The sequence below is a fragment of the Malaya genurostris genome, chromosome 2 (genome assembly GCF_030247185.1).
Source record: "Malaya genurostris strain Urasoe2022 chromosome 2, Malgen_1.1, whole genome shotgun sequence".
Taxonomy (NCBI): domain Eukaryota; kingdom Metazoa; phylum Arthropoda; class Insecta; order Diptera; family Culicidae; genus Malaya; species Malaya genurostris.
In genome coordinates this window covers 101,519,995-101,648,251 of record NC_080571.1, presented here as the reverse complement: position 1 = coordinate 101,648,251, position 128,257 = coordinate 101,519,995, and the positions used below count along the sequence as shown (strand labels likewise).

Genomic DNA, 128,257 nt, shown 5'->3' with positions numbered 1-128,257 from the left:
TAACGAAAGAATATAATTTAGGGTGGTGAAAAGTTCACTTCGTCCGCTTCCATTGTCGCCACTATTTTTATCGTTTTATATCGATTCATTTCCCTCTTAGAAAAAAACATTCAACGGTGGTCCTTCATTGGTCCAATAAATGTCCAATCAATCGTTCAACGGGAGGCCAACACGTGACCTTCGTTAGCCGATTTTGAAACAGACCGAATGCCTGGACTGAAACTGAGAGGGAACGTGGGACTCAACACCGGGCCCTCCGGCGATACATGGGGTTTATGTAGACCTAACAAAGTCGCCCGGATAACACCAGTTACGAACGATTAAGGCTGTGAACAGTTTCGCGGTTAATTTGATCTTTTGGTTGAAATCTGACACTTGAGTGGTTATTTTGTGTCGAGAAGAAATTTAACTAAAACTGCGGCCCATATCAAAATTTGACGGACGAAAAGTTGTTTGGGTTATTAGTTATTAGAATTTTCATTGCAAGATTTGTCGGGAGAACACCAAATCTCGATATTTCATGAATTTTTGAAGACATTTGTATAGTTTTGCGGTTTCACGCGAATATCCGAAGTTACGCAGGTTTTTGAGCGATGTGCGGGATACACATTCAAATAAAAATTCACGTTCGATTCACTTGAAAAATCACGTAGAATGGTTTCAAATGTCAAATTGAATATTTTACGTGACGAAAATGAATGTTATACGAACATCCCCTAAAATGAATAGAGTCATCACATAAGCTTTACGTGAATTGATTAAACGTCAAACAATCTACGTGAATTTCCAGTGTGAGAAACTCGATTTTGAAAATGGCGAGCAGTGGCCCTCGAAGTGTAAGTAGTGTAAATATTTGCGAGAAAAGTTATTTAATTACAATTTTTTACTCCATCGACTGGACCATTCCAGTATGAAAGTTTCCATGTGTTCAACTGGACCGAGTGCCTGCGTGAGTCCGGAAGTTTACCCGCTCCTTCCGAATGCTTCAAACAGGCCGTCGGTATGAAGCTAGAGGCACTGGAACCATGTAATGCGACTTCAACCTGCATCGGTAGTGTTGTGGGAGTTCTTGGATCTCGACTTCGGCTTCGGTTGGATGGCAGTGACAACAAAAACGATTTCTGGAGGCTTGTCGATTTGAGATACCACGACGTTATTAGTTGCTTTTTAAGCCATTGGAATTATATGACAATTTTCTGAAATAAATGTTTTATATTTCATGGCATTTTTTATGTCATAGATTTATATCAAAATCTGAAATCTCCCTTTTGACTTCAACCAATATATAAAATAGTAATTTTCTGGTATCTAAATTTGATATGAACTGATAGATAAATGTGATATGAACAGTACATTACATTTTACCTATGGAACACGTAACTTTTACTGGATTAAACAGCTTTTAAATGCCAGTCCATTAAAACCTACGTGAAAAGTAGGGTGGAAAATATTCACATAACTTTTCACGTAACTATAATATGATTATTATTTTGAGTGCATGTATTGTAATTTTCACTGGCGGCCCATTCAGCAAGCGATCATATTTGTTGGTCGTTGAGCGTTTGTTGAACGGCATACTGCACGAAATATTAGCGGCCCTTACACGAGTCATTAAAAATGTCATTACTAAAAAATAATATCATTTTAATGAACGTGTAATGGTGCACTAATGACGAAAATTCTAACAAATTTGAAATATATCATTAGTTAGTCATCATTTAAAATTACATTTTTAATGCTCGTGTAAGGGCCGCTATTCGTTCAATTTGCTGGAACGGTTTGTTGTTGGTTTTCTCTTGCAAAAATAGAGAGAAATTAGGTTTTCCTTAATATAGAAAGAAAATTTGTTGTTATTCTACGTGAAGTAGAAGTATTGTACAGGAATGTAGTGTTAATTAAAAAACAAGTGGAAAAACTTCGAAAATTCTCCAGTAAAACTAATCCAACGGGGCTCAAACTCCTCATATTAAAAATGGCTCAACAATGGACCTCTGTCTGCCGGGTTTGTTGAATGAAAAAAGTGGCACTCGGTTGAACGGTCTGTTTCAAAATAGGCAAACGAAGATCTTCGTTGAACGATTGATTGGACGTTCACTGGACTAACGATCTAACGTATTGGACCAACGAAGGATCACCGTTGAGCGTTTTTTCTAAGAGGGGGTTAACAAAGATTACGATACGACCACCCCGGTGACACGATTGTCATCTGTATACAATTGGCTTGAACCCGAAAATTTTGGTTCTTTGGTTCTAGTTCGCTGTCAAATGCTGTGTCTAAGCAGTGTTCACACTTTCACATTTTTCTTCGTGCGGTTGCACCAACATAAGGAAACGATTTCGATGGAATATAATCAAACTATAATAAACCACAAGTTCTTTTTCTTGTTCAAAAAGAGGTCAAATTAGTTGTTTTATAGAGAATACTAGACTAGTGTTATATTTATATTGGGTTTGAAGAAATTAACTTTTGACACCAGTGTAGCTTAATTGTATGATACGAACTTAGCTTAACATATTGGTGACAGCAACGCCACCAAAACAAAATGCGTCGGTTTCAGGAATCAGCTTCCATACCAGGAGGGTGGATACGACAAGATAGCGACAAAATGTCGCAGATAGCAAAACTGTCCCTCGATTTGATTCAACCATTTTGAGACCTCAAACCAGAAACATATTTTTTCAAATTGACCGTAAAATGACAATGTTTTTATAACCGGAATAATTATACAATGATACTTTGTATTAATCGACGTCGTTGTCTTCAAACCATCGTGCTTCACTCGAAACATTATCAATATTAACTATAAAGTAAACTATTATACAATAAATTGTAAATCGTCTACTCTAAAAATTCAGTCGTCTTTAACAGATACATTCTTTTTGATGCTTTTAGCGAACAAACAAATCATTCTTGCCGCTAGGGATAATTACATTTCAAATCTGTAATTGCCTTTAATCCACCAGACGATTTATTTCTCTATTCGCTCTAATGCTTGATATAAAAATGTTAAAAACTTCAGCACAACAGATAGTGAAACAACTGTCCAACTCCTGGTAGAGAGGCAAGGTAAAATTTTTACGTCTACATACTACCCAAGTAGCAATCCGCAACTAGTTTGATACGACAAAGTCCAAACTATGTTGCAACAAGAGCACGAATATGTTTTTTATGTTATACTGGTTAAAACATGGTGACAGCAATGTTTCATCATAACATAACTAGTTACGAAATAGTTATTTAGGTTTCCAATCATAACATCTTTGTGTCATATTGAATTAAATATAATTTATAAGCTATCGTTACTTAAGCCAAACATATCTTTAATCACAACAATGCTTCTAGCCACCAGTTGAAAATAAGTTTATTTGACTTCAATAGTAGCAACCCATAACTAGTTTTGATACCACTTAACCCAACTGTGTTGCAACAAGAGCACGAACATGTTTTTTTTATGTTATACTGGTTAAAACAAGGTGACAACAGTGTTTCTTTACAACGTAAACATTAAACTAACTATCATTTGTAAGTTATCGTTACTTGATTCTAACATATCTTTGATCACAGCTATGTTTTTAGCTACTAGTTGAAAAAAGGTTTATTTTCCGTTGCGAAACCATTATAAATACGTTAACGTATATGTGAATCGTTACTGTGAATTGATATAGCAATAACTTAGATATTATAAGATTATAACATATAATTTCTTCATTAATTCAGGTAGTTATCGTTAAGTTTTCCCAACGTTATGATAACTAAAATGCAAACAAAACAACCTTTGTTGGCTTGAATATGGCGAACACAATATGGAGTCTCAAGAAGTGTATGTAACGTAAATAAAACCAGGATATTACTTTCTTCAAAACTACTTTTTGCCGAAAATAGTGAAAGGCTGAAAAGTCATTTTTGTTCTATGCACTGTCATAAACACGAAGAAAATAATATAGGGATTGAACATCGAATGTGATAATATTATAGTTCTCATGATATATGAATTTAAAATTATGAGAAAACACTCTACTTGGAATAATTTTGAGCATTCTGAACATAGGGTTATTTTGTTGTTTATTTTTTATATTTTCATAAACAGATTTTGATTGAAGGCGCATAAAAAACAGTAAAGTAAAATTGAATTCCGCTCGACAATTTTTGGATCGTTGCGAAATTTGTACCTTGTATCAAGTTTGTGACTTAAAGTATTCTTCTGCTTTTTTATTGATGATAGAAAAGTATTCTGGATTTATTCAATGTTTATAATGGTGACTAAGTTTCAACTAGTTTATTTGGAAACAAGTTATTTTCAAGTTATGAAAAGATAAGTTATTTCAGTATGGCATTACAACGTAACGACAACCTATTTTTAGCCGACTTAACAACTAGTAGAAAATGCGCTTTTTGAGTTATGCGAGTAGTTAGATGTTAGTAACAATCACTCAAATATCTGGTTGCAAACTAGTCACAAACAAGCTAGCGTAACAAAAATTGTTACTTGGGTAGAAAGCCTCCAATGAAAGTTTTGAACTTTATAAGTATGACGAACAAAAACAAACAACGCATTTTTAAATGTTTGTAAATTTGACGATTTTAGGTATATAAAACTTTCGGAAATTGCAGAGTCTGCTTACAAAAGAAATCGAAAAATTTACATGCAAATTTACTCACTAGCCCCGGGTTTAGGGGGCGGTAAATGAATCCTTGCAAACTTTTTTTTTGCTCACCCAAGCCATCTTTCCGGGGATGGATTTCAGCTATCCGAAAACCAACGATGGGGGTGGCAAAATCTTTTATTTTGCTTTTTTGCCCCGGGCGCCAAATTTCCCTGGTACGCCACTGGGTGTACCTAGGAAAATTTGCGCCCAGAGCAAAACTTAATTTACCCCCATCCTTGGTTTAGTGAACAAAAAAAAGTTAATTCAGCACCATCTCTGGAGAGATCGATATGTAGAAAAAAAAGGTCCCAAGGATTGATTTACCGCCCCCGAAAAACGTTGCGCCACGAATAAACCGAAAGTTGAATAGTACGTCGTGGTCGTCTTTCATTTCACGCCTTGCGGAATATAGCAGAAATAGAACACAGGTGATCGTCCTTCGGTTTGTTACTTCCGTATAACAGTTCGGCTGAAAAGTTCGTATCGTTTAATAGAAACACACATTTTTTTGCCAAAATTCGTTTTTATTATTCAACATAATTGTCATCAGAGGCGATACAGCGATTATAGCGATCTTCCAACTTTTCGATACCATTTTTGTAGTACGATTTGTCCTTTGCCTCAAAATAGGCCTCAGTTTCAGCGATTACCTCTTCATTGCTTCTAAATTTTTTACCAGCGAGCATTCTCTTGAGGTCTGAGAACAGGAAAAAGTCACTGGGAGCCAAATCTGGAGAATACGGTGGATGAGGGAGCAATTCGAAGCCCAATTCGTTCAATTTCAGCATGGTTTTCATCGACTTGTGACACGGTGCATTGTCTTGATGAAACAAAACTTTTTTCTTCTTCAAATGAGGCCGTTTTTTTGAAATTTCGTCCTTCAAATGCTCTAATAACGCTATATAATAGTCACTGTTGATGGTTTTTCCCTTTTCAAGGTAGTCGATGAAAATTATACCATGCGAATCCCAAAATACAGACGCCATAACCTTACCGGCCGATTGTTGAGTCTTTCCACGCTTTGGGTTCGGTTCATCGCGTGCAGTCCACTCATCTGACTGTCGATTGGACTCCGGAGTGAAGTGATGGAGCCATGATTCGTCCATTGTTATATATCGACGAAAAAAATCGGTTTTATTTCGATATAACAGCTCCAAACACTGCTCAGAATCATCAATTCGTTGTTGTTTTTGATCGATTGTGAGCTCACGCGGCACCCATTTTGCACAAAGCTTTCTCATATCCAAATATTCGTGAATAATATGTCCAACACGTTCCTTTGATACCTTTAGGGTGTCAGCTATCTCGATCAACTTCACTTTACGGTTGTTGCCTTGCGTAGCAATCCTTGAAAGTGCTTACATTAGATTTCACATCTTGAGATTAGGATGCAAGAAATAGGCAATAAAAGTATTTGATTTAAACCAACGAAGGATCACTTGTATATCATGATTATAAGCAATAAACAGTCAGGTCAAAAGGCAACATGATATTTCATAACCGAAGATAAGACTGCCAAGTGCATTTGAAATTAGAGAACAAGCACAGAAGGGCTTATCCCTAAGTTTATTGCCTAATAATAAAATCAACAAACAGACCACACAGCTTTCTCGAACCCAAACAAGCGAAGCTACGCACATAGCAAAGGGACGAAAAAGGGTTTCAAACTCGAATAGGTAGATAGCGGCCCAGACGGCCGGCAAATATAAACTACGTTCGGTGTTTACTAATTAAATATGCTGAACCTGAAATAAAACTAAATTGCACCGAAACAAAGATGAGGGCCGACCGGATCAGCCGCGCTCGGAAATCGAGGAACCCGATTTCCTCAGAATAGGCGGGTAAGAAACGTAAATATTCGACCCAACTGAACTATCCGTACAGGCAGTTTGGGTACAAGTAGGGTGAAAGAGAAGGTTGTAGTGTAGCATCGGATTGTAGCATCTAAATTGTATTGTATTATCGTAAGGAAATCTGTATATAAATATTAATAATTTTGTAAATAAAGTCAGTCTTAAATCAGAATTCAAAGCGCAGAGTCCTCACTCTTTAAAAGTCTATAACTACAGTTTGTGAAAGTACCATCGTGTTCGAAGTCAACAGGTCAAGTCGTCACCACCGAGAAGTCGAACCATAAAGCTGTGGAAGGTAAGCAGTGGTGCTAGCTAAAACGATCCGAACGAGCCGCGCACTATTGTGCTATTTGTGTAGAACTAACGCGTATCCCCCACTATAGGAGGTGTCGCCTAGATCACACGGTACACAAAGCTGCCAGCCTCCTTAAGAGAACCTTTCGAGGAAACAACGGTCATTGAAAATCATTTTGTGGATTTTTTTCACGTTTTCATCGGTAACAGCCTCTTTTGGACGTCCACTGCTTTCATCGTCTTCGGTGCTCATATGACCAGTACGAAATTTTGCAAATCACTTACGAATTGTTGCTTCGCCCGGTGCAGAGTCTGGATAACACTCATCAAGCCATTTTTTGGTATCGGCGGCACTTTTTTTCATCAAAAAGTAGTGTTTCATCAACACACGAAATTCCTTTTTTCCATTTTTTTCACAATAACAAAAGTAGCTTCACTCAAAATGCAATATCTCACAAACTAATAATCAGACAGCTGTCAAATTTATACACGTATCTTTTGAAGGTTGGTACTAACTGAAAATGGTATGGATTTAATTCTAGTGGCGCCCTCTCATAGAAACGATACGAACTTTTCAGCCGATCTGTTATTTCGTCTTCGACGCATTTATAATTACCCTGAGCTTGTAGCTGGAAGTATGCTTCTGCCATCCTCTCAAAGTATCAGGTTGGATAACACGATGTTTAATGCATTCGAATAGTGGCCCTTATTACCGATATCACTACACGATGAAAACCAAGTGAAGTTGTTTTTTCATTAACTCCAATGTGAAGTGATTGTGACCCTTATTATAGGTATCACTTCACGGTGGAAACCAAGTGAAGTGAATGTAGGTTCTTCTTCTTCTTCCTTTCTGGTTGGCGTCACCTCACTTGAGATGACGCCGAATTGATGGCACAGCAACTAAGGCTATATTGCCAGTTAATTTTCGTTTATAGTCCAGTGGACTTTCTTTTCACTTGACTACAAGCGAAAATCTCGCTGTGTGGCTGCGTCGAATCGTCAAAGTACGGCTGAAAAACCTTTCTTTCTTGCGAAATACTCGAATTTTCCCCGGACTAACACGATGCAACGTGCTCACCCGTTGAGAGTTTCACCGGAAGTGCATGTACGTTCTTATAATGGAAGTAGCATCAGAGAAAAAAGTAATTACCAATAGTTAACGTCTGAATGAAGACAATGCGAGCGGATGAAACATTTTGCAATCATTACGGGAAAATCGAGTATAATATTTAACTATTCAGATTAAGAAATACAAATGAACTTAATACCAAATATTGAGAGTTTCGGAAAAATAATGACAATTTGTGTGCCAGAAGCAGTTTTATTCGGAAAAGGTGGTACGTCAGTATTATAAATTTTCGATTGTTAGACAACGCCAAACTAGTTAAATTTGTATTTCAGCAATGAAGAATTACCTTCAATTGGTCGTTGGTACTAACTGTTACAGGATGTGTTTTCTTTTTTCATTAAACTCAATGAAACTATTCTGCCCATGAATGCATGATTGATTACAAGGTCTTACAGAAAATGGAATTAACATGCGACAATGGACAGATTTGTGAGAAGTCATTAGATCATTGCACTAGATGGTAGTACATCCCTTTTCCATTAATTTATGATGTTTTTTGTCTATTTCTAATTTCAGAAATGTTATTTGCCATTTGCATAAAGAATTGATTTTCACCAAACTAGCCGTAAGTAGTCATATAAAATATAAAAGAATAATCGCTCACAAACTTAGATGTTGAATGTTTGAGGCGCACGCGTTGGACAAGTGACATAACACTCGCATAGAGACCGTTTTGTCCGAAAAGAACAAAATAAATCGCGTAAGAAAACAAACAATGTAGAGCAAATATGAATTTTGTTAAAGAACGGAAAATATTTTTATCTGAAGAATGATACTCTTAATCTCTCACATCGCCGGGACGTCTCCTATTTATTTTCGACGATTCAACGCTCCTCGCAATCAGATCCTAGAACCGGGAACAGCAGCTACGGTTCCATACCGGTGTCAAGTTCATCCCGATGCATTTTAGTGCGCCTGTTTGAATCTAGCCGAATAGGAGAATCGAACCCCATCGCGATGAAGATATTTGTGTGGAGATTAGTTAGCTAACTGTATGGTTTGTTTCCCAGATTCTGACACTGCTGCCACTGCTTTCAAGGGGAAATAATTCAGTAGCAGCTGCTTTGGTCGCATTAGAGTCGCTCTTCTCTTTTCAGATTCCTTCCCGCCTTTTCTCCAGTTTCCCGACAAGACGACATTGACGACGATGACGGCGCGGGGACAAGCACCGTGATGCATTAGGGGAGATTTCCTGTCCCCTACATCCAAGTGTTGTTCCGTAAGGGTTACGTACAGCTTTACTTGATCTTCCACTTTTAACTTTCGAATACTTTCGTTTGAACTGCGAATTTATGATTTGGCGTAGACGAATTTGCTGTTAGCTGTTTCTTCTGCTTCAATCTGATTCAACGATATTCCCCCGGGCGGCACGCCATCCTGTTCATCCTGTGTGTTTTCTCTATCAATATGGCTGCGAGAACTGATTCGGTGGTAGGTCAAACACCAGACGATCGGCTGCGGCAGACTGACTGGGACCGAACGTGGAATCCTGCGATAGTAGTCCGTCCACCTGTGACTGGTACTCGGCCATGTAGTCCTGAGAGAAGTCCGGTTGCTGCGACAGACTGAAACCCGGTTGAGACATGTTCTGGGACATTCCCTGGGTCAGCGAACCGGAACCGATTGGTCCCGGAGTGTGTTGATTCTGACTGGAGGGTGGACCAATAGGGCGTTGTTTTGGCTTGGTCCCGATCGCACCGGTCACTGGCTTGTTGCGGCGCGCTTGTTTTGCCGCCTGCATTGCCTGTTGTTGCTGGAAAAAACGTGGCGGAACATTCGACATGTTCATAAACATTCCAACCGGAACGGGCATGTTATTGATGGCTGCTTGGGCGCGCTCCGGGGAGATGTAGCTGATCGGATCATGGGTACGGGTGAACATGTCCAACGGAGGATTTCGCGGTCCGTTCATCATGCTGCCGATCGGACCTGTACGGCGGGAGAAAGAAGTTTATTTTAATTGTTAATGTTCAAATTAAGTCGATGACAATGACGTACGTAAAGAATAATAATGCATTGAGATGCTATCAGTCAACTCACCTGGATTGCCAAACGAACTTCCCGAGAAACCGGCACCGTGGCCTCTCTCAAAATAACCCGCCTCTTTTGCGTCGTACATAATTGTGTTCATGAAATGAGAACCAGGGTTTAACGTGTTCACAATCTTTTTCGGTTTCGTAAATTGAATCATAGATTCCTTAAGGTTGTTCAACGATCCTTCGACCAGTACTTTCTTGTCTTTGTAGAAATTCAAAAGATGGTTCCACAGTTGCTGCTTGGACAGAACTTTCGGATTGCCGACTATGATAATGCCATACTTGGCACGAGTTAATGCCACGTTTAACCGTCTCGGATCGTTGAGAAATCCAATTCCCTGATGCTCGTTGGAACGAACGCAGGACATGATGATGATGTCCTTCTCTCTGCCCTGAAAAGCATCCACACTGGCAATTTCGATTTCCTGGTACAGCTTGGAATGCAATGACCCTTGATACTGCATATACTGCACCAAGTAGGCACGTTGTCCTTCGTACGGCGTAATGATACCAATCTGTTCTGGTTTAACGCCAGCTTTAAGGAAACGAGTGGTGATTTTTTCAACGTTCGAAGCTTCGGTGCGGTTCAAATAAGATGTTCCTGATCCAGCAATTTCCTCCTGGCCTTGTGTCACCAGGAAGAACATCGGAGTGTCCGGTGATGGCCATGGAAAATCGACCTTCAATTTACGTTCTTCAGCACAGACCCCATTCTGTAGGCTGCCTTCGTAGAAGAAATTCGATGGAAATTGAGACAGTTCAGGATGCATGCGGTATTGAACTTCCAAACGGAATGGGCGAATTCCCAGTACCACAAGACGTTCGAATAAACTCTGTGACAACCCTGCCTTGGCGGCCTTCTTGCACATCACTACCGGTCCTAGCTGGCAATGATCCCCAACCAGTATCAATTGTTTTGCTCCGAGAACAACGGGAACCATACACTCTGGTTCCGTTGATTGCATCGATTCGTCGATTAAAATTGAACTGAACTTAATACGTTGCAGCCGGGGATCACCAGCGCCGACACAGGTGCAACAGATGACATCAGCCGCTTCCAGCAATTCTCGTTCAGCTTGTTTCTTCAGCATACGATAACGTTTTTCGTCGGACGAACTTAACTCGCCCGTTTCGTCCTTCAGTTGTTGCAACTTTTTCAAATCGGTGTTTTGTTCCATGTTACGAATTTGATTATGCAAAGCCAAGAAACTGACCGGAGAATCAATTGCTTCGCGAGACTTAGCACAAACGCGAACCACTTTCAAGTTTGTGCGATGAATCTTCTCCGTCAACTGATCAACGGCGGTGTTACTTGGGGCACAAACGAGAATCGGTCCACCGTTCAGACGCACCAACTGATAGACGATGGTAGCCGAGGTCACGGTTTTCCCCGTTCCGGGCGGACCCTGAATCAAACTTAGAGGACGCTGCAGTGCATGCTTCACGGCATACACTTGGGAACGGTTCAAATCGGGCAAATTCGGTGCACTGAAATGTTTTGGTAAATTGTTGATACGGAATGTGACATCATCGGAACCATCCTGACGACCGTGTCCCAACAACCGCGAATAGATATAGTTCGAAACGCTGTTGTCATCAACTGCAAACTTTCTTAATGCCATCTGCATGCGATCGAATGATGTTCCCTTCCAGATAAAATCTACCGCAAAATGCGAGGTGCATTCGATCGGCGCTTGATGATTGTGCTTCAATTCAAGACCAACATCTTCTCCGTAATTATCGGGGACTTTTATTACGTGACCTACGCAGCTCCAAGGCTTATGGAGTTCCCCTGTATATCTCAATCTCAGTTCATCACCATGCATCAGCTTCATGTCGCCATCGTTCTTCGCCAAAGTAAAATACGCAATTGTTTTCTTGTTCAATCCGGTGTCCCAGCGGATCTCGATATTCTCCTGTGTCTGGCTCTCCTTCAGACGCTTGTCATAGTCGGCTTCAAGTTTCACCAGTGGACCGAAGATGTTTTGATACTGGTACCCATCTACATATCGGAATTGTACTGGTGATGGTTCCTTGTCAATGCCCGGTTTTTCTAGATCTTGGAATGTGGCATCAACGTTTTCCTTCCACAACTCTTCCAGCTTGTTGATCTGCGCAGCCGAAACCTGACGAGCTCGCAGCTGCTCCTGCTCGGTAGGGACTTTCACCAGCCAAAACAGAAAACATCGATCGGCAATCAGAGGTTTCCACTGTTCCTGGTCCCAGTTCATATCCTTGATGGAGTTCTGAGCAGCACACGGTTGTCTGTCGAATCAAAAGGAAAGGTTTGCAAATGACGGATTCATTAGGATAAAGTGTTCATTTACCTGCACAGCAGTACTACAACCGAGTCGGCCTTGGCAGGGATGAAACCCAGAACGAACACATTCCGTACACCACACGAGTAGCACTCCAAAACGGTCTCTCCGAGTGGTCCATCGCCGTGAAGTGTTACTTCACGGTGCTTGGCCCTAACCAAATGATTCACAATGTGTGATCCGGAAGTGCTACCGCGACCATTACAGAACCACTTCTTGCAAATGTTACACATGACCACAGTGCTCGGTTCGTGGATGCCACAGTAACGACAAGCGTGTGGCGGTAGTTCTTGACTTTTTACCACTGCATCGTCTTCGTCCTCTTCAAACTGAAGCTCCCCGATGGCACTTGTGATACCAGCAACCTTGGACACATCCGAGCCAAGTCGACGGCCGAATCCATTCAGCTGCGAATTTTAAAAAAGCACAATATAAAATTCCTGCAAGAACTCAATTTTTAACAAGAAATCTAGATCAATCTGTGTATTGCTGATAAGTTAGTTAGCATTCACATCTCAGTAGTAACGATAGAAGTCATCACATTAGAAAAGAAAAGAAAAGTAAACAAATCAACAGCTCGAGGTTTGGAATCAGTCTAGCAATCATTACCTCACAAAAAAAAGTGAAGATAAGGTTATGTTTTCAAGACAATGTCAATTACTATTTCGCAATCTTTGTTTATCTGTGCATCGATGACTGCCTGAAAACTGATTTCAACAATCGCTTATCCTACATTTTACGCGACGATTATTTCAAACACGGTTAGGGTTTGAATGTTTACGCATACATCTCGCCTGTTTCTGCCCTTGACTGTGTAGCGCTTGAAATTGTTCATCATTCAAAATGGAAGGCACCCTTATTCTGCATTGGCAAACGGCCAAATGATACATCAAAACACAAACCTGACTACCGGATCCACTAGCTAAGTGCTCCAACTGCGAGGCAAGTGTCTGGCTCTGGGACGGAATGGTAAAATCTCGGAAGTCGAAATCCGTCCCCTGGGTGTCCGCTCCGATCAAGTCATTTTCTTCGGTATCCAGGAACGTCAACGTTTGGGAACTAACGGCTCCATCATAGGTATCCACACTCATCGCCACTGGTTAGTGATGGTGAATTGCGATCTGGTTTCGATTTCGCCTTGGGATATTCCTCTTGCTCACCACTAGCCACTATCGATGTGAGGTGCTTATGCTCACGTCAGTTCTAACCCTGAAAGAAATTCAGAAAAAAAAATGTCATTGAAACAAGAGAATGGCAGCATATTTACAATATTTTTGCTGTACCGACATGCAGTAACCGAACAAACATAATTTCAAACCGAAACTTACCAGAAATGGGGGGATTTTTGCGAAAAATTAGCACTTTATTTTTTTCGCAGCAGCACATTGGAAATGAAAAACGCGATGTTTCTTTTGTCACCGCTTGCTGTACGTCTTTTCAGCGCTAAACCACGACTCGTTGGCTGAGCAAGAGTGAGACAAATGATTTTGACATCTTGTACAGCTGTCATTGTTTCTAAAGTGAAGCGTCGCTTTAGTAAATCGGCGTGTTTCGTCTCCTGAATGTGTATATCAAATACTGGCAACACATCCAAATGACAAACCAAACTCAATCTTCACGGGCAAGCACAATCTTCACTAGAAAAATTGTTTTTAAATTGACAAAGTGAAATAACTCACCCGAAAATGTTATTATCTCGCCTGGGTGGTAATATTCGTGCCACATCTTGGCGTACCACTGTCGGGCGGAATCAGTCTACTCGACCACTCGCAAAACGGGATGATGAGTATAGCGCCAAACCGGAATACCCTCTCATTCAGGAATTGAGCTTCAAAGCAAAAAAGAAACGTGAGGCATTACAGTGGCACGATAAAATTCGACAACTGAGTAGCGTAGAAGAAAAACTTTTTGAAATAAACATGCCCAAGTATTATGGGTACAAGGCACACATGATAACGGATCAAAAATTCCCCTACAACGTTCTTCCACTGGCCCAGTATGCAACTAGAACCTATTTCATTGAAGGAAGTCTGCCGGAAACGTACGGGAAAATCGAAGAAAGTGCTAAAAAACTGCTAGAGGAGATGCGTGTAGACCTAGAAGATGTTCTAGCATTCGAGTTAAGTGGATACAGGTTTGTTTAATTAATCTATATATATTCGATAGTAATTGAATATTTGATTTGCAGGCGCCCCAATACAGATAATCTCTCTTCTGGGAATCGAGAGGAAATTATAACATCAGCGCTTCTAAAAGGCCTCAGCCGTGTTTTGATCAATAACTTATCTGGTGTGTATGCTCATTTGAACGAGGTGGAGTCGGATTTCGATGCTCGGCATGAAGCATTTTGGTTCCTGGGAGGCATCTCACCTCCAGCTCTGGTTCGTAAAATTAAGGAAGGAGTGGAGTGGCAAAAACCCTACGCTAAAGATCCTTATGATCGTAAGATTCAATACGTTGGTAGACCATATCTTGCTTTGAGGCACCGGCATCCACTTGAACCGTTCATCCAAGAAAATCTAGACTCGTTAGATCTAAAACAAGAGAATGTGGAAATTCCCGAGTTCAAGTACGACCCCATCACGATAGGTTACCGAACGGAACAGCGACATGCCACAACAATTCCAGGGTTTTGGCCAGGGGATCAACATGAGTTCGGATTGGTTTCTTTCCAACGTCGAAGCCACGCCCTAGTACGCGATTCTTACTGCACTTCGAACGACCTGCAGGAAGCTTTGCACTCGCAGGGAATTTTGGCAAGCTACGCTTGGTTACTCGGACAAGCGTGCTATCAAGGGTTTTCGGTGTTTAATGACATTACTTATCCGCTTTCGGCACAAACTATTATCACCGATGGTCAAAACTGGTCGTTCTATGCATATCAGCTTAACACAGTTTTATTGCATTCAGATCAGGTCGATTCAAATCCCCGTTTTAACCGTTGCTGGGGAACCAAGGAGCTGAAGCTGTTCGAACACATAGATGAAAATGGTAAAATCCATGGGCTCAACGAAGAGGTTCTGTTGCATTTGATATCCTTCTATGCCAATGTCCCGAAAGTTCGTGAGGGAGTTGAAATGAAACCTTATCTATGTAAAACAGAACCACATGTGGCGAATATAGTGGATGAAAACCGTCGTACATTCATGGAAACGACGTATAAGCATCGTGCCTCGAATCGTCCTCGTCATAGGTTAGAGCCAGAACTTTACTTGTGGGAAAAGTTGTACAAGGTGGATAACAATACAAGACCAATGGAAGCGAAGAGGCGTCCTTTCGAGTTGAACCAGAATATGTATAACCGTAGAATGGATGAGCATGCACTCAAATATATTCCACGTAATGTACGCCCTGATGGGCCTAAAAGTAAACCAAAGTTTGAGGCCACCTATTATCCTAATGTGAGGCGATGATTCCGGAATTAAAATAGAGTTTCGTAAGACTAATTAAATTTGTTTTGTTAATATTGTTTGTTTTAAAATTTGTCAGAAACAGAGTTCAGTGAAGTAGTGGCGCAGTCAACGAGTTCAATTTTGATGGGGAAGGTTTCATGGGACCATGGGACCCAAAAATTACTTCTCTGACATTTGAATCTCATTTTAAATAAACGTATTTGTCATTTGGTCAATAGAACGGTGTCGACTGGGTGCGCTTTTTGCGTTAGTATCGGAATGAGAGGGTGCGAATTGCTTTGTATACAATAACTCATTTGAAACGCGAAAACCTGTTTTAATCCAAGTCCTAAGGATTGATTTGCTGCATAAAATCCTTGCGCCCGGGGCGAGTGCCTTCTTGACTTGTTTGAGTTCAGACAAAATTTAGAGTGATCTGCCCCTTGCGATTTCCATAAGTGTCAAGGGCAACTTTTTTCCATGTCGCATAAATCACACGAGAATTCGATCGGAATAAAACAAAAACAAAATTGTCATTTTAACCAACAACTAAATAAAAATCTAGGGTGAAGTGAATGTTGCATCCAAAATTGATTCTCATGTGAAAGGGTCACCCAAATCGTAGTGGCACTTCGTGTCGATCGCGATGACATCTGTAAGTATTCGCCATTGAGCAATTTGACGTCTCTGTTACTCACACCGATGCAGAGTGCGCAGATCTATTCATATACGAAATTAGAATGTGTGCGAGCCGAAGTCAAATACCGTTTTCGTTTATTGATCAGAGCAGCCCGGAAGCTGACCCAGAGTAGCCAAAACAACGTTTGATATGTTTGTTTTAGCAACCTGAGGTCGCTCTAGATCGGACTCCAATCGCGTAGTTTCGCTCTGAAAATTTTCTCGGGTCGCACCACGCATCCAGCCGAGTTTGTTTATTTTTTTCTTTTTTTCATGAGTTCAGCTGTTTTTTAAAGAAGGACGTATCTTACAAAAGTAAACAAATCGAGGTTCTCTCTCCTACCAATAAATGCTTCAAAATCCTACAATTTTGTCTAAAAATTCGTATTCTACAAAAATCCCAATCTTAGTAATACAAAGAACTATAAAAGGCGAAACTGTCATTCCATCTGTTTACGCAAGTTTCGCCCTCCGTGTTCCATGCCAACAAACAGGGCGATACTTCAATTGCTAGTAAGGGAGGGCGAAACTATTTATTTTCTTTATTTTAGATGGTTACCGAACCTTTTATTACTGGAAATAGTAAAAGAGACAATAAAACTACTCACAGATTTGTCTTAGTAGCGAAAACCAGCCAATTTCATGAAAAATGCGCAAGGGCGTATCTTTATAATTCACACAGCAAGTATAAAAGTAAACAAATCGAAAAAGGGCGAAACTCTTTTTATGTTGATTTATTCAGTGGATATAGAAGGAAAGTGGTAACATTTGCGTGCCTTTTGAAGATAAACTAACAATTCATCGACTAATCATAAATTGATCAGAGAATATACGATAATTTCTAAACACGTTTTGAAACCAAAGTCGAAACATTCATCGATGATTTTCTCCATTTGCTGTCAATGTTAGATTCGCCGTTCTTTGAAAAACAGCTGTTGTTGTTTAGGGCGCGTACCACGTGTTCGTTTTACTCGGAGTCAGAGTAGCCCGCGTCTAGGTTTAAAAACGAAAACGGTAAAAGTTTGTTGTGTGTTCAATTTTACACTGAGGTAAAACATTTCTGACTCATAATCATACACTGCGAAAAATGCATATAGAATTTCGTAAGCTATGAACTAACGAACCAAGTCGAAGATTCTCTTGGCATTGCAGTGTTTTTTATCGCATATATGTCTTCAATTAGGTTTTTTATCGTGACGACACAAATGAACAAGTATTCATCCTTGACAGTTCAGCGGTACTGTTTACAAACAAGTTTAAACAAAAATCGAAGAGCACATCTAAAAACATCATCTTTACATTTTGCAACTAATCACTTTTATTTAATAAATATCAAAAACGAACCGTATTCAATCGTGAACAAATGTTTTAAAACTTTATTTAGGCTATACGGACCATAAATGGTCTGATCCAATTTGTCAATAAACAAACAAAAGAAATTTCTGTTTACAAACAGTACTGCTGGACTGTCAAAAAGTGTTCATCCGATTGAGGTTAGCAGTGACGGTAAAAAACCTAATAATTGGCACGATGCGGCTTGACAAAATTCACTGGGTTATTTCAACATACTCACACTAACATTAACCTATCAACTGCTGAGAATAGCCACACCAACACATTCGCACGTGGATTGGACTATGCAGATTGAGTAAATTTTACACACAGTTTTCTGTGCTGGAACATTCTGACATAAAATTGAAACAAAATCAGCCTCTAGTTGTCTGGTCTTGTCTTAGGCTGCAGACAGAGTGGGTGCGAGAAACTGAGCCGAGCTGGTGACTGACATTAGCAAACTTAGAGTGGGAATCATACTTGCAGCAAATCAACAAGGTCCTATCAGAGTACAAGCCAGAAATCGGCTCAGCTTCCACTCTGACAAGGTTCCTTTGATTTGCTGTAAGTACATTTTCAGGGATGCCAGGTCATTTTTTCAAAAATCAGTGATCAAACCCAAAACCTGTCTGTGAAAATCTGTGACCGTTTTCTGTACCACAATAGCAGTTCAAAATCAATTTGATGAGCAAAAAAAAAAAAAGATCTCACTACCCATTTCCCGTACTATTATAGTAGATCGAATTTAATTTAGTGAGCAAAAAAAAGGTCTCACTACCAACACGCTCTGTACCTTTTTCCTCTACCGCTCTGTACTTTTTGGTGCTAAACTGTGCTCGATTTCCAAAATCTGTGATTTATTCAAGAATCTGTGAAAATCTGTGATCATTTACAGAAATCTGTGTCATTTTAAAAATCTGTGCAGAAAATTCAAAATCTGTGAAACACAGATTAATCTGTGAACCTGACATCCCTGTACATTTTCCGCTTTGATCATCATCAAGCTCGGCTCAGCTTCTCGCGCTCACTCTGTCTGCAGTCTTAGGAACTAACATGTCATTTTTTTCATACACTCAGAAAAATAAGATGGTAACAGCTACCATATGGGAGGTTAGTTAAACCGACGACACGACCAGACACTCCGAACAAAAAGCTAAACGAAAAGTGATGACCCCTTGTTATTGATGGAAAAAATATTTCCAGCAACGCTTTTTTGGTTGCTACGAACTCGTTACCCAGGAAACTTCCTTGCAACTCAAATAAACAAACCGCTTCGCATTTCGTACCAACATCGTAATACTGCTAAGTAAAATCCTGCGTGGAATAATCAAGGATTGTATACTTTTTGTTCATTAGTGCTCACTTATTACGTTGGATTCGATCATGCAAGAAATCGCACAAAGTACGTGCGGTCAACAGACGACGTATCGTCAACGTATCAAGAGATGTACCCAGACATAAAATTTTTCATCTAAGCGTTCTTTTATGGGCAAAGCGCTGGAACTAAGCTTAAAATGCATACGGCCACCTGTGCGAATTGGGTAACCTTTGATATGCTCGAATAACCAAAGCCGCATAAACTCAGGAACCAAGACTCATTTAGAAAGATAGAACCCTATAGCATCCAGAATGATACAGTACGACAACTAATGCGGAAATGATTTTCACATTCTCACGCACAACGAAATGTAATATTGTGCAAAGACAAAAATATTTGACATGTAGGACTACAGCGGGAAAACGGGTATCATATAAACGGGAAACAGAGCTGAAGAGCTGGATACAAAAATTAAACAAGAAAATGAAGACTAAAAGGTACCGTCGCTTCGGAGTCAAACGATCTCGTCGTAGATCTCCGTCTTAAAATCGCTCCTGGCGGTTCGTTGTTGTACTAGTTCGGTGGAACGCTAGATGCTCATCTTCATCTGATTACATACGATTGCTATCCATCACGGAATGAACACTACGACTATCTGCGTATGTTAATTCATAGTATAGTGAAGATATGTTCTTCGGGAGACTTTAGAAATTCAAGTTTTTTTTTTGTTTTTACGATAGTGATAAAAATTACTCTTTTAGCATAACCTCGCTGTTGAATGAATATCTAGCGATAGAAATATATTCCAAAATAACTAAAAATAAATGCTTTCTTAAAACTGTTTTCGAAATATATGGGAGCGATTTCACGCCCTTATTCATCGTGTGAAATCTGCTCCGTTCACTTCTACACAGTCACGTTATCCAAATGCTTTGAAAACTCCTTTCCAGCATTTAAAATTTTCTTGGTGAGCAAGATTAGACCAACTGTTCAAATCGAAGTACTTGATCTACAACGAAAAGGAAAATAGGAGTAGCGTCTTAGCAATATTATGATTCGAAGCTAGTACCTGCGCAAATACCATTTTTATATTTTTCTCCATGCTGTAAATTCTTCTTGCTATTTCGGGGTTTACTGGGCGAATTAAACAGGATTTCGGCATCCGTAATAACCAATCAACCGTTGTTCTTCGATTAAGAGGAAAGAAGGAAGACCTAGTTTAACATGGAAAGAATCATTGAATCAAGATAAAGAAAAATATGTAGACATGACAGAGCAAGGGTGAAGAGAACTTTTGAAAAATAAAAACAATTTGAAAAGAAAAGCCGAAGAAATATACGACAAAAGCAGTAGTGAAATTTCAGATGGAGAATCATCCGAAGAAGATAAAAAAGAGAAAAGGCGTAAACATTGGAAAATGAAGAAATAAGAAATTGATAGCGCAAGGAAATGGAAAATACGAAGTAAGAGGACACAAAAAAAATTTAGATAAGTCATAACAGGTGATATTGGATAAATAGGATAGGAGAATCGGGAAAAAGGGGAAATAGGTCAATGAAAAAAGAGACAGTTAAAATATGAATATGAAGAAGCAAAAGATGAGGGGGAAGTGATAGTCAAGGATGCGGAAAGTTACGTTGGATTAAAGATTTTACAGCGATTATCACACTAAAGGAGATAAAAAAGAAAAAGCTTCTTTGCAACTAGAAAGAAAATGAGTTGTAAAATAAAAAACAGTGGGTATTGGTAGAGATAAAAAGATATGATGAAGATTTTTGAACCAAAATGGCGGTAAATCAATTGATTACGTTTGCACAATTTTGAAAATCTTGAAAACTCGATTATTTGCAAGCCATTACATCACTGCAATAATTGCTCAAAAATTAGAACAACAATTAGTAAAGACATATTAAAAAAGAGGAAAAAAGCAAGAGTAAAGAATTAAGAAAAAAAAACAAGGAGAAAAAACAAAGAAAAAAAAAAACAAAAAAAAAAGAAAAAAACAAACAAAAAAAGAAAAAAAAGAGAAAAAAAAGTTTAATAAAAAAATAGAAAACTATAGTAATACCACAGACTAACAGACATGACAGTATGAGTAAATTCTTATAAAAAATAATTTTTCGTGATGCACTAGCTACACCTATATTGTACTGCGCGAACTATTTACTATCTGTACACCCCTTGTGTTATGTAAAAGTTTTCTTACTAGTTGGTTTCCCCTCGTTTGTCAACACCGATCAGCTGGTTGCAGGGATGCCTGATTTCAACAAAATATTTGAAAATGAATCGTCACAATAAATTATTGGATTACGTTGATAATATATTTAACTTTTTCGCGATGTTGGAAGGTAACCATTTATTTGACTCAACGTTGTTCATCTAGACTATTTTTTATTGTGTTGGTAGTTTTCACCAGAAATTAGATGGCGGCAGACCAGAAGCAAGTAAATATTGTAACAAAACGGGTTCGATTTTGTCTTGCGTTGGAGGATGAGAAATAGGCACAATTATGTATATAGTTTTGGCAATATGTATTAAATCTGTATCCTGCACGACATTCGCATGGACGTATACAAATCAATACATTACAGGTAATTCTGTATGAATGGCAACTCTGTTGGTAAATAAAAAAAATAAACACAGTCTAGATGACAGACATGATGTTTTTGATAGGGTAACGTGGCGCCATCATGACACATGTGAGTACTGTCCCAAATAAAGGAATATTCGAAATGACCGTTAAAATGATTGAAGAATCTAATTTGAGTGTCCTGTCTGTTAGTCTGTGGTAATACATTTAAAAAATGCTCTTGCTCTTGCTCTTGAGATAATCGATGAAAGAATCAATAAAATATAAACAAAAATATTAAAAAAATAAGAAGAGTTAAATAAAGGATTAAATATATTCAATGTGTATTGTCAATGTCGACTGTCAACTGTCAATGTCAATTGTTGATATCAAATACTAATAGTCAATCTTGCTCGATGGTAGTGTAACGGTGTGAGACAAGCAGAACATCACTTTGGGGAATTATCATAGCCAATTTTATATGTATCATAATATCATTGGAAACTATTTCAGGAAAAATAAGACAACAACAAATTCAGCATCTAAAAGGGGCGTAGAGAAAAGGTTGTTGCATGCACAAAAAATACAGGAGACACATGTTCCCAAGAAGAACAAACAAATACAATGGGGAAAAAGGTAAAAGATCACAATATATAAAATTAAGCAGAGCAAGAGGACGCCGAATACAGGTAACTAGGCCGTTAACATTAATAATACATAACGTTCATTGTATTATATTATATGATGGGGAAGCGGGATATAACAACAGGGCACCTAAAGGAAGCGAAGTGGACAAGGAGAGTAGAGTCGCTAACTCCTGGCCGTTAACATTTCGTGAAATTTAGGCGGGCTCTTCTTCACACCTATTGGGGTTATTCCCCACTACAATGGCTTGTACAGCAATTGACTTTTAGGAGCATACCATTGAAAGGGAATCCTCAATTTCCTAGTGGTACGTGTAAGCGAAATCGATTGCTTGCCGGCCACCTCCCGTTTTGGCCCTTTATAGAGTGGTATGAAGATCAGGGTCAGTGAGCGGTGCAAGAACAAATTGTGGTGGAAGGACGACCCAGTGCGAACGACAGCAGTCTTGCTACAATAGGTGGTAGATACACATCATACATCATACATAACCAATCAACCGTTGTTCTTCCGGTTCGCACAAATCGCGTTCGATTTATTTAAGGACAAATTATATTTTGTAAATAAACTACACGTAACCAAGGTTCTGGTAACTGTTATTCAAAATCAACTGATTTCGTCCTGTGTTGCCAGTTTCAATAATTTTCCTATCAATTTCGTTTTGACATTACCAGTTACTGAGGGGTACTTAAATTTACGATACAGTTTTTATAGGCGAGTGGTAGGTCGTGTCGTCGGTTAAACCATACGAGTATAGTGGTTTTCAGCACACAATGAAATCAGATGAAGTTAACAATATGCAAGCTCACTTTTACTATGAATTGTTTTGGCTCTAGAATAGTAATATTGAACTGTATATAGTATGAATAACTACTACAATTGGAATATTAAGCATAACCGTGAAAGCATCTTATTTTTACATTGTACTTATTGTTTTAACTAGTGCCATGGTATTTTTGACATTTCACTTCTGGTTCTTTCGAAACACGGAAATCTGGTTAATTTGACAATGGTGAAGATTATTCGAACATGCAAATATGTTCAAAAGTTATATTTATTGAAATTTCGATGCCAAAATAACAAGAATACATGAAAACCTGCTTTATTTTTCTCATACATTTTTCACTGATTTAACATTATATATGAACATTATTTATACCATTTTAAAAATTTAACAATAGTATTGCTGATTCTGAGCAATGAAACGAGCGACTTCTAGCAGTTGATTTTGATTTTGAATTTTCATTACTTTCAACTTTCCTATGATAATAAATTTACCTTCACTAGTTAGCGCAAGAGCTTTCTGAACGCTTGTAAGCATTCAAAATCATCAATTTGTAGCAGAATAAAACACGATGCTATTCTTTCCAAGTCCTTTTATTAGAGTGTGATTTTTCCCGTTTGCACGCGTTGCTGATTAACAATACAATGCCGGTCTGGCTTCTTAGTGATTTTCCGATCATGCTACACTTGTTTCCAAGCTCTCACGCACACTCTCTCATACTCTCTCGACCGGAACTAGAATCTCAATATAGTGTAATGGCATTCATTGGTAGATTCAGTGCGGCCAGATCTATCTGTTTTGCTTTGTTATTTAAAGTTCAATAAAAAGAGTACTACAACTCGGCCATTCTGACTATTGATCGTCCCGATCATCCAATCACACAGCACTTATCCATATAACTTATTCTAAGGATTAGAAAGATCGATTACCCGCGATCTGCTCGGGGTTAGTAAACATAACTACACTTCTTCTCGTATCAAATGTTACTCTTATCCGTCAGTTCACTCGTATTAATCCCTTGACGTACGTACCAACCAGCACGACAAATGACATTTCACCAGAGCTCGAGTGAATGGAACCACTAGTATCATATTTTAAATTCATTAATTCAACTAACATTTACTGCAGACGCTGACAGTGAAACAAATCGGAGGACGCATGAGAACAGATATATCAATATTTCGCACTACCCTCGTGTAAATCTAAGCTTAACCTATCGAAGAACATAACGTAATCACCGGAATCTACCAAACGGAAAACAACTTTTCGCTTTACACTACGATACGTACTGACTGAAGGACACGGAGATGGCCTCAGCCGACCACATAATTAGCAAAGATTACCCCATACCAATGGAAGAATTTCATAAAGGTATCGACAACAACTAGTATGTGATTTCACTTTAACTCAAATGGTAGAAAAGGTCGGAATAGCACAATATAATACAGGCACAACAGGTATCGTATCTAACTTGAAAAATCGATGAATCATCAGATCTTAAACGGGATATGTTTTTTTCGGAATGTCGTACATACCCTTTGTATCACTATCGAAAAGACTACATTATGCAACGAATACAGCTTTCGCAGTTTTGAATCAACGCTCTCACCTTCGGAACAGTCACAACCGATCATGTCGGAAGACAGAATTATATAAAACGGAACCCAACTACGGAAGTTGAACGGAAGACGGAATTAGATAAAACGGAACACAACTACGGAAGTTGAACGGAAGACGGAACTTTCAGAAGAAGCCACTTTGACACGAAGCGATTCTATTAACGTACAATGATTGAACCTGACCTGACAGTAGAAAGCGATACTTGCGGAAGCAAGTTTGTATCATACCAGAGTCCAAGGACACACTGTTCTTTACATACAATGATCAAAGTTGACTTAATTCGTAATCTTAAATTTAACTCATTCTGGACTTAACGGATGCACTTTTCAACAGATAAGAAAGTGACTCTTACCAGACAAACTTCGGAAGTTTCACAACTTTTAAACCGGTTTAAGAATTTCGGTTCTAAAGGAAAGTTCCACGATTGAACTCATCCCTCGGAACAATCAACTTAACATATTTTATGAAAGCATCGATATCAATAGCTGAATGTCGTACAGGTTTCTTTCACTATCGGAAACGTCAAATATGTACCGTGACATAATCATCAACCAACACTTCAGCTTCCGGGATCAATGTTCGACCTACACTAGTCACGCTATATCATATCGTAAGACGGAATTAAAATCTACGAAAACCGGAACTAAAATTAACGAAGGCGATACATCTAAAATCGAACGGAAGACGGGACTCACGGAAGAAATCACTTGTCAACTGCGTGACTTCATAGTAGCGTCATAGAAACTTGTCACTAACTGCTAATTTGTCACAAACTTATATAACATCAGTATCTGGTTTTATCCGGAATACTTAAGGTGCTGAAATTCGGATTATTATTCATCAGCAGAACATTCTCTTACTAGTCTTCCTCGGAATAATTGATTTGACGGAGTTGATCGGAAAAATCTCTATGTCCATCCAGAGTTCATCACCGGAACAATGGCAGCGTAGATCATTCGTCACTCACCGGAACAAATATATCAATGTAGAACGGAATCTTCTTAGCACTGTATCAACTCCGGCTCCACTCGGGAAAACTCGCGGAACACTTGTGCTGAAATTTGGATTGATCGATCGCCAGCGGAACTTCCTCGTCTTATTACTCTAGCTCTTTGATTTGTCAGCGATGAACGTAGTATTTCGTAATTTATCGATGTCTGGCATCGATGCGGATGCTCAAACCACTTTCGAGAGTGATCACGAAACTCTCTACACGGCTTCACAACAAAATGATATGCAGACAAGTGTTCAGTACAGGAACAATCGGATGATTCACAATACAGGAACTGCTTTCACCTATGGAATATGCTGACGTCGGAAATCTCGTGCCTTATTCACATATCGGCGGCCTCTCAGTATCAATTTCTGACGGACGGCCTCGAGACTGGGTTCAACACTCGGAACAATCGGCTTTGCAGGAATCGTAATACACTATTTGCCTCATGTGTGTGTCGCAGTGTTCAGGTAGAATCATAATCGGAACAATCGTATTGACGACGCCGGAATGCATTTCTCGGAATTGCTTTCAGCGGATACCAGCATCTCGAGGGCAGGCGGCAGCTCTCATTGAATCGAAGATGGTGAACAGGCAAAGTCGTAAAACCAGCGTGGCCTTCTCGCAGCCTTCAGCTAATACATTCGCATGGTCGGAAATTTCAATAATCGATTCAGATCCCACTTCTGATGTTGTAGCAGAATAAAACACGATGCTATTCTTTCCAAGTCCTTTTATTAGAGTGTGATTTTTCCCGTCTGCACGCGTTGCTGATTAACAATACAATGCCGGTCTGGCTTCTTAGTGATTTTCCGATCATGCTACACTTGTTTCCAAGCTCTCACGCACACTCTCTCATACTCTCTCGACCGGAACTAGAATCTCAGAATAGTGTAATGGCATTCATTGGTAGATTCAGTGCGGCCAGATCTATCTGTTTTGCTTTGTTATTTAAAGTTCAATAAAAAGAGTACTACAAATTTGTTGCTCTTTTTAACATTTTAATGTTTCTGTAATGAAATCGTTCGGGGTTTTTTTTACCAGCGAATTTCTTGGGGATTAATACTGTTCCTATAAAAGTGAAGAAAAAAACGTTATATAAAAATTACTAATAGAAGTATTTACACAGAAACTTAACGGATAACTTAGCAAATTTTTCGGCATATCCGCTAGAGATATTCATATGCAAAGTGTTTACGATGCTCCGAATCGAGTTCTCCATGTTTTGAAATAATCTGTAACATTTTTTTCCTTTATCATGATTTCTTATTAAATTTACTCACCTGCAATACCAATGCTGAAGTACAACTGCGCCTTATTACAAAATTAAACACTAATACAAGATATCGATATTTCATCGTTAGAATATGAAATCTGCCGCTGTAATGAAACTTTATGTGACACTAAAAAAAGCAGACTCGTTGATTGAAAATTTGTATAGTCGCACTAAGAAAATACATGGTCGGTTGAAAAACACCATACGACGATGTTCTTTCTATATAAATTATGTTGATATGAACAATATGTATAGTGCTTTCAAACTTGACAATCTCTATCCAACTATATGTTTATTCATGGTAACATTATTATATTCTGAAGAAGAACTTACTCACATGGTAGTCATAACTATATCGCAGACTAACAGACATGACAGTATGAGTAAATTCTTATAAAAATAATTTTTCGTGATGCACTAGCTCCACCTATATTGTACTGCGCGAACTATTTACTATCGGTACACCCCTTGTGTTACGTAAAAGTTTTTTTACTAGTTGGTTTACCCTCGTTTGTCAACCGATCAGCTGTTTGCAGGGTTGCCTGATTTCATCAAAATATTTGATAATGAATCGTCACAATAAATTATTGGATTACGTAGAGTGATTATAATCAGAGTGCTTTTCGTTTGGAATGACAGCTACCAGTTCCAAACGAGCAAATGAACTGTCAATTCAATGTAAAGCTAATGGGGATGTGAAGTCGTCACTCTGGTTATAGGCACTCTAGGATTACGTTGATAAGCGTATACTTTTTTAGCGATGTTGGAAGGTAAACATTTATTTTTCTCAACGTTGTTCATCTAGATTATTTTTGATTGTTTTGGTAATTTTCACCCGAAATTAAGTAGCGGCAGATAAGAAGCAAATAAATATTGTAACAAAACGGGTTTGATTTTGTATTGCGTTGGAGGATGAGAAGTAGGCACAATTCTGTATATAGTTTTGGCGATATGTATTAAATCTGTATCCTGCATGAAATTCGCATGGAGGTATACAAATCAATACATTACAGGTAATTCTGTATGAATGGCAACTCGGTTGGTAAATGAAAAAAATAAACACAGTCTAGATGACAGATAGGATGTATTTGATAGGATAACGTGGCGCCATCATGACATATGCGAGTACTATCCCAACTAAAGGAATATTCGAAATGACCGTTTATATGGTTGAAGAATCTAATTTGAGTGTCCTGTCTGTTAGTTTATGACTATATCACTTCTCAACTTTTTGGTGACCGAAAGTTCAATTTCACCTTACTTGTAATTGTCATTGGGACTTTTTCGTTCTTATTTTAATGATTGCTAGAATTACCACGCCAGAAAAGTCATAAAGACAAATAGTATAGTCAAGTAGAAGATTTTTTGTTTAAGTGCTTATTACAATACAGATGGTGAATAATCTGATATCATGGTCGCTACTATTATTTGAGTGCATAGTTGAAATGACCAACAGGAACAGGTTGCAATTACTGTAATATTGTGTGTTAAACATTTCGGCTGCATACTTTTTAGAATCAGCTAAAGCAGTTGAGTTCGGTTGAGTTCTTTTGAAAAAACATGCGTAATCATCTAAAAAATGACACCTGGCATCCCTGCCTCAACTTTGAATTCGGTAGTAACATGTGATTAGGGCATATCGCACGATAGGCCCTTGCGAATGTTACAAAATATAATGCTCATTGTTCGGCTCTACAACCTTCATTTACACAATAATCGATATAATATCGTAGATAGAAGTCCAATCTACGAAATTGTGCGCAATATGCTTTAATTTCATGTTTAAAACATGGGTAATGAGCATTATTTTTCGTAACTTTCAAAAGGGCATATCGCACGATATGCCCTAATCACATGTTAGTACCGAATAGTCACAACAAGCCGAACGCGTCGTGGAAACTTTTATTTTGCATCACTAGTTTAGAAAATATAATACTTATTTCATACGTTTAAAGTAGCAGTGATGACATCCTCTCAAGATGCTTGCTACATTTCTCTGTTGGGATTAGCAGAATATTTCCGAACATCATCACCCCCGAATATCAAAAAATGTATTCAGTGTTTGCAGGCATTGTTTACGTTCAAACCGCCGCTGAAGGTGGAGGCTCGTACGCATCTTCAGTTGGGTCAGATTCTGCTGGCGTACACGAAGAATATCGAGTTGGCTCGAAACCACTTGGAACAGGCTTGGATGCTTTCGGAAAACATCAACAATTTCGACGATGTTAAATTCGACACAGCTAGTTTATTGGCGCAGCTTTATCAGCAGCAAGAGCAGAGCTCACTAGCAAAGCCGGTCTTACGGAAGGCTATAGAATTGTCCCAACATAATGTTTACTGGCATTGCAAATTACTTTTCCAGTTGGCAGTAAGTGCATATCTTGTCGCAGCAAAATGTTGAGTTTAATTTTATGTTCAATTTACAGCAAACTCATGCCACTGATAAGGAGTATGCATTGGCATCGGAACTGCTCGCAGTCGGTGTAGAATCGACAGATGAATCTAATGCAACCTATTTGAAATCTTTATTTCTGCTTAGTCGGGCTATGATAATGATGATCGAAAGGAAGAGTAGCGATGTACTGGCCATTCTGAACCAAGCCGGGGCAATAATTGATAACGCCGTTCAGAATATTCATCTGAAGGAATATTTGAAGGTTTTTTTTTTCGTGCTTCAAGTCTGTCACTTCTTGCAACTGGGACAAGTTAAAACTGTAAAGACTAGTCTAAAGCAATTACAGCAAAGTATACAGACTATAATGGCACCGAATTGGCCCTCAGATGAGCAAATCTTTGGGCAAAATAGCACCGAAATGTTCATGTGGTTGCCGAAAGAACAGCTCTATGTGTTAGTTTATTTGGTCACTGTGTCCCATTCGATGATGGCCGGTTATATGGACAAAGCTCAAAAATATACGGAAAAGGCATTGACTCAAATCGAGAAATTAAAGTGTAAGTTTGCGTTGTTGAAAAAAATCCAAATCTAATCATGTTCTTGTTTGTTGTTTATAGCTCAGGAGAACAAACCTATTTTGGCAGTGTTTCAAATTATTTTGTTAGAACACATAATCATGTGCCGTTTGGTTATGGGAAACAAATCGCTAGCCATAAAAGAGATTGCTCTGGCTAAAGATGTCTGTCTCTCATCTCCGAATAAGTTCCTTCTTAAAAAGCATTCGGCACAATTGCACTGTCTGTTGGGACTGTATTCCATGTCGGCTAGTTTATTCGATCATGCCGAAAGGCAGTTCACCAGTTGCATCCAGGATACAACCGAGAGAGATTTGAAACTGTTCGCCAATCTAAATCTAGCAATCGTATATTTACGAATGAAGCGCGAACACGACTTGCGACAGATTTTGGAACAAGTTCAGCAGGAAAACTCGCAGTGCTCCAACAGTCAGGCGTTGATGGGAAGCTTCTACTACGTGCAAGGACTGAATGCGTTTCATAAGAGTAGTTTTCATGAAGCAAAGTAAGTAGAATATGTGATTTTGTGAGTGGATTTGTTTTAATGATTCTTTCTACAAACAGACGCTTTCTTCGCGAAACCCTAAAAATGGCGAATGCCGAAGATTTGAACCGGTTAACATCGTGTTCCCTTGTACTGTTAAGTCACGTTTTCCTCAGCATTGGTAACTCAAAGGAAAGCATGAACATGGTCACACCGGCTATGCAGCTTGCTTCGAAAATACCAGACATTCATGTACAGTTGTGGGGCAGTGCCATATTGAAAGATCTCCACCGGATGTTGAAAGAGCAGTCGCTAGAGAACGAAGCGTACAACAACCACCTTAATTTCTCGCAAAATTTGATTGCCGACCAGTTGAAATGCACCAAGTTTCCTGAGCACACGTTGATCAATTGGTTACAGGGTGACCCACCGTTGCCAATGTTGACCCAAGAAATACCGGACATGGCACCAATACAACAAACGGCTACAATCGTTCGTGTACCCGGCCAATCGGGTCAGCAGGTTATCTACCAGTAAAGTTGATCGGGTTGGATTTTCGAATGGTAATGTAGTCAACTGTACTAGTGTTTGTGCTTAAAATAAAATTGTATTTCTCCGTCTAATATCAATAAATTTATCATGACATTCGTGTTTTCAATGGCTTTTATATGTATGTCTGTTTTATAAGCTATTCAACACACTAAATTTATTTTTGGTGGTTAGTACTGGATTTCGGTTAATCAAAAATAGTTTTCATTTAACTGACATGGTCTGTGAACTTGGAAATTCATTTTTTCTCGAATTAGTTAGGTTTCATCAAAGCACAGTGAACCACACTTAGTGCTTTGGTAAAAGTCATACCTGTCAGACAGGTTCTAATAAATTAGGATTTTGCATTATTGAATTCAAATTGGTAGATGTAAAAATGGAAATTAAGTAAGTGAGATCCTAGTAAGTGCTGATAAGAGTAAAATTACCTTCATGTTTTGTATTTTAACATTCTAAAAAATAATTGCTAAAACGGAACCGGATTTCGATTATAAAGGTTTTAACTCGCTGGTCATTCACACTACGGTTTAGAAGATAAATTTTCTAGCCTAAAGTGCTTGTATTGTTGCTCCGTTATTGATCAGAACCAATTAATGTTGCAAAACCGATGTTTATAAGAGGCCTTTAGAAAGTTACATTAAAATTTAAAGTTTTAAAATTCCAATTATCACAAATATTTCATTGAAATATTTGTTCATTGCATGAATATAAATGCAAACGAAAAAGTTGTAGTTCAAAACGATAAATAAAAAATGAGTTATTTTTATCTTTCAGGCTGTAGCATATATATACAAAGCAGAAATTGTATTTCTTTTGTTACAGACTTACCAACTTTTGTTATTTTATTGTTGAGATTCATACGATTTTTGTTGTCAATATTGTTACTTACTAACGGATCCTCAATCATTACCAACTTTGTTACTGAAATAAAACAACAAAATATGTTATTTTCTTGCTACTTCCATTGTGCTCGGGTACGCATACATCGTGATCGCTTTATTCCACACCGAAGAAAAAGCAACTAAGCGTTTTATAAGACTAAGGCTTATGAGCCAAGCAGAAATGAATTTCATAAAGTGGTCGAGATATTCATAAACAGTCTTATGATTTGAACGGCTCGTGGTTTTCATGACTTGAGTAAACAAATTTTTTTTTCTTAAACAGAACTAAATGGATTGCACAGTTGTTATGAAATATTATAATGCATGGCTTTTCTCCGAAAAATTCACTCCAACGTCAATTTCAACAGTCAGTTTCAATTCTGGAATAATAAAAAGGTGGTGGTTTCGGAAAACATCAACAATTTCGACGTTGTTAAGTTCGACACAGCTAGTTTATTGGCGCAGGAGATTGATTCTTTTTTTATTTTGACTGTCTTCAAGTAACCGGAAAGTTCGAATCGGAACTTCCGTCCTCGTTCGCAATTTTTGTCAATGATGAAATCATAAGAAACAATTATGACATTTTTTTTTTAAATATCTACCTCTTAATGAAATTGATTTCTGCTTGGTTCATAAGCCTTATCTTATGAAAGTCTTAGTAACCTTTTCCTCAGTGTAGGATCAAAGATAAATAATAAAGACATGTATGTGCTTACAAATATTTTTAAAAAATCTTGTTCGTTCCCGGTACTTTTTAAAATGACAGCACTCACCGCTTGCCCGCATACGCATGGCTGCCAGATGGCTGACTAAACGCTGTAAGCTGGAAAAATATGGCTGGCAGACATTCTGGTGACCGACTGCCTCACCGCTGCCAGATATACAACTCAAACGATACAACCGTATCCACCAGGATTTTCCACATTGATATCTTTGACATTTCCAGCAAAGGTGAGAAGATGAAAACGCTCGGCTAACTTATATACAGACGACTTTGTTTTGTCAAATTGGGTTTGACAACCGTCACTGAATCAATTTTGGTAGCCGTCTGGTGGCCATGGCTGCCCAGGTAGCCAAAACGCTATGCGGGTGGTGGAGCGCGAGATTAATTGCATTGTTATTTCGACCAAAATGTGCCATGAAATCTCAATATATTTATACAAATGAGCTAACGAATCGAAGGGGTTCTCACGGTTTGACATTTGCATTATGAATGTGGTGATGGGAACTCAGCATTGGTGCCAGTTTCACGGAGGACCGCACATGTGCGCCAAAAAAAGATTGTGACTGTCATGTCTGGAAATTCGTTTGTGGTAGGACTGTGATCAGAGAAACGTCTATTGGAATGCCTAGTGATGTCTGATTTTTCGTATTATTCGATTATTAGGTGTTCGATTAATAAAAGAGGAGTCGATTAGTGTAATTGATTACTATCAGACCCTGTCAGCTTGGAGCGAAGTCAATCTTCAGTTCAGCAACGCCATCGCACGGCATCACATTCAACATGTCATGTCAATTGTATGGGTGCGCAACCCTGCTATTTTGGCGCGCACGAATTTGACATTTTTCTCCCCTACTTCTATGTATAAGATTCGATGCGGGCTCGTCTGGGGGCGACATGCTCGCGAAAAAAGGATGTTGCCAATGATTTGTTCGGGAAATGTGAGAGCTGGATATCTTGTTAATATGATGTCTTTGTTACTATTAAACATTATTCGATCAATGCAATTGATCGACCAAATTATTCTAAATAGAATTAGAGCTGCCAAATGAAAATCTATGTTGAATATCAAATCTTTACCATTAGTGTATCATACAGCAAGCAAAAAATATGAGAAAATGTGGTTGAAATGTCTGAAAATTCAATAAAATCTATGATCAAACGGATGGAAAAATGTATGAATATTGAACCGTGGGCAGAATGGATCAAAAATCATTATTTAAATTGACTTTCGTATTTCCTTGAATTATGACAGATGAAACTGCAACTCTCATCATAGCAACGTTTAGCCTTAGGCAGAGTGAGCGCGAGAAGCTGAGCCGAGCTTGGTGCTGACAAAAGCAGGAAACATACTTATAGCAAAACAGAGAGACCCTGTCAGAGTGAAAGTTGAGCCGATTTCTCCCTTGTACTCTAAAAGAGTTCTTTTGATTAACTACTAGTTAGTATCATTCTCGCTTTTGATTTGCCAATGTTAGTCAACAGCTCAGCTTCGCTTCTCGCGCCCACTATGTCTGCAGCCTAAGGCTAAATGTTATTTACTAAGGCTGTGAACCATTTCGCGGTTAGCTTTAACTTTTGGTTGATTTTTTCAGTGTCGGAAAATAACCATCGATCTGTCAAAAATAACCATGCTCTCGAACAGGGTTATTTTTGACAATATCAAAATAATCACTCAAGTGTCAGATTACAACCAAAAGTTAAAATTAACCGCAAAATGGTTCACAGTCTAACTGATGAAGATCTCGATTAATTGATTGCTATTAATCGATTAGCTCGATTAGTGGCACTGTCGTTAATCGATTACAAATACTCAATTACTTTAGCCTTTTAATCGATTATTTTTATTAATCGAGTAAAAAAAATACATCACTAAGAATGTCTATAACCAGAGTGACGACAGCTGGACTGAATATTCCAAAAACTATTTAAAAGGTCAAGTAAATGTAGATTATGGAGTATTGGATCATTGCAAGAGGCACTAGCCCAAGTAGCACCTGTAACTTGTTCATAAAAAAATAAAATAAAACAGATGCTGCATAACGGTCGCATGACCAAACAAGTCATATTATGATGGTGACAATGAAGTCAAAATAATCACCCCTATTCTGTACGTCGATCGATTCGAAATATTCCGATCGAATGTGCAATTTCCATTCTGCATTCGGTTCGAGTTGGGTATGAACTCGAATATCATTCGTTCGAGTTGTTAAATTTTCGAACATCACTCGATCGACTTGCGTGCGTATTACTTATGTTCGGTTTAAAATCGTTCTAATTTGTTTATACAAGTGTGACGGTTTCGTTTACTAATAAATGAATAATATAAATAATATAGAACGTGTAAGTAGTGTTGACAGCTTTGATTGTTAGTGTTCGAAATTTTAAGTGTTCCCCCCCGGGGCAACCACGTTTGGCATAAAGCCGTTTGGCATAATACCGTTTGGCATAACGACATTTGGCATAATGATTATTTGGCATAATGATCATTTGGCATAACAGTCATTTGGCATAACAGATGAACATGCTGCTTAATAGAAATTGTTCTAATTTACTACAATTTTGAAAGGTCTAATGCGGCTACGCCTCATCGTTTTTAATGACCTGCTGTCCGACCTCGCTGCCGCTCGTTCGGACTTAACTAAGGGATAGCTCCTAGCTTTGGGTAATCCGGGCAAACGCCCGCAACTAGACAGAGGCGGCCGGCGCTTCCGACGGTGGGTCGCCGGCGCACTCGCGGCCTTCGGCCGTCTCAACCTGAATCATCTATGACGAATAGAAGATTGTGCTAGCACTAAATGAGTTGCTTATATAAAATGACAGTCTGCTATTTACAACAGAATTTTAAAAATAAAAAATAATAATGCTATTTCACGTAATATTATCGAAATATTCGGACCGAATACAAAAATCACATATTTCGTTCGAGTTTTCCTTGCACAACATAACTCGATCGAAACGCAAACGAAAATTTACAAATCCAATTATTATTATGACAAATGGCATTATGCCAAATAACCGTTAAGCCAAATAACCATTATGCCAAATAGCGTTATGCCAAACGGTATTATGAAAAATGACCTTATGCCAAACGGGCCGCCCCCGATCGAATCATACAAATTGAACGGAATAACGGAAAAGAGTAAAATCGTTCGTATCACAAATCCATCGGATTGCAGAATCGGAGTGAATGTTACGAATTCACATCTCAGCTACAATAAGTTCCAACGTAACTTTTCGGTAATCTAACTCTTACGGCGTGTTCGCATTGACAGGTTTTGGTCGTCAACTGGTCACCGTGACAAAATGTGACAATGAAAAAGTGACACACTACAAGACAAAGGTAAATAATGATTTCATATCGGTTACCGTATTCGCTGTGATGCAACAGAGAAATACAAATACAGTGTCGGTTGAAAGCTTCCGTACATTTTCCCGGACAATAATATTAAATCAATAATTAGAATAAGTAAAAAATGATACAGTTTAAAGAAATTCGGTATAGTTAATTCTGCGCTCATACTGGTATATGTGGGAATCAAACTTTTTTCGTTTTGGGAAGTAAATTCGAGAGAAAATATTTGTTCGCTTTGTCACGCTTGGAAAATACTTATGCCAATGGCTACCATTAAGACCAGTGAATGATATGTTCATTAAATTTAAAAAAAAAAGCATTTTTGCCTATCTCATATAGAAAGGTTGAAAACCGATTTTTGAACAGAGGCCCGGAGGGCCGAGTGTCATTTACCATTCGACTCAGTTCGTCGAGTACGCAAAATGTCTGTGTGTGTATGTAACTTTTCTCGGAGATGGCTGAACCGATTTTCACAAACTTAGATTCAAATGAAAGGTCTTGTGGTTCCATACAAAATTCCTGAATATTATTCTTTTCCGGAATTATGGGATAAAATGTGCAAAAAAATGTGAAAATAAGTGCTTCAATTTTTTTCGGAGATGGCTGAACCGATTTTCACAAACTTAGATACAAATGAAAGCTCTTTAGGTCCCATACTAAATTCCTGAATTTCATTTAGTTATGGGGTAAACTGTGAAAAAATGAAAATATGTTTTCTAACTTTTCTCAACCGATTTTCACAAACTTACGTTCAAATGAAAGGTCCTGCGGTCCTATATGGGATTCCTGAGTTTCATCCGGATCCGGAAATATAGGATAAAATGTGTTAAAAAATTTCTACCATCACTGAAAAGGGCGAAAAACCGTAAACATTTTTCTAAATCGACCTCAAATCTTCTCCAATTGATAGTTTTTATCAGTAGACGGTCAAACAAACCGATTCCAGTTATTCTTTCAAGAATCGAAATACTAATATTTATCTTAAAAAGACTCTATCTGATTACATTTCGACTTTTAAGCGCTAAATTTCATATGACAAAAATATTATTTTGTATGTCGATGTTCTAAAACACAAAATATAGAAGGCGTGTTGGTTTTCAATATGTACAATGAACAACTTTTGAGTAGATATAGTGAGTTTAAACAAGATTGGATTCTATATTTTAGTTCTGATTATCGGATGCCATCGGATGTTAAATGGGAAGAACATCAACAAATTGAAACTTGACACAAACTATTTTCCTTTTCATTGTGACTAATGTGCGCGGTGGATCAAATCAAATATTCGTTACTGAGAACTTGTTTGGACATCCTCGGTAAGTCGCACAAGCTCCGCCTTTTACGCTTTTCAGTTTACGTAGCAGTTAAATTGCAGGTTGCAATGTCTTTAACTTGTTCCATGAATTTGTTTCATATAAGTTACTGCCATTGAAATGTAATAACGTGTGTTACTTGGGAGGCTAAGATTAGAAGACGACATTCGCATCTCGATTTTCTATTTTCCCGAATTATTAAATACTACTTGCCTGCCTAGGCGGCAACCCAAAATATTTGAAGACGAACATTAGAATAGGTCTCAAGTGCAAATGACAGTTTCTCCTTGTTCACTTTCTCTTTTGATTATTACGGTCCAATCGACAATCCTTCCTTCAAACACTTCACATAGAATAGTTACTAAAACCAATAACTTTCGATCTACACCGCAGGATTTTTCGGGAATTACTGTAATATGCCGTAAAAATTGAAAGAGAAAGTAAACAAAGAGAAACTGTCATTTGTACTTGGGTCTTTTCAAATGCTCATCGAGATTTAATGTATGTACCTCGAAGTATTTACATTATTGTCATTTAGGACCGGGTAGGGTCTAACCCACTTGAAAAATCATTCATTTTTTCTTTGTATTTTCTTGTAGTAAAACATTTTTAGAATATTTTGAAAATTTTCAACCCTATCGGAACAAAATTCTGGAAGTTATAAGCCTTTATCTTTTTTTATCTCATACTGCGAAGAGGTAAGAGCTCGGCGAAAAAGCCCAAGAGCCCTGCTTCGATTTAATAAAACATTCTTGACATGTTTCATTTTGACAATATACAAAGAAATTTCGATTTGATTTTCCGAAAATGTTAGACCCTACGCGCAAATAGAAAAATAATTTTTTTCCTTCGATTTTATAGACAATACATTTAATCTTTAAACCCTATTCGCACTATTCCGGGCCGTTGAGGAAAACAAAACGTCCCGGATGGTCCTGTCCCGGAATAGTGCGAATAGGCTATTAACCGATTGTCTTCGGTAATCAGTTCCCTAGATTGTGACATGCATCGTTGAATTTGCTTATTAACATTCCTGCGATTAATGTTATGAAGCCTTATTTTGGAACATAAAATGCAATAACATAACTAATATCGTTTGTGTTCTGTCACTAACTGGTATCAGATCAGATTAATAAGCATGCATCAGTTACAGCCACGAAAGTAATCTTTCAACATAGAAGACTACCAAACACATTGCATGGCATACCAGGTGGTTTCAAAGCATTTCAAGATGTGCACGTGCACTTCGGTGATGACCTTGAACCTTGCACGCTTCACGCGGCATGCTATGAGAAGAGCTAGTGAGATATTTTACATAACAAAATGCACGCAAGCTCATCAAATGTCATGATATGGCATGAGAGTGCGCAGTTACGATATCCTCCAGTTCAGTAGATAATGCGTTACACGGGGAACATTGGTTTCTGTTGCCAAAAACAGAGCGTCAACGTTCGATTCTAGCTTAATATTGTTTTCTTTACGTCAAATTACTCGTGTCGTTCAGGTACTGTACTTATTGGAATTTTATAATGTGTCTCCTGATGATTGCCAATTTGTAAATGTGATGGAAGCTAAATGAATGGAATGAATCGTACCTAAGTACAGGCATAATTGCATTCAATCGTGCAACTGTGCACTAAACATTGTGATGGAATTCAACGAAGCTTTGGGCTTTAAAATTTTATAATGAAACAAAATTGGATTACAAAACATACAACATCGTTGAATAGTGTTAACATTACAGTGAAGGTGTTTGTATATTAGAAGTTTTTGATTTCGAGTTTTTGTGTACATGAAACAAGTCAGAAGTATCATATATCCTGTGAATCTTGTTTGTAATCGTTGAAGTATTCCCAAAAAATATGAAAGATCCTTTGTTTGCGAATTAGCAAAAAATCAAAGTGTGATCATGATGTGGTTGTGTTAAATGCTGTTCATATTTCGGTAAGTATCGATTTTGGTATCTATAGATATAATATAGAGTTACCGAAAAAGTTGGTTTGAACCCCTTGACCCCCCATCTATACGCGCCTGAGTACTACAATAGTTTAATACCAATACCAAAGATTCTATGGGAAAGTTGTCAATGAAAAGATAAATTTAATTTTTTTAATTTTTTTTATTTTTAAATAACTATTTGGGTTGTTAAAAATTTAATAGTATGACTAATCCACGAGAAATACCTCGGGCATGCATCCCTGCGAATAGTGCTATAGATGTATATCAGATACCTGAGTACACAACTCGAAAAATTCATTCTGTCACAGTTAAACTGCCTATTAAGGTGAAATATAGCGGAATCAATTATTCAAAAACTAGACCGATTTTCGAAAAACCAAAAAAACACTTAAGTTTTCGAAATCAAATTTATCATAACTAAGTATTCTTAGAATTTTGAAATTTTGCTTTGCCGAGCCGCAATTAGTTTTTGAAATGTATAAACGGTTACTGTTTCTTTCCACGGAGATGGTTTTAGAACTGAAAAGTAGTGTTTGTAGCAGAATTTCACAAAGAATCTGAAAATGTAACTCAAAATTATAAAATTTCAGCCAAAACAACCGAAATTTGAAAAAGTTTTCATAAACTTTTCCGCATTTTTTTATTGCTTGCGCGCTGCTGTTTCGAATTGAGGTGGTGTGAGAAATGCACGGTGGACTCTGTGGCATTATATCGTGAGCAAAAATTAGATATCAAATAATGACGCGAATTTATGCAGCATTGGGTTTTGTGTGGAAATGAAAACGAGTTGAATACAATAAAATGGGTATTGTAAGAAATCGTTTATTTTCTAAATAACTGACATTCATAAAGCTAAAAATGTCCAACTGTGTTGAGCTCACTGATTTGATATTGCTGAAGCAATAATGCTTGGCTGGGTAATATCATATAATAGGTATAATTTTAGATTGTATCAATTTTTTTTAGCAAAACTAAAACTTCAACCTTCAGTTCGGTTTCACATCTCATCCAAGTCAGTCGATAAAACAAAACCACTTACGTACGGGACGAAAGAAACCAAATACTGTATTGTGTAGTGAGCTATAGAACGACCTCGAAAATGAGTGAACTAAACGAACAAAAGCTACCGCCGACACGAAAGTATACAATTGTTGTTGACTTCAGGAAGTGCAAAATTCGACCTTCGATACGAGAACTTGAAGGTTTGCCTTAGGAGCAAATGCATCTTGACATTAAACGTGTGCATTTACTTCAATGCAATAAGACAAATAATGTGCACTAAGTGGAGACAATAACAATGTGCACTAAGTGGAGCACGAAAACATTAAGTATAACATTCCAGTATATATGGAAGATAGTGCTATAGAAGTGCGTGTACATGATCTTCTCTCAAGCGTCATCGATCCTTATATTCGCAAAATTATGTCCCAATACGGAAAGATTCTCTCTATCCAAAAAGAAAAGTAAAATAACTTTTTCCCCGGTATTCTAAATGGCGTACGTTTGTTACGTATGCACTTGAAGAGGCCTATACCTTCTTATATAACTTTCGATCAGGATACAAGAATCCCGTGCACTTGTTACCTATGACAATCAGGTGGCTACATGTCAATATTGCCAAAAAGCTGTTCACTACGGTAAGCCATGTGATAAACCAGACAAGGAGACAACTATAACAAAGGACAACGGTGCTTCCTTCACACCAACCCCAAGCAACCCCAGTACACCTGTGACAGTCACCAACAACAGTGAAGTATCCTCTTCAACGAAACCATCCAACGTATCCCCTATAGAACAAAGTACACCAGCTGCAGTTAACAGCTTACCATCCAACCAACCAGCAACTGCAAACAATGTACAACAAGGCGCATCTACAGCAACTAGCAACGAAATCAACAACAATACCACGGCAATGGATGACGAGACGAACCACGACCAAACTGCCCCTCAATCCTCGCAGGAGGAAAATGGAAGCTCCTCTCCCCCTAGAAAAAGGGTGACAACGAGATCCAATACAAAAAAATTTTATCTAAAAACTCAGCTAAATCGGCCACCTAAAGCTTGTACGCAAATAGGCCTGAATAAAAAATATCTTTTTTAAAAAAAAACTTCAACCTTGACAGGCTATTGAATGAAATCGTTCATGTAGAATATTTGGAAATATAACTTTTATATAACCTGTGATACAAAAAATGTGGCCTGGTGAACTACTGGCAAAGATATCGAAAATACTTGAATGTTCTCTTGTCTTGTCTTCTATCGTTCGTTCGATTGGTTTTTCCCGTTACTTGAAGAGGAAGACTTGGTCACCATTTGGTTCCAACAAGACGGCGCTCCGTGCCACACAGCCAACGCTACGATCGGTCTTCTGCGCACAGTCTTCGAAGATCGAATTATCAGTCAAAATTCGGATGTCGTTTGGCCGTCTCGGATCTGTGATTTGACGCCGTTAGACTATTATCTTTGAGAAGCTGTCAAAGATACATGTTATGTGGACAAACCAGAGACAATTCAAGCCTTGGAGGACAACTTTCGTTCACCCATAGCTGAAATAAAGCTGCATACAATCGAAAATGTGCTAAAAAACTGGACCGACCGTATGGCGTACTGCAAGGCCAGCCGAGGCAGCCATTTGAATGAAATTATATTCCACAATTAACCGGAAGGATTGTACTTTAATATGAAAAAATAAATTTTGAAATCGGATGAACCGTTTGTGTTTTATTGCATGTTTAAAAAAAAGTTACATGGCGGACCCTGTACATGGTTAGCAAATTAGTCAATTCATATACATATAACCTCATGTTAGCCATTCATAATTACTAATGATTCATAGCTGTAGTGTAAGAGTAATCACTAACAATAACGATTGAATTAGCATATATTCAAAGTGTGAAGGATTCAAAAATCTATTACGTCCAGTCTTTTTTACAAGCCAACATAAGGTAAGCCCACTGCGCTTAATCACTGAAAAAAGTTCTGGTTTCTATGTGTCGGTTTTTCTTGTTATGCTTTGTGCGACGGTTCGTTCAACTGAAGCGAATGAAATTTTGTGCGCATTTTATGACGCTACATTTCACCTTAATGGTAAAGACAGGAAATGTGTACAGTTAAGTATCTTTTTATACGATTTTTTCAATACGTTTTTCCATGCAATTTTTTTTAATTTTCGAAATTATTCAGTTTTGTTATGCGGTACGTATTCCTCGCATTCAAAAAGATTTGAGTGTATATTAACATTCTATTTGACTTAACACTGCAAAACCAGCAATCTGCTTAGCAATGGTATTGTAAGGTGTGTCTTGCCGTAGCTCGTAGTATGAAACCTCACGCCAAGTAAAAGATAGAGATGAAAATGGGCATCTCGGATTTTTGTTACATATAACCTATTTATACTAAGCGCACATGATTGAGAGTATGTCGTAAACATGTTTACGGAAATCTCGGTAGATCTACTGAAATTGAAATATTTCTACGGGAATTGGTATTTTTATACGGAAAACTACGGAAACTGTTTGCTTGATGACTAGAAAAAAAATCGTTACCTGCTTTGCATCGCTGGAGTTTAATCACTATCTAGCATCGCTGTACTCAAGTGCCTCGAGTAGAGATAATTTTACATCTACTTAGTGGTTTATGCACTGACGGTTCGAAGAAGAAACGTAAAAAGTATTATAAAAATGATACTGGTCGTACACCGAGTTAGCTTTGAGATGTGGGTTTTCCACATCTCCAGAGCAGCTCAATGGGTTAGCAGTTTATTGGATGAAAAAAGTTTGCAGGTTTTAGTCCTGTTTTAAGAAAAAAAAAATTTCTGATTCATATTAGCTATTTTGTTCATCGCAAATATCAGAGCTAACTCGATTAAACCAATATTGGGTTGTCTTTGGTGTTCGTTTATTGGAAGATTACTAGTTTACATCATTAGTACTTGTTACTGTATTTACCAGTACAAGTTTAATTCAATTATATTGTCTCATGAATTATTCATTTACAACCTTTTCGTCAACAAATACTTCATATGTTATCTAGTCTGAGAATTAAGATTGAAATCGCTTAAGAATGATACAGTAGGAATATTCCGTACAAAATCAACTCCATAATGAAGCTTTATTAGCACCTACTAAGGTCATCGCATACCGTCTTGATCTAATATGCTAGCCCAAAAAAACAAGACTGGGCAAGTTTCATCAACAGTTTGTTTAATTTGGATGGCGCGTGCGCTTGTGCCGTATCTGCTCATTCAGCCAAATCATCACCAATGACCGCGTAAATAGCACGTGCGTGAGTTTTTGTTTAGTTCTGGATTCTGTTTCTCGCGTAATTGGCTCTCGGGGGTAAACGGACCTAATATTATGCGGAATGTTATACACGTCAATCACATATTATTTTGCCGGATAGATTAAAGGAACCGACAGTAATTTTTTTGATAACTACGGTATTGCATTATTCTTTATCAGGAGTTGAAATTTCAGCGGAATAAAATTTGCACATTGGAATCAGCTATATTTTTTCATTCTATACCGTTTGGAATAGGTTGGTTTCTCATATATAGTAAAGCAAAGTCTTGACATTACATTCCTTTTGTGAAATTTGGTCTCTATGTTTCAACAGACTTCGCAGCCGATTCTTAGCGTACAGAATCAAGTCCTTCCATCTCGGGACTCGAACATACGACAACTGGCTTGTAAGACCAGTGCCCTATGCATTGAACCGCCAACCCGGGCGGTTTCTTATATATGCAGGTTGTAAAATTATTGCTAATCATTTTTTTCAACTGTAAAACGTAGGAACGACTGGCATATATTTTTAGGCTCATTTCGTCGAGATCGATGTTTGTGTAAGCATGTCTATATGTCAAATATTGTATTTTTTTTACCAAACATTAAGAAGGATGAGAAGATTCTCAAGAGCAACCATTAAGGGCTGAGGACAGTACCGTAAAGTGGTAGTTTTGTTTTGCTATTTTCACGTTTCAAATTAAATTTTCTTGAAAATGGTGCTGAATATAGAAAAACCCACCAGACAATGTCTTCGAAATTTAGTTGAGAATATTCTGTGAAATTTTCAGAATGATTCATTGAGTTTATCGGTCGTGTTGTAATTTTTTCTGACTGAAGAACTGCTGAAAATCGGAAAGCTCGGAAATGCATACCTCTACTTGTTCATCGAATATCTCGGCTTTGAAGGCTTGTATCATAAATCTATCGTGACAAAGTCTAGATAATTTAGTTTAGATGAGATTAGTTCATAAAAACATATATGTTATCGCGATAAAAATAAAGTCTTGTATTTTTCTGTGAAACAAAGTCAGTTTCAATGCATCCGCCATTTTTTTTTCGTTCTGGTTTCCTGATAGCATTCTGAAAAAGAAGAGAGAAATAAAATTGGCTCGACAAGGCTGCCAAACACACAGACGTTTCATTGTGTATAAATATATTTTTCGATTTAAAACTCAACACGCGATTCTCTGTCCTCAGATCTTAAAATTGGAAGCTTTAAGAGGAACACCATAGTCAAATGATGAAGACATTGATATAGGAAAATTGACTCTCACAATCTGATTGAAAATGTATTGAATATCATAAAATTAGAGATTGGAGATTTTGCTTCGTCAGCCCATCGACTAAGAGGAAAACTATAATTAAATTTTCATCAAAAATGTGTATGCTGCAATGAAATTCTTCGTAGAATATGCATTGGACTCTTCAACTGAAATTTATATATTGAACGACCTTCATATAACCTTCGTTGGTAGTGTAAATTAAAGTGACCGATGGCACTTTGGTTTGTCCCCAAGGAAACGAAAACAGTATAAATTTGCGTTATTCCTCGGGTAGTCTAGTTGATCGCACTCAAGAAATTTCGAATTTGTGCTTATTATTGTATAATTTATTTAATCCCGGTATGAACCTAACCGGGGATAAGTAAATTGGTAATGCAAATTCCAATGTTTCGGCTTTCGGTTAAGGCCGTTTCAAGGAAAGCTGAAGGAGAATTAACAAAAAGTTGAACAAGTTATACAATGTAAAACTTACTAAAGTCTATCGTTTATAGTCAACATGTCTAACGATACGCTGTCTGGTCAATTTAAGAACATACTAAAACATTACTACAAATAGAAATGCACTTTTACATAAATTATAAAAAGAGAGTGTTTGAAAAACTCTTACTATTGATTGCATATCAAATATTTTGTTTGAATGAATTACGTTCAGTTTCACAGTTACCTAATTAAACGACTATGCTGATCTGAAGCTCTCATTATGATGATTGATAGAAGATATGCTTAAATTACGCTTTCATGAATAAGTTCAACAAAGATATGTGTTAGGTAGTATTGCACAGCTCACATTAAATAGGACTGCACGGTATGAAAGTGTGCTGAAGCAAAAGTGAGACCATAAGTTTAACCGAGCTGATCTGACAGAGCGTTGACGTCTGTAAATGACATCTGATTCATTATTGTGTTTTGTTTCGTTTTTACAAAGACATCATATTACCAAGTTATCCAGCTCTCACATTTCTCGAACGAATCATTGGCAATATCCTTTTTTGCGAGCAATCCTCGTATCTCGTACATAAAATAGGGGAGAGATATATCAAATTCGTGCACGCCAAAAAAAAAAAAAACAGGACTGCGCACCCATACAACTGACATGATATGTTGAATGTTATGCCGTGCGATGGCGTTTCTGAACTGAAGATTGATTTCACTCCAAGATGACAGGGTCTGGTTTTTACTGGTTGTCAATTTTGTGAGCAGGATAGCAGATATTTAAAAATGCACAGTTGAACAACTTTTTTTCGTTGATTTATTCAACTTTTATTTTGCAACCGTGCTTGTGCAAGAAAAATGAGTGGTTAAGGAAATGCTACATAAATCCGGCTTCGAAAGAAATCTTCAATATTAGTATTATGTAATGGTTACGAGACATTTTTTAGAAATCGATTTGATTTCACTTCAAACTCTTTGGCCTGCTTCCTGCTGGAATTTCTGGAAGCGGTAATTGGGAAATAATGGGGTCAACAGAGCCTCAGTCAATCACCTATTGACGAAACCTACGAATCGAAGCAATTTGGCACATATTTTTTAGTCTTACTTTAGTAGTCAAAATAAAACTTCCGCGACGCAAGTCTCTCTTCCCCCTTGATACAATTTGTCATAATATTTGACACTCCATTCCCCTCTCCAAAGCGTCAAGTAGTTTGTGAATGATACCTTACTGAAGCATTCAACAGAGACGCTCAACCAAAGGAACAATTCAAGCAGCTCCTGAGATATTCCATAAAACTCCAAGAACACAGATTATTGTTGAACTTCGCAGATTCAACAAGTTTTAGCTTATCGTAGCTTTTGTTTTGAATAACTGTTCTTGTATTGGTTCAAACACGTTTGACATTTGAATATCTCAATCAGAGCCGAAAATTGTCACGTGTTTCAAAGAAAGCATCCAATTCAACAGCCTCAACTTCCTTTGTTTACTGTCTTATTCGTAAATGATCGCATTCAAATCAAAAAAAGGGACAAAACATTTCCTTCTTTCACATCAACCAAAGAGAGTATCAATACCACGTCACTTGATTTCCTACGACAAGACGAGATCAAAATATCGTCTAGGTAAATTCTGTCGATTTTCAATTCTTTTTTTTTTAATAACTATTTATTGGAATATGAGTTAAAATTAAATTATTAAGATTTAAATTGGGTGTTCAGCCACAAGTGGTGACTTTTCAGCCCTATTATATATATGATTTGGTTGTTACCATGAGGACATCATTTGCTTCCGCAATTCTGAGATTTTTGTGTAGGGAAAATTCTAAACCTACTTGTATTGTGTAATGGGGAAAAGGAACTTATTTACTAACTTACTAACTAATACAGAGAGCGAATCGATTCAATTGAAGATTGCATCGATTTTTGTCGGAATTTGCTTAAATTATTATGTGACATTACATCTAATAATTCTATATTTGTGAGTCTGTGTAACTCATTTGTACTAAACCAGGGAGGACGCTTCAAAATCATTTTCAGAATTTTATTCTGAATCCTTTGAAGCGTTTTCTTCCTGGTGGAACAACAACTTGACCAAATTGGTACTGCATAAAGCATGGCTGGTCTGAAAATTTGTTTATAAATTAACAATTTGTTTTTTAGACAGAGATATAAACATTTAATATATTTATTACACTTTGCCTGGATTCCTTCAATGTGATCCTTGAAAGTGAGTTTTTTGTCATACGTTAAACCTAAGTATTTAGCTTGATCAGACCATGTCAATTCCAAGCCATTCAATTTGAGAATGTGATTATTGTTTGATTTAAGAAAAGAAGCTCTTGGCTTATGAGGAAAGATAATTAATTGCGTTTTTGCTGCATTTGGTTTAATTTTCCATTTTGACAGATAATCACTGAAAATATTTAAACTTCTTTGTAGGCGACTGCAAATCACTATTAGATTTCTACCTGTGGCTAACAGACTTGTGTCGTCACAGAATAGCGATTTCTGACAACCAACGGGTAGATTTGGAAGATCAGAAATGAAAATATTATACAAGATTGGAGCTACGCTCGAACCCTGCGAAACACCGGCTCGTACGGGTAGCAATTCAGATTTACAATTCTGATAGCTAACCTGAAGAGTACGATCAGTTAAATAATTTTGAATCATTTTGATCAAATAAATAGGAAACTGGAAATCAGACATTTTTGCTATTAAACCTTTGTGCCAAACACTGTCGAATGCTTTTTCTATGTCTAGAAGAGCAACTCCAGTGGATAATACAGAAGATTTATTTGCTTTTATCATGTTCGTTACTCTGACAAGTTGAGTAGTTGAATGTTCATGACGAAATCCAAACTGCTCTGGTAAAAAAATTGAATTCTCATTTATATGAGACATCATTCTCAACAAGATAATTTTTTCAAAAAGTTTACTAATAGAAGAAAGTAAGCTAATTGGTAATTGGTCGATAACTTGATGTTTCTGCTGGATTTTTATCAGGCTTCAGGATAGGAATTACTTTAGCGTTTTTCCATCTTTTTGGAAAGTAAGCTAATGAAAAACACTTGTTGAAAATTTTAACCAGAAGTCTCAAGGCAACATCGGGAAGATTTTTAATAAGAATATTAAAAGTTCCATCATTACCAGGAGCCTTCATGTTTTTAAGTTTCCTAATAATTGTTTCAATTTCATCAAAATTCGTCTCAATAATGTCATCTTGTGATAACACTTGAGTTGAAATATGATCATATTTCAGTGAGACTTCATTTTCAATAGGACTCACAACGTTCAAATTAAAATTGTGCACACTCTCGAACTGCTGAGCAAGTTTTTGAGCTTTTTCGCCATTTGTAAGAAGTATTTGATTTCCTTCCTTGAGAGCAGGAATTGGTTTCTGGGGTTTTTTAAGAACCCTAGAAAGTTTCCAGAAAGGTTTAGAATATGGTTTAATTTGTTAAACTTCTTTAGCGAAATTTTCATTTCGCAAAAGAGTAAATCTATGTTTAATTTCTTTTTGTAAATCCTTAACTATGTTTTTCATAACAGGATCACGAGAACGTTGATATTGTCGTCGACGAACATTCTTCAACCGAATGAGCAGTTGAAGATTGTCATCGATGATAGGAGAATTTAATTTAGTTTGAGCTTTGGGAACTGAAAGATCTCTAGCTTCGATAATGTAATGGTTCAAATTATCAATTGCTGTGTCGATGTTCGTAGAATTTTCTAAAATAGTTTCATGATCCACATGATTTTCAATGTAAGATCTGTAATCCAACCAATTAGCTCTATGATAGTTGAATATAGAACTAATTGGATTAATTATAGCTTCGTTGGAAATTCTGAATCTTACAGGAAGATGATCTGAGTCAAAGTCAGCATGTGTAATCGGTTCACTACAAATATGACTTTGATCTGTTAGAACCAGATCAATTGTAGACGGGTTTTTCACGGAAGAGAAACAAGTCGGATTACTGGGATGAAGAACTGTGAAGTAACACGCTGAGAGTTGATTATGAAATATTTTACCATTACGGTTATTTTGTCTACAATTCCACTGGACATGCTAAGCATTTAAGTCCCCTATTACGAAAAATTTCGGTCGATATCTTGTGAGTTTTTGCAAATCGCCTTTAAATAAATATAATTGTTCGCCGGTGCATTGGAATGGCGAATATGCTCCAGCGGTGAAATAAATTCCATGAATGGTTTCAACTTCGATTCCCAAGCTTTCAATAACTTTAGTATTGAAAGAAGGTAAAATTCGATGTTTAATTTGCCGTTGGACAAAAATGGCAACTCCACCACCCATTCCAGTAAACCTGTCAAATCGATGAACCACATAACGTGGATTACTTTTCAATTTGACATTTGGTTTAAGAAAAGTTTCTGTCACAATGGCAATATGAATTTTGTGAACTTTGAGAAAATTATAAAATTCATCTTCACTCGATTTCAAAGATCGAGCATTCCAATTTAAAATATTTAAATAATAATTTAACATCACTGTTAAATTTTAAATTCATTATAATATTATTTGCGAATTGCCATCCGATTTGAAATGCTTCAAAAAGTGATGAAATCGAATTCATTCGGATGATCATTTGAAAAGAAGAATTAGGCGTGGCACTTGTAACGGTTTTTTGATTTTCAGGTATGTTCTGTAAAATTAAGCTCGTTGATTTGACTTGTTGTCTAAGCGAACGAGCGTTTAAAATTTTTTCCCTGACAGGACATTTCAAATAATTGGATTTATGATTTCCATCGCAATTAGAACATGAAAATTTATCAGTGGTTTCGTTCATTGGACAAATGTCTTTCGAATGCGATTTACCACAATTCAAACACCGTATATCCATATGACAATTTTTGGTTCCATGGCCGAAGCCTTGGCAACGACAACATTGCGTTAAGTTTGCAATACGATTATGCCGTTTATAATGTTCCCAATGAATTTTAATGTGGGAAATGAAACGTACTTTTTCTAAAGTTTTCAAATTGTTTACATCACTTCGATTAAAGTGTATTAAGTAAAGTTCATTGTAAATTCCAGAGCGTGGAAGTAATTCTTTTAGTTCATTTTGAATTTCATCAATACTTTGATCATTTGATAAGCCTTTCAAGACAGCCTTGAAGGGTCTGTCTGATTTTATATCAAATGAATAAAATTTATGAAGTTTCTCGGTCAAATATTGGATAAGACGTTCATAATCTTCCAATCCATCAACCAAGACTCGACATTCTCCCCTTCGTCCGATTTGAAATGAGACTTTTACTTCCGGGAGAAAAGCTTTCTTCTGAGCTTTCTACAGTACGGAATGCTTTGAAGTCGGAAATCATCACCGTCACTGGTGGCATAGATTGATGTTTCTTCCCAGAACGATAAGCGTCCATTTTGGGAATTTTTGAAGAATTTTCTTATATGTCGCTACAATCGGATTTAGGAAGAATCTCGTAAATATTGTTAGACGGCATAGAATCAACGGAAGGGAAATCCGTCCGTTGTCTTTTATTTTTACATTCGGATTCTATAAGATCGTGAATGTTAGTCGAAAAATGTTGAATAACGGATTGTGATTTATTCCGTATTGAATTATTTTTAGCCTTAGGCTTGCTGCCTTTCCGGTTGGACGCAGGTATTTTTGAAATGAATGGAATTATGAATTTTGAAGTTTGAATAATAGTTCTTTGAATAGCTAGCCTTAAAAAAGGCTGATTAATTTCTTAATCACTCTAATATCACTCTTTGTATCACTTAGTCACTCTAATATCACTTTTGTATCACTTAGTCACTCTAATATCACTCTTTGTATAGCCTTGAGAAAGACTGACTAATTTTTAGTCTTTAAAAATACTGTTAGTGATTCAGGTAGCCTTGAAAAAGACTGAAGACTGAATCAATGAAACTCTAGGTAGCCAGAAAAAATTTCCAGGAGCCAAGAGCTATACGCGTGCGGTGCGAACGACTGTTCAACACCGACTGATTTTCAATTCTAATTATTTCTTCACTATAATGAAAATCGGTGAAGTTTGACTATTAAGAACGTCTAAAATAAAAAAAAATCATTGTCATTAAATTATGGACATAACTTCAGAAAAGGACAATAGTTCCATCAATCAGCTGGATGGAAAGGAATAATTGTGACGTGGTTGGCATGAATGGTACTGTAGAATAATCCATTCAAGTAGGCTTTGCTACTAGGTTTTATATCTATCAACGCTATTGGAGATGTGATATTAATGACTATTATAGCACGGTGCATACTGTGTGAACTCATGTATTAAACTGACCTTTATATCGATCTCTAGTAAGCACAGTAAGTAATTCTCTCGCGCTAGGGTGGTTATAACAATTCTTCCCTCTTAAGATAATATTTACAATTAAATAAGAAATATTAAACTTCATAATATAAACTCGATAGAAAAACAATTATAGCACGGTGCATACTGTGTGAACTCATGTATTAAACTGACCTTTATATCGATCTCTAGTAAGCACAGTAAGTAATTCTCTCGCGCTAGGGTGGTTATAACAATTCTTCCCTCTTAAGATAATATTTACAATTAAATAAGAAATATTAAACTTCATAACATAAACTCGATAGAAAAACAATTCAATAATAGAAAAAAACTCCGTCTTTTCTTGGTCGTTTCACTCGACGGGATCTTCGTGGAACCACTAATATTCGATGATCAGCTGATTCATGTTGTATCGTATCCAATGGCTGATCGAAAGGCAAACTTGAGCCTTGGTCGAACAAGTTCGGAACCGAACTTTTTGTACCGTTGTTTGTTTGAGGTATTTTTTTAATTTCCCTTGCATTTGGTGAAGATAAACTGTCAACACTTTCTGTTGTCGGTAACACTGACGAAGGCAACAAACTATTGTTACCCGATTTATTATTTCTGATAAGCAAACTACTGCCTTCGGTTAAAGGTTCTGACAAACTATTGCCAGCCTCAACCACCGTGTGCTGTTGTGGGTTGAACTTTATAGAATCTGTTGGGAAACCGTAAAAACTGCTTTCTGGGTCGTTAATTTCGTCCGCTTCATACTCTCTCCAACGCTTTCTACTTGAAGCATGATTTTCGTTTCGCCCGCAAACAAACTTTCGGTGATGTTTTGGTTTTAGCTTGATCTGCTCTCGATGAGCCGAATAAACTCGCCCACCAATCGAAACCTGGAAAACATTGGGAGAGACTCGCTTCAAAAACGTCGCATCCAACCATCTTTTTATATCTGTAGGTCTAAAATTTTCGAAGTAAATCGGATCACCACTACGCAGGCTGACAAATTCGTCGAGTACAGGAGAGTCATCCCTAAAACTAAGACTTTCCTCATTCCTATGAGTCGTCAGGTGCCTTTTATAGTTATTGTTAGGATTGAATAAATCCAGTATCGTTTTTGGTTTAAAGTTCAGAAGGAAACTTTGACTCTTCTGTACACGTGTTTCGATAATTGAAAAGAAAATATGAAATCTGGTCCTCAAGATCTAAGCCGTTTATATCCGAATCAAGTAGAAATTTCTTTAAGACTTCTTTAACGACACGAACCATTCTCTCTGCTTGACCATTACTCTAGGGATGATATGGCGGACTCTTCATCACCTGGATACCTTGCTGCTCTAAGTATTCAATAAGATGTTTTGAATTAAAAGGCGGTCCACCATCCGTTACGATGACATCCGGTAGACCAAATCTAGCAAAGACTGCCATTAATTTGCTTTTAACCCTTTTAGCATCAGTTCCGCATTTCATCCACTCTACTTCAAGCCATCTCGAGAAACTATCAACAATCACAAGAAAAGTTTTCTGTTGGAAGTGAAAAAAATCCGCATGCATTCTACTAAAAGGTCGCGTCGTTGGAATCCAACTTGTGTGTATTGGCCTTTTATTTACCACTGCCATCTGACTACAAACTCTGCAATACTTCACAAAACTCTCAATATCCCTATTTATTCCAAACCAGTATACTGATCTTCTCGCTAACTGCTTGATTTTGCTTATGCCGGAATGATTAGCGTGAAGTAGCTTAAGAACCATATTCTGTAGACTACCTGGAATTACAACGCGGTCTTGGAATAGCAAACAACCGTCTAAAACTTCCAATTCTTGATGTTGCGAGTAAACATCCTTAAACATTCTGTCTAGCTTTTTAGGCCAGCCGAATTTCATATACAGTAATACTTTTTGAAGAAGGTCGTCTGCTTCGGTCGCTTTAGCTATTACCGAGTAATCCAGTGGCAGATTTCCAGAGATATTAAGATTTTTTATATATTCTCGCTGCAGAACACGTGGGACTTCTTGCGGTAAAGGAAATCGCGAACAAAAATCGGCATTTCCCATCTTTGTTGATGGTCGATAAACAATGTCGAAATCATAAATTGACAGTTCCATGATGTAACGTTGTAAACGTGTTACAAAAATCGCATTCATTCCATTTTTACCAAAAATTCCAATTAAAGGCTTATGATCTGTATAAATGGTAAACTTTTTACCATACAAAAACTTGTGAAACTTTTTCACCGTACTAACCACCGCTAAGGCTTCCAAATGCAGAATAGGATACTTTTTCTGGGCGTCATTCAAAGAAAAAGACGTGAAACTAATCGGACGCTCTTCCTTGTCAACAACATGTGCTATTAAACCACCCAATCCATATCCACAAGCATCAGATACCACCACAATAGGTTTATCAGGATCATAATATTCGAAAAGGTTTGGACTCAACAATAGTATTTTGCAATCTTCGAAAACCTTATTGCATTCCTTGCTCCAAACAAATCGAGCATCTTTTCTTAGCAAACTGTATAATGGGTTAAGAAGTGAGGATAAATTGGGAATGAAACGACCATAATAATTGATCAATCCCAAAAACGCCTTCAGCTGACTGACATCATTCGGAGCACATGCTCGACGAATTGTCTCAACTTTTTCAGGACAAGGTAACAAACCCTTTTCAGTCAACACATGTCCTAGATAAGGCAAGCTGGATACAAAAAACTTGCATTTCTTTAAAATAACTTTGATATTGGTCTTAGCTAAGCGTTCTAAAACCAATTAAAGCTTCTCTCTACAGTCTTTCGTATCCTCACCAGCTATCAAAACATCATCTAGATAGCAAAACACTCCATCCAACCCTTTTAAAACTTGATCCATAACTTTCTGAAAAATAGCAGCACTGCTGGATGCCCCTTGCGGTAAACGGTTGTACGAATAGAGACCTTTAATTGTGTTTATTATCATTATCTTTCTTGATTTTTTGAAAGACGCAGTTGTGTGTAAGCTCCAGCAAGATCCAGCGAACAAAAAACTTTTGAACCAGATAATGATGCAAATAAATCTTGAGTCAGGGGCAGCGGATAGGTATTTGGTACGATGATCTTGTTAATGGAAACCTTACAATCGATAACCATCCTGATACCTTGATCCTTTTTAACTACAACAATAACAGGAGAGGCCCATTCGCTTGCCTCGATTGGAGATATTACTCCATCCCGCTCAAGAGAATCTATATGCTCAATAACTTTATCACGTATCCGGTATGGAACCTCATAGGCTCTCTTAAATACCGGTTTATCGTCTTTCAGTACCAAATCTGCTTCGAAACCTGCTATGGGAGTAGAAAAATTATTATCAAAAACATTAGGAAACTTACTTTTTAGATCTTCCAGTAGCTTTTCTCCATTTGGTGCGCTGGTGTGATTGACCGACATCTGTATTTGAAAAGCTTCTCGCCAGGTTGGGAAGAATAGATCTAGACAGTCCCGACCAAACAATGGCGTTACCATGTTTTTGCTCTCCAACACTATCAGTGAAACATCCTCGCACTGACCGTTGATCTCCACCGATACTGCAATCTGACCAACAACTTTTAATCGCGCTCCATCAACGACAGCTAATTTCAGTGAGCAAGACAACAATGGATTGTCCCCGAATTTTTGCTCGTATATTCGCTTGCATATGACAGAGACGGCCGAACCACTGTCTATCTCCATTTGCAACGACTTCCGATCTACTACAGCATCCACAAAGCATAGTGTATTAAGGCATCGTTTGGAAGAAACCATTAAAACATCCATTTCTTCTTCTGAGTCTGAAATTATTGCATTTTTAAATCTACCTACGACTTCTACCCCGATATTTCGAGGTTGACGGAGATGGTTCACGGGAGAAGAATACCTTACGCGTCCCAAGACGCTCTACCACGCTAACTCTGGCTGGCTCTTGGTTGATGATCGTCGCTCGTTCACTTGCCAGCTCACGGTTGACAATGATTCGCTCCGCTTTCGCCAACGTCAATTCGTCCTCGTCCAGTAATCTCTCTTGCAGCTGCTTACTTGAGACTCCGCATACTAGTTTGTCCCGAATTGCCATCTCTTTGAAATCTCCGAAGTTACAATATTCAGCTAATTGCTTAACAGCCAATACAAAATCCACAGCTCGCTCGTTGGGATTTTGAACTCGGGTGTAGAACTTCACACGTTGTACCAGATCACTTTCACATTTGTCATAACGCTTCCTTAGCGCTTCCGTCAAGACCTTGAACTCCATGTCCTTTAAATTTTGACCCGGGAACAAAAGCTTCAATTCGCTATACACCTCCATTCCGCATGATGCCAGAAAAGTAATCTTCTTTTCGTTTTCCTGAATTTTTTGATGTAAAAATATCCACTCTAGCAGCTCCAAATACTGTGCAAAAGGGATGCTACCGGGAATATACGGTTCAATGCTATTCATCAACGGCATTCTTTGGAAACCGAAATAAAACACAAACTTAAAACTTCCAATAAAACTTATGCTTGAAACAGCACAAAATGGTTTAGAGCATGGACCGAAAATGAAATTTGCGAATGTGCATAAAAGCAAACGCACATAACTATACCGATCGATAAAACAAATAACGATTGTAAGCAATCGTAATACAATTCAATCGCTGGGGTTTTTATTTTTAGAGTCAAGTGTTAATAATAATTCTCAACAAACTTTTATTTTTGTCGTGCTAAAAACAATCCAGTCACTAAACGCACCCGAACGATTGAAAAACACAAACTTTCGAACGATCTTTATTATCAATTACCGAAACAAACCAAACCAAAAAAACAAAAAAAAAATATATAAAAAACGTACCTGTTACTCGATTCAATACTTCTCAAATAGCTAACAAAACAATTTACAACCCTTTTGCTACCAATCAGATTCAAACAGCCCACAGCGCAGCAACCACGATCGTTATTCCGCCAAAAATACTGTATTCCTTTGTCCGATATTGTCGCACTATTAGGTGATGATGATAGCCCGGTCAATGACCTTCCACAGATTAAGCTTTGAGAGCTAAATAATTTGCTTTATAAACGAAGGATAAAGCGATGGCGGGTTAAACTTTTCTACCCAGAAACAAAGAAATATATGCGATCTTTTACTTCTCACTTGCGGTAAACACGAACACCATAAGCTACTTTTCTGCCCACCAAAGCGACTCACCAAACAGGGTGGTCAAACAGGGCGTCGTTGTATATTTAATACGTAGGTGGCAAACTTACCGGCCACGCCAATCAACTATACCAACGGAAAAACTAAATTTTCCAGTTGTGCTTTTAACAAATGTTTATCCTCGTCGCCACTTTTATATCTATCAACGCTATTGGAGATGTGATATTAATGACTATTATAGCACGGTGCATACTGTGTGAACTCATGTATTAAACTGACCTTTATATCGATCTCTAGTAAGCACAGTAAGTAATTCTCTCGCGCTAGGGTGGTTATAACACTAGGAAACTGTATTCAATAACAACAATACAGAAAACAGGTATCGACGTAAATTTGCAAACAGACAAAAGCTAAGTCTTGGCATTACATTCCTTTTGTGGAACAGGCATTCATCGACTTCGCAGCCGATTGTTGGCGTACAGAATAATTGTATGGCTAGTACTACGATCCCTCTGACACTAAGAATTCTTGAAGATTGCATCATCATCCATTTTTTTTTAAATAAACAGGATGTTTAATTTAATGATCGAGTTATGAAATTGATTTTAACTATAGCTGTAGAACATTTTTCCCAAGATTATTCAAGTTATTACAGTAAGTGATCAAACAGACATTTTTATAATACGGCAAATCGAAAGTAATTTCATGATATTTAGATTTGAGAAAAATTTTCAATTGTCCCTAGACTAGTCTAGTTAAAACATGTTGGCCAGCGTAGATCAATTTATGAATGAAATCCTTCTGCAGTGACTTTATTTAGATAAAGATAGCTTTGACTTCAATATTCTTTTCAATGGACCGAACAAACGAAATTTTATATTTTCAAGTATATTACTTTGTTGATTCATAAATCGAACAAAAGTTTTGTCATATTTACTGGAATAAAAGGTACTGATATGAAATGTCTTCGAGAAAATGGAAATGTTTCGTTTTGTTTGACACGCACGAGATCTTTGTATGCACATGGCGACAGGTTACATCATTTTCCAAAACAATTTCCAATCTAAATGCGGCAATGAAGCGACGGTGTCCCACTTTTCGCACCCATATCGGCTTCAAACCATTGCCGGTTGTCGGTTATATTTCCTCTATCCACTTCGGTCGCGTTTTTACAACGGCAGCTACACGTGCTAGGGCTACGCTATTTGTAACGTGAGCAGCAAGTGGGTGGAATTTCATAGCTCCGTTGGCCTCGATACCGCAATACTCGCTACTGCACGATGCCATCGAGCGACGATGACGACGGCGGTGGCGGTGTCCGACAATGGTTAGTCATGAGTTTGCTTTGAAATTGCCGATTTGAGAAGTAGATACGAACTAATGACTTCACACTATTGGTTGAGTGAGGAGATTCGGAAACGTGTGACGTGAGATGAAATTCTTTTGGCATGTTGTCCTGACGTAAATGTTTTACCTATGTGAACAATTGAGAGACGGAGCTCTCTTAGGATGTCAACCATTTTGTGAATATTTTTAGATATAAAAATATCCTATTCTCAATCCACCTAGTGGAGTGATAAAACCTTTCTCTTCCATCTAAGCAGTCCCATTAGAATATTTATTGCCTTTTTAATAAGACAATTTCTGACAGTAATATGAGCACCAACTTATTCAGATTGATTCGAGTACTTCATAAAAGCATCGAGTTCTTCATAAAAGCATACGGAAGCATTTCTCAAATCGAGCGTATCAGAAATAATACATTTGAAATGACGATTACGTCACTTGCATGATTAAATCTCCGAAATTTTACGTGTCAGTAATATGATCTTAGAAATCGACCACAGCCCAATTTAAGTCTCGAATGGACCTAAAATTATTGATATCAGTTGGTCCATATCCGAGAAAATTGAGCGGTAATGAGTTTTGACGTTTACGTCATTTAAACTATCATATCACTAGAATCGTAAGTGACAACAATTTAAACTTCAAACCTGTTTAATGAACACATACTAGAAAAAAACGAGTCCAAGTTCGTTGAAATCAGTTTAGCCATTTTCGAGAAAATGGAGTGGTAAAAAACAAAGTGTGTTTTTTCCCTTACGCCACCATCATATCTCCGGAACCAGGAGTAACGGGAATCTTTAACTTAATCAATGGCTTAAAAGTAGTTTTCAAACGAGCCTCGATTTGTTCAGAACGCGTTTTGTCGGTTACTATTGGATCTTCGAAAGTGGCCAATTGCCTAAAAGTAGCTGTAAAATGAGCCTAAATTTGTTGAAATCGGTTCACCCATCTCGGAATAAATTGAGCGGAAATAAAACAATGCTTTTTGTCGGTTACGTCACCTATACCATCATATTTCCGGAACCAGAAGTCACAGTCATTTGATTTACGAACTTGAAGTCGTTTGTTTTAGTTATTTTATTACATGTCGATAGGGAAAGGCAAGAACTTTCGGAGCGATTAGTGGAAAGCTATTAAATAAAATAAAATACATTTAATTCTATTATAATAAAATTTTTTTTCTATTTTGCCAATAATGTTATGCCATAGTGACAGACACAGATACTAGTATTTCAGTATGTGTTTTGAAACCTTCATTGGTGTATCAGTTCCTCCCAGCCCCATACGAGACAGTCGAAAGGCGTTAAATCACACGATCTAGGCGACCAATTGACGGGACCAAAACGTGACATAAACTGTTCACCAAAGGCGTTTCTCTATTTAGTCAATGTTTCGCATGCCGTTTGGGATGTGGCACCGTATTGTTGATACCACATGTCAGCAAAGTGCAATTCTTCCGTTTTGAGCAAAAAAAAAATCGTCAATCATCACACGGTAGTGCTCGCCATTCACAGTAACGATCCGCCCATCGTCGCCTTTGAAGAAGTTGGGGACGGGTATAGCGTGATGGGCAAATCGATGCCTTTCACGCAGCCCGTCTGGGTTCGATTCCCAACCCCGCACATAGGGTCAGATAGTTTTTCTGGCACGAAGAGGTATAAGACCTTAAGGTTAAAACTTGTATAATCTATAATAATTCTAAAAAAAGTATAGTTTTGAAGAAGTACGGCCCGATGACGCCACCGACCCTAATCCACACCAAACAGTGACTTTTTTGGGATGTATTGGTAGTTCTTGCAATGCTTTTGACTAATTTTCACTCCAGATGTCACAGTTTTTCTTGTTGACGTATCCAATCAACCAGAAATGAGCTTCGTCGTTGAACACAATTTTTCGACAAAAAATGGATAACTGAGCATGAGTTTTGATAGTAAAATTCAATTATTTGCAATAAGTGATAAAATTATAGAGCAAATTGAACAAGATTGATAATGACACAAGACACGATTTACACGTAATCTGTCAAAAACAGTATTGCCAAAAAGATACCACCAAAAAAATCACCATTAAGTTTTATTCTCAATATATGTTGTATCAATGTTTGTTAAACATTAATTTGAATGTATCGAAAAATGTCAAAAATATTTTTTCAGTACACTTTAATCAACAACTAATCATATTATATATTTCAACGTTGCAACTGGCTCATCAAACTTGTTACAACGTTGATAAGTTCAGTGTGTCACTTCAATACAAATTATTTTCAGATTTACAAATTTTCGTCCCTGAAACGATTATTTAAAATTACATTAATCAATTATGACTAAAGCCAATTTTTCCCACTCGCTGAAATGCTAACAAAGGTACGACGACTCCGCTGAAGCACAGAATGCTCATTTTATGGCAAAATATCATTACCCTTTGTTTTAGAATTTCCTTTTGATCGACGGTATCGTAAAACAGGTTTTACATAATGTGTCTTTCGATGTTAAACTTCGTTAGGTAAATTTTGGCACGGCACTGATCCAGACTGCGAAGACTCGTGGCGGAACGGGTGCATATTTCGGTTCAGCACGTGTATCAGCGGCGCGGAACGTTAATTTTGCCTTGATCCAGTTCACGTGGTGCCACATGAGGCAAACAAAGAAATATCGACAGAAGCAGAATCTAAGCTGAACGGACTGATAGAAATAGTATTAGTAAAAGTAGTCAATCGATGAAAACATGCTGTTCAGGGTGGGGTTGGAGTTGAGTTTTTACTCCTTGCATCCATGCTCAATGAAGTTAACATATGAAAGAATCATATGACATATGTAACAAATACAAAATGCGCTTTTATTTTCTGATACACACCATAGGACTATAGATTATAATGGTTCAGAGATTACCTTTAACGTTTGTCCTCTAAATGATTTAAACATGGTTGTGTCGATGTAGTATATCGTACACACAGAAATTATAATGCCGTATTTCGGCAATAAATGCCGAAATGGATATACGGTAATCGCCTCGGCAATATGTGTAATTACTAAGAATATCGGCAATCCTAATTGTTTGATGTCAATTGCTTCTGAGCTTGTTAGAATGAAATACTGTTAGTTCGGCATATGCAGTTAGAAATAAATAACGAATTGTCAGGTATCAGTAATTAAGTGTAGAAATGATTTTGCTTCATTATTATATGTACTAATGAACACAAAAGCTAGGGCTGAGAAAAAGGGTTGTTTTAATAATCATCATTTTCTTCGTAAACGTAAAAACGTAAAACCAAAGGCAAAAAATAACATGACTAAAACCATTTATTCTTGTACTCAATTTAGTTTCAATCCGGTGATTGTATATTTTTGCCGGCCTATTATCTCGCGAAATATTGAAACATATTATCTTCTGCCTCTACACAACCTATTTATTTTCCACTTCCACGAGGAATGGCGACTAGGAGGGATGCTAAATTAATAAGTGACGTTTGACGACAAATGTCTCGCCAAAATTCGGTAAAAACGAACACGAAATTGCGGCAAACACATGTGATGATTTCATTATGTTTAATGCTTACTTGCAAGTCCATCAAATTATCATGCCAAATTTTGACAGAAAGACGCGCTTTACCAAGATATTTGCGAAACTCTGAGAAAAGCATTTGAATTATTAAATTCGATTTGTAAAATTTCGTTTTGATGATTCAATTTGGAATTTCATTATGCTGAGCTCGAGAATCATCTTATTAGATTGAATACTGCATTCCTCATGAAAAGCAGCATTTTTATAAGAAGAGCTTTTCCTAATCCACATAGTGGAATGAAAATGCCTTTCTCATGCCATTCAAATAGTCTCTTTGAATCATTTATAAGATCTTATACTCGGCCATTTGTATTGTGAGCTTATCAAATAACCTAAGAGTAGCTTTCAAACGAGTTCAAGTCTTTCGAAATCTATTCTTTCATCTCCAAGAAACTCTGCTGCATTAGAAACACTGTAATTTGTCGGTTGTGTCATAAATATTATGACACATCTCTCGAAGCGGAAATATTCGCCTCAATCCTTCCACTTTTGATTTCCATTGTTACCATTCAAATAAGCCTTAGTTTAACGAAATTCGGTGAGTCATCCTCGAGAAATTTCAGCCGATGCAAAATGTGACGGTTAAATCACTTATACTATGATATATCCTTTTTTAGTAAGTAGTCACAGTGGCAGCAGTCCCTTGCTTCGGTTCTACACTGGACCCTTGATAAGATTTGCTTCTATGAGCTTCTAACACATGAATCAATAAGTCCCGAGACTAAAGCAGAGATGGCGCTCGTAGTAAACCAGTAACCACGTCTTTCTAGAGTACTAACCTTTGCTTGAAACGGGTCAAAATTTTAAGTCCATCCGACCAGAAACAGCTGAGTTATCGAGGTTGGAGTAAAGTCGTTTTGTAGTTTGTTGAAAAAATGAAAAAAAAAACGAGTTTCGTGTTTTGATAAAACATTGTTTTTTAATGGGTAAAAACACCGCGCAAGCGAAACAAAGGATTGAAAAATGTTATCCGGACTCTTGTCTATCAAAAGCAACGATTTGTTGGTGGTTCGCCGAGTTTAAACGTGGTCGTACCGACACAAATGACGCGGGTAGACCTGTGGAAGCAGTTACACCGGAAAATGTGAGTGAAGTGACAAAAATTATAATGAAAGATCGTAAAGTGAAGCTCCATGAGATTGCTGAGATGACACAGATATCATATGGAAGTGTATTCACTATCCTTCATGAAAAATTGAGCATGAAAATAGTTTTTTCCAAGTGGGTGCCGCGATTTTTTTTTTTTTATTCAATAATATAATATAATATTAAGGCACACTGCTTAAGCTCTAAGATGCCAAGGGTATTTACTAATCTTAATTATCGTCTAACTTAAAACTAGAGTAGTATCATTATGTAATATAGTATCTGGCGATCGGTAGTGGCCGGTGAATTGAATTTAGGATGAGATGATTCCAGATGGCGATGGTAATTTTCTATGTTGGCCGCATTCTTCGGTCCGTGAGGGTCCGCGGGAAACACCCCCAGGCTACGAAGGCCCGGCGGGTGGCCCGCATGCTGGTCATTGACTGGAGCGGTCTTCCGGTGATGGTGATGTTACGGAAGAGAATGAAAAAAAGAAGTAAATATTGTGGGAAACGGGGTAAAAAAGGGGTGTGGGAACAAAATGTTTGAAAACGACAGAGATCTAATTAGTTGCCATCGAGATGGTGAAAAAACAGGGAAAGGGGAACGAAAAAGTTAGTGACAAAAAAAAAGATCTTGTTAATTCCAATGAAGATGGTGAACAGGGACGGGGATCGAGAGAATCGGGCGGATGTTAGTGTCGAACCTGTAGGTGGAGATTATATTTTCTGAGCGAGGAATAACACATTACACTTGTATATCAATGTGTTTGAGGTACTGGTATATGAGAAGCATATATGAACTATCCCGACTCGCCAACACATCCCGAACCGGCACCTCAGGCGGTCTACCTCGGGCCCTGAGGGATTCCAGTAGCTTCGACCTGGCGTCACGATACTCTACGCACGACCACACGACATGCTCGATGTCCTGATAACCGTCGCCACAGGTGCAGAGCCCGTTCTCCACGATCCCGATACGCCGGAGATGTGCGTTGAATGTATAGTGATTTGACATGAGCCGTGACATAACGCGAATGAAATCACGACTCATGTTCATCCCCTTGAACCAAGGTTTCGTCGATACCTTAGGGATAATGGAGTGTAGCCATCGTCCCAGTTCGTCATTCGTCCATGAAGTTTGCCAACTTTCGAGAGTTTTCTGACGAGAAATACTGAAAAATTCATTGAAGCAGATTGGTCTTTCATAAATATCACCTTCCAATGCGCCCACTTTAGCCAATAAGTCTGCCTTTTCATTGCCCGGAATGGAACAATGCGAAGGGACCCAGACTAACGATATTAAATAAGACCGTTCAGATAAAGTTCTCAAATGTTCCCGTATTTTCCCCAGGAAATATGGGGGATACTTTCCTGGCTTCATTGCCCGGAGAGCTTCTATTGAACTTAGACTGTCCGTGACAATGAAGTAATGGTCTTTGGGCATGGTTTCAATGATCTCGAGGGTGTACTGAATAGCAGCTAATTCTGCGACGTAAACTGAAGCCGGATCACTGAGTTTGTAAGAAGCGGTGATGTTTTGATTGAAGATGCCGAAGCCTGTGGACTCGTTGATGTTTGATCCGTCAGTGTAAAACACCTTTTCACAGTTGACTGTTCTAAATTCATTATAAAAAATATTTGGGGCCACTTGAGGGCGCACGTGATCCGGAATTCCACGAATTTCTTCTCTCATGGATGTGTCGAAAAACACAGTAGAATCAGAAGTATCCAAGAAATGAGCACGGTTGGAAACAAACGAAGAAGGATTAATATTCTGAGCCATGTAATCAAAATACAAGGACATAAAACGGGTTTGAGAGTTAAGCTCAACTAACCTTTCGAAGTTTTCAATCACCAGAGGATTCAAAATGTCGCATCGAATGAGCAAACGATATGAGAGATCCCAGAACCGGTTTTTCAGTGGAAGAACGCCTGCCAGCACTTCGAGGCTCATCGTATGAGTCGATTGCATGCAACCCAAGGCAATACGCAAACAACGATACTGAATTCTTTCCAGCTTGATGAAATGAGTGTTCGCCACTGATCGGAAGCAGAAGCATCCGTATTCCATCACGGACAATATCGTTGTTTGATACAACCTGATCAGGTCTCCTGGGTGGGCACCCCACCATGATCCGGTTATTGTACGAAGAAAGTTGATTCTCTGCTGGCATTTTTGTTTCAGATACCTAATGTGACATCCCCAGGTGCCTTTGGAGTCGAACCAGACCCCGAGATATTTAAATGTGAAGGCCTGAGCTATGGTTTCACCCCCTAGTTGAAGCTGTAATTGTGCTGGTTCTCGCTTCCTCGAAAATACAACCAGCTCAGTTTTCTCCGTAGAGAACTCGATACCCATTTGAAGAGCCCATGATGATAAGTTGTCGAGAGTATCTTGTAATGGTCCTTGGAGATCGGCAGCTTTGGGTCCTATAATAGACACAACGCTGTCGTCGGCAAGTTGTCTTAGCGTGCAAGATGTGTTGATACATTCATCGATATTACTTACGTAAAAATTGTATAAAAGGGGGCTTAAGCATGAGCCCTGAGGAAGACCCATGTAGCTGAATCGTATTGTCGACAAATCACCATGCGCAAAGTACATGTGTTTCTCAGACAATAGATTATGTAAAAAGTTGTTCAAAACTGGCGAAAGACCATGCTGATGCAACTTCTCAGATAGGATATTTATAGAAACTGAGTCAAAAGCCCCCTTAATGTCTAGGAAAACTGACGCCATTTGTTCTTTACGAGCAAATGCCATTTGAATTTCTGTTGAGAGCAACGCAAGACAATCGTTCGTTCCTTTGCCCCTGCGGAAACCAAATTGTGTATCTGAAAGTAAACCATTAGTTTCGACCCAATTGTCTAGACGAAACAGAATCATTTTTTCGAACAATTTCCGGATACAGGAAAGCATAGCAATCGGCCGATACGAATTGTGATCGGAGGCTGGTTTCCCTGGTTTTTGGATGGCGATAACTCTGACTTGTCTCCAGTCGTGTGGGACAATATTACCCGTGAGGAACTTGTTGAATAAATTCAGCAAGCGCCTTTTGGCGGGGTCAGGCAGATTTTTCAACAAGTTGAATTTTATTCTGTCTAATCCCGGGGCTTTATTGTTACATGACAAAAGTGCAAGTGAAAGCTCTACCATCGAAAACGGTGATTCGTTTGTATTTGGTGTCGCGGCGCGGGTGATCTTCTGTTCCGGAACAGAGTCTGGGCATACTTTTTTAGCGAAATCGAATATCCAGCGGTTGGAGTATTCCTCGCTTTCATTCGTGGTGTTATGGTTGCGCATTCGTCGGGCTGTGTTCCAAAGAGTGCTCATAGATGTTTCTTTCGTTAAGCCGTCTATAAACCGACGCCAGTAACCGCGTTTCTTGGCTCTAATCAAGTTCTTAGTTTTAACGTCTAACGCCGCGTAATTCCGGCAATTATCAGGTGTTCCATTTTTTCTGAATTTTTTATACGCGGAGGTTCTCTCCGCGTTTAAATTTGTGCACTCTTTGTCCCACCACGGGTTGGGAGGACGGATGTTAGTTTTTGCGCCGGGTACACGTTTCGTCTGAGCTTGAATCGCAGTATCGAGAATCAAGCCAGCCAAAAACGTGTACTCTTCCTCCGGAGGAAGTTGTAGAGTTCTTTCAAGTTTCTCAGATATCGAGGTCGCATAGCTATTCCAATCAATATTTCGTGTGAGGTCATACGAAACATTGATTGTCTTCGATGGTTTTAAGCCGCTGGTGATTGATATTACGATCGGTAGATGATCACTACCGTGGGGATCAGGAATTACCTCCCACGTGCAATCCAACCGTAGCGATGTCGAGCAAAGGGATAAATCCAGCGCACTTGGTCTTGCTGGTGGTGCAGGAATCCGTGTCATTTCTCCCGTATTCAAGATTGTCATATTGAAGTTGTCGCAAATATCATGGATCATAGCTGATCTGTTATCGTCGTGAAGACAGCCCCATCCCGTACCGTGTGAGTTAAAGTCTCCTAAAACCAACGTCGGTGCGGGAAGGAGCTCTATGATATTACTGAGCCGCCGATGCCCAACCAAGGCTCTAGGGGGAATGTAGATGGAAGCAATACAAAGGTCCTCACCTTTGATTGTAACATGACATGCGACAACTTCAATACCTGGTATCGAGGGGAGGTTAATTCGATAAAAAGAATAGCACTTTTTGATCCCTAAAAGTACTCCTCCATAGGGATCATCTCGATCCAGGCGAATAATGTTAAAATCGTGGAAGTTTAAGGATATTTCAGAAGTTAGCCAAGTTTCGCACAATGCAAATGCGTCACATTTCAGATTATTTACTAGAAATTTAAAAGAATCTATTTTTGGGATGATACTTCTGCAATTCCACTGTAAAACAGTGATTAGATCCGTGACCTCGGTGGATGATTTAGCCATCGAAGGATACAATCGCTGAGAGAAGGGGCCAATTTGCAGTCAACTGCTTCAAATATGTTTTTACTGTTGGCATGAAAGCAATTAAAATGCTTCTAAGAGGGTCTGAAATATTGAAAGTTGTAAAAATCCAGTCCACAACATCAGAGAACTTGATAAGTCCAGCACCTAGTTGGTTCTCTGGTAGATTTTCTGGGACGCTTGGGGATTTTGTAGTCCCGGGAAGTCGTGGGAATTCCATCTCGGAATTGAGTTTTCCGAGACCAGGAGCTTTTTGCTTCGGTGTTGTGTCCCGATTCCCGTTAGCTGTAACTTTTCGAAGCCCTTCGGAAGACACCTTCGAACCCTTACTAGGTAGCTTATGAGAGGATTTATTTATTCTTTTCCTACAGCTATGAGGGACCGCCGAAGATGGACCTTCCAAAGGGTCGTCAGAATCGCTCTCGTCAGTTGACAAGCAGGCATATGGGTTCGTTGTCTGTTTAGGAGGGGTGGCACTTTTAAGCATCTCTGCGAAAGAACGCTTGGAGTGCTCCTTTAGGGAACGCTTCATTCGATCACCTCGCAGTTTGTAAGCGGGACAATCAGAGAGGTCATGCGGACCCTCCTTACAGTAGAGACACTTTTCAGCATCCTTACCGCAAGAGCCGTCCGCATGAGCTTCCCCACAGTTAGCACAACGTGGCTTATTGCTGCAATGGGTAGCTGTATGCCCCAGTTGTTTGCAATTAGTACAGTTCATTACTCGGGGTACGAATAGGCGAACAGGCAAACGAACCCGGTCCAAGAGGATGTAGTTGGGCAAAGCAGAACCGGCGAAGGTCACACGATAAGAGTCTGATTGGGGATAGGACTTTGTTCCATCCCCGGCGATCGATACTGAATGCAATCGCTTGCAATCCAGTATCTTGACATTCTTAAGTGAGGGGTCTTTAAAACAACCCGCCCCGTACTTAAGAACGTCCTCGCAAGTCAAACTCGAATCGGTGACCACACCGTCGATTTCGACTTCACGAGCTGGCACGTAGACGCGGTACTCCCGCGTAAAAGGATCATTTTGAACGAGCTCATTAGCCTGTTTTGAACTGGTAAACAGGACCCTGAGCTTGTCTGGACGTATCTTATCAAAACTTTTTATGGTATTGTATCGCGAGGACAGGTCCCGCGATATTTTTAAAATATTTAATTTTTTTTCTTTCGATTTGGTCCGGAAATAGACCGCATAAGGACCGGCCGGTAGTGCGAGCCCATCCGGATAGCTCTTTATGCGAGACTTTTTATAGTCAAGGGAAGTCTCCATTTGATCATCGGGAACGGGGGGGTCAGAATTTACACTAGACATGTTGCGGAGCTACCTCCGCACAGAAATAAGTGAATCGGGGAGAAATAGAACAGTCGAATGCAGGAAGGAAAAAAAAACTAAATAATGATACTTAACTTAAGTCCAACGGGGGCCACCAAGGCCTAGCCCTCGTCGATCGGCGTATCGCCGCTGCGATGGTGTGCAAAAAACCTCCGAGAGGAAAAAGCACACTCTTTTTTAATCCGCACAGTGATATCACGTACACCGCTGGGCCTGTTTTGATCGATCGAACAATCACCGGCTAACGGTACTGTTTCGATCGTCCGCTCACAACAATACACTGCTTCAGTATATAATGTGCATAAAACCTCTCACAGGAAAAAGCACTATTGTCTATTACACAATAGCAATCTAGTTTTGATCGTCCGGTCACTTTATCACACACGGCACTGGTTTTCAACGCTTTCGCAGTAAACACAAAGCACGTCCGTTCACTCGGAAGGTTGAAACGGCAATGGGTGCCGCGATTGCTTTCGATGGAACAAAAACAGCCTGCCACAAGTCGATGAAAACAATGGCGAAATTGAACGAATTGGGCTTTGATCTGCTGCCCCCCCCCCCCCCCACTTATACTATAATATATTCGGATCCGAAAATGACAACCAATTGATTTTTGTACCGGATCCACAATTCAATAGTAACCTTCAAATAATCCCGGTCTTTCTGAAAACGGCTCAGCTATCTCCAAGAAAGTTGAGCAGTAAAAAACAACGCGTTTGGTAGAATACGTCAGTTATACCATTATATCTCCGCAAACAGAAGTGACAGCTTTTTGTTATTCGAACTAGATCAATGGTTCAATAGTAGCTTTCAAATGAGCGTATACTTGTTGAAATTGATCTAGCCATCTCCGAGAAAATTGAGCGGTAAAAAGTGAAGTGTGTTCAAACATACACAGACATTTCAGATATTTTCCGAGTGTATTTTTAATCATTCGTTATTTTTCATGACGCCAAATCATGACAAACACTTATTAGAGTTGATAGTGTTAACGATCTTGGTGTTGTATTAGATGCAAAACTTACACTTAATCCGCATCGACCTGATTTAACATTTAAAGCAACGCGACAATTCGGATTCATAGCTAAAATATCGATGTCGCCAATAGCATAGATCGATGTCGCCTGTTGGGTATTTACGTCCTGTAACGACGAAGGAAGATTACACAAGATGCGTTCGATCCGATCTCTAATCGACCGAGCGATCGAGCGAAAGATCCGATCTCTAATCGACTTCCACGTTTCACAACGAACTCTACGATCAACAATCTTGTTTCCAAGAAGATTCCTTCGAACATCGTTTGGAACCAAGGAACCAACTTATTTTGAGTGATAGTGCAGCTGTGGCAAGTGTGTGTTGTTTAGTGAAAAGTGTTATTTATTGAATATTGTTGATTCGCGAAATTAAAAAATGTTCAAGCAACAGAAACTGTGGATTTTCCATCCAAAATTAATCGATGTCAACCGATGCGAATTTACCACCCAAAATTAACGATGTCAACCGATCGATGCGCCATCTGCCTTCCATTGTCGGTGTTATCAGGTATATGTTATCGGATTGGCACATTGTCGCAAAGCTGAATTACCGGTAGCTGCCACCTGCCAATGCAAAATGGAACCAAGAAAAGGAGGAAAATTTTCATATCGGCAGTATTAATTTGCAACATTTTTATCGTTTATTCAATAGTACAAATAAATATCAGCAATAAAAGTACACTCCGATTAGAAAAAAATCGATTTCAAAGTGATTACTACTCTTGTTTTGGTGTAAACTACGATGAAACATGGAAAATCTTCAGAAATGTGTGAAATTGGGTAAGGTTAGGTTTTTTCCGATCAACATTTTTTTAAGGAGAAATCAGTGTAATGTTGATTTCTCGAGTACTAGAATGTATAGCGATCGAGTACTATTTATTTTGGATACTTTATTTGTTATTTCCAGGCAAATGGTATAAAACGAAGTTTAATGCTCCATTCTGAATAAACGGTAGATTTCGCACAATGAATTAAGATCAACATAACCACCTCAGAGTAAAAACTTTTTCTTCTACTTTTACTTTGATTTGTCTTCGAATGAATTTGCCGTTTTTATAAGAAATCGTTGAAAAGGTGGAGTAATTAAATTTTTTCCTGCAGATTTGACAGCTCTTGCTGAAAGAATCATCTCTAAACAAGCAGCGCCTCTACATTTCAGTTTTACGACAATGTGTCAATTTAGATGGAATGTGTGTCTAAAAATCTGGTTAGACTAAATTCCGTCGATTATTCGGGGAACGTTTGATCTATTTTTCTTCGGGTTAAACGTTAAGTTTAAGATGCGCCCGTGAAGTATAGAACCGTGCAGATAATTTTTGTGACCGTGCTTAACTAGGGCGGATGTAAATGTAATTTGGACTGTAAGGTGGATACTTCCCTTCCCATACTGACCTGCATCTACGTTATTGATCACTCCATGTTCTAAGCCAGTTTAGGTTACACGTTGAGCATGATCTATGACTTCCCATAAATTTGGTTAAATATTCAATTTCAACTGGTTGCTGATTAATCAAGGCCTGAAACGAAATTTTAAACCTGAAACTAAAATCAGAATCCAGGTGGACCAGAATCCAGGTTCTCAATTTAGTTCACAAATTCAGTTTTAGGATTGCGCGATCTGAGCGTTCAAGGCTTTATACCACACAGAATATCTGTTGTTACTGCCGTTTGTAGAGAGTCCTCATCACGACGTCCCAGATCCGTGTAAACCACAAGAAGAAATGATCGATTTTCGACTATAGTTTACATTTTATACTCATTCAGTTGAATATCGGAACTAGAGTAAGACGTATTCATGACAAAAAATAAAACATGTCGATGTTACTTAACGATCCGATCACACGCTATGACGGACTCGTTCTTACGTTCTTAGACTGTATATCGGGAATGTAGAATAAAGCTTACAGCTCAAATGATACACGGACAAAATTCCGATTCTAGAAATGAGCAAAACGAGTCATGATTTGTGGGAAATAATATATTTTCATGTTATGATAATACACCATGATTAAAACTTCTCGGATTCCATTTGGACTGATTTCGCTGAAATTTGAACGTAACGCACTTGACGTTGTTGGGTATAACTTCAGTCGTGTTTCTGCTACGATGGTAATTTTTGCAGCATAAATTCAGTGAAAAGTACGACGAACTTTTTTCAATCAGAATCATTAACAATTAAATATTTTGTGTTTGAAAAACGACGACGCCTAAAATAACGTGGTTACTTGCGTTCATTACTCCAGTTTTGATTTTGTGTTTCAAAATTTGAACACTTAAACGAACTGCATGAAAAAACACGTATGAATCAAACCTCTTAAAAAGAAACTCTACGTCGAATTCTTGCAAATACCGCGGATCGATTTTTCCTCTTATGTTTTCAAAACATCGTCTTATTTAAAATATTTAGGTGAATCAATACAGCTTGTGTTGTTATATCTATGAAACAAATTAATCAAAGTGGTTGAACAAAATATTTTTCTGAATTTCATTAGATGGTGTTCCAAATTCACAATCGAATTGATTTTTTGGTTCACGTTAGCTCTCGGAATATTATTCTAGCAACAACGGTCACATCAAGTATGTAAAAATACATTCAAACAAAATGTAACATTGATGTTTGTCAAATGAAAAGCGTAGCCGTGCTTAGTCTTTTATGATGTCATTTTTCGGTTCATCGTCTTTTTAGTTATGTTATGTTTAAAACAACACGATTATTAATTGAACATGTAAACATTTTCAGTAGGTCTTGCTTTTCAATGTTTGCTTCATGCTTTACCATTAATCTATTAAGTAATTTATCACATCACTTGAGGCAGAGGGTTCAAAGTGATATCCGGATAGAAAATTGGAATTGATAGAGTTACGAGCTTTGAAAGAAATACATTCTTTAAGTAACGCATTTTCGAACCATGATAAATTTCATGGCAGAAGAGTTATTGCTTATGGTTTCATGAGAAGTTAAAATGAAGATTTTCTAATCATGACCACAGTAACGAATTTCTTTCCGTGTACTATTATATGTTGTTGGTTGGCACAAGTCGGATATTACAAATTCTTCAATTGGAAGCTAAAAAGATTAGGAAATACTAAGGGAAGAACTTCTAGAAAAAGAAAATAAAAACACCGTCCGCAGATACAAATATGATTGTTCCGCTCGAGGATTACAACGTGTACCATTCAAAGTTCGCACCCTTCCTTCGATAAACCTATTAGAATGGTCAAACATACATATACTAGCAGCAGGTCGACAGCGAGAATCAAATCCACATGGCCTACCTTATGATTCGATCACGTGGAGTCCCATCATGTACGAAGAACTGTGGCACGGGTTTCTTGTTATCGTCTGCTGCCGCATGTTATTTGCCATGTGTTTATTGGTTTGAGCACTGCTTTCACATGCCAGACTGTTGCCAATCGCCAATGAATATAGGCGCTGGCTGATTATACTTTTCGCTTTCCGCTAAGTGTAAGCCCATTGTCTAAATGTGAATGAAAAAAAAATTGAGAAAAAATCACACTTTTTGTTCTGTTCTGTCGCAGCCATAAATACCAAAACAACCTGATTTCTATGAACAGTAATTCATCGAACGAATTATGAAATTGGGGGTACTCGGGTTCTACTGATTTCTATTGTAATGTAGTGAGTTAAGTTTGATTTATTCTTGAAACAAGGGAAATATTATATGTTTATTTTGTTTCAAAAAACCCCACAACCGACTATTAGTGTACTGAACTATTGATACGAAGAATCGTTCCGACTTGGGGATCGAGCATACAACAACTGGTTTCCAAGGCCAGGACATACCCACGGTATAGTAACAATTCGATGTAAAAAAAAAGTTTTGATAATTGGTAGGTGATCAGTTAGAAATCGATTGTAATAATAATATCGTTCGAAGAAGTAAGGCGCAAAGAAAAGTAAATACTTTCGAAACGTTTTTATAAACTTCCAGTAAATGTTCAAACGAACATCAAGCACAAGAATCAGTAAATTTATTTCTGATGACAACACTTGAATGATATCATTCATCTAACCAAATAATTAAAATAACTGTGATTGTAGGTTCAATTTGAAAAAACTTCAACATGGCATGTTATGAGATTCAAATTAAATCGTATTTTTTGCTAACGAGGTACACATCACATTGAGGAAGTCATTGTGCGAGAATGTCGTCAGTTTTTTTTTCCAGTTTGGATAATAAATGCGTTTGGACACAGAAAACAGATATACAAGCTCACTTCTGAATAGTGTGCAAAATTTGCTCATTCAGTGTGGCAGATGTCACCGCGGTCGATACAATTTTGGGTGCAGCATTCACATTACGACACAATTTTCGTGATGAAGCATAAAAATTACAATCGACGATTTTTACAATGAGTGAAAGTATTCAATAAAGAAGTTCCATTAAATTTTGTGTGCGGAATCAAATTTCTGATGCCGAAACGTTCAAAATGTTGCTAAAGGCCTTCGGTAATAATTGTATGTCGCGAGCAAATGTTTTTGATTGGTACAAGTTGTTCAAAGAGTTCAAAGAGGTCGAGAATGCGTTGACGACGAACCACGTCCAGGACGGCCATCAACATCAACTGACGATGAACACGTCAATAAAATCAAGAAACTGGTGCTCGAGAATCGACGATTAACAGTCAGAGACCTTACTGGGAATATTGAAAGGATCAGTAAAAACCATTTTGAAAGATCACTTGGGCCGGCAACTCTTGGGTTTTGCACCACGATAATGCACCGTCCGATACTGCATTGATTCTCTGTGATTTTTCGCCGAAAATTGAAACTCAAACGATCGGGAAAACCGTTTTATGTCAATTGAAGACATCAAACGTGAATCGCTCGCCCCCTGCTATGGAAGCTGGTTCCTGAAACCGACGCATTTTGTTTTGGTGGCGTTGTTGTCAACAATATGTTAAGCTACGTTCATACCATACAATAAAAAAAACCACACTGCACAGTGGTTCAAAAGCGCAATTTCACGCTCTTAATTGATAACTCATAGAATCGTGGTTTTTGAGGTACAGTATCTTCAGCAAAGTTGCTCAGAATGATAGATGCCATCTTTTGGCAAATTTTATTTATGCAATTGATCCCCCTAAAAGTGAGATAAAAATTCTATTTTAGCTCAGAGCCAACATAGAGGTTACGTTACTTTGACAAAGTTGTTTAGAAAGTTATTTTAAACAAATTTGCTGAAGGTTTTATTCCCGTAACTTGAGTGTAATTCATGATATAATGTATTTTCTGAAAAGGGTGTCCAAAAACCATTTTTTGTAAGAAAACATATATATTTTCAATTTATATGAGTTTTTCATGTTATACAAAGTTTTTCATCTTTAAAAACTACACAACTTTCTCAAACATACTATACTGCTGTCATTTCAGTTTAATGAAATAGAGCAATTTTTCATGTTTTTTTTAAATAAAATTCTAACTTGTCTATTATCAAAAGCCGCAGGAAGGTGCAGATGAGACTACTTACATATTAAACTACTTCAAAAGAGCTTTCATACCGTAGTTGAGTTATTCGTCTGCGATCGTCTGCAGGCGTGATATGTTCTTTTCAAATATCCTTGTCCTTGACATTTGCAATGATAAGGTTCATTGTATATCAGATCAGATTTCAGTATATTTTCGTTACCATGAAAACTCTCACAATAAAATTTGTTTATGGACATTGAAGTCTTCAAATAGAAAAGTTTAGTAATCATTACAGATGTTTTTTGAAAGTGAGATAAGAAGCCATGACTTTGAAAAAAGGCAATCATCATGTCGAATTACGTTATGTCATTTTTGGTAAGTTTTTTTCTATAGAAAAGCTCTGCGGATAAATATCCTCTATTCATCTATTAAAGTGGAGATCGATAAACGCTTGCTATGTTGTACTTTTCATAATAATTAAGAAGTTTCTTTTATACAGATGTAGGGAGTATTATACCCGCCAGCAATCCAGATCACTTACGAATCGGGATCCCATGAATTGGTAATTAGTTTCATTGGATCCTTTGGTTACAAATATTCGTGAATGGCCAAAACAGTCCAAGAAGAATCTGTCGAACGATGCTAAGAGTCCTTTAGCTGGTTAAGAACATTTTCAGCTATCATAAAATGAATACAAATAATTAGAAAATGAGTTTTGATAATACTTTTCTCTACCAGAAGATGACATAACTTAATTCGATTTGATGATGGCTTTTTTAAAAGTCGTGACAAAACAGTTACTAAACTATTCAATTTATAGACTTCAATGTGTAAAAAAAATCATATTTTGTGACAAGTACCATAGTAATGAATATATACTGAAATCTGATCTGATATACAATGAACCTTATCATTGCAAATGTCAAGGACTAGGATATTTGAAAAGAACATATCACGCCTGCAGACGATCGCAGACGAATAACTCAACTACGGTATGAAAGCTCTTTTGAAGTAGTTTAATATGTAAGTAGTCTCATCTGCACCTTCCTGCGCCTTTTGATAATAGACAAGTTAGAATTTTATTGAAAAAAACATGAAAAATTGCTCTATTTCATTAAACTGAAATGATAGCAGTAAGGTATGTTTGAGAAAGTTGTGTAGTTTTTAAAGATGAAAAACTTTGTATAACATGAAAAACTCATATAAATTGAAAATATATATGTTTTCTTACAAAAAATGGTTTTTGGACACCCTTTTCAGAAAATACATTATATCATGAATTACACTCAAGTTACGGGAATAAAACCTTCAGCAAACTTGTTTAAAATAACTTTCTAAACAACTTTGTCAATATAACTTAACCTCTATGTTGGCTCTGAGCTAAACTAAAATTTTTATCTCACTTTTAGGGGAATCAATTACATAAATAAAATTTGCCAAAAGATGGCATCTATCATTCTGAGCAACTTTGCTGAAGATACTGTACCTCAAAAACCACGATCCTATGAGTTATCAATTAAGAGCGTGAAATTGCGGTTTTGAACCACTGTGCACTGGTGTAAAAAGTTTATTACTTCAAACCCAATATAAGTATAACTCTAGTATAGTATTCTCTATAAATCAAGTAATCTGACTTCTTTTTGAATAAGAAAAAGAGATTGTGGTTTATTATAGTTTGATTATATTCCATCGAAATCGTTTCCTTTTGTTGGTGCAACCGCATGAAGAAAAATGTGAACGTGTGAACACTGCTTAAACACAGCATTTGATAGCGAACTAGAACCAAAGAACCAAAATTTTCGGCTTCAAGCCAATTGTATGCAGATGACAATCGTGCCACCGGGGTGGAATCGCTCCGCGCAATGAAGGCTATTTCGGAAATTGACCTTAACAACTGTTGAGAGGATTAAAAAAAACGTTGGCACAAGTGTGTTGGTGCCGGAGGGGATTACTTTGAGGGGGACAAAATATATTTTTTTTTTTTCCATAAATACGTTTATTTCTTAAGGCAGTTTACATAAGTTTTTCTTCGCCGTAGCATCACTTTTACATAATATTCTTATCCTAATTTAATTCTAACATAGTCACAACGTTTTGAATTTATTAAAACATATTCTCTTATAGCTTAAATATCATCTTAGGTAACTCGTCATTAATTATGAAATCTACTCGGAAATATTATTTGAACCAAACGATTAACTTCTATAAATTATAAAATAAGCTGTTATTTTCAGACATTTTGTTGATAATTTCATAAACTGTTTCTACTTTGTTTGTATCATTACATAATTTTTATTCTAATTTAGCTATTGGTTGAACTCATGGACGCAGCTGGGATCAGAACTAAGTCTTAAAAGGGGCCTTTATTAAATTGAAACTCCAATTTTCTTTATGAAATGATAAATAAGTTTCATGTATGGAAGGTCGCGACAAGCAAGAATGTCTCGAACTGGGATATTGGATAGTTTACCTTGGGTACGCAAAGAATTTATTAGTTGAGATCTGACATCACGATACTCCACGCATGTCCAAACGACATGATCAATATCCCGATAACCTTCTCCGCAAGCACAATGATTAGTCTCGGAGAGCCCAATTCGAAGGAGATGTGCATCTAACGTGTAGTGATTGGACATGAGTCTGGACATCACACGAATGAAATCCCTACTCACATCCAGTCCCCTGAACCATGCCTTTGTCGATATTTTCGGAATAATTGAGTGCATCCACCGACCCAGATCATCTCTATCCCAAGATGCTTGCCAGCTGGCAAGTGTTCTTTGGCGAGACGAACTATAAAATTCGTTGAAAGCAATCGGTCGCTCATAAATTTCACCCTCAATAGCACCACGTTTGGCTAAATTATCGGCTCTTTCATTGCCTGGAATGGAGCAATGAGCCGGGACCCAGACTATAGTGATTAGATAATTATTATTCAATATGTCGTTCAGACACTGTTTTATTTTACCCAAGAAAAACGGTTCATTTTTGCCAGCAGCGATTGAGCGAATGGCTTCAATTGCACTCAGACTATCTGTGAAGAGGAAATAATGGTTTGGAGATAATGTGACGATTACACTCAAACTATAATGAACTGCTGCTAGCTCTGCTATATAAACAGATGCAGGTTCTTGAAGCCTAAATGAGGCCGAAACATTATTGTTGAACATACCAAACCCTGTCGCTTCTTCAATTCGCGATCCGTCCGTGTAAAACATTTTCTCAGAGTCAATATGCCTGAACTTACTTGAAAATATTTTTGGGATTTCCGTCGAGCGTAGATGATCCGGGATTCCATGCACTTCACGCTGCATGGATGTATCGAAAAATAAAGTTGAGTCAGGGGCACTTAGGATGCTGACACGGATAGGAATATATCTTGAAGGGTTGATTTCCTGTGACATATGGTTAAAATATACTGTCATAAATTTTGTTTGAGATCGAAGCTCGACTAGTCGTTCGAAATTATTAATTACCATGGGATTCAGCACCTCACATCTTATTAGCAGGCGTGATGAAAGCTCCCAAAATCGATCTTTTAATGGAAGAACTCCCGCCAGAACTTCAAGACTCATTGTATGTGTCGAATGCATGCAGCCTAAGGCAATTCGCAAACAACGGTACTGAATTCGCTCAAGTTTGATAAAATGAGAGTTTGCAGTGGAACGAAAACAAACGCATCCATATTCCATCACTGAAAGTATCGTTGTTTGATACAATTTTATGAGATCTTGCGGATGAGAACCCCACCAAGATCCTGTTATTGTTCGAAGAAAATTTACTCTTTGTTGGCATTTCGTTATCAGATACCTAATGTGTCCTCCCCACGTGCATTTGGAATCGAACCACACCCCGAGGTATTTAAAAGTTAAAACCTGTTGGATCATTCTTCCCATCATATGGAGCTGAAGCTGCGCGGGATCATGCTTTCTTGAAAAGACGACTAACTCTGTTTTCTCCGCAGAGAATTCGATACCAAGATGAACAGCCCAAACGGACAAGTTATCTAAGGTATCTTGCAATGGTTTATGCAGATCAATAGCTTTGGGCCCAGTAACTGAAACCACGCCATCATCTGCCAATTGCCTTAGTGTACATGGGGTTACGAGACAGCTGTCAATGTCGTTTACATAGAAATTATACAGGAGCGGACTGAGGCATGAGCCTTGCGGGAGACCCATGTAACTATTTCTGAGTGTTGCCAAATCGCCATGTGAAAAATGCATGTGTTTCTCTGACAAAAGGTTGTGCAAATAATTATTTATAACCGCTGGGAGTCCATGTTGGTGGAGCTTGTCTGAAAGAACATCAATGGAAACTGAATCAAATGCTCCTTTAATGTCTAAAAATACAGATGCCATTTGTTGCTTTTGAGCGAAGGCAATTTGGATGTCAGACGAAAGTAATGCAAGGCAATCATTCGTCCCTTTATTTCTACGGAAGCCAAACTGAGTATCTGACAACAAACCGTTCGTCTCGACCCAAGTGTCGAGACGTCGTAGAATAATTTTTTCGAACAATTTTCTGATGCAGGACAACATCGCAATGGGTCTATATGAGTTGTGATTGGAAGCTGGTTTCCCCGGTTTTTGAATGGCGATAACTTTCACTTGTCTCCAGTCAGGTGGAACAATATTTTGCTCAAGAAACTTGTTGAACAATTCCAACAAACGTCTTTTTGCGAGGTTGGGCAGATTCTTCACCAAGTTGAATTTAATTCTGTCCAACCCTGGAGCGTTATTGTTACAAGACAAGAGTGCTATAGAAAATTCCATCATTGAAAATGGGTTATTAATAAAACCATTATTTGGAGGAGATTCCCGTATAATGCTTTGCGTAGGAACAGAATCTGGGCAAACTTTCCTAGCAAAGTCAAATATCCATCGGTTCGAGTATTCATCACTCTCATTGCCCACGTTACGATTCCTCATTCGTCTGGCCGTATTCCAAAGAGTGCTCATTGAGGTTTCTCTTGACAAACCTTCGACAAAATGTCTCCAATAGCTACATTTTTTGGCTCGAAGTATGCTCTTGTACTTGGTTTCTAAAACCATAAGTTTTTCAAAATTCTGAGGAGTTCCTCCTCCCCGTTTTAGAAACGTCTTGCAAGCATTTTGTTTTGCGAGTTTAGCCTCTGAGCACTCTTTGTCCCACCAGGGGTTGGGAGGCCTTCTGTTAGTCGTTGGCCCAGGAAAGCGTTTAGTTTGGGATTGTTCTGCTGCCTCCAGAATCGAACAAATGAGGAAGTCATATTCTTCAAGTGGAGGGAGCTCTTCCATTGAATTCAAAATACTAGAGATTCTACTTTGGTATTTAATCCAGTCGATATTTTTTGTCAAATCATATGGAATACTAGCTGAATTAGCAATACATTTGTTACAGCTAATTGAGATGATGATTGGTAAATGATCGCTACCGTGTAAATCAGGCAATATTTTCCAGGTGCAATCTAGTCGAATTGATGTTGAGCAAAGAGATAGATCTAATGCACTTGGGCGTGCAGGAGGTCTTGGGATCCTTGTCATGCTACCCATATTTAATACCGTCATGCTAAAATTGTCACAAATGTTTTGTATTAAAGATGATCTGCTATCATTGTAAACGGAACCCCACATCATTCCGTGCGAATTTAAATCCCCCAGAATCAATCGTGGAGCAGGAAGGGCTTCAACCATTTCATTAAGCTGTCGCTGTCCAACTTGTGCTTTTGGAGGAATATAAACCGAAGCTATGCAAATATCTTTGCCTTTAATGTTTATTTGGCAAGCAACAACTTCTATACTAGAAGTTGAAGGGATGTTTAATCTATAAAAGGAACAGCATTTCTTAATTCCCAAAAGCACTCCACCATACGGAGAGTCTCTATCGAGACGTATAATGTTAAAATCATTGAAATTTAAAGCTATGTTTGAAGTAAGCCATGTTTCGCATAAAGCAAATACATCACATTTTTGACTATGCAATAAAATTTTAAATGAATCAAGTTTTGGCATGATGCTTCGACAATTCCACTGCAGGACAGTGATTGTATCATTTGCGGCGGGTGATAAATTATCCATCAAAAGATACAAAACCTGAGACAATTGGCCATTGAGCTGATAACTGCTTCAAAAAATTTCTAGCTATTGGAAGGAATGCCATTATGAGGGTCTTTAAGGGTTCAGATATATTGAATGCTGAGAAAATCCATTCAACAATTTCCGAAAACTTCAGTAATCCTGTTGGTGGCTGTGAAATGGAGCCCACAGGATTATTACCTTTTTCTGTGCTAGATCCTGGATTGGTTTGTGAATTTGACAAACCAGGAGGCACAGTCTTTGGTTTTGACTTTTTTTGTTTAACACGGGGATCTTTTTTTGAAGATGAAACTTTAGGTGTCTTTTTTGGTAATTTGGAAGAAGACTTCTTTCTCTTAACTGACCCTTGGGTAGTGATAAACGAATTACCTTCACTATTTTCGTCAGAGTCAGAGTCCTCTGTTTCCTCTAGATTTGAAAACCCGTTTTCGGTTTCCAAAGGGGGGACATCAATGACCGTTTTAAGCATTTCTGCATATGTGCGCTTAGACCGTGCTTTTAAAGAAAGCTTAATTTTGTCTTTGTGCACTTTAAATGCAGTGCATACTGAAATATCCTCATGAGGACTTTCCCCACAATAAATACATTTTTCAATTTCCTTGTTGCAATCATTATCTTTATGAGGTCCTTCACACTTAATACATTTTGGTTTATTGCTACAGTAAGTAGCTGTGTGTCCGAATTTTTTGCAGTTCGTACAATTCATTACATTTGGAACAAAAAGCCGAACAGGGAGGCGAATTTTATCGACATAGACATGGGACGGCAACGCAGATCCGGCAAATGTCACTCGAAACGAGTCTGATGGGCGATAAACTTTTTTTCCCTCTTCATAAACTACTGAGTACAGTTGTTTGCACTCCAGTATTTTCACACCCTCAAGCATAGAGTTCTTGAAACGACCAACACCATGCTTGAGTAAATCATCTACCGAAAGACTCGCTTCGGTAACAACACCGTCAATTTCGACATCTTTGGAGGGTATGTAAACTTTATACTCTTTAATGAAATGTTCCGAAGAGACAATATCATTCGCGTGTTTCAAATTATTTACCACAACACGAATTTTATCGTTATTTACTTTTATGATCTCTTTGATTGAAGAGTATCGTGATGTCAAACCTTTAGAAATTTGGTAAATGTTTAATGGCTTTGATATACGTCTAAAAAAGACTATCCAAGGCCCAGAAGAGCTCTCCTGATATTTTTTCGTTCGTGGGGGTATAGGATTCATGCTAGGATTTACGTCCATGGATTCATCCATCACATTAAAATTTTTAATCAAACTTTAAAATAAAAAATGAAACCAACACTACACAGTATTCAATCAAAAGGAAAAGAAAAAACTTCTACCTTGAAATTGTTGTCTATCTCCGTTGCACTGCCGTGTAGATCCTCGTTGCTCTAGATGTTCTTGTTGGATGCTGATTGTTGGATGTGATGCTACTGCTACCTGACATCCAGCACCACTCGGTTTCCGATTTACTTTTGTCTTCGCCAGCTGCAACCAGCGCAGGTCACCGGTGTATACCTGCGTGTTGTATGGCAGTGGAAAGACCGAGTTGTCTTGTCTCCTTCTTCCTTGTGCTCCGCACCGATATGCTTCTGCACCGAAGTGCCTTCGCACCGGTGTGCTTTTGCACTCTCCTGCTTCTGTGTGCCTTTGCACTCTTCTTCTTCAATGTGCCTTTGCACTCTCCTGCTCAGCACTTGTGGCTGTATATTGTGGCCTGGGTAGAGCTTGGGAAACGCCCTTTGTTGTTTCCTTCACCAGCTTGGCCCAGCACTAGGGCTCTCTTATGCAGCACGATTTTACGTTTTAACGGCTGCTGCCAACAGGTTTCTACCTGTAGTTCAACCGTTGTCGTATTTAACGCGTGTAAACTAACCAGCGTTATTAAACTGTACGCTTCTATACACAACCTTCTCGGTTGAACGGCTATTACTGAATGACAAAATATATTTGGAAGATAAAGAATTTCGAAATTATGAACTAAGTCGTAATATTTTTCCTCACAGTAGTACTTTGTTATCGTTCCGGAACATGGTGGAACGGTTTTACAGAACGCGGCGAATGGTTGAGTATGTGGCAATAGTGTGCTCCTTGTTTCCAACTTTTACAAATTTGAAATTTACATAGGATTTTGAATAATTTTGTTCGAGTCTGTATATCTGTTATCTGTGGATTTGAGTTTGAATGAAATTATGCGATGCGTAAGCTCGAGGTACAAAGAGTATTTTCGATTGATTGATGAAAAATTTTCAAATCCTGTGTAAATTCCAGATTTGCTATACGTTAGAAACACTATCTACTCGACTGTTCGCGCGAGCTTACAAAACATTTCACTACGTTCCACTAAGTTCCAGAACGATATCAAAGTTCTCCTGCTTGTTACAGAAATATTCTAACTACATCAATTTGAACACTTCTCACGTGATTTTCCTAAGAGTGAAAGACAACTTTATTTCGATGTCGTTTGAATAACACGTGAATTTAATCGGAATAAAACAAAATGTGAAGGTAGCACCCAAAAAAATGTGTCGTAATGCTAATGCTGCACCCAAAATAGTGTCGATCGTGGTGACATCTGCAAGTATTCGCCACGCTGCTTTAGTAAATTTTACACACAGTTCATATGTGAGCCTGTATACCCTCTTGTACGCGGCGGGCAGATTTCCCACACAGACGGCTGGCTATGTCTAGCAGCCATTTTTGCAACAATGCAACAACCGTTTCCGGCAGAGAATTTCGCCTAGCGGTTATTAACGGTTCTTTTCTGTCGAATTCTTGCAATACAAGATTGGCAGAACCGTTTTTAATCGGTTCTACATTTTAAGCGTCTTGGTTTTATTTTTTCGATAAAAAGTCCATATGAAAGGCAATACGTTATTGCCCTTCATATATACTAATTATGGAAAATGTTATTGCCAATAACATTGATATCTCACTACCAAACATACCCATATTTCAATCTCATTTACCTCGTCTCAAGATTCGTTTTTTCTATGTACATGCGGGATTGATGAATGTCAAATGAAGTCGAATAAAAAAAAGAAAAAAGAAGTAGGAGGGTAATAAACAAGACACGTACGGCGAGATAATGACGCAATTTCGCCTGGACAATCTTGACAGCTGCCGGAATGCAGCCAGCCTTCTGACGATTGCCAGAATTCCTCACAAGCGGGTATGTGTTTTCTGTGCTTGTATCGAATAGTATTAGAAAGAAAACACGTCATCAGTTTTTTGTTTTGTTAGGGCACTACACTATTCAAATTGGCAGACATCCTACATCGACAATACAGCTGAATTAATAATCACTATGTCTCAGCGTAGTTTTCTAGTTTAATTTTAGCCTGAATGAAGACCGTAAATTGGAATAAGTATTATTTTCATTGGTCATTAAGGGGTTTGTTCAATTATAAATGCTTTGTACAAAGTGGAAGTAAACATTTCCGTTTTTGTTACGTTTCGTCTTCGATTCTCCCGTGCAAAGCAATTTAAATCAAACTTACTGGTGCAAGCCCTGATTTCCAATTTATACTGGGAGCTTATGTATAAATCCTTAAAAACCTACTCTGTATTCGCTTTCCAGTAACTTCAATGTTGACTATCAAGAAAAATCGGACTTGTTGTTTGAGCACGCTAAATGTCGAGCACGTGTATAGCCGGATGGCTGATGGATCAAAAATGCACTAAACAGAACAATCAGCTGTTGATGAAATGTCACAGTTTAAAAATATAATTTCGAATCATTTTTTTTGTAATCTCTTTGGCTAGAAAATAAAGTATATCTGCATTTAGCACAAAACGGCGAATTGTAATGTAAATGCCATGAATGATTTTGATTTATAGTGTTCGATTCAGAATGCATTTTGGTTGAGTAAGCTCTTGGGAAAGGATAATTAGCGATGATTGATTTATTCAATAGACCATTGACTATAACATGCCGTTTCTACTTCCGATTCTTCCATTTCGTACACAAAATTTACATCTTTTTTCGTTCAGTGCAGATAAAAATCTGTTTTAATCCTAGACCATCGAACAGGAAAGTGTGTCTGCCCAGACATGTGCTATAAACATTGTAGTACAACGTCACGAGCTACGGCAATGCTTCGCGGTAGACGGAATACGGACGATTTTTGTAATTGCGAGAGAACTGATCGAACCGAATGGAGAGGTATTGCGGCGTAGAGGAATATCTAAACAGTTTTTATTCATTGTGTGAGCTCTGTTCGTAAAAAGTCTCGTTGTTCGCCATGCCTCGTGTCGTACGAAAAAGAATCTTATCCTATGGTGAACTGATGTAAGGGCTTCTACCAAGCGTTGCTGCGGGGACAACTTCCGTACTCAAAGAGAAATTCTGTATGATTATTTTACGCGTATGGGTGCCGGCTTGCAAATAAAAGGAGAACCAAACTGGTTCTCGCCGTAATTTCGACCCTGTGACTCATTTGAATTGATGTTGGCAGTTTTATTTTTTATAGTTTAAAAAGTATTTTGATCCCTCTCATTGAGACCAATAATCGGATTCGAATTTTGCAATGAAAGAATCACTTATGAACATCTTTTTTGTAAGTATCGGACAAAAAATTTTGGAGTGCAAAAACCAGACAATAACTTAACCGGTTCTTCTAAAACAAATGTTTTATCCGGTTTTTGCATTCAAAGTTTTTACCGACCGGTATTCAATGCTGCGCTCCCACAGCGGCAGTTGGTAAACACATTGAATGAAAAAACCGGGTAAAAACACTATTTTTTTGTGGAACTATCGTTTAAAAAAATTAAATTAAAATATTTTGCATAATACAAAACATCATTTGCATGTTGTTAATTTTTCGAGGAAAAATATAGGGGAATTAGTCGGTCAAGAAGTAGTGTACAATAGAACGTTCTCGAAAGGATTGAACAAAACGAACAAAAGCTACCGCCGCCACTACGAAAGAATATAATTGTTGTTGGTTTCAGGCAGTGCAAAATTCGACCTGCGATACAAGAACTTGAAGGCTTGCTTAAGGAGTGAATGAAGCTAGCCATTAAACGTGTACATTTACTTGAATGCAATAAAACAAATAATGTTGTATACATCCAGTTTTGTTGAAAGTTGGATACAATTCAATTCGCTAGAGACACCTCGGCGAATGATCGTAAGGTTAAAACTCACGGTAAATAAAGCAACATAATAATAATAAAATTCACTAGAGACAATAACAATGTGCACTATGTGGAGCATAAAAACATCAAGTACAGCATACCAGTGTATATTTCGATCAACCCTCAAGCGTCTCCGATCTTTATATTCGCAAAACTATGCTCCAGTACAGAGAGATTTTTTCCATCAAAAAGCAAGTGTGGAAAAACTTTTTCCCCGGTATTCTTAATGGCGTACGTTTGATACGCATGCGGTACCTTCTTATGTGATTTTCGGCCAGAATACAAAGGTTCCGTGTAAATCACTCGTTGCATATGACAATCAGATGGCTACATGTCAATATTGTCAGAAAGCTGTCCACTATGGTAAGCCATGTGATAAACTGGACAAGAAGACATCTACACCAAAGGACAACGGCGCTTCTTCCACACCAAATTCAAATAACCCCAGTACATCGGTGACTTTCATCAACAACAATGAAGCATCCTCCTCAATGAAACCCTCAGTATCCCTTATAGAACAAGGTTCAACAGTTGCAGCTAACAACTTACCCAACGTCTGGACAGAAAGTAACGATTATTCCGCCAATAACAGTGATGTCGAACCAATGGGCGGGAGCGCTGGATAGCAATGGAAGCGCCTCTCCTCCAAGGAGGAAAATAACAACCAGATCCAGCAATAAAATTATATTCTGTATTTTATATGTAGAAAGTGTGTGCAAAATTTAAAAATAAGTGGTTTTTAAACGACGATGGACACGGACTTTTAAAACGTGGTTTCGAGAAAAACGCGTATAGACAAAAGAATTTTTTCTTTTTGCGATATTCTCCGAACCAGAGATCATTTTTTTTGTAGAAACAGACAATGAAAATTATAGAATGATAGTACTCAAGGGAGAGCAAGGATGTGAAAATACAGCACGGAAAAGTGAGACGTGACAGAGGGTCATTTAAGCAAGCAGAAAATCTTCTAGTAACTTAACTCTTACCTTCTACCAGAGGAGTTGGGCTTAGGCATCTGAACAATGCGAATCACCCAAGTCTCTGGTATGTCGGAAAGTAGTGATAAAGGTCTTTTACCATTTACTATCCAAAAGGTAAAAGTTAAGTCACTAGAAGATTTTCTGCTTGCTTAAATGACCCTCTGTCACTTTTCTCACTTTTCCGTGCTGTATTTTCACATCCTTGCTCTCCCTTGAGTACTATCATTCTATAATTTTCATTGTCTGTTTCTACAAAAAAAATGATCTCTGGTTAGGAGAATATCGCAAAAAGAAAAAAGAAATAGAAACTACTAAACTTAGTCGTTAAAAAAGAAAAAGAGTAAAGACAAAAGAATTTATTTTTCTAGAGGGTGGGTAGGGTCCAAAATTTTTAAATAAACATTATTTTTGTATGTTGTAATAATATAACATTTTAAGAATTATTATTTTTCCGTTTCGTCTTTGACTCATCAGTGCAGAGCAGTTCAAATTGAGCTGCTTAGTGCTAAACTTGGCAGTTCAATTTGAACCGCTAAGCAGAAGTAAAGTTTTTTAAAGTTCAAATTGAACTGCCGAGTTTAGCACTAAGCAGTTCAATTTGAACTGCTCTGCACTGATGAGTCAAAGACGAAACGTAAAAATAAAAAAAAAACGGTTATGTGCCCTAGCACAAAATTTGGCTAACCCCTAAATGATTTTAAGAATGTTTTGTGAAGTTTTCGAGTCAATCAAAGTAGAACTCTTGGGCCTGTGCGCCGAGCTCTTGCCTCTTCGCAGTTTGAGATAAGAAAATATAAAGACTCATAACTTCCAGAGTTCTGTTCTGATAGGCTTGAAAATTTGACAAAACATTCTTGAAATGTTTTACTATAAGAAAATATAAAAAAAAATGATTTTTCAAAAGTGTCAGACTCTACCCGCTCCTTAAAAAACGACAATTGCAACAATTGTTGGATGTTGGATCATCAATCCATGGCAATGTAATGAAATGAAAGGTTCGCTCTCGTTAGTATTGTACAAGAAAGAAGGCCTTGCTTCACGGCGTGCTACATGACGCGAAGCAAAGTCAAATAGGCAATGTTTACGTTGTTTCCACAGTGTAGGTTTACAGAAATCATTTTTGAACATAATGTTCGCATTCTAAGACCAAATTTGATCACATTTCAAACATATTTTAAACATTTTATAGCCGAAATTTTGCATTTGAGCCCATTTTCAGAACGATCAATTTGTTTCTTGGAAGTTTACACTGTGTACATATCTTAGAAACATTAAAAGCAATGTTAATATTCATCGGAACTAAAAGTTATGAATCTAGTTTCTTCATAGGCATCTTCAATATGAGAACCATTCATCAAATGCTAACCTCGTGAAGCATAGGTCTCAGATAGCGGGCATATTCATGAATTAATGAACGAACGAAGCAGCTTTCCTTGCTTGGGTTGCGCTGTGAATTCTACCTGACATACGAATGTGTGTGAATAGCACAGATGGTGAAACCCTTTTGTTAATATTCGTTGCTTCAATTTGCAAGCCCTGATTCTGGGAGAGTTCTTCGAAATATCAATTTCTAACTTCATAGAACTTTTTAAAGAGGGAAACGCGAAATAAAAATTACTAAATTTACTATCCAAAGTAACCTAGTAAATTATGTACAGGAATAGTGTTCGAAATCGGGAAAAACGCTAAAAATCTGCGTTTAAACGTTTGTAAGCGAATTTATATTCTATACTGACAAAATATACAGTTTAGATGGAAAGACGCTTGCAATTGCGTTGCATTTTCTTTAAATAAAACCGAAGAGTATCCAACAAGTATAAAAATACTCGTAACTTCGTAAATTTGGTTGTAATTCACTTGAATTTTCAACACATTATTCAATTAAAATAATCAAACTATAATAAAAAAAAACATAATACCTTACATTCACCATTCTTGACGTATCAAACTTGAAAAATACTGGTTGTATAAAACTTGAAATATCAAACTGTTCAGCTGCGATATTATTTTGTTGTCGATTCATAGAAGGTAATTCGAAATTCAAATCCGTTGTAATGTTTTATCAATGGTTCTGTGCAAACGAGTGTAAGAAAATCAAATTTGTTGACCATACAAAGTGAAAAATTTGAATGGTTACACTCCTACAAACAATGTACACTTTCGAGCTATATCATTTGTGAATGCGAACATTATGTTCAAAAATGATTTCTGTAAACCTACACTGTGGAAACAACGTAAACATTGCCTATTTGACTTTGCTTCGCGTCATGTAGCACGCCGTGAAGCAAGGCCTTCTTTCTTGTACAATACTAACGAGAGCGAACCTTTCATTTCATTACATTGCCATGGATTGATGATCCAACATCCAACAATTGTTGCAATTGTCGTTTTTTAAGGAGCGGGTAGAGTCTGACACTTTTGAAAAATCATTTTTTTTTATATTTTCTTATAGTAAAACATTTCAAGAATGTTTTGTCAAATTTTCAAGCCTATCAGAACAGAACTCTGGAAGTTATGAGTCTTTATATTTTCTTATCTCAAACTGCGAAGAGGCAAGAGCTCGGCGCACAGGCCCAAGAGTTCTACTTTGATTGACTCGAAAACTTCACAAAACATTCTTAAAATCATTTAGGGGTTAGCCAAATTTTGTGCTAGGGCACATAACCGTTTTTTTTTTATTTTTACGTTTCGTCTTTGACTCATCAGTGCAGAGCAGTTCAAATTGAACTGCTTAGTGCTAAACTCGGCAGTTCAATTTGAACTTTAAAAAACTTTACTTCTGCTTAGCGGTTCAAATTGAACTGCCAAGTTTAGCACTAAGCAGCTCAATTTGAACTGCTCTGCACTGATGAGTCAAAGACGAAACGGAAAAATAATAATTCTTAAAATGTTATATTATTACAACATACAAAAATAATGTTTATTTAAAAATTTTGGACCCTACCCACCCTCTAGAAAAATAAATTCTTTTGTCTTTACTCTTTTTCTTTTTTAACGACTAAGTTTAGTAGTTTCTATTTCTTTTTTCTTTTTGCGATATTCTCCTAACCAGAGATCATTTTTTTTGTAGAAACAGACAATGAAAATTATAGAATGATAGTACTCAAGGGAGAGCAAGGATGTGAAAATACAGCACGGAAAAGTGAGAAAAGTGACAGAGGGTCATTTAAGCAAGCAGAAAATCTTCTAGTGACTTAACTTTTACCTTTTGGATAGTAAATGGTAAAAGACCTTTATCACTACTTTCCGACATACCAGAGACTTGGGTGATTCGCATTGTTCAGATGCCTAAGCCCAACTCCTCTGGTAGAAGGTAAGAGTTAAGTTACTAGAAGATTTTCTGCTTGCTTAAATGACCCTCTGTCACGTCTCACTTTTCCGTGCTGTATTTTCACATCCTTGCTCTCCCTTGAGTACTATCATTCTATAATTTTCATTGTCTGTTTCTACAAAAAAAATGATCTCTGGTTCGGAGAATATCGCAAAAAGAAAAAATTCTTTTGTCTATACGCGTTTTTCTCGAAACCACGTTTTAAAAGTCCGTGTCCATCGTCGTTTAAAAACCACTTATTTTTAAATTTTGCACACACTTTCTACATATAAAATACAGAATATAATTTTATTGCTGGATCTGGTTGTTATTTTCCTCCTTGGAGGAGAGGCGCTTCCATTGCTATCCAGCGCTCCCGCCCATTGGTTCGACATCACTGTTATTGGCGGAATAATCGTTACTTTCTGTCCAGACGTTGGGTAAGTTGTTAGCTGCAACTGTTGAACCTTGTTCTATAAGGGATACTGAGGGTTTCATTGAGGAGGATGCTTCATTGTTGTTGATGAAAGTCACCGATGTACTGGGGTTATTTGAATTTGGTGTGGAAGAAGCGCCGTTGTCCTTTGGTGTAGATGTCTTCTTGTCCAGTTTATCACATGGCTTACCATAGTGGACAGCTTTCTGACAATATTGACATGTAGCCATCTGATTGTCATATGCAACGAGTGATTTACACGGAACCTTTGTATTCTGGCCGAAAATCACATAAGAAGGTACCGCATGCGTATCAAACGTACGCCATTAAGAATACCGGGGAAAAAGTTTTTCCACACTTGCTTTTTGATGGAAAAAATCTCTCTGTACTGGAGCATAGTTTTGCGAATATAAAGATCGGAGACGCTTGAGGGTTGATCGAAATATACACTGGTATGCTGTACTTGATGTTTTTATGCTCCACATAGTGCACATTGTTATTGTCTCTAGTGAATTTTATTATTATTATGTTGCTTTATTTACCGTGAGTTTTAACCTTACGATCATTCGCCGAGGTGTCTCTAGCGAATTGAATTGTATCCAACTTTCAACAAAACTGGATGTATACAACATTATTTGTTTTATTGCATTCAAGTAAATGTACACGTTTAATGGCTAGCTTCATTCACTCCTTAAGCAAGCCTTCAAGTTCTTGTATCGCAGGTCGAATTTTGCACTGCCTGAAACCAACAACAATTATATTCTTTCGTAGTGGCGGCGGTAGCTTTTGTTCGTTTTGTTCAATCCTTTCGAGAACGTTCTATTGTACACTACTTCTTGACCGACTAATTCCCCTATATTTTTCCTCGAAAAATTGACAACATGCAAATGATGTTTTGTATTATGCAAAATATTTTAATTTAATTTTTTTAAACGATAGTTCCACAAAAAAATAGTGTTTTTACCCGGTTTTTTCATTCAATGTGTTTACCAACTGCCGCTGTGGGAGCGCAGCATTGAATACCGGTCGTTAAAAACTTTGAATGCAAAAACCGGATAAAACATTTGTTTTAGAAGAACCGGTTAAGTTATTGTCTGGTTTTTGCACTCCAAAATTTTTTGTCCGATACTTACAAAAAAGATGTTCATAAGTGATTCTTTCATTGCAAAATTCGAATCCGATTATTGGTCTCAATGAGAGGGATCAAAATACTTTTTAAACTATAAAAAATAAAACTGCCAACATCAATTCAAATGAGTCACAGGGTCGAAATTACGGCGAGAACCAGTTTGGTTCTCCTTTTATTTGCAAGCCGGCACCCATACGCGTAAAATAATCATACAGAATTTCTCTTTGAGTACGGAAGTTGTCCCCGCAGCAACGCTTGGTAGAAGCCCTTACATCAGTTCACCATAGGATAAGATTCTTTTTCGTACGACACGAGGCATGGCGAACAACGAGACTTTTTACGAACAGAGCTCACACAATGAATAAAAACTGTTTAGATATTCCTCTACGCCGCAATACCTCTCCATTCGGTTCGATCAGTTCTCTCGCAATTACAAAAATCGTCCGTATTCCGTCTACCGCGAAGCATTGCCGTAGCTCGTGACGTTGTACTACAATGTTTATAGCACATGTCTGGGCAAACACACTTTCCTGTTCGATGGTCTAGGATTAAAACAGATTTTTATCTGCACTGAACGAAAAAAGATGTAAATTTTGTGTACGAAATGGAAGAATCGGAAGTAGAAACGGCATGTTATAGTCAATGGTCTATTGAATAAATCAATCATCGCTAATTATCCTTTCCCAAGAGCTTACTCAACCAAAATGCATTCTGAATCGAACACTATAAATCAAAATCATTCATGGCATTTACATTACAATTCGCCGTTTTGTGCTAAATGCAGATATACTTTATTTTCTAGCCAAAGAGATTACAAAAAAAATGATTCGAAATTATATTTTTAAACTGTGACATTTCATCAACAGCTGATTGTTCTGTTTAGTGCATTTTTGATCCATCAGCCATCCGGCTATACACGTGCTCGACATTTAGCGTGCTCAAACAACAAGTCCGATTTTTCTTGATAGTCAACATTGAAGTTACTGGAAAGCGAATACAGAGTAGGTTTTTAAGGATTTATACATAAGCTCCCAGTATAAATTGGAAATCAGGGCTTGCACCAGTAAGTTTGATTTAAATTGCTTTGCACGGGAGAATCGAAGACGAAACGTAACAAAAACGGAAATGTTTACTTCCACTTTGTACAAAGCATTTATAATTGAACAAACCCCTTAATGACCAATGAAAATAATACTTATTCCAATTTACGGTCTTCATTCAGGCTAAAATTAAACTAGAAAACTACGCTGAGACATAGTGATTATTAATTCAGCTGTATTGTCGATGTAGGATGTCTGCCAATTTGAATAGTGTAGTGCCCTAACAAAACAAAAAACTGATGACGTGTTTTCTTTCTAATACTATTCGATACAAGCACAGAAAACACATACCCGCTTGTGAGGAATTCTGGCAATCGTCAGAAGGCTGGCTGCATTCCGGCAGCTGTCAAGATTGTCCAGGCGAAATTGCGTCATTATCTCGCCGTACATGTACACTTTCGAGCTATATCGTTTATATATATATATATATATATATATATATATATATATATATATATATATATATATATATATATATATATATATATATATATATATATATATATATATATATATATATATATATATATATATATATATATATATATATATATATATATATATATATATATATATATATATATCGTTTGCCCACTTTCGAGCTATCGACGGTGCGCCTCCTGCGTTCTCATTTACAAAATGAACTAGCCTTTCTCATTGTTTAAACTATTTGTTTTATAACAATTAGAGGAAGCGGAATTAGTCGTGATAGCCTTCTTTTATTGTAAAGAATTTTTGGAAAATTTCTGCAAAATGCATCGTTAAAATAACATAAAACAGTAAATCTGAACTCACTGTAGAGCCCGATTGAAACATGTGAGAATTGACGAGAGCGGGCCCCAGCTGCTCGCATTTAACTTCGCTCTTCGGTGGTCACAGCCGGTGCGGTTTGTGACGAACACCAAAGGCGTAAACATGGTTGTGCCGACCGGTGGGTGGTAGGGCTGGCGCGGAAATTCTCGTCTACGTCTGCTTATTTTTTTCTTCCGCACGCTAGTCAGTGTTCAGACGCGCACCCAAACGGTTGTTCATTTCAGTTCATGTTCGGGTTACTGGCTGAGTTCCGGAATAGCAAAAAAAAAAAAAACAAAACCTTATGATCGTATTAGCATAAAAAGTACCGGTACAGGTTGATGTACTACTGGATCCTAGAACACTGACCACATCGTGTGACAACGGAGTAAACATTGTGCATTTTTGTGACGGCGTTGACAATTTTACGCCTACTTTGAAATCATCGGTCAAATTGTGGTTTAGTGCTTTGTGCTCTCTTTGTGGTTCCGGTGAATTTTTATAAGTTGGCTGCAAGTTGTGTAAAGCGAAGAACAGTTTGAGTTTTACAGAGTTGGGAATTGGGCGTTTGCCTGTCCTTGTCTAACAGTGAAAAAGAAAACATACTAAGGAGTGCATTTGGGCACATATCTGAATGCCGCAATATACCGTTTCCATTTTGTTGGATTATTAGGTTGCTGCGTCGGCTGTCTGGCGTATGCCGATTTTTGCTAGTGTAGTGTCAAGTGAGTAAACTCTGTGAGAAATTATGTTCAGAATGCATTGTAAATTGTTTATTTCATCGTCAGCATATACTCTAGAGATTAATAATCATTATTGAAATTATATGAAACTTGTAGATTCATATTTAAACATATTTTTCACTACACGAGACGAATAGTATTCAGTTTTCAAGAATATTATGGCACACCAAATAATGAGGTATTGAAATTTATTTCGGCACACGATTTTTATTGTGCATGGCTGGTCATACTCACTCTAGTTGCATACATTTTTCTATACAGTTTGCGACAATTTAATTAATGTAAGGCTTCATAGAGTATTAAGAGTTGTATTTTTGTCACATGCCTACCAAAAAAATTAAACCATTTCTCAGTATGCTGGCCGTTTTATCGTGGCCTCCTATCGCACTGAGATACCCCCACTGTTAATGACTCGAGGGAATCACGCTGAGTGACAAGTACAGAATAGAGAGATAGCTGAACATATATATTTTTTTTATTTCAGTGCAAAACCCGATGTAATTATTAACTAGTAGTCCAGTTTTAGCCTTTGTCAATGAGGCTATTTGTCTGATTCACATTCAAAATTATTCAATGCTGCAATCAACAAAACAGAAAGGCTTACAAAGGTATTCAGCAGTGTGGATTGCATTATACTGTCTTAAAGATTTTTTTCCCTATGACATTTTAATTATTAAGATTGTTTCATCAGAAAATCAGTTACTATGTGATTGTACGGTTTCAGTTAACACTAAGTTATTCGCGCATTATTTATTGCACTAATCAGTTTCATAGAAAACCATCTCCAACTGATAGCGGAATTGGAAAAGGGAAAAGTTTGGTGGGCAATCTTAAACATTGGCGTACTAAAACCCGCTTTGGTAATTGAGCAAAAATTACGAAACTTAATTTCAAGATTTACATATAGCAAGAAAAATACAGAATCATTATTTAAACCTGTTCCAATTCATATAATCGTTGAATGCCCATCACCTTATTTCTCCGGAACAGGAGATCAGGTGCAATTAAAACTCAATAGCATTGTATGATATAATAAGATACTTCATTTTAATCTAGATGGGTAAAAATCGGTATTAGAAATCGGAATTAGTTCTCATCTGGTGTAATCGATCATTATTTCTGATACTTGAAACCGGAAACTGATATAGTCATAGGTTGTTTTCTAGGCTATCAATCAGAGACAAATTACGGGAAATTGCTGTTCAGTTTCAAGAAATTTGTTACCTTTTAAATCGTTACGATAAAAAATACGCTTTAGAAAAAGAACATTTTTCGTCTATCCTAAAAATGCAGTAATTTTAGGACCGAAAGACGGATCCATAAAAAATTCAATAGAAAACTGTGAGATAGCAGATAACCCGGTGCAAAACGCATTCCATGCTTTTCTCAGAAGTTACCACGTTTTTGCGCAAAAATTTTATTGAAGCTGAAGTTGATTAATGAGGACGACTTTAATTATGTGTTCTATGCCAATTCTTCGTTTAACAAATTATGTTGTTGTCTCTAAGTTTATGGGATAAAATGACTCCAACTGCGTGAGACAATATGCTTAGGAATTCGGAAAACGATCATTATAATTTAATGTTTGAAGATGATTTCATGCAAATGTTGGCCGCGACTCCGATTTAGATGGGCCATGCGCAGGGTCCAATTTTGGTACACTCTCTAAAACATATCGACCGATATGTCACGAATAATGCTACCGGCCCATAATTCAAACCAAACAGTGACTTTTTTGGGATGCATTGGTAGATCTTGCAAGGCTTCTGGTTGGTCTTCACTCCATAGATGCGACAGCTTTGCTTGTTGGCGTATCTATTCAATCAGAAATGAGCTTCGTCACTGAACACAATTTTTGATATGTGTTTCGGTCCTCGAACTTCGCCAGCGCCCATTCATGAAAAAAAATCATAGACCGAACGACGATACATGATTAAGTTATAGACTAAACTGAACAAGTTTGACAATGACACAAGACACGATTCACGTGTGATCTGTCAAAAACAGTGTTACCAAAAAGATACCAACAAAAAGATCACCGTTTTTATAAACCTTTCCTTAGGGGGTTCGTATTACCCCTTCTTCCCCTACATTCTAATTCAGTGTTTCTATAGACAACTTTCTTTTAAATAATATTATACTTGCAACTACTACCGTTTTTAATTTTCTTCAGAATAAGTAGCTTAATTTCGTAGAGTGTTAAAATATATGGTCTTCTCAATCTGGTTAAGCACTATCGTTCTTTTTCCTTACGACCAGTGGAATAAAAAGGAATTGTTTTCCTGTAAATTTACTGATAAATATAATCTGCAAAAGTAGTAGTTAAAAGTAAAGTCTTGGCATAATATTCCTTTTGGAAAAATTGACCTTTTTGTTTCAACAGACTTCGCAATTGATTCATACTGTTAAGAATAATTGCATGGCTAGTACTACCAAAGATAAACTCAAGATGGAGTAGTCGGTGATTTTGTATGTACCAGCGCAATACGACCCCTCGATGAATTCGGTTCACTGTCAATAGTCAAAGCCTTGAACTTCAACTATTCATTCGACTTGAATGTTACTTAGTTTGTTTATCATGTAAATACTATCCCAAATTCTGTTAGTGTATACATTTTGCTCATTCCATAAATAATCATTCGGAAATTGACTAAATATGAACCGAACATGATGTATAAATCCTACATCACTCTGACACTATCTGTTTAGTTGAATATGGTGCAAGGAACATATATTTCTATTTAAGTATTAAGAATCAGAACCGATGAAACTTAATCATTCCCAGAATGTATAACTGGGAATACCTATACTGAGAAATAAAATAAACAGCTGAACATTTGACTATGAGGGGAACTTACTTGGTTTTGAACTGAAAGAATGCAACAAAAATTTCAATGGTTACAGTAGACGTTTTCCTAGACCCCAACATTTCTTTTTGATTTTTTAAGTTTTTTTTTTATATTTTCGGTGGTTGTTTAAACAAACAATGAAAAGGATAACGTTGGGGTCTAGTAATTTACACGTAGAAAGTGTATGTAACATTTGAAAAAAATTGGTGAAGTAGTTTTTGAATGACGATGGACACGAACTTCCAAAACCTGCTTTCGAGAAAAACGTTTAAACGTTTAGTGTTTATTGTATATAAAATCGAAAGAAACAATTAATTTTTTTGGGGAGCGCGTAGAGTCTAACATTTCCGTAAATTCATCGTTTTTCTTTGCATTTTGTTATAATAAAACATTCCAAGAATACTTTGTCAAATTTTCAAATCAATCGAAGCAGAACTCTTGGGCCTGTCAGCGGACTCTTGCTTCTTTGCAGTATGAGATAAGGAAAGATAAAGGCCCATAACTTCCAGAGTTTTGTTCCGACTGGCTTGAAAATTTGACCAGTAAATTTTTTAAAGGTTCCTTCAATAACGGATTATTTCAAATAGCTTCGATGATTTGATCGTTTTTAAATCTGGAAGATGTTATTTTCTTGAATTTTTGGTTAATTCTTCGCAGTTGGTATTTTTTAGTTCCAATGATTTCAATAGTCGATTTTACATATACGATGCAGTCTTCGTTTGTCCTCTCTCTCAATCTGTAATTCCTCTTGAAGGATATCGCTTTTTTCTTATTGCAATTTAGTTCTACAAAATGTAAACAGCACAAGATATATCAGCGCTTTAAATTTAAATGAAAAGTTGCATACATAAGTAATAATTCATATTGCATGATTACTCACAGTTTTGACTTGTCAGGAAATTTTAAAAATGTTACTGAATCCTTTGATCGGCTTTCACAGTCGTTAACAACACAACTGCAACCCGTGCTTTGCTGTTTCCATTTTTAGTTAGTTTTATTTGTAAACAATTAATAGGTTACCATGGGTACAAGCATTTTAATTGAACCTTACAGACTGAGGGGTCAATCAACAGATATTCTGAAACAGTTCATCGGTTCACGAACCGTGACCTAAAATGCTCCATAGGTTTTTATGATACTTCGTAATCTTGAGTTTATCTTTGGTACTACGATCTTACTGACACTAAGAATCCTTCCAGGTCGGGATTCGAACATGCGATAACATGCCTTGTAAGACCAACGCTCTATGCATTGAAACGCCAACTCGGACCAATATTGTTAATTGTGACATTAAAATCTATTCTGAAGCCTTTTATAAATCAGATGAACAAAAAAGTACTGTGGCCCTAAGACTATTGAATTTTATCCAAATTCGACTTCCGACTTATAGGGTCATCAGTGTTAAACTATTCTATTTTAAGGCTATATTTATGTAAATGACGATATAAAAAGTGCGAAAAAGTTTGAATCCCTAAAATTCTTCTAGTTTCCCGGTCTTCTAAGTTAATGGTCAAACAAACTTACTTTGGTTATACTGTTTCTCGCGCATTGGCTCTAAAAACCCTGAAATAAGTGGTCAAAAGTCTTCGATTTTCGGATATGGAATTACAGGTTAAAGAACGTTTAAAAATTAAAGTCTTTATATAATTGATGACTTTATATATTTGAAAAACTCATTGTGCCTGGATTGAGGACTCAGAACAGTCTCTAGTCTTATAAACCAGTTGTCACATATTCGAGCCGCGATCTGAAAAACCGAATACCGAATCGGCAAACTTATTTTTATTGTTGAAAATTATTGCATCTGGTTCGTTGCGAACGGCGTACAAAGTGAATCTTCTAATCAGAATTGCAATTTCTCAGTCACGTCGAATGACCTTGACAGACTGACTAAAACCATCGTCAACTGTAATCTGTACAGTGAAAGTGACTGTCAAGTGAGATACTCGATAGTTCTATGACCAAGTAGTGTGGTTTATTGGAGTAAATGAATATGTTTCAATATTCATGTTGTTCGATTATTATTTCTGTATAAAATGTTCAAAACTTTGAATGTAACAATGAGAGATTCTTTTTGTTTACTTTCTCTTTCGATTATTGCGAAACATTCCTACTTTTTTTGGTAATTTCTTCAGTGCAGATTCAAAGATGACAGCTTTAGTTATTATTATCGGTAAATAATTGGAGAGAAGGATTGCTAAGAGCACCGTTATGATAGAAAGAGGAAGTAAAAAAAGAGAATCTCTCATTGTTACATTCGTCGTTTTGAACATTTCATACAGATTTAGTCACATCGCATTCAAGCAGTGACAGAATAAATGATGATAATATCAATTGCATCGGTAATCAATGAGCGTCCTGACAATTGAAATGTCGAGAGAATTTGGGGTTTTACATACCGGCTCTCATACACTCAATACATGATGATTTGTAGAGCCTGGTTGGCAGCTGTCCAGTGACGTAAGCTAACCAATCTTTATTGTACAATGTTGCTAGTTAATAGTGACAGATATTAGCTCTGCTACCAACTGCTCCTCTCGTTTGTATCTGGTGAATTCAGTACAATTTATTATCATTTTTCTCGGCCTCAGAACTGCACACAGTGTGAATTTAATCAATGCTGACGCGAGCTGACTGTAAGAGCTCTTTTTAAATACGTCCTCAATACACGTTTGCACCCAATAAGGCGGAACTAACGAGAACATAAGAAATGAACGGTCGCAGAACTGCACACGAAGCGAATAACAATAATATTGACACTAAGGACTCAGTAGAACCGAATTGTTAAATTTCTTTAATGTTAAACAAGTTCGAGTTCGTTCTCTTTAAATGTGAATCTTCTGCAGTTCAACGTTGCCACTGGTTTGGTACTCAAAGCAGATCGGTCTAAAAGAAACAATCGCTATTGAATGGATTGATTTCCGCTGATGAAAACGCCCCCATGGAAAAAAGACGGACAAATTCTAATTAAAAACAAGTTTAGTTTAGTATAAAGTGACACTACTTCGAGATGATTTTATGTAAACAACTAAAATCATTCCAAGCAGAGGTAGATTTTATTCGATAATATTGACACCAAATATAAAAATCCATTGTAGATTTCGGAAGTTTACTAAGACCCTCGCAAGAGGAGGGAAGGAAAGATGTATTTAAAAAAAATGCCTACTTAAGTCCATGAACGGGAACTAATAGGTTAAAAGTGCCAAATTTTGGTCTACGTTGCCTACGAGAAACTTAGAAAAAACCTGCTTTAATCCACCTAGTGGTGTAATGATGCCTTTTTCATATCGCACATATTCGCATATATTAACATGTGGTATTCTTCAAAATAATTTTCTTCGATTCTTGAAAAACAAAACTAGTATAACCTATAAAAAAAACAGTACTCAGGTAGGTTAGGCCATCTCTGAGGAAACGACAAGAGGTACTTCCGAAACCGGAATCTGGGAACCGGTATAGTCGAAGTTGGTTCGAGAAAAGTGACTGGGATTTTGAGTCTATGGCTACAATCTTCGGTCGTTTATCAAAAAACCCAAGAACAAGGATAGCCAAATTAATGTTTAACCGTCTACTGACACTGACTCCCGATTGGAATAGTTTTGAGATAAGTTTAGAAATTATTTTTTTTTTATTTTTTTTATTTTGCTTTTGGAATCTGAAAACGAGAAACAGCATAGCCGGAATCGGATTTTTCGGTTGTCTATTGACAATGGCTATCGATTGGAATAGTTTCGAGGCAAGTTAAGAAATTTTGTTACGTGTTTTGTCACGACGGAAGTCGGATCCGGATGAAATTTGAATGTTTTGTATGGGACTATGATACCTTTCATTTGTGCCAAAGTTTGTTGAAATCGGGCACGCCATCTCTGAGAAAGAGAACAAGTAATTTGAAATAAGATTTTTTTCACTAATCACCCTGTAACTTCGGAACTGGAAGTTGGACCAATATAAAAATTTGTATAGGACAATGGTACCTTTCATTTGGATCTAAGTTTGTGAGAATCGGTTAAGCCGTCTCTGAGAAAAGTAAGTGTACTTATTTTCACTTTTTTTGTACATATCACTCTGTAATTCCAGAAACGGAAGTCGGATTCGAATAAAATTCAGGAACTTTGTGTGAGGTTACAAGACCTTTCATTTAAATCTAAGTTCATGAGAATCGGCTTAGCAATTTCCGAGGAAAGGGACTGCAAAAAAATGTTACATACATACATAAACGCATACAGACATTTTGCGTACTTGACGAACTAAGTCAAATGGTATATGACACTCGGTTTTCCGAGCCTCGGTTCAAAAGTCGGTTTTCACAGTGATTGCACAAACTTTCTATATGAGAAAGGCAAAAAATGAAATTTTACACTTGACATTGATCCGAGTATGCCGTAATTTCATATTGCATTTATTAACATGTAAAAGTACATGTTGTGTTTGTTTCGATGCCAAATTCTGTGAAATTAGTTGTGAAGTTCATGATATGATTCATTTTTACACTCCTTTATAGGAAAAGTTCATGTTAAGTGAAAAACACGTTGGGAAATGTTTGGAATGGACGAAGGGATACTTTGACCTCAAATTGAGCTACGTGATCTTTTCTTATGAGTCCTTATTTATTATTTTGAGATTTTTAGACAGACTTAGAGCTCCATTAAACTATAATAAATTAATTTTCTATGTATTTCTTCATTAGTAACATTCATGTTGGATATTTTTATCCAAAAATTGAATATAGTCAAAAGGCTTTTTTATATTACTCATACAATCAGATACGGTCCAATACGAACACTTCCCTCTTTATGTTTATAGGACAATGAAGTGTTCAAAATCTAAGGCTCGAGAAAATTCTGGAGACTTTTTGCTCCTTGATTTCGCATATATTCATGACTTTGGCTACTCCAGTTAGCAAAACGTTTATTTATTCTCTTTTTAACATGCCAACAAATCATTGCATATTCCTTTGTTCTCATTTTCAGCTGCCATCCGGTCGGTTACGAATCACTCTACAGTTTCGGTGGTGCCAAAGTTCAATTTGTACCGTTAGGCGCCATGAGTCCTATGCTAGAGGACACTGACACGGCTTCGCCGGGAAGTTTTGTCGAAGATCCATCGCTGACCTCGGAGGATACAACGACATCACATGAGACACACAACTTGGAAAGTGTCCCCACGGTCAGGATATCCGCCCCGGTGGCGTCCCCGAGCAGTTACTCGGTGATAAATTATGGTAAGCGTTTTTCGATTGTCAATTGAACATTGGTGTGTCGCGTTTAATCAAATTGGAACGCAGGTTACATTTGGGGTGGTTTGCTTCGTTAATCAATATTAATGAAACATGAGCCATTCGTTACTAAATTCAAACGCTTTGATAGATTTACCTTTCTAAGTGTTCGGTGTCCGTCGATTTCGCTTCCAACTATGAATCATTCATTACCGTTTGCTTTTTCGTGACTTTTTAATAAAGCACGTGCGCTCGAAACATTTCGCAGGCGGAAATCGTGATTCATTTACGAAATTTGTTCTTTTTCATACTTTATTTTTAAATGCTTCCTCGGGTTAACCGAAATGTCTAAATTTAATTAAACAATAAGCGCGTTTTAAAAACGAAAAAAATATTTTTGTTGTTTTGATTTTGTTTTGTTGAGAAATTGTCGTTTCGTGGAATTAGGACCGTCGTGACGGAGTAAAGTAAGGCAATATTATTTTTAAATTTGTTAAATTAACCTTCGGTTCTATGAAGCAATCGTGACAAAAATGACAATTGCGTTGAATTAAACAACAATTTTTCAACATTCTATTAGAAAAGTACATTCTCTCTTTGGTGGACAGTTTATTACCCTGATACAAGAAAAATCAGGGCAATGCGTCACTTCATTATTATAAAGCAATCCTGTCTTTGAAATCGTTGAATAATACTCTAAAATGGACACTAAATTTTCACTGTCTCGTCGATCTCACTGTCACTAGTTCGCATGTAACTCAGGCATACAATCTTTGTATAGCTATGGGAACAATGAGTGATCCTAGGCAACTATGACTGTTTTCGATATTTTAAACGTATTTTATTCGAATTTCAATTGAAAATTAGTGTGAACTACTATGGATTCACTTTATATCATTGCCTCATGAGGCAAAGGAGATAGGAAGGTTCGCTGTGAGTGCTAGAATGATTGGCTTTGAATAAGGTGGTGAATCATACTTGCGATATGTGGCCATATAAATGGGTGAAAAGAAAATAGATTCTCACCGCCCGTGTGCATGTATTTTTTCGTGCATGCTTATCAAAACTCGGAAATGTTAATTGTATAGAAATGTGTTGCAAATAGCAGCAAATCGGGTACCCAAAGGAATCATTTGAAGAACAGTTGAATTAATTAAGGAAGAATAAATAAAATAATTGATTTACTCCCGCATTATTTTATTTAATAACATCATTTTTGAGATGCCGAGGGCATAGTTAATCCACCTTGTAGTGTCTGTAGTGGTGTGGTGTAATGAATTCTATTTTCGGTACTGAAATTTGAAGTTGTGAATTTGAGTGATCATCAACTTAAGACACCTGTGAACTAGAGGAATATATTTCCAATTTTTGAAATGTTTGCTCGTTTTCAGTTCTTCTTCTATGAAAGCAAAATATTTCCAAGACTTCCTGCAGGTCCAAGTGCATTAGATTTATCTCTTTGCTCGACTTCAATTCGACTAGAAATATACCTGGAAAATATTTTCTGATTTACACGGTAGCGATCATTTACTAATCATCATCTCAATTAGCAGTAACAAATGCATTGCTAATTCAGTTAATAGTCCATATGATTTGACAAAAAATATTGACTGGAACTGGAAGAAATGGAATGAACTCCCCCGGCTGGAAGAATATAACTTCCTTGTTTGTTCGATTCTGGAGGCCACAGAACAAGCCCAAATCAAACGATTTCTTGGTCCATCTAACAGAAGGCCTTCAAACCCTTGGTGGGACAATGAGTGCTTGCAAACAGTTTTTAAGACGGAGAGTAGGAACTCTTCAGAATTTTGAAAAAAAAATGGTTTTAGAAACCATGTACAATAGCATACTTCGGGCCAAACAATGTAGCTATTGGGAACATTTTGTCGAAGGTTTGCCAAGAGAAACTTCAATAAGCACTCTTTAGAACAGGGCCAGACGAATAAGGCACGAATGAATTGAAAGTGAGGAATACTCGAACCAATGGATATTTGACTTTGCTAGGAAAGTTTGCCCTGATTCTGTTCCTACGCATAGCATTATTCGGGAGTCTCCTCCAAATAATGGTTCCATTGATAGCCCCTTTTCAATTATGGAATTTTCTATAGCACTCTAGTCTTGTAACAATAACGTTCCTGGGTTGAACAGAATTAAATTCAATTTGGTGAAGAATCTGCCCGACCTCGCGAAAAAACACTTGTTGGAGTTGTTCAACAAGTTTCTGGAGCAAAATTATGTCCAGTCGATTGGAGGCAAGTAAAAATTATCGTAATTCAAAAGTCAGGGAAACCAGCTTCCAATCACAACTCATATAGACCCATTGCTATGTTGTCCTGCATCAGAAAATTATTCAAAAAATTATTTTTCGACGTCTTGACACTTGGGTCGAGACGAATGACTTGTTATCAGATACTCAGTTTGGATTCCGTAGAAATAAAGGGACGAATGATTACCTTGCATTACTTTCGTCTGACATCGAAATGCCTTCGCACAAAAACAACAAATGACATCTGTATTTATAGACATGAAAGGAGCATTTGATTCTGTTTCCATTTATGTTCTTTTAGACAAGCCTCACCATAGACATGGACTTCCAGGGGTAATAAATAATTATTTGCACAACCTTTTGTCAGAGAAGCGCATTTTTCACATGGCGATTTCGTAATAGGGATGACAGGTTCACAGATTAATCTGTGTTTCACAGATTTTGAATTTTCTGCACAGATTTTTAAAATGACACAGATTTTCACAGATTCCTGAAAATGATCACAGATTTTCACAGATTCTGAAATAAATTACTGATTTTAGAAATCGAGCACAGTTTAGCACCAAGAAGTACAGAGCGGTTGAGGAAAAAGGTACAGAGCGTGTTGGTAGTGAGACCTTTTTTTTTGCTCACCAAATTGATTTTGAGCTGCTATTGTGGTACGGAAAACGGTCACAGATTTTCACAGACAGGTTTTGGGTTTGATCTCAGATTTTTTGGAAAAAATGACCTGTCATCCCTGAGCTACATCCCGCAAGGCTCATGCCTCAGTCCGCTCATCTATAATTTTTATGTGAACGACATTGAAAACTAGTAACCCCATGCACACTAAGACAATTGGCAGATGATGGCGTGATTTCAATTACTGGGCCCAATGCTGCTAAAACCATTGCAAGATACCTTAGATAACTTGGCCGTTTGGGCTGTTCATCTGGTTATCAAATGCTCTGCGAAGAAAACAGAGCTGGTCGTCTTTTCAAGAAAGCTTCATATGATGGGAAGAATGATCCAATAGGTTTTGACCGTGGGAATGACACATTAGGTATCTGATAACGAAATACCAACAAAGAGTAAATTTTATTCGAACAATAACAGGATCTTGGTGGGGTGCTCATCCGGAAGATGTAATATGGATGCGTTTGCTTTCGTTCCGCAGCAAACTCTCATATTATCAAACTTGAGCAAATTCAGTGCCGTTATTTGCGAATTGCCTTAGGCTGTATGCATTCAACACATACAATGAGTCTTGAAGTTCTGGCGGGAGTTCTCCCATTGAAATATCGTTTTTGGCAGCTTTCATAACGACTGCTAATAAGATGTAAGGTACTAAATCCCCTGGTTATTGATAACTTCGAAATGGTAGTTGAGCTTCAATCCCAAACAAGGCTCATGACAATATATTCTAACCATATGTCACAGCAAATCAACCCTTCAAGATATATTCCTATCCGTGTCAGCCTCCTAAATAGCTCTGACTCAGCGTTATTTTTCGACACATCCATGCAGCGCGATGTGCTTGGGATCCCGGAGATATTTTGCGATCTCGACGAACTGATTCGAATGGTATATAACAGTCGGCTCTCTGGGCTTCTGTTCAAAAGTTGATTGACACTGTGATTGCATAGCCCTTCTTTATGAGAAAGGCAAAAAACGACTCTTAAATTCTTAGCAACACATTTGTTTGTAATTTGTTTTAGGTAATTGTATATTACAATTGTAATTTGTTTTTAATAATTATTTATTACATGTGTAGATTTGTAAAAACGACACTCAAAACTTGAATTCTCGAATTTCGTTAATTTAGAAGCTTCGTTCAAATCAGAGTAAGTGAAGTCTTGAGTTGTCAAATTTCAAAATTCGGACACCAAATACGTCATTATAACAAACTGGCATGAAGTTACCGTCGAACGACATACCTAACTCATCACCATGCCAGTTCATGTGTAAGAAAGATTCTTTGGCTCACATTTCATTTTTGTTTCCACTATTGAATCAATTTTATCTTCAATTCTTCTGTCTTCTTTCGTAAATCTTTCCAAATCTCACACACTTCTTTTTTAAGCCTAAATTTTTTTCGATAAATTCACACAAGAACAAAATGTTACGTCCAACTACAGCGACACCTACTCTGCCTATTCAATTCATTTCAACAAACAAAAGAAATAGGTATAAAATTTGTATTGCGAAACATAACGCGTTCTGATATTTACATGCTCAACTTTCGTCACTCATGTCGACATTCGAGTTCTGTTCGACACTGCCGCCATGCATATCTAAACACTACAGTTGTAGTGGTGATTTCGATTGATGCGTTCTTTAGACGTGGTATGGCATGTGCTGAAACAGTTGTAGTTGCGCTTTGCGGTAGTCACCGCACGTGTCGAATCACCCTTTCTGATGAAGTAGTGCCTTTGCACATTTGCGGCCATGTGATTCACCGTGTTTTTGCATATAGGTGTCAACAGAAAAGTTACCGGCACAGTACATAATCCGGTCTTACTGTTTGTTTTATGTCTCTTTGTTCTGATGATAGGAACTCACCAAAAACTTGATGAAAATTCCGATATAAGGCTAGGTAAGGTGGTATTTGAGGCTAACTACTACTTAAGAATGTAGATCAAATAGGCCGACTTAAATCCGTTTCATGGCTTTGATTACTAAGACAATGTTTTCAGAGCTCTTGATTACTATGATAGCTGAAATTTGGACCTCATAGGTTTGAAGTGAACTTCAAAAAATAATAATAATAATAATAATAAATCTTGCATACCAAAAAGGAACGCACTTTTCACGGATGAGAAAGAATGGGTCTCTTGTTTATAGGTATGATGATTTGAGAATGAATCCTAGAATCTTCAATGTTTGCTCTAACATTCACGCGGGCTGTCACGTGTTTTTCAACGGGTGTTGTCATCGCTCTGAAACTAATTCCTGTATCGGAAATGTTTCGTCAAACTATATAATGAAATATTCAATGATAATATTTATAAGATGGTTGTATGAACATTTAATAAAATATAATGTCATCAATTTCCGTTAAGACATTTACCCGAGTTGTTTATCAACTGTGCAATGTGAATAAATTCTGTGGCGCCATAACTACGCCAAGTGTCGTTACCTATCTTTAAGAAAAAAAATTGGCACATGCAACGTAACGAATCACACCCTTTAGCACCAGCAACAAAAGATTCGCCCGGTATTTTCATCCACGTTTCCGACCAGCCTCAACCGGGCGAAAGGTAACATTCAAACGTGACCGATAACAGCTCGCTATGCCCATAGCAAGTCGGCTTAGGATCAGCTTAGTGGCATAGCCAATGTGGTCTGTGTCATCCAGCTAGAGCTACATAAAAAAACCAAATGCTCGTGTACTGAACTGATGTGAGTCTGATTGCATTGGCGGACGATCGATCCAAGTGACCGTCCTTGTGTACAAATATCACCACAGCAAACTTGCCAACGTGAGTCCACTGTTCTTTCTAAGCAATAGGATAAGTGAAAGTGCTCAAATCCGCGGAAGTAAGATCGATCGGTTTTGTTCGCAGTGTTTTTTTTTGCGCTAATGCATACATGCATCAGATATTCAAATGTAACTGCGAGTAATTGCAGTCAGCCGCTGAGTATCAGTGGTTCAACGTGAAATCACAGAGAACAGACATTAAAGCAAGAACAAACTTTATCAAGAATGCTATGTAAAGCATTTGAATTATCATAGTATGCAAGCTCGAACGCAACTACCCATCAGCGAATTACTGCGCTGCTGGAAGCGCCTCCACATACGAACTACTACTTGCTGAATAACCGTTAATTTTTTTACACACTTTGAAATCTCTACATGGATGTCTATTGTCTGTGATGAAATCTTGTCATCGCAAGGCCGCGTGCATGATGAATGTATATTTGTAAATGATCGAGAACCTCTATCTGTATTTACTAGTGATTTGTATTCTCTAACTTTAGATTTGATGCCAAAAACAATGATATTTTTGTAGGCAACTCTAGATGACTAGTTCGCTAACTAGGTGCATCATGATAGCCACAGAATGACAAAACGTTGATGGTAACCATAGAGACAATTGAGCAAAAGGTTCCTTAGTATTACCACCGGGAACAGATATCCATGAAAAGTTTTCAATGTGTGTTAAAAAAATAAAAAGGCATTTCGAGCAGCCCAAAAGTCGCTTACGGGGACTTGCTTTCGAACTTGCATACAATGGTAATTTTTGCGTGCAGAATTGTACACAATACAGATTCTTGAGTTTTTAGGATGCACGTTCAATTCGAATTTGTTTTAAAGCGCTCCGGCTAGAATAATGAATGATGAACTATGAACCATGTGAAAGATGCAATCATTTGAGTTGTTTTTCAGCAAATACCCACAGTTTATATTGGAACATAAATCATGTAATCCTTGATTCCTCACTGCACAGAGTTCTCTAGAGTACTCTTGCGAATACCTACTGTAAGCAAAGCAAAGAAAAGTAGTCTTGGTATTATATTCATTTTGTGGGATTTTACCATTCTGTTTCAACAGACCTCGCAACTGATGCTTAGTGTACACTAAGACACTACGAATCCTTCCCGATAGGGGTTCAAACATACGATCTACAGTGGTTGTGTGAAATGCACAGGTAACTTTACATGTGCATTCTGGGACCATTTCCACACCCATTTCGCACTGTGAGGTGCCTTCGGTGTCACTAACAACTCGATTATACTAGGGACATGTAATATATGATTTTAGAACTAAATACCATGCGTCTCCATCGGATGATGACAATTTTATGGAGACGCATAGTTTTTCGAATGGTTTTTTTTTTCTAAGTCTGATATTATACCCGTCCACATTTTTCAAAAATCTGAAAAAAATACAGCGTAATGTACTCATAAATGATTTATTTTTTATGTAAAATCTAGAGTGGTACCAAAATTGTAAGTGCGATTAAAAAAAATTCGAAAATTTTGAACTTATTTTTTCACATGAAATTCATTTTGAAAAATTCTGAAAAAAATCAGAGAGATTTTTGAAATTTCTTTTGCTAAAGAGGTTTTTGAAAAATTTAAATAAAATTAAAATCAGAAGAACCACCCTAACTCCAACAATATGGTAGTTAGATGGTTAAAATTTTGGGAAAACCAACTCCAATATAAACCCTTTCATACAGCGTATATCCAATTTTTTTCTGTTTGGTGGCAGTTTTTATATGAAAACCCGGTTATATCCTTATTTGGTATAGCAGCTCGTCAAGTTACAAGCCGATTACCTAAATTTTCGGCGTGTAGAATTACGTCTCTCGTCTGTTTTCATTTTCTATCCCCTCATTAAGGTATCTTGAGATATGGCGCCCAACTGTGTTCGTTCTTCATTTATATTATTTGTTCGTATTTGTGAAATTTTTAACCCCATAGGATGTTCCGTCACTTCATCAGGACTTGGTAGGAAGATTAATGCATATTTTTCTAAATCACAAATTGGGAATTGTAGAGCTTTGGACTAGTAGTGGTCTTACAAACCAGTTGTCGTCTGTTCGAGCCTCGACCTGGAAGGATTCTTAGTATCAGTACGATCCATAGCACCAGCCATGCAATGGTTTCTGTATACTATGAATCGATTGCGAAGTCTGTTGAACAGAAATTTCATGAAAGAAATTTAATACCAAGGCTTAGCTGAAGATTGAAGCTTCTCAAAGGTATAGATAAATTTGGTAAAAACATTTCTGAAGTGGTCTCCCTATTTTGCACGAGGTAACCGATTTTTCAATAAGTTTTAGTGTTTTGTAGTATTAGTATCTACGAACATGTTCGTGAAATATTTCGTCTATATTCTAATTTTTCATACTATTTTTAGTTACACAAATATTTGTGTACCTTTTCATTGTAACGCTTCCTGAAACTCAAGTTCTTTTTCGAATTACACGAAACTTTGCAAATGGATAAACAACTATTTTGTCATAGAACTTAGTTGAGTAAAATTGTGCACAATAATTAGTTTGCTTACTCTTCGGAAGATGATTTTCTCGTAACGCTGTTCACAAAATACGTGATTTTTTTAAAGCCACCCTACTTTTACTTCGAAATAATGACGTAATTTGATGATTTTTTACATATTTTTGTAAAGTGCAAAATTTTCTTAAATTCCATTATGAAATTTAGATTCCAGAATTAAATTCAAATTTTTACCATCAAAAGATGTACCAGTTGATTGATAATACTGTTTTTTTGAAAACACCATCTAATATTTAATAGCGAAAATATTTGTGTCCCGCTAATTGCCCGTTTTGGATCACTGTGCATTGTTTACACTTTGCAAATCATAATAAAACCAAAACTAGAGAAATGTGCACTCAGAACTAGTGATCGGCAATACGGCTCATTTCAATGAGCGGCTCTGAACCGAACGCTCTTTCGTAAGAGCCGGTTCAATTGAACGGTTCATCGATTTTTTCTCAATAAATGTCAATGTGGAGAAGCGTTTCGAAGGAGTGAGTGTAAGAGCCACGAAAATACACGAGCGGTGTGGGCGATCTAACGTTGTGTTTCACAAGTGTACGTGTGCGAGGATGATGATTGCAAGTTTATCTTTCAAAACGCAAGAGAAAAAAATTTCCACTTATAAAATCATTTATACATCTTGTATTTACAAAATTATTCACTTATGCGAACCGTTATTTTTCGTGTGAGAATTTCATCCGTTTTCTACCTCTGTTATATTTTCAGCACCCAAGGTTCTGTTTGAAACAATAAACATTTCTGTTTTATTTCAAATAAATAAAAAATTACTGGAGAATAAATTTTCCTATGTATTTTGACAGCTTCATTAGAAAACATCATCGTTAGAAAGCTAACATTTTAATGCTGACTGACATGGCTCTTTTTGAAAGCCGCAGTTCTTTTGAACGACTCGTGAGCATTCACCCATGCCTAGCTCAGACTACACGAACCATGGTTGTTAAATTTGAGCGAGAGCACGGATGAACCATGGTTCGTAGCTTGGCTATCTTTTAATGTTGAGAGCCGCGGCTCAATTTTGAAGGTTCGTTCACTCATTCTAATGAGTCGGTTCAAATAAACGGCTCGTGAGCCCTCGCCCATCACTACTCAGAACTTGATTTGCTCTTGCTACCAGGATATTTTTGAGAACTCCAAATAACTTTGATTTCACATTTGAAGACTTGTTTCTGTATTCAATTTGTTTTTCGAGAAGAGGAAAAATATAGACGAATTGTGTTACTAAATTCTTCAAAAATCAATCGACAGACTCTTTAGTTACGAGCGATACTGAAGGGCCTTCTGAGCTTACGATCATATCATCAATTAGCACAACATTGTTTTTTTTTCTTTGCTGTGTCAGTTTGACGGCTAAGACCAGTATCGGTCCATCTCGCCCAACATTGATTATTGCATGTAATAAGTTGGATATGTATTATACAAAATCATTTGTATCACTAATACTCATCTAAGTAAATTTATTGTTTTTTAATCTTTCAAATTGTCCGCAACAAAATAATGTTTATTCACTTTGCTTATTTTGTGCTGCGTTTCACGGTACGATTGATACTGTTTGTTTCGTTTATCGCGACTCTAATTATAACAAAGACTATGTGTTTCTCGAGTTTCCAGAACCTCGCGTATTAAGAACTTTTTACACCTTTCCGATCCGAATCAGTGCCGGCACAAACAAAATCCTCCTGGCTGTAACATAAATATTCGAACTATAGTAATTTTAACATTTATCACACGATTTCCCTAAGTGTTAGAGATAAATTTATTTCCATGTCGCATAAATCACACGAGAATTCGATCGGAATAAAACTCTAATAAAATTGCCATTTTAACCAACAGCAACACAAAAATCTAGCGTGAAGTGAATGTTGCACCCAAAATTGTGATTCATGTGAAAGCGGCACCCAAATCGTGGTGACACCTCGTGTCGATCGTGGTGACATCTGCAAGTGTTCGCCACGCTGATTAAGCAAATTTTACAGACAGTTCATATGTGAGCCTGTATATCTGTTATCTGTGGTCTAATAGAAATGATATGCATACTTGGAAAATTTTGCAGAATTCGGAATACCTTATTCGAATTTTCAACAGCTTAACGTTAAATTCATGTGCCGAAAAAATGATAATTTTTTATGTTTACTGTAAGTTTTCGCCAAAAGTATACCGAATACTGAAATCAAATCTTAATGTGTAGAGTTGCTGAAAAACCCGATTTTTTAAAGGGTCTTGGTGCTCCGAATCGAGAGGAAGGAATCCCCTCAGCCCCGGACTTTTTCAGGAAGTCCAGAAATTCGTCCGTGATGATGTTAACAGAATTTATAATGACTGTTTGTGTTAACGAATGGTTCAGAAGATATTACCAAAAGTTGGTGATATGACCGGCACAGATTTTTACGTAACACTCAACGCTTGTGAAGCAAGAAAAGTAGAACGCTTTCAAACCTCGTTTTATAAAATCATTCAGATTCGTGAATACCCTAAAGACTTGCCCCGTTTCAATTAGACAAAACGGGGACGGGTATAGCGTGATGGGTAAGTCGATGCCTTTCACGCCGCCCGCCTGGGTTCGATTCCCAACCCCGCACATAGGGTCAGAAAGTTTTTCTGTCCCGAAGAGGCGAATGACATTAATGTTAAAGCCTCTATAATTGAAACAAAAAAAAAATTAGACAAAACAAGAGCGGGCAGTGGAAGTTTAGGCGTGCGGTTTGCTCCCGAACCGTGACGAGGCGTCACATTTTAAACGCGATTGCCGCTCATCTATTACCTAGTTGCTTGCGCTCCCCTTCGTATCATCGTTATTCGCGCGGCGAAGGAACGTGACAGTGCTCATTACTCAGAAGAAGAGGAAAAAAAAACTCGCGTGTTCCAATGCCCTGAAACTTAACTGTAGAGCAACTTTTACTCTTATCTCCGAACTGATCTCCTTGTCCCGATTCTGAAGTAAGAACACCTCCCGTCTGGCCTTCCTTCCTTCGCGCTACGTAATCAATTTACATTTTCAATTTCCGTGAATCACGCTGTCAGGTTCAGTTCAGTCTCCGGGTGTCGAGCCGTCGAGAGTGAGAGCAACGGTGCGAAACACTTGCCAGCGCACGTGACCCCGGTTCCGTTCGGTCAACATCTAACACACACTAAGCCTGGCCGCAATGAGCGCGAGGTTTCAAGAATTTCAAGCTCAGTCAGACTGCGCCCGTATTTGGATTTAAATGTACTTCGTGAACATAATCTGTAACACGACGATTTATTTCATCAGTTGTACGAGTTGGGGTTTATGTGAACGAAACTTCTAATTTGTGAAAGTTTGGTAAGTCACGAATGCAGTGTGCATTTCAGTTGAGAGTTGCGTGAGATTCGAATCGGGTTAATGAAAATCAAAGTAAAATTTATGGTGTACAAACAGTTACCAATCGATGTGACCACAGGCAAACAGACACGATGATTGTTGAAATAACTAACAAAAATTTAAATTTTCATTACAAATATCACTCAGTTCTGTGATAGTTTCAAATTGACGCGAAAAATGCACGAACTGCAGCACTAGTATTTTGTGTCCAAATTAGATTAGATCTTTTTGATCACGATTGAGGATAACGGCTCCATCTCAGCTCCAGTAAGTATCTCATATACGAAAACCTTTAGTTAGAGTGAGATCTGCTGTCTCTGTTCGATATAATGACCATAAAGGTAAGATTAAAATAGATACATTCGCTTCGAGTTTTCGCGTCGCTAAATCAGTAGTATTAGACGAACTTTTTTTTCTGTGGTATTGGTATTGATTGAAAGTCGAGTAATCGGCAAAATGATATGGCGACTCTACTAATAAGATGATGGGGTAAAAAAAGACATGGGTAACAACTGTCACAAGGGGAGAGTTCATGAAATTCCACTGGGGACGCCATGATCGCAAAAAAGTATGTCGCTTATGATTTGTTCGAAAAATGTCTTGGTATTATGATCTGAGAATGCAACTTCAAAATCTGAGGTGGCATTTTGAAACCAAGTCAAATCGAATTTTTTGTACTAACGTATGTACCTAATACTTGCCGTTTCAAGATTTAAAATGCGATCTCTGGTGACTCTGGCGATTTGAAGACTATTTGGAACGTTCAACAATTTCATTGAAATTTTAAAGCAGTAGTTCCAGTTTCTTTTCCAGTTCCATTTCAATTCCAAAATTCCAAAAAAAATTTGCCGAGTCAGCATTCTTTTTCGACGTTTCATGCATGCAAAGACATCATATTAACAAGATATCCAGCTCTCACATTTCCCGAACAAATCATTGGCAACATCCTTTTTTGCGAGCATGTAGCCCTCAGGTGAGTCCACATCGAATCTCATACAAATAAGTAGGAGAGAGAAATGTCAAATTCGTGCGCCAAAATAGCAGAGCTGCGCACCCATACAATTGACATGATATGTTGAATGTTATGCCGTGCGATGGCGTTGCTGAACTGAAGATTGATTTCGCTCCAAGTTGACAGGGTTTGATGCATGTCAACACATCTGGAATCAATCTGCTATGAATGGTGGTTCCTGAAACCAACGCTTTCTGTTGTGATGGCGTTGTTGTCAACAATACCTTAAGATACGTTCATACCATTTTGATGCGTAAGGTATGTGATTACAAAAATGATTTTTTGTCTTATACTGAGAATCATAAATGTCTCAATCCGAAACAAAGAATTCAAACGTAAACGTAAACGAATTTTCATATTAATTATGCAATTTAAGAACACATGTCTCTTTTCACGATAGGGATGCGTATAGCGTAAAAAAAACGCACAAATAAGCCGCATAACTTCGGAAAACCGCGTAAAAAAATCATGTAACTTCGGAAATCTGCGTAAAAAAAACGCAAAACTGAAGAAATTTTTTGTTTTGATGTCAAATGTTTTAGAAATCCATGAAACGTCCAGATCTGGTGTAATCTCAAAAAAAAAATTGTTAAAAAAATCGGCTTTGGGATTTTCAAACATTTTGAGATTTCCGAAATTGAAAATTATGTTTTTATGCCAAACGTCTTAGAAATGCATGGAACATTGAGATATGGTGTAATCTGAAAAAAAAAACTTTTCTAATCCACCTAGTGGTGTAATGATGCCTCATTCTCATATTACTTATGTTTTTTTTTATCAATAAAAGATTCTGTCAAGATTTTCTTTTTCAAACTTTAATAGATTCTAAAAATTTCTTTGGTGTAAACTACCATCACTTATTCAATTTGTAAACAGTTATGTCAAGTTAATACAGATTTATATGTGGCAACCCTGCACGCTATACAGAATTGAACAAAGCACGCTAGGTTGTTGAGTTTTCTTCTTCTTCTTCTTCCGTACTAACACGTATCGATGCGCACCTATTTGCATAATTTTGTATGGCAGTTTGAAAGTTTTGATACTCATTGCCCTATAATTTCGGAACCGGAAGTCGGATCTGGATGAAATTGCACAGTATCTTTGAAGACACTAAGAGCTTTAATTTGAATCATGATTTATGAGAACCCGGTTTAACCGTTGCTGAGAAATCGACTTGAGTTCCGTTTTTGGAACTTTTCTTCACTATTACCGGTGCGTTCGGAAGCGGAAACCGGGCACTAGTAGTCCCAAAATAGATTTATATATCCACCAATTAACAAGATCTGTCAACTAGATGAATTTACCAGTGAATTTTATAAAAAATATCGCCATCGCTTGTGAAAAAATACTCACGAAATTAAAAAATTTATACTAATCGCACTGTAATACCGGAGCCGGAAGTCGGATTTTAATAAACTTTTCGGAGACTTTTGAAAGAATTTCAAGACCTTTCAGTTGCATCTCAGTTTGTAAAAATCGGTTAAGAAATTTCCTAGAAAATTTAGTACGCATTTTCTCATATATTTGCACATTTCGCCTTGTAATTCCGGAACCGGAAGTCGGATAAAAAAAATTCAATTGCGACCTATGGGACCATAAGACCTTTCGCAAAACCGCAAAACTGAAGAAATTTTTTTGGATGCCAACTGTCTTAGAAATGCATGTAACATCCAGATCTGGTGCAATCTCAGAAAAAAATTGAATACAATCAATTCTGGGGATCTTGAGATTTCCGAAATCGATATTTTTTTTATTTCAAACGCCTTACAAATGCATGAAACGTCGAGATCTGGCGTAATCTAAAATATTTTTTTTGTTTAAACAAATTGACTTAAAAAAATTTCGGTGTTACACCAGATCTCGACGTCCATACCTAAGACAAAATAAGAAAACCGGGTGACTTTGAAAATGCGTAATTCGTTTGATTCGCGTAAAAAAGCCGCCTGAAAAACCTCGTAAAAAAGACCTCAGTGTACAATCAAAACCAGTTACAATTTCGTTGCATTCAATTGGGTATTCAGTTACAAATGGCGACTTTATATACATGATTATTACCATTTAGACATCATTTGCTTTCGCAATTCTGTGATTTTTTGCAGGAAAAATTGTAAATCTACTTGTAATATGTAATTGGAGGAAACGAATTTATATACTAACTTACAAACTAATACAGAGCGAATTGATTCAATTCAAGATTGCATCGATTTTTGTCAGAGTTTGTTTATAATATTATATGGCTTTACATCTAATGGTTTTAGATTTGTGCCTGTGTAACTCATTTGTATTAAACCGGAGAGGACGCTTCAAAATCATTTTCAAAATTTTAACTTTGAAGCTACTGGTGGAGCAACAACTTGTCCAAATTGGTACTGTATAAAGCATGGCTGGTCTGAAAACTTGTTTATAAATTAATAATTTGTTCTTAAGATAGAGCTTAGAATTTTCTTGATCATCACGTAAATTAAATAAAAAATCTCATGATCTCAAATAAAACGCTTTTTGCGTAAATTAGCTTCGCTAAGTTGAAGACTTAGTGTACTGATTTTATTGATTTTCGCTATTTTGACTCTAATAAAATATATATTTTTGTTTATTGTGCACTTTTTACTTGTTGATATGGTTTTTGGTTTAAAGTTATTCGAAGTGGAAGGAAACTTTGCCCATAGTCATATAATTAAACTCAAAATTTAGCATTTTTTTAAATTTTGTTATTTTTTATTGCAGTCGGCAAAATACAGCGACAACCATCACATCGGTCCACGGCTCGATGTAGAACGCCATATGAACCCCAGCGGACGCAATCTCGGACTAGTTTAGTAGAATCGGCAGACGATACGACCAACTCTTCCATTGGATCTTCGGTCGATTCCAGTTCAACGGTTATCAACGACGACGTACCGAGCATGGATGAACTGGATGAAAACAGCCGAGCTGAAGACCAACCGCAGCAGTACCAGCAACAACGATTCCCACACCTTCGTGCAGGCTCTCGAAGTTGGCGATCGACCAGTGTTTCCTCAAGCGGATGTTCCAGTTCGATGGATGATCGGTATTGTGATTTTTCGCCACTGACCAGCATAAGCAGTTGTCGGTAAGCTCTTCAAACGATCATATTCAAAGGTAAATGTCATAGCTTGCAGTTAACTAATGTCCTGATATTCCAGATGCTCGTCTCTCAGTATATCGGACTTTGACGATGATGGCTTCCGCGAGGAGAACAGCGTCTCGTCGATGTACACGGTAATATCTTCATCTCGACTGTACCAACCGCACCACCAGCTCCATCACAACCATCAGAACGTACCGCATCATCCGAACAACACAAAGGGCCTGTTCGACATTGCACTGAAAACGGTGAAACTGATCAGACGAAACCAGGAGTTACAGATTCGACTTTCCCAGTTACAGGCGGAAACCAAAGCTTTCATTGAGTCCGTGATGGCAAACCCGGAAAACGAGCCACTTCGAAATCGCTTTCAGCCAAAAACATCTTGCCGTACGAACACACCGAAATTAGTTGCACAGAAATGAATGTAGATAATCAGACGAGTTTCAGAAATAATGTTTTCGCTTTTATTCTATTTCGGTGTAGATATATCAATGTCAGGTAATGCTACACTTGGACAGACAATCCGAAGCGCATCAAAACTGTCTCAGCCAGTCATGTTCATGAAACTATCTTCTAGCATATACTTTTATGTTTGCTCAACCCTAAAATTGATAAAATAAACTTGCAAAACTTATCTTCGATAGCAAACTGTAAAGATACATGGGCATGAAGGGATTAGTCAGTTGGTTTGTTTCCAAATATTTAGTATTTTGTAGGTTTTTACTTCTAAGATTCGAACATTTTAATGAATAGTCATAGAAACTCACAAGAATTCTATTTATTACAAAGTCGTTCGCGTTTCTAAGTGATGTTCTGGGAACAATCACCACAATCATAATTATACTAATAAATAAGTGAGATTCTTGAGCCGCTGATGTACGTTGCGTAAAACGCTAGGATAACTTGAAACGTTTAGCTATAGCCAGTGAACTTGACAAGCAATCATCCTCAAACATTTTTGTCAACTGCATTTATATCGTATATTATGAAAATGAGCCATAGCAGCGCTTTAATTTCAATATAGTACGTAGAGTTACTTTCGTCATACAATAAAACCCATGGTAAGACATAACATGTAGGTATTGTCCAATAACTTATTCTTGCATATATATATTCCATTAAAAATAATGAATCAATTTATCTGTGTTTTTATACAATTCTAACTGCTATTGACTCAATCTCGACAAGGGAAAGGGTTGGTTGTTGCTTCATACCACTGTAAGAATTACCGTGTGAAATAATGTCAAATTGAGAATAACAGCGTCTTCTAAGGTATACAGGCATTCCTGATGGCGGGCGTGACAAAATGTTTCTTTATGGAGCCAGAAATGATAAAACACTGACTCATTTTTCTACATTCACAAATCTCTTGCCAGACGAACTTTTTCTTTATGGTTTCATAAACGGGTAGTCTGGAACTTCTGTCTAGTCATTCTTAACACCGCTTTTTGGTACAATTGTTCAAAGTGAATATTAGTTACTATGTTATGCTCATTGGTTCAGATTGGTCATTCTGTTTCTTGTATACGGGTAATGTTGAACTGCGCTTACTAGTGATCGATATGAATAGTCGCTGGTGATTCAATTCTTTGTGACCTTCATCGCTTCTGCTGCCTTGCATTTTCTATCGCTACTATTTTTTCGCACAGAGAACAGACATACAAGACATACAGTACAAACTTTTCCAAAAAAGCTGTGTAAAGCATACAAGTGATCACCGTTGCTTGCGACTTTGCACGCATTAATAACCATTGTATGGAAGCTCGAACGCAAGAGCCCATAAGCGACTGCTGGGCTGCTCGAAGCGCCTCTACAGGAGAATTGCTACTTGGTGATTGCTTTTTAAAGCAACCGTTCAATTTCTTACACACATTGAAATTTCTACTTTGATGTTTGTTCTCTGTGTTTTCCGTTTACTCTGTGGATTATGGGCCCGTGGAGCCTTGTGATAGTTTCTAGACACGTGAAAAAATTGTATTTTGCTTTTCAAGTAAAGATTCGCTGTAAATTGGTGTATCTATCTATTTTCTCCCATTTAGGGGAATCAATAAAGCTATTCGTGTTGATATTATGATCACAGATAACATATATCTAGACTCGAACAACATTTTTCAAGATCCTATGAAACGCACTACTGCCACCTACTCAACTTTCGCCTCAATCTTACAAAAATTTTAACTTCGTTTCGGAACGACAACAATGTTCGTTTGAGTATTACAGAATTTTTCAACTATAACGGTTGGTACATCGACGTTGAAATGAAATACAGATGCGCTGCTCATTTAGAGAGGATACTTTCAGCAAGTCATGTCAAACCAGAAAGATATTTTAAATTAGTTCATGTTCATAATATTTTTTTATGAAAACGGGCAAATTATTGGAAAAATTATTTCTTATAATTATGTTTATTGAGAAAGGAACATTACACTTGGATCAATACTATTTTTTATGCTTGGGAGTAGTAAGTAAAGTATTTAAAATAAAAACCGGAATAAGTTAGTTGGAACCTCTTTGGATGTATTCATTAGTTGGATATTCGTTAGTTGGAGCATAGGTACATAACTGATTCGGAACTATTATTGAAAACTCGAAAATATCGCTCATTTCGACACAATTCTTTCAATAGCTTTCCACTAAGCTCCGGAAAAATGAAGGTTCTTTCAGCAACTATAGAAATATTTCTACACACTAAGAATTAATTCCTTTGTTCGGTAATACTTTTAACGAGAAATTTCGGTAATCTATAGAAATGACCGATATTTCGGTACATCAGTTATATTTTACAATAATTATGCAATGTTTTACCAGACGATCAGTTTGACGTAAATTTTCGTTACAGAATTTTGTAAATAGATATTCAATTCATACGGTAAATCTAAATAGCCGCCGAGTACGGTAAAAACCATACTATCCGTATGGTAAAATTATCTTTCATCAACCGAACTTCTGTGAAAAATTTTCAGTAAGTGTCTTTTTATTAACCAAACAAAAAAACTTGAAGAGTACATCGAATGGATTGAGGTACAGGTGCTAAAGTTTTTAAAACATTAGAACTACTAACAACTTTTTGTTTACTTATAGGCAGAAAATAATAAATCACTTTTCCCCTTTCTGCCTACACAACTCGTTCGAGGGTAATTTCTGGTGAACTCGACTGATTGTGCAGTGTTTTGGAAGGCGCTCATAATTCCGGTCAGCCGGAACATTTGACCCTTTTAATCGTGGAGGAAAACCATAGCTACAACAGGTTGGATTATTCATTCGTTTGTGTAAATTTGTGTTGTTTTTTGAAATCCGAAAATCCAGAATTTTAACCAAAGGAAAACAAACAAACAAAAAATTACAGAACAATCAGTTAGATCCATTTGGTTTACAGTTTACGGTAGTTGTTTGACAGTTCAACAATTACCGAGCGATCGGTAATCAATTTAATTACCAAGCGATCGGTAATCAATTTAATTACCGAGCGATCGGTAATCAATTTAATTACCGAACTGATTACCGAATGTTCAGCTGTTGAAAATTCGGTAAAAAATTACCGAATTCTGCGAAATTTTCTTAGTGTGTACTATAACAATTTGAATGCTTCTCACATACATGTCTATAAGTGAAAAAGACAACTTTATTCACATGTCGTTTCAATTCCACGTGAATTCAATTCGAATAAAACAAAAATTAACTTGTGGTTTCAACTAATAGCAAAACAAAAATTCGGCGTGAAGTGAATGTGGCATCCAGAATAGTGTCGTTATGTGAATGCTGCACCCAAAATAGTGTCAATCGCGGTGACATCTGCAACTCACTTAATCCGAAATAGTTTCTCCTAATTCGGTTCTTTGTAATCACTCCTAAACTTATCTAGCCCCCAAGCTAACCCCTCTAAATCTTGTTTCAGTTTAGATAAAGTTTATAGTGACTTCCCCCCAGGGTTTACTCAATTTTAACTTATTGAACAATACTCTCGATGCTAGGTGGTTTTGCTCCTTGTATTTTGGCAGAAATTGAGAGAGCGAACGAAAGAAAAATTCAAAATAACTTAAAATTAAGTAAAAAGAAGTCAAACAATAGCTAGTTTTTATTCTCCTTGTGTATATATAATTCCTGTGTTAGCTTGAAGTGTTCACTGCATACCGGTCGTGCATTTTTCACAAACGCGATCACCAGATGGCGTGGCTGAAATGGTTTCAATCTTTGCTAAGTTGGCAGGTAGCAGATTAGAATATTGGTGGTGTATAGCACACAGACAGCGATTTCTTGAAGTCTTGCTTGACAGTAGAGGCGTGCAAAACAGCTCATTTTGGTGAACAGCTCCGAACCGATCAGCTCACCAAAGTGAACCGATTCGATGTATCAGCTCATCAGCTCTTTTATTTTGAACTTAAGGTTCATTTTGTGCGCCGTTTTTCTTATGCACCGGTTTTTTTTCAAATGCATGATCGAAATTGAATCATTGATTTGCAATGATGCAATGAATGCCATGCGAAATAATTTATCTTCAATTGATGTCGACTAAATTGAATCTCTTAAAGAGCCGAAGATCCGATCAGCTCGTAGCGTGTTCCCTGCGTCATAATGCAGTGAACTGGGTAGCAAATGAGTGAGCTGGTGAGCTGCGGTTCTTTTAAAAAGAGCTGTGAGCTGTCAGCTCACTTCAATGATTCGATTCACTGGAACAGCTCAGGAGCGAATTGCCCATCTCTACTTGACAGCTCTTGACAATGTGATCATTTTTGGTTGCAGTAAAACAAATTAATTCGATAGCAATTTGTAGTTTGTTTTTGTGTTTGTTCATAATCTGGATAAGAAAACATTCTTCATTACTGACATATTAACTGGGGGAGAAAAATTAGCAAGATATGGTGAGTTCTGTTCTAATTATTGTTACTTATGCTCGAAATTGTTTTTATGTACATAACCTCATTTTGCAGGCTTTGTACGTGCTATATGAACATGCTGCCGGATATGCTGTTTTCAGCGTCAAAGAGTTTGAGGAAATATCGATGTTGCTGCCGCAGGTTGAGCAGAGTGTTACCGATTTATCGCGGTTTAATTCGATTGTTAAGTTGTTAGGTTTCTCGCCGTTCAAAACAGCTGTTGCAGCGTTGGAAAATGTAAATGCCATATCAGAAGGAATAGTGCCAGAAGATCTATCTGGTTTTCTAGATAGTGTTCTCCCGAAAGCCTCAAAATCAAATAAATTTACACTTGGTGTGGCAGATCCTAAGTTGGGAGCAGCACTGGCTGAAACATTGAATATTCAATGTTCTCATATCGGTGCTGTTCCGGAAATTTTACGTGGAGTCCGTCATCACTTTCCTAAGCTTGTTAAAGGGTTCTCCGATAAAAGCGCAGCTGTTGCACAGCTCGGTCTAGGGCATAGCTACTCACGTTGTAAAGTTAAGTTCAACGTGCACCGATCGGATAATATGATCATACAGTCAATTGCATTGCTTGATCAGTTAGACAAGGATATCAACACGTTTTCGATGCGAATCCGAGAGTGGTATTCTTACCATTTCCCAGAGCTGGTAAAAATTGTGCCTGAAAATTACTTGTTTGCTAAAGTAGCACATTTCATTAAGGATCGCAAGTCGTTAAGTCAAGAGAGTCTTGAGGGATTAGAGGAGATTATTATGGACTCTGGAAAAGCTCAGGCTATAATAGATGCATCCAAAATGTCCATGGGAATGGATATTTCGGTAATTGATTTACTAAATATTGAAATGTTTGCTAAAAGAGTTGTAAAATTGTCTGAATACCGTCAACAATTGGCAGAATATTTACATTCAAAAATGACAAATGTTGCGCCAAATTTGCAGTCACTGATTGGCGACCAGGTCGGGGCAAGGCTTATTTCAAAAGCAGGTAGCCTCACGAATCTTGCTAAGTATCCCGCATCAACAGTGCAAATACTGGGAGCAGAAAAGGCATTGTTTAGAGCTTTAAAAACTAAGAGTAACACTCCGAAATATGGACTGTTGTTCAATTCAACATTTATTGGCCGAGCAAATACGAAGAATAAAGGCCGCATTTCGCGATTTCTGGCGAACAAATGCTCAATTGCATCTCGCATAGATTGTTTCACAGAAAATCCTAGCAACGTGTTTGGAGAAGCACTCAAACAACAGGTCGAAGAACGTCTTAAGTTTTATGAATCAGGAGAAACACCTCGCAAAAATTTGGAAGTCATGAAGGAGGCAATGGAAGCAGCTGCTGAAATCAGTGCTGCCCAAACTCCGGCGAGTGGAAAGAAGAAAAAGAAAAATAAAAAGCGTAAGCACGAGGAGGAGGTGGAAGAAGAAGAACACGTCAACGGTGGTGCCGACGGAGAACCCAATGATACCGCTAACGGAAACGGGGTGCTCGCTGATACTGAACCGGATGCTAGTGGTGAACCCAAGAAGAAGAAGAAAAAGAAGAAAAACAAAAATAAAGACGTGGAAGCATAAAATTGGACGAATTGGAAGTTTATATATGTTTATTTTTCCCTTAATAATTTTTCTGAGCATATTATCTTGCTGTATCTATGATATAATTAAATATATTTCTAAACAATAGTCATATCATTTATTTTACTCCGCTATCTGAAAATTTCAGGTTTTTTCCAACAGTTTTTTTTTTGTTTGAGTTTTCTAAGGATATTAAATACACTGGAGTATTTTTTATGCGAATTTACGTACCGCATAAAAAAAAACCGCATAACTCTGAAAATTCGCATAAAAAACCGCATAACTCTGAAACTTCGCATAAAAAAATCGCATAACTCTAAAAATTCGCATAAAAAAACGTCGCGTAAAAAAACGCATTAAAAAAGACCGCATAAAAACCACCTCAGTGTATTTTGAGTTCCGTTTATTGGCGTTTCAAACGAAATTATCCGTATTCATCTTGCAATGATTTGCTGCTCATATTCTTATAGATTTCTGAAAATCATCCAAAGTAATTTGAGGTTTCAATGCAAATAGATAAAGCTTTTAAACTTTATATTTAAACCCATATAGAACGATTAACGTACAAAGCAACGTATAAAAACAATTCCAATGATTTGGAAAATTGGAATGCTCGATCTTTAAAATCGAGTGAAGATGAATTTTATAATTTTCTCAAAGTTCACAAAATTCATATTGCCATTGTGACAGAAATATTTCTTAAACCAAATGTCCAATTGAACAGCAATCCACATTTAATGGTTCATCGATTTGACAGGTTTACTGGAATTGGTGGTGGAGTTGCCATTTTAATCCAACGGCAAAATAAACATCGAATTTTACCTACTAAAGTTATTGAAAGCTTGGGAATCGACGTTGAAATCATTCATAGATTTGATTTCATCCCTGGAGCATATTTTCCATTCCAATGCACCGGTGAACAATGAAATTTCTTTAAAGGCGATTTGCAAAAACTCACAATATGTCGACCGAAATTTTTCGTTATAGGGGACTTAAATGAAAAGCATGTCCAGTGGAATTGTAGGCAAAATAACAGTAATGGTAAAATACTTCATAATCAACTCTCAGCTGGTTACTTCACAGTTCTTCATCCCAGTAATCCGACTTGCTTCTCTTCCGTGAAAAATCCTTCTACAATTGATCTGGTTCTAAAAGATCAAAGTCACATTTGTAGTGAACCGATTACACATGCTGACTTTGACTCAGATCGTCTTTCTGTAACTTTCAGACTTTCCCACAAAGCTATAATTTATCCAATTAGTTCTATATTCAACTATCATAGAGCTAATTGGTTGGAATACAGATATCAAATTGAAAACCATGATCATATTTCAACTTAAGTGTTATTACAAGATGACATTACTGAGACTAGATGAAATTAAGTTGATTATTAGAAAACTTAAAAACATGAAGGCTCCTGGTAATGATGGAATCTTTAATGTTCTTATTAAAAATCTTCCCGATGTTTCCTTGAGGCTCTTGGTTAAAATTTTCAACAAGTGGTTTTCATTAGGTTACTCCCCTAAAAGATGGAAAAACGCTAAAGTAATTCCCATCCACAAACCTGATTAAAAACCCAACAGAAACATCAAGTTATCGACCAATTAGTTTACTTTCTAATATCAGTAAACTTCTTGAAACAATTATCTTGTTGAGAATGATGTTCCATATAAATGAGACTTCAATTTTTTTACCACAGCAGTTTGGATTTCGTCATGAACATTCAACTACTCATCAACTTGTAAGAGTAACGAACATGATAAATGAAAATAAGTAAAATGTGCAAAAAAAGGAAATATGTGTTCTAACTTTTCTCATAGATGGCGCAGGCGATTTTCACAAACTTAGGTTCAAATGAAAGGTCCTGCGGTCCCATACATAATTCCTGATTTTCATGCGGATCCGACTTCCGGATCCGGAAATATAGGGTAAAGTGGGTTAAAAATTGTATACCATCACTGAAAATGGGGAAAAGCCTTAAAAAGTTTTTAAATCGACCTCAAATCTTCTCCAATTGATAGTTTTTATCAGCAGCCGGTCAAACAAATCGATTTCGGTTATTCTTTTAAAAATCGAAGAAAATTATTTTGAAGAATACCACAGTATTATATATGATAGTATGATTGATATGAGAAAGGTATCATTACACCACTAGGTGGATTAAAACAGGTTTTTTGGAATAATTTTACTTTATTTTATATTAGAATCTCAAGTTAACTGCAAGAATGGTAAATCAATTGTCACAGGATTTTTAATTAGATTTACTTGGTGAGCAGTAGAAGGAATAATAATCCTAAATGGGCACTCGATCAAAACTGTTTGGGAATCACTGATTTAGAAATCTATCGCGAAGAAATACAATTTGTGTAGTCTGAGTAGGTCTTGGATCCTTCGAATTCTCCTTGGTTCAAATGTCCTGGTTGTCTTAGGTATGATTAGTTGAATTAGTTGAACTGTTTGGGCTCTTACTGTTATAGCCGGATATGAAATAGTTCCAATTTGTTTTTAGAACTGTTAGGATGAGACTCGCTACAGTTTCATTGTAAGGCAAACCGAAGATCACAGAGCTAGGGCCTAATCGTCTAATTTTATTATTATCATGGCACCTCAGCTTAGGACTAATGCAGAAAATTCAATGCTGTTAAAACAATAAATAATATTCGCATTTTTCCCTTTTTTTATAAATATAAAAAATAGGTATAGAATTCGCTCAAACTTTAAAAAAAAATTCCGAGGCCCGGAGGGCCGAATGTCATATACCAATCGATTCAACTTGACGAACTGAGCAAATGTCCGTGTGTGTGTGTCTGTATGTGTGTTGTCAACTAAGAGGTCGAGATATCAGAGATGGCTAGACCGATTTTGATCAAACTAGTCGCAAATAAAAGGTCTCCCCGTCACCCAGAACGCTATTAAATGGTTTTGAGATCGGATGTTTACTTTTTGAGTTATACGAAGTTTTATGTCAAATTTTTTTTGACAGTATCTGTCACAATTGACCTTGAAAACAGAATATATTTTCAGACTTAGATTCCGCACAATAATACCTATCCAACAAGCCATAGATTGTTGAAATCCGTCCATTTTTAAACGGAGATATCGAAATTTTTGTGCGAGGGACTTTTTTCTCTATTCCAGCAGTAGATGTTTTGAGCGCTGTCTGGCAGAGAAATGCTAGGGAGCAACATAAAACACGATTTTTTATGCTGTTACATACATTCGTTTCTAAGTACCCAAAAGACTGTGTACAGCATGATATTTTGCTTCGGACCGATTTTAGCACGGTTCGTTTTTGGCAACATAATCGTTCGAATATGCCATATGTAAACCAGATGATGGCAGAATTTTCGAGTTGAAAGCAATTCCTTAATTATATTGATTTAAACTACTTACATCAATAAATGCTGGAAGAACATAACAGCCTTCACAGATAAAAATATTTTGTGAATTTACATCTATTTTCATGCACATATTTGGAGCAGGTAATT

The 128,257-nt window shown here is 37.3% G+C and overlaps 5 protein-coding genes across 6 annotated transcripts; 4 read left to right on the top strand and 1 right to left on the bottom strand.

Annotated features, from left to right (window-relative positions):
* Nucleotides 1-8,098: 8,098 nt before the first annotated feature.
* On the bottom strand, nucleotides 8,099-13,747 carry LOC131428417 (regulator of nonsense transcripts 1 homolog). Its single transcript, XM_058592365.1, has 5 exons — nucleotides 13,609-13,747; nucleotides 13,183-13,489; nucleotides 12,290-12,687; nucleotides 9,967-12,227; nucleotides 8,099-9,855 (listed from the first exon to the last, which is right to left on the bottom strand). The coding sequence occupies exons 2-5, from the start codon at nucleotides 13,369-13,371 to the stop codon at nucleotides 9,329-9,331; spliced, it is 3,375 nt and encodes a 1,124-aa protein (XP_058448348.1). The 5' UTR covers nucleotides 13,372-13,489; nucleotides 13,609-13,747; the 3' UTR covers nucleotides 8,099-9,328.
* Nucleotides 13,748-13,886: 139 nt separating this feature from the next.
* LOC131431055 (large ribosomal subunit protein mL65) lies at nucleotides 13,887-15,731 on the top strand. Its single transcript, XM_058596510.1, has 2 exons — nucleotides 13,887-14,414; nucleotides 14,469-15,731. The coding sequence occupies exons 1-2, from the start codon at nucleotides 13,966-13,968 to the stop codon at nucleotides 15,691-15,693; spliced, it is 1,674 nt and encodes a 557-aa protein (XP_058452493.1). The 5' UTR covers nucleotides 13,887-13,965; the 3' UTR covers nucleotides 15,694-15,731.
* A 12,952-nt stretch (nucleotides 15,732-28,683) lies between these two features.
* LOC131431129 (MAU2 chromatid cohesion factor homolog) lies at nucleotides 28,684-31,006 on the top strand. The gene is made up of 4 exons (XM_058596643.1): nucleotides 28,684-29,253; nucleotides 29,312-29,837; nucleotides 29,898-30,360; nucleotides 30,420-31,006. Exons 1-4 carry the CDS (start codon nucleotides 28,849-28,851, stop codon nucleotides 30,874-30,876), a joined length of 1,851 nt encoding a protein of 616 aa, XP_058452626.1. The 5' UTR covers nucleotides 28,684-28,848; the 3' UTR covers nucleotides 30,877-31,006.
* A 7,532-nt stretch (nucleotides 31,007-38,538) lies between these two features.
* Nucleotides 38,539-119,460, top strand: LOC131427840 (uncharacterized). 2 transcript variants are annotated; one of them, XM_058591383.1, is made up of 4 exons: nucleotides 38,539-39,102; nucleotides 102,340-102,590; nucleotides 117,936-118,302; nucleotides 118,376-119,460. In XM_058591383.1, the coding sequence occupies exons 1-4, from the start codon at nucleotides 39,086-39,088 to the stop codon at nucleotides 118,740-118,742; spliced, it is 1,002 nt and encodes a 333-aa protein (XP_058447366.1). In that variant the 5' UTR covers nucleotides 38,539-39,085; the 3' UTR covers nucleotides 118,743-119,460. The 2 variants fall into 2 exon arrangements, with proteins under 2 accessions (XP_058447366.1, XP_058447367.1); XM_058591384.1 differs by lacking the exon at nucleotides 38,539-39,102 and adding an exon at nucleotides 93,983-94,502.
* A 3,127-nt stretch (nucleotides 119,461-122,587) lies between these two features.
* On the top strand, nucleotides 122,588-124,881 carry LOC131430844 (nucleolar protein 56). Its single transcript, XM_058596074.1, has 2 exons — nucleotides 122,588-123,179; nucleotides 123,249-124,881. The coding sequence occupies exons 1-2, from the start codon at nucleotides 123,177-123,179 to the stop codon at nucleotides 124,767-124,769; spliced, it is 1,524 nt and encodes a 507-aa protein (XP_058452057.1). The 5' UTR covers nucleotides 122,588-123,176; the 3' UTR covers nucleotides 124,770-124,881.
* The last annotated feature ends 3,376 nt before the right edge of the window (nucleotides 124,882-128,257 follow it).

What these genes read in the sequence shown, in the direction of transcription:
- LOC131428417 (XM_058592365.1), bottom strand. Translation starts at nt 13,371, where the DNA reads ATGAGTGTGGATACCTATGATGGAGCCGTTAGTTCCCAAACGTTGACG. An exon ending in GTTGTAGTACTGCTGTGCAG is followed by an intron (nt 12,228 to 12,289) that starts GTAAATGAACAC and finishes TTGATTCGACAG; the next exon opens with ACAACCGTGTGCTGCTCAGA. An exon ending in AAGTTCGTTTGGCAATCCAG is followed by an intron (nt 9,856 to 9,966) that starts GTGAGTTGACTG and finishes CCCGCCGTACAG; the next exon opens with GTCCGATCGGCAGCATGATG.
- LOC131431055 (XM_058596510.1), top strand. Translation starts at nt 13,966, where the DNA reads ATGTTATTATCTCGCCTGGGTGGTAATATTCGTGCCACATCTTGGCGT. An exon ending in TTCGAGTTAAGTGGATACAG is followed by an intron (nt 14,415 to 14,468) that starts GTTTGTTTAATT and finishes TTTGATTTGCAG; the next exon opens with GCGCCCCAATACAGATAATC.
- LOC131431129 (XM_058596643.1), top strand. Translation starts at nt 28,849, where the DNA reads ATGACATCCTCTCAAGATGCTTGCTACATTTCTCTGTTGGGATTAGCA. An exon ending in AATTACTTTTCCAGTTGGCA is followed by an intron (nt 29,254 to 29,311) that starts GTAAGTGCATAT and finishes TTCAATTTACAG; the next exon opens with CAAACTCATGCCACTGATAA. An exon ending in AGTAGTTTTCATGAAGCAAA is followed by an intron (nt 30,361 to 30,419) that starts GTAAGTAGAATA and finishes TTCTACAAACAG; the next exon opens with ACGCTTTCTTCGCGAAACCC.
- LOC131427840 (XM_058591383.1), top strand. An exon ending in TTACTCGGTGATAAATTATG is followed by an intron (nt 102,591 to 117,935) that starts GTAAGCGTTTTT and finishes TTTTTATTGCAG; the next exon opens with TCGGCAAAATACAGCGACAA. An exon ending in ACCAGCATAAGCAGTTGTCG is followed by an intron (nt 118,303 to 118,375) that starts GTAAGCTCTTCA and finishes CTGATATTCCAG; the next exon opens with ATGCTCGTCTCTCAGTATAT.